The sequence below is a fragment of the Chionomys nivalis genome, chromosome 23 (genome assembly GCF_950005125.1).
Source record: "Chionomys nivalis chromosome 23, mChiNiv1.1, whole genome shotgun sequence".
Classification (NCBI taxonomy): domain Eukaryota; kingdom Metazoa; phylum Chordata; class Mammalia; order Rodentia; family Cricetidae; genus Chionomys; species Chionomys nivalis.
In genome coordinates, this window is record NC_080108.1 from 13876853 (window position 1) to 14021031 (window position 144179).

Consider the following 144179-nt stretch of genomic DNA (forward strand, 5'->3'; position numbering starts at 1 on the left):
TGGAAAGATGGGAAAGATGGAAATGGAAATACCAACTTAAATGGAAACAGGGAAGCAAGGCCACAAAGATGGTGGGTAGTTCTCTGCCTCAGTCTTCCCAGACCTCTGGTTCTGTCATATAACTAAATCAACCCTGGTGTAGCTGGGAGTCTTTATTCCTACATATGATGGAGTTCAGCAGCAGAATTTAATGACTGAGGATGTAGATGAGGAAGACTGGTTGCCTGGGTTCAAGTCCCAGGTTTGCCACTTAGTAAATGGGTGACATTAGGCAAGTTACTAAGCTCCTCTGTGCTTCAGTTTCTCTGTCTGTAGAATGGAGACAATGGAACATTGTTCATAAGGTTATTTTAGCAAATAAATGGTGTAACATTTGGGAAGTACTTACTGTTACCGCTAAACATGCAATGCTGATGATTGATTGGCTGATGGGTGGTGATGAATGTGGCCAGTACTCATACCCCTTGAGCTTGTCTGGTCATGCATAGTCCACTCTCACTGGATGCACCATTGACTTCATTTGCGAGGATTTAAGCTCTGCTCAAGCAATACTTTGGCTTATCTCGACCCCTGGCCAGGCTCTAGACTTGAGATTTGAACGGTCACCTTATCACTGGGACTCCAGGATCCTTCATGAGCCTGCCCAGGGAATAACAACACAAAGTGCCAAAGCTCCCTGTGTACCAGGCTTTCAGTCATTGCCTGTACCAATACTAGATCTCACAAAGGTACAACTCAAGTTCATTGTTGTCAGTGCTCACTCTGCATAGGTAAGCCTACTAAAGCCTGGTGGTATTCACCATTGAGTTTTAGGGATAGAATTCCAACCCAAAATTCTGAGAGATAAATGCACATTTTTTTTTCATGAAAAGGCAAGACCCTGGGAATCAACAGAGGCCCTTACTCCATGAAGCAAGTTCTAGAACAACCTAAATGACCTAGAACAGCACAGATGTTTGCAAATCTGTGCTGAAGGTTTCCACAGTAAAAACCTGTTCCTGGACCAATGGTGCTCAGTTAGGTGTGATGGTCAAGGAAATACTGGGAGGTATCTGGAGGTGTGCTAGGTCATCGCAGATGATTGGGGACTGTTACTAGCACCCAGTGCATAGACAGCAGGGATTCTGCCACATGCCCTACAAGATGGATTTTCCACAGTAAAAAATTAGCCAGCCCTGTGTGCCAATGGGGTTGAATTGAAAGATACAAGACTTCGAAGTCAAGTAGGGCTGTTTTTCTTCTTCTTATGCCTTTGATGGACAACAGAAACCAGCCACTCACAAAGCCTGAGGACCCTGTGCCTTAACACTAACTTCTGCAAGTAGGGCTTTCTCTCTGTGCCTTCCACCCTAAGTCAGTCATGACACTGTTCCGTATTCTATGGGCAACCTTAGGTCAACTCCTGAGGGCAAGAAAATTTGGATTTTGGAAATGGGGTGATGGTTCTGTCCCTTGGGAAAGCTGAGCAGAGTGAAAAACTCAGTCCCCAGAGCTGACCCAAGATTAAGCATCAGAGGCACCTGAGAAAGGCTACTCTGGGCTCCTTCCACTTAGCTGGTGTTTTGCATTTAAATGACAGGGGGGGGTTGCTGGGGAGAAGCCAGGGCTGGTCCTCAGTGAGGAGGGAAGTTGTCACCGCTCTGAAGTGGCTGCGCTAATGTCATGTCATTACATTAATATAATATATTAATATATTAATATAATTGGGTGTCTATGTGTGAGCAATGATCCGTGCCATGTTACTGCTCTGAAACAAATGACATTTTTTTTTTAATTTATTTATTATGTGTACAACATTCTGCTTCCCACACACCAGAAGAGGGCGCCAGATCTCATTACAGATGGTTGTGAGCCCATCATGTAGTTGCTGGGACTTGAACTCAGGACCTCTGGAAGAGCAGTCAGTGCTCTTAACCTCTGAGCCATCTCTCCAGCCCCCAACAAATGACATTTAACCAGCCGGCTTGTAAGGCTCCTTGTTATCTACGCGGTGAGCAATTGGAACGGAGAAGAAGTCCTCTCGGTGAGCAACTGATGAATTAGTTGTTGGGTTTCCTCAACAGCCTGGATTTATAAGAGCGCAATTCTAACAAAATTTATTAGATCTATAAACAGACAGATCCCATGTTTTCACCAAGATTACATCTTGTCACCTTCAGACATTGTGGCACTGGCAGCCCTGTTATAATTTAATTTTATTATTCTGATAACGTGTTGTTTCTGAAGGCTTGGTATTTATTTATTTATTTACTTACTTACTTACTTACTTACTATGCCCCCCCCCCCCGCAAGACATTTTCATGTTTAACCGGAAAGAAAGCAGGTACCCTCGTGCTAGCTGATGTCTGGAAGCTGCCCGATAGCTCTTCTGAGCTGTCACTGTTGACCTTATTAAGGGCAGGAGCAGAACTGGAAGAGGAATTAGTGTGTGGCTCCTGGTCTGGGTGTGTCAAGAAAGGCACTCAAGCAAGTGTGAGGAATGGGGTGGGGGCTTGTCGGGGATCTGCATAGGAAGATCAGCCAAGGACCGGTCTCCTCACCTCATGGCCTGCCTTGCAGGTTGTCTGTCCCACTTCAGACCTCTTACCATGGGAGAATTCACTCCAGGTCCACCTTTTTTATTTTCATGGGGACCTACGAGGAAGGTTTGGTTATGGCTGTGTTCTGTCTGGCAATGGCACAGAAAGGAGGACTAGAATGGGATGCCTGGAGTCAGAGTCACCCAGAGGGTCTGCATCCTTGATCTACTGCCTGTGAGTGGGCGTTTCCTACTCTCTTTGGCTCTCTTGGCGGAACACAGAGGGCTACTAGGGCTTCTAGTAGCCTGGCTAGGGAGACTCTTATGGAGTTATTCACAGCTAAACTTCCTGGTAATGAAAAAAGAAATGGGTGCACACGGACTCGCAAACTTCTCCCAAAAGGGCACACGTCCAGCTGAGTGACATGTATCAGTGAAGGGACACTGGCTAGCCCAAGAGCTACCCAACAGATGTGGTGCTGGAGTTCCATGGCCAGCTGAGAGAGCCTAAGACAGTGGGAAGCTCCCACTTACATGTTGGGACCATTTGGAGTCCTGGCCTCCAGCTGCTCTTCCCTGCTAGAGAGTTTTACTTTCCTTCTCATTTGAGTTACTAAAGGCTGTGTCAAAGTTGTTTACCAGCTCTGCTTCACGAGCACGTGTTGCCTTGCCTTGAGGATCAGAGGATAAGGTTTTCACCTGTTGGCCCACCTGACTGTTGGGTATATAAGCCTCCGTGGTGCTATTGAATAGGGGGTTTCTTACCAGTGACGAGAGGTTCGTGTCTCTCTATGTTTCAGCCTCCAGCCCCTTTACCAAAGCTCGCGAACTGTATGGTAGCGCATAGAGCGCAGACAGGCACCCACCCCCACTCCGCTCCCCACATAAAATAACATACAGAAAGATGTAAAACAAACAGATCGCAAGGGAGAATGCTAACTGGTGTGTGTGGAAACCCGACGTAGGTCAGAACGCTCCAGGTGACGAGAATGTGGCATAAGCCTGTGTAGGCACCTAGATCGGCAGGAAAGTGCACTGGAACCAGGACCGGTCGTGGTACAGCTAAAATTCATCCTTTCCTCCAAGCGTAACTCCCGTTCTTCTGGCACCCCTCCCCTCCTACGGCCACATCAGCAGAGGGCAGCCTCTCTGCATGGAGGCTCGGGCCTGTGTTAGTATTGGCTTGCACATTTTCTCCACTTTGCTTAAATGTTTATTTTGATATAATTTCAAACATACAAAAATCTTGCAATAACAGTCTAAAAGGGACAAATGACCTTTTGTGTTGGCTATGGTTTAGTTCAGGTTTAGTTTTTGAGACAAGTTCTCGTCATGAAGCCTCAGGCTCGTAATTCCTCCGCCTGAGCCTCCTGAGTGTGGTGATTTTGCTATGCTGTTCGCCCCACTTCCCTCTTCTCTCACCTCAATCCCCCTGCCTCCTTTTGTTGAATCTTGCTGGAGTTTATGAACCTTACCAATCTTTTCAAAAAGTTAAATTGTGCCGGGCGATGGTGGTGCACGCCTTTAATCCCAGCACTCGGGAGGCAGAGGCAGGCGGATCTCTGTGAGTTCGAGACCAGCCTGGTCTACAGAGCTAGTTCCAGGACAGGCTCCAAAACCACAGAGAAACCCTGTCTCGAAAAAACCAAAAAAAAAAAAAAAAAAAAAAAAGTTAAATTGTAATTTTCTTTTGTTGGTTTGCTTTTTGTTTTTGTTTTTTGGGGGACAAAGACTCTACATAGCCTTGCTTGTCCAGTAACTCACAATGTAGACCAGGAAACGCAAAGACCTGCCAGCCTCTGTCTCCCTGAGACTAAAGGTGGGTGCAAGCACACCCAACTGTTGGTTTCCCGTTTTGCTGTTTCTGTCATTTTCATTTTTTTTCCTATCTTTGGATTAAAATTAGTTTATATTTTGACAGTGTTTCTCTGTGTAACAGCTCTGGCTGTCCTGGAACTCGCTTCGTAGACCAGGCTACAGCTAGCCTCAAACTCAGAGATCTTCCTGCCTCTGTTTCCTGAGTGCTGGGACCAAAGGCGTGCACCACCACTGACTGGCTTCCTTCCTTTGTTCCTTTCTTTCTTTATCCCTTTCTTTTATGATCTAAGCCCCGAAAGCTACAAATTCTCGTCCGAAATGAGTCTCATCTACGACTCATAAATGTTGTGTGACTAGCTCTTCCCTTCCTTCTCTTCATCATTTTATTCATTACTTCTTTTTTGAGACTTGGGCTCGCTGTGTAGCCCAGGCTATCCTTGAACTCTCCTCCTCCTCCTGTACCTTAACCACTAAGGTTTTTTCCTTGATCCATAAGTAATTTTCTAGTAAGTAGTGTAACTCCCCAAATTAGGATTCATTCGATTTCTATGTTGTTATTTAAAATGTTTTCTATGATGGTCAGAGAATCTTCCTCTATGTAGTCTATATGGATGCCAGCCTTTAGGCTTTCTTGACCTATTTTGTAGCCCAGTTTGTCATGGGGCCTTGGGGACCAATGTTTGTTCTTCAGTTACTGGGCATAGAGTTTCAGAAACGTCAGGTAGTACAGCCTGGTGGATCACATGCTGTGTTCTGGATCTGTGATTGTTTATACAGATCAACGCCACGGGATCTAGAATCATCCTGGAGATTTCTAGGAATGTCTGTGAGGGTGTACCACAATCAGTTAATAGAGTTGGGAAGAAAGACCCATCCCAAAACATGTGGCTGGTGTTACTCCATATCCCGAGGCCCTGCACTGGCATCCGTCGCTCTCTGCTTCTTGGCTGCAGGGGCCATGTGACCAGCCCCCTGCCTCAAGGATCTGCGGCTGTGACTCCTCTGCCATGATGACCTGTGACCCCAAATAAACCCCCTCTTAGATTGCTTTTGTCGGCATTCTGCCCAGCCACAGGACAACCAATGACCACAAGCTCCTTGCTGGTTTTTTTTGTACTCTTAGTCCTTCGATGACTGACAGATGCTAAAATCTTCATCAAAAAACTGGTCTTGGTGGGTTATACCTATCATTCCACTGCTGGAGAGGCTGGAGCAGGAGGATTGTCCAGAGTTTGAGGCTGGCCTGAGCTATAGGGTAAGACCCTCTACTGGATGGTTTTATGTCTACTTGACACAAGCTAAAGTCAATTTAGAGGAGGGGATCTCAGTTGAGAAAATGCCTCCAAAAGACAAGAGCGCATCAATAGTTCAGTCAGTAAAGTTCTTGCTTTACAATCACCAAGACCTGTTTTTAAAAAGCCAGGCACAGTGACATGCTTGGGATCCCAGGGTTGGAGAGGCAGGCACAGGAGGCTCTCGGAAGCTTGCTGGCCAACCAATTTACTCAGAGAATTCCAGGTCGGTGAGAGCCCCCGACGTGTTAAACAAAGATGAAGGGTGTCTAAGGAACCACAGCAAGGTTGCCCTCTGGCCTCCAAGGCCATCCACATGCGAACTCAGACACACACACACACACACACACACACACACACGCGGGCTCTCTGTCTGGACTGACTGAGGGAGAACACTGTGATGACCTGTGGTAGAGAGAGATGATCTTCAGACAGAACAATTCCTGTTCTTAAACATCTAAATCCCAGGGATGAGGAGGTGGCTCAGTTGGCCAAGTGGTTGCCTAGCATGTAAGAACCCCTAGAATTGCCGGGCAGTAGTGGTACACGCCTTTAATCCCAGCAGTGGAGACAGGGGGATCAGAAGTTCAAGGTGGGGCTGGAGGGGCCACTCACCAGTTAAGAGCACTGGCTATTCTTTCAAAGGACCTGAGTTTAGGTTCACAACCAACCTTACCTCAGTCCCAGGAGATCCAGTGCCCTCTTCTGACCTCGGCAGGCACCAGGTGTTCATGTGGTACACAGATATACATGCAGGCAAAGCACCCATATGCATAAAATTTGTTTATATCATTTTTTTTTTAAAAAAAAGAAGTTTAAGGTTGTTCTCCACACAGAAAGTTTGAGGTCAGCCTAGGATACATGAAAATCAGAAACGAAGAAGAAGAAAAAACCCTCTCCTTATGTCTGTTAACAAGCTTATCTTGAAGCTGATTTTATTTGACCCTTATTGCCACGGCGGCATTCTTGTTTGTTCTTGTTCCTGTTTATATTTCTTATTATTATCTTATTATATCTACACAATATACATTTTCCCATTCTCTTATTTTTAGTTTATCTGTTCATTTGAAATAAGTCACTTAAGACCGAATACATTTGGGTCCTTCTTATCTAGTTTGATATTCTCTGCCTATTAACTCAAGTGTTTGCTCTACCTACAGTTAGTGCAGTGTTTGGCAAGATTGGGCTTAAATGTACCACCTTGCTGTTTGTTTTCTGTTGGCTCTGCTTTTTTTCCTCTCTAATGTTCCTTTCCAACTTTCAGTTAACCACACATTCCCAGACCTCTGTTCTGGTTCCTCCATTTCTTTTGATCAGCTCAACCTTGTCATAGGCTTGTCATTGTGATCAGAATATGCATCCTTTATTGGTCATGTTCTGCATAAAACTAATGCTTACCAAAGTCCCTAAAAATGTATATTCCCCAGTAATAGTCCATTTATCTCCCTATTATCCTGCCATCATTCTCGTGTATTCTACTTTCACAAGTTTTTAAGCTTCTAATAAATAGTGTCTTTTTTGTTTTGGGGGTATTTTGTTGTTGTTGCTGGTGGTTTGTTTTTGTTTTAGTTTTGGTTTTTAGTTTTTGGTTTTTTGAGACAAGGTTTCTCTGTAGCTTTGGGGCCTGTCCTGGAGCTAGCTCTTGTAGACCAGGCTGGCCTTGAACTCACAGAGATCCACCTGCCTCTGCCTCCTGAGTGCTGGAATTAAAGGTGTACGCCACCACACCCGGAGAGACTGTGTTTGTTTTTATTTTGTGTGCATAGTGTTTGCCTTAATGTATGTCTGTATACCACATATGTGCACTGTCATTGGAGTGCAAAAGAGAGCATTGGATCTCCTGGAATTAGAGTTAAAGATGGTTGTGAGTCACTGTGTGGATGCTGGGAATTGAACTGGGATCCCAGCTTTATCATTTTATATTTAGTGTGTTAGTGTATGTTTGATGTCTGTGTATATGTGTATGTTTGATGTGTGTGTATATGTGTGTGGTGGTAGTATATGTGTGTGTTGTATGTGATGCTCATGTATGTATGTGTTGTGTGTGGGTGTTGTGTGCATATGCATGATCATTTGTGTGTGTTGTATGTATTTATATTCATGTTCATGTGTGTGTTTGTGTGAGTACACGTATCGTGTGTGCACGTGTAGTGTGTGTGTGTGTGTGTGTGTGTGTGTAGTCAAGTGCCTGGAGGGGCCAGACATCAATGGCACGTGTTTTTCTCTATTACTCTCCACTTTTTTGTTTGTTTGTTTCATTTTGTTTTGTTTTAGCAACAACGTAGGTCTCCCCGGAACCTGGAGTTCATCAATTTGTCAGGCAAACTGAGCCCCGGAGATCCCTCTCAGCTCCACCTCCCAGTGCTAGGATAACACAAGCCTGTGCCTCTGTGCCTGGCCTTTCCCATGGCTACTGGCCAATCCCAACTCAGGAACTCGCCCAACAAGCACTTTGCCTACTAAGCTGTCTGTCTAGGGCAAAGTTGCTCCTGCCCATGCCCTCCCTGCAGCTCCACCAGAGCCACGAGTCCTTGTATAGCAATGGTCAACGATTATCTGGCCATAATTTCAGCCAAGCTTCTTCCAGGTGAACTTCGAAGGGTCATTTCAGAAGGTTTCTTTCTTTCTCTTTTATTCCCCTTAGGTTGAGGTCCTGAAAACAAATACTGAGACAGGGACTGTGTGCAAGAGATTTATTAAGGAAGGCTCTCAGTGAAGACAATGAAAAGAATGGGAGAGAGATGGAAAGAAGAAACAAGTGTGTGATGCTCAGCACCATGGAGTGAGCTCTACCAGGTCAGTCACACTTCAAAGCTTGCCCAACATCAGAAGGTAGCTCGGTTTTCCCACTCCTGACAGTCAGAAACCACAGCCGCAGGGAGGGAGGGAGACTCACAAACACAGCATAGCCATGTCAGTTCAGAGAGCTTAGGATCCCAAGGGTGACCAAACAGAGTCACAAGGTAAAGCCACTGAAAGCAAGGGGCTCAGCTGGATCCAACCCTCAGTGCCAAAAGGAAAAGAAAACAAAAAAAGAGAAAGCAGGGCTGTGTGTTGTAGCTCAGTGGTAGAGCACTTACTTTGCATAATCCAGGCTATAGGTTCAATCTCCAACATGGAAGGAAGGGAGGAAGGGAGGGAGGGAGGGAGGGAAGGAGAGAGGGAGGGAGGGAGAGAGAGAGGGAGGGAGGGAGGGAGGGAGGGAGGGAGGGGTGGGGGATGCCAATGAGAGGAACTCAGAGGCTGGAGGATGACAGCAGAAAGCACACGGTGATGGAAGAACACACAGATGAAACTCGGCAGTGTTTGCCATGGCAGTTCCAGAAGCCTGGACAAACCTCCCGAAATATTTTGGCTAATTTAGGAGTCAATCACTTAACACGTGATTTATTTTAAGTGTGTTCTCCTGGGAACCTAATGGGAAGTGTCTTGGGCCTGTCTATTCAAGTTTCAAGATATTAAAGTCTTGTCTTTTTGATAGGCATGCATTTCATATTGAGAATAACCCTGAATGGTATCCAGGTGGTTGCGTCATATCTTAACCAATTTAGTTGTCAAAATCCTATTCTGTCTTTTTTCTGCCTATATTGGCTGAATCTATTTTGAAAGGTTTGTCTGATTCACAGACTTTATGTCCTGTTACATTAAAAAAAAAAAAAAGAACAAGGTGCTGTGGAATAATCCTGTACATTATGAATATGTATTATTCTCATTGACTAATAAAAAACTGACAGGGCAGTAGCCAGGCAGGAAGTGTAGGTGGAACAGCCAGACACAGAGGACTCTGGGAAAAAGAAGGACAGAGTCAGAAGAGTCACCAGGAACAACAGAGGTAGCAGGACTTTGGAGGACAGGTAAAGCCACAACCCAGTGGCAGAATGTAGGTTAATAGATATGAGGTAATTTAAGTTGTAAGAGCTAGTTAGTAACAAGCCTGAGCTATCGAACTAGCATTTATAATTAATACAAGCCTCAGTGTTTTTACTTGGGAGCTGCTGGTGGGACAGAAACTCTGTCTAGAACAAGGATGCTTCACATATGAGCATGAGGAGGCCATGGAGATTGCTCAGCAGGTAAAAAAGAACTTGCCTTACAAGCTGCAACCTCAGTTCATCCCTGAAACCCACAGTAGAAGGAGAGAATGACTACTAAAAATTGACCTCCAACCTTCACACTTGCACCCTGGCATGTGTGCAGCACCCAATGATAGACACCTTATTTTTAAACTATTTGTTGTTTATTTATTACTGAGTGTGCGCAGACTCGTGGACACCGTGGCACACACATGCAGCTTGGGACAACTCACGAGAATGGGTCCTCTTCTTCACCGTGTGGGCTCAGGAGACCAAACCTTAGCTGTCAGGTTTGGCAGCCAGCGCCTTCACCCACCGAGTACTCTCCCCAGCCTCAGGGATAAATGATTTGAAAACTCTGAGTATGAAAACTCTTATCAACTTTTTGATGAGAGTTATGTGTTAATTTTGTTTTAGGGTGGTATTACTTTCCTTTTATTTTTTTTTACACTATCAGTTGAGATATTTTCTTTCTTCAAAGTATTTTTTTAGAATGTAGACGGAGACTGCTTGTTCATTTCCTGGCCACCCAGACCCAAAATAATCCCACAGAAACTGTATTAATTACAACACTGCTTAGTCAATAGCTTTCTTATTAACTAATTCTTACATCTTAAATTAACCCATTTCTATTAATCTGTGTATTGGCACCCCATTTGGAAACCCCCGACTCCTGACAATCAAAACCCTTATCTCATCATTGAAGTAGGAGGTTTTTAGTGTTTGGAGTTAGGAGTAGAGAGACTGGGTTTATCTAGAGACCTGTGACAGGAAAAGATGACCAGTGGAGATTAGTAAAACGGAAGCCAATTTCTTGGAGAGCTGACCAGAACTGTCTTTGGGTGCTTTACAAATTATTTGCTTTACAAATATTATTTATTAGATATACTTTCTTTTCTTCTTCTTCTTCTTTTTTTTTTTTTTTTAAAAAAAATAAAGGTGTCTGTGTATGACCTTGAACTTCACATCACCCTGCCTCAGCATTCTAAGTGCTGGAATTAGGGAGGATGTGCTCCGCTCCACCACACCCAGCTCCCAGCTTTGTATAAGGGTTCCTTAGACAGGACTGGACCTGAGGCCCACAGCCTGCTTTAGAGAAGGATCAGGAAGCAAAGGGAAGCAGCTTCACCAGAACTGAGTTCCCCCGCATCAGATGCCACACACAGCTAGGAGGGCTTTGCTAGGCAATAGACAGATGCTCCGTTAGTTTGGGTTTGCAGGATTACAGTTAAGTCTTTTTTTTTTTTTTTTAACGACTGAAGAGAGCAAAGTGCTTACTGTAATGGGGTAGCTACCAGGACTTGTTTAAAGAGGGGAAAAACCTTTTAGGCTTTGAGAACAAGGTAATTATTTAATGGTGTTATCTTGGGTTAGCTCTAATAGCGGTTTTGTATTTAAAGCGTATTTTAACATTTCCTGACGGCGAAGGCCAGACGTGGACAAGAAGGTATGCATTAGTGAAATGGCAGTGAGTTCAGGTCCCTGGAGAACAGCTACTGCTCCAGAACAGCGCGTGTCTGGTTTGCCGATACATCGTGTGCACCCAAAGAGCTGGGGACAAGCATAATTGTAATTTATTTTAGCAGCCTTAGTGGCCCTTAAGGACACAGAAGAAAGGAAGATTGAGAAATCTTTTTTGAGGCCCCTTAATGAGGAGGAGGCCAACAGACGGCCACTAACATATTAGATAAGAACACAGTTTCCAGGAAATGCTATCTAAATCATTTTTAAGAAGCAGGGAGTACCGGAGTCCTGGCCAATTCGCAAATTAAATACGCACATCTGAGCTCATTCCTTCCGAGCCCTGCCTTGCTATAGGTAAGCGATGTTCTAGCTGCAACAAATCTACAAGGATAAGAGGAATAGAATGGGTGATGGGAGCAACGTTGCCGAGGCTCACAAACAAAGGATAGAGGCTGTTGGCAGTCAAGACATGACAGTTCTGGGGCCATGGGTAGGGTGGGGGGAGCTAGGTCATGTGATTACCGGACTGGTAAATTCAAAATCTGTAAAGTGGCCCGGTGGTACAGCAGACACTGAGAGAATAAGTATTCTGTGTGTGTGTGTTTTTTTTTAAAGATTTATTTTTGTTTGTGTGTGTGTGCGACTGTTTATATGAGCATGCGCCATATAAGTTTATGCCACATCTGTAGGTGTCCACAGAAGCCAGAGAGGGTGTCGGATACCCTGGAGTTAGAGTTACAGTTGGCCATAAGCTGCCTGACGGTGGTGCTGGGGACCAAACTGGGGTCCTCTGGGACAGCAGCCAGCACTCAGTCTTTAAGTCTCTATAACCAGCGTTCTGATTCAAAGCCCACCGCGAGGGTGGGGATGGAACTCAGTTAGTAGACTGCTTGCCTAGGGTCCACAAGGCCCTGGGTTAAATCTCCAATGTTGCACTAACTAAGCCTGGTGGCAAAAGCCTCTTGTACCAGCAAAAGTTCAAGGTCCTCCTCATCTACAGAGTGAGTTTAAGACCAGCCTGGGATACATGACCTCTTGTCTATAAGTAAGTAAGTAAATAAATAAATGAATAAATAAGGCCGGGCAGTGGTGGCGCACGCCTTTAATCCCAGCACTTGGGAGGCAGAGGCAGGTGAATCTCTGTGAGTTCGAGACCAGCCTGGTCTACAAGAGCTAGTTCCAGAACAGGCTCCAACACCATAGAGAAACCCTGTCTCGAAAAACCAAAATAAATAAATAAATAAATGAATGAATAAATAAATGTCATCAGGAAGGAAGACCCAGCATGCCTAGTAAAATTTAAGATGGCCTGCTGTAAGCTTTCTCTTGTATGAGAGAAATGCCAATCTTTGGTTCTGTCCTGCCCGTGTTATTGGGGTGTTATGGCCGGATATTTATGTGTTGAAGCTCTCCACAAGCTCCCCACACACATACATAGCATAATGACATTTTCAGGAGGGTATGAGGGATGACTGAATCCTGAGGGAGCCTTCAGGCTGTTTATGTCATAAGACACACACATATAAAATCAGGTGTGGCAGTCTGCTCCTATAATCCCTGCACCTGAGAAGTGGACACAGGAGGAGCAAAAGAAGTTCAAGGTCACTCTCAGTTATATATAGAGAGTTTGAGACTAGCTTGGGCTACATGAGACCTTGTCTCAAAACAAACAAACAAAACCCCCAAAACAAAAAACCAAATTTCCTAAGTGTGGGGTTTCAGGCATGAGACACCATACCCAGCTCCATCACTCTCTTTCCAGGATTTCATGTAGTGCAGGATGGCCCCAAACTTACTATGTAGCCAAGGATGACTTTGATCTTCTGAATCTTCTGCCTTTACCTCTCACTTTATTGAGATTACAGACATGAGCCCCCACAACTGGTTTATGTGGTGCTGGGGATCAAGCCCAGGGTTTAGGGTGCACCAGGCAAGCACTTTACCAGCTGAGCACCATCCTTAGCCTCAACTTTCTCTTTAAAAATGTTAGGCTTGCTGGGTGGTGGTGGCACACACCTTTAATTCAATCCCAGCACTCGGGAGGCAGAGGCAGGCAGATCTCTGTGAGTTTGAAGCCAGCCTACTCTACAAGAGCTAGTTCTAGGATAGGCTCCAAAGCTACAGAGAAACCCTGTCTCGAAAACAAAAGAAGCTGGGCGATGGTGGCGCACGCCTTTAATCCCAGCACTCGGGAGGCTTGCTGGGTGGTGGTGGCACACGCCTTTAATTCAATCCCAGCACTGGCAAATGGTAAGATCTGGTTCTCTTGACAGGACTGAGTCACATTCTTTTATGTGCTAGAGTTTCTCTTTCCACTCCTGACAGCTTATTTTCATAGCTTGGCTATTGTGGATCATGAGACAATGAACAAGGAAAGCAGAGAGCTCTACGAAGGTATCATTTATGTCAGAAAAGATATTGCTGGGTGGCTTAACTTTTAGTATCTCTGAAATCCTCTGTACTGTTTTCCATATGACCAAAACAATTTGAATTTATTCCTTCTTATAAGAGAGTAAGGACAGCAGAGAGAGTGGGAAGAGAAAGGGTTAAAAAGAAGACCGCAGCCTGGTGGAACAAGGCTGTAATCCTAGTCCTTGGGAAATGGAAGTAGATGGGTCAGAAGGTCAAGGTCATCCGCCTCACAGTTTGTTGGAGGTTTGAGGTCAGCCAGGGCTTGGTAAGGTCCCATCTCAGAAACAATAAAAATTACAAAACTAGAAGATCGGGCATCACCCAGGGCCACATCATTTTATTTGTGTTTTTGCCTGTATGTATGTCTGTGTGAGGGTGTTGGATCCTGGAGTTACAGACAGTCGTGAGGTACCTTGTGGGGGCTGGGAATTCAACCCCGGTCCTGGAAGAGCAGTCAGTGCTCTTAACAGCTGAGCCATCTCTCCAGCCCCAAGGGCAACATTCTTAGTGGCAACTATCCGCTAGAACTGAAGCTTCACACTCAGGCACTGTACAACCCCCCTGAAGCTTCTGGGTTTGCGACTCCAGTTCCCCACCAGTGACAGCAGCGGAAGACCACCGAAATCTCACATGAGCAGAGTATCAGATCCAAGAACACAGACACTTCAAGTCTCGGTTGCCTCCAAACACCAGAAAATTCCTATCATGTCAGAGCCTGGGCTTCAGGAACCTTTCCCCACACTAGGAGAAAAAAAACCAAAACCAAAGCCTTACTAGCGCCGGAAGCTCGGTATGTTTGCCATGATCACCTGACCTACCAGCTGGCTTCTGATTGGAGCTTCTGGGGCGGGACCGAATCCCAGAGGCTACGGTATTGGTTAGTCCCCCAGGGCTCGTCCAATCAGAGCTCTCCTTCTTGCGGCGCGAAGTGAGCGGAGCGGGGCGCCGGAGGGCCTCGTCGGCGCGCGGAGTTTGGATAGCGATTTAGGTTGGCGCGGCGTGAGCCTGAGTGAGGTGAGTTCGGCGAACTCGGGGCTGCGGTGACTCTGCCAGGTACCCGGCTCTCCCCGGGCCGGGCCGGGCCGGGCCGGGCCGGAGTCCCAGGCCTCGGCCATTCCCCTAGTCGTCCGCCCCTATTCCTCGCTTGTGGCCAGTAGCCCTGGCGGGAGAAGAGACCCGGAGCCCCAGAAAAGGCCCAGTCGGGCGACCGATGCTTGAGTCTTGCTGTCCACACATTCCTTAAGGTCCAGGATCTTGCTTTTTGTCTGTCACACGCGAGAAATGGTCTCATCTGTTCCCCGGAGTTTAAGGCTGCAACGACCCCTTATCAACACACAAATTGCCCTGGCGAGAATCCGAAGCTCCGGCCTCGTTTGCCTAAAGGGCACGTGGGCTTGGATGCCAGAGAGAAAATCTGAATAAGACCTGCCGAACTCGGAAGCATGTCCCACTGCCAACCTATCCATAGGTCGCTTGCTGGCAGAGATGAACCCGCCTCCCACTTGACAGCTCCCGGCGCCATCAGCCACACAGCGCTCCTGTGCCTACCCCATTAAGGGGCAGGGGTAGGAAAGACTGATTGAGGGGTCCCGAGGTGAAGCAGCGGAGAGGCAGAAGCCTGGGGAGTGGAAAATCCATTGGATCTGTAGTGGAACTTGGAAGACTCTTCTTCCTCAGTCACCCAGTGCTGACTAGCTGAACGCCCCGCCCCGCTTGAATCAACAGTTAGCCTGGCTGCTATTCTGTCAGAAGGTCGCTTTAAATTTACTTGGAGGAAATGGAGTTTCTAGGTGTCAGATCACTTTTGGGGTTGGGGACGAGGTTTTGAGACAGGGTTTCTCCGTGTAGCCCTGGCTGTCCTGGAACTCACCCTGTAGACTAGGCTGGCCTCAAACTCGGAGATCTGCCTGCCTCTGCTTCCCATGTTGGGGGAGGAGGCAAAGGTGTGCGTCACCCCCACTGCCCAATCACTTTCAATGCTAGTTCCCAAGGCAGGGAGTGGCTGTCAATTTTTTTGTTGTTTTGACTTGTCGGCCAGGCTGGCCCTCAAACTTGTGCAGCTGAGGTTGACCTTAGACTCCTGATCTTACAGCCTCACCTCACAAGTGCTGGGGTTACAGGCTCATGTCACCAACCCAGATATTTTAAATTGTATGTTTTGAAATGTATATCTTTCAGAGAGCCTAGCATAGAATGTAACATCTTAAGCTTGGCTGATGGGCGTAGAGCTGTCTGTCTGTTTTCTGTACGTTTCCTTTGTCTTTTGTGGGGAGTGGGGATATGAGTGTGTCCTTGTTTATATTCATGCAGGTGTGTGTGTGTGTGTGTGTGTGTGTGTGTGTGTAAGCAGGGCAGATACATCTTCCTCGGTTGTTTTCCACCTTAGTGTTTGGGCCAGTCTCTCAGTAAACCTGGAACTTACTGATTTAACTAGCAGGCCTCCCAGAGCTGGCATTATAGGTGCATGTTACCACACCTGACTTTCTAGGTGAGTTCCAAAGGTCTGAAATTGGGTCCTCATGTTTGCAGACCTCATGTTTGCACTTAGACTAGCTGAACCATTTCACGGGTCTTTTCTGTCTCACTGGGTTCAAAGGGATTGCAAACCGATGTGTACAATTTAGTGTCTAAAAGCCTCTGAGTGTAGAGTTAAGATCAGCTTCCACAGGAGTGGTGGTTCATACCTGTATAACTCCAGCGCTTTGAGTAAGACAGGAGAATGGAGAGTGAGCAGCTGTATGGAGACTACATGTCAGAAACAAACTACTTGTGGCAGCTCAAGCCTGTGTCCACACACATGGAAGGGGAGGCAGACGGGTCAGGAGTTAATTCTTCCTCAGGTACATAGTGAATTTGAGACCAGTCTGAAATATATGATGAGACCCTGTCTCCAAAACCTAAAGCAAACCTAAAAATCAAAGCAAAATCAAAGCAAACATAAACATAAAAATGCCCACTGCTTTTTTTTTTTTTTTGGTTTTTCAAGACAGGGTTCTCTGTAGCTTTGGAGCCTGTCCTGGAACTAGCTCTTGTAAACCAGACTGGTCTCGAACTCACGGAGATCCACCTGCCTCTGCTTCCCAAGTGCTGGGATTAAAGGCGTGCGCCACCACCATCCGGCACTTTTTTTTTTTTTTTTTTTTTTTTTTTTTAAGACGAGGTTTCTGTTCTGGAACTAAATCTTGTAGACCAGGCTCAAACTCATAGAGATCCTCCTGCCTCTACTTCCCAAGTGCTGGGATTAAAGCATGCGCCACCAGTCTGGGTCCAACTTGCGGTGTGTGTCTTGGGGATTCAACTCAAGTTATCAGGCTTGACAAAAGCCCTGTTTGTTTGTTTGTTTGTTTGTTTGTTTTCCCAGACAGGGTTTCTCTGAGTAACCCGGCCGCCCTGGTGACCCTCCAGCCTCTGCCTCCCGAGTGCCGGGATCCCAGCTGTGTCCCACCACTGCTATCGCCCGCTTGGCAAACATTTTTCCTGCCTGAGCCATTTCACTGGTTCTGTTGTTTTTTTTTTAATATTTATTTATTATGTATACAATATTCTGTCTGCATATATGCCTGCAGGCTAGAAGAGGACACCAGACTTCATTACAGATGGTCGTGAGCCACATTGTGGTTGCTGGGAATCGAACTCCGGTTCTTTGGAAGAGCACGCAATGCTCTTAACCGCTGAGCCATCTCTCCAGCCCCCCTGGTTCTGTTTTTTAATTGAGTGTTATTTTATATAGCATACAAGGACTCTAACAACGAATTCTGCTACCAGCTCTTGTTTTTGTTTTTTTTTTTTAATTTATTATGTATATAGTGTTCTGGGCACCAGATCTTAATATAGATGGGTGTGTGTCACCATGTGGTTGCTGGGAATTGAACTCAGGACCTCTGGAACATCAGTCAATTCTCTTAACCTCTGAGTAATCTCTCCAGCCCCAGCTCTTGGGTTTTGAGACAAGGTCTTGTTATATAACTGGCTGGCCATGAATTGGCTATCCTTGCCTCTGCCTCCTGAGTGCTGGGATTATAGTTGTGTGTCACCATGACCAGCTCTGTGTTTTGTTAGTATTTGTTGTTAATTTCCTGTCTCTTTTCTTTTGCTCTGTGTCATGGTAGGAGTTGCGCCTAGGGCTGGTGTTCACCAGGCAGGGGTTTCTTCACCACTGAGTCACACTCTAGCAGTTGATGTTTCTAAGATGCGTCTGGTCGAGAGCAGTGGTTCTTTTGGGAAAGTGCCTACTGCACAAGCATGAAGACCTAGGTTCAGATCCCCAGAACCCACATAAAAAAGCCAGTCCAGCAGCACAAACCTGTAATCTCATCACAGAGATGAGACAGGAGCTTGTTGACCTAGTCAGACTGACAAACTCCAGGTTCAGTGGAAAGACACCTAATTGGCTCTGGCCTCCACACACGAACTCACACACAGACCCACCCTATCATGGAAATCTGATTTGCAGCAGGTTGGACAGAAGTTGTGGATAATATTTGTGGTTAGAGTTTGAAGCAGATGAAAGAAAGGCATGGGGCCAGGCATGGTGGTGCACAGCTATAACCCTAGTGCTCAAGAGCCTCCTCAGTAGGATCACTGGAGGTATAGGGCATCCTGACCTATATAGCAAGACAAGTATTTTTTGGTTATGGAAGGGGGAGAAATAAGATTCTCTTTACAATGATACATACACACAATGACTTAGCCTTTTAAAAGATGACAGTCCCACCAAGCTGTGGTGACGCACGCCTTTAATCCCAGCACTCGGGAGGCAGAGGCGGGATCACCCTGAGTTCGAGGTCAGCCTGGTCTACAAGAGCTAGTTCCAGGTAGGCTCCAAAGCTACAGAGAAACCCTGTCTTGAAAGAAAAAAACAAAAGATAACAGTCCCATAACACAGATGAACCTCGAAGACATTCTAGTAAGCAAAATTGTCAGTTACAGAGGGACAAATACTACGTAACTCCACTTACAGTAGGGTAAGGTGTCATGTGTAGGGAGATGAGCAAATACTTTTTGATTAGCTTTAGGAGTGAAAGACGAAGATGCCTGGAGAGCTGCAGGACAGCACTCTGTCTATATTATATTATTCACCTAAAGAAATTTGAACCAGCCTGGTCTACAGAGTTAGTTCCAGGACAGGCTCCAAAACCACAGAGAAACTCTGTCTCGAAAAACCAAAAAAAAAAAAAAAAAGAAATTTGAGACAGCAAGCAAGAGTTCAAAACCAGCCTGGGCCATACAGTAACACCCTGTCTCAAAACCAAAAATGAAACAAATTCATTCAGAGGGTAGATTTCAGGTGTTCTTATCACAATAAAATGAAAACAACTGGTATAATTACATAACATAACATTTCAATTTACTAACTATATATTCAAATATTTTTATTTCACAGGCATTGGTGTTTTGCCTGCATATATGTCTCTGTGAGAGTGTTGGATTCCATGGACTTGGAGTTACAGACAGTTGTGAGCTGCCATGTGGGTGCTGAAAATTGAACCTGGAAGAGCAGCAAGTGCTCTTAATCGCTGAGCCCCAATGAAATATATTTTTAAGGTATAAAAATTGGTGCTAAAAAGAACTCGGTAGTTAGAGCACTTTCTACTCTTCCGGAGTACCCAGGTTTGATTTCCAGCACCAACATTGCAGGTCACAACCATTTGTAACTCTAGTTCCAGGTGATCTAATGCCCTATTCTGTCACCCAAGGACACACAGACATGCATGCAGGCAAAAAGTCATAAACAAAGTACTTTTTTTTTTAATATAAAAAAGGGGCTGGAGAGGTGGTCCAGAGGTAACGAGAACTTGTTTCTCTTGCAGAGGATCCTTGCTTGTCATCACTCCATAAGCCTGACAACCATGAGACCGAATGCAGACCTGTGGGTGTCTGGAACCCCAGTGCAATGATGGGAGTGATGATGGAGGCAGGAGAGTCTCTAGAAGTTTGTCAGCCAGCTAGCCTGGGTTACACGGTGGTGGGGAAACCCCATCTTAAGGGCAGAAAGTCTAGGAGCCAATAACTGAAGATTGTCCTCTACATACATGCCACGTGGATGCATCCCAGTGTGCACACACTTACACAGTATCAGACTCGGCTATTAAGTTCCTGCAGAAAAACAAAAGTGAGAATTTTGATTGGAATTTTATTGTCTAGATCAGTTTGGGAAGAAGTAGCATCTTGAAAATAGTACCTTTTTGTCATGAATGTGGCTCATTCGTCCTTTAACTTTTTAAAGAACTTGGTTGTTTCTCGTGAGCGTGTGTGTGTGTATAGACATAGTTTGTTGGATATTATTGATGTCACTGTATGTAAATCATAAGTTTTCTGTTTTTTGTTTGTTTGTTTTTGTTTTTTCGAGACTGGATTTCTCTGTGTAGCCCTAGCTGTCCTGGAACTAGCTGTAATCTCGTGTTGTGGTGAGCTCTCTTAGTTGATTTTCTAATGATGAACTAGCCTTGTATTCCCGAGACAACAGAATATGGCTCTGGTTTTATATATAGCTGGGTTTTGTCTGCTGTCATTTGGAATTTGTGCACCTACATCTGTGAATAAGAATTAAAGCCTGGGGTGTTTTCACTGTTGAGCTGGCTTGCAGTGTTTGCTTTCGGATGCAGATGTACATACAGTAAGAGAAGTGAGAAGCTGGTCTGTGCTCTGGGGTTGTCTATGTGGAATTGGAGTGCTTTTTACTGTAAATGTTCAGAACACTTTATGTTTGCTACTTCCTTCCTCTCGCCCTCCCTCCCCCCCAAAAAAAAGACAGGGTCTTATGTGATAGCCCAGACTACCCAGAACTCACTGTGTGGCCAAAGCTGGCCCTAAACTCACAGCAGTGCTCCTGATTTAGCCGCTTACAGCATCAGCCATCATACTTGGCACTTACAGTTTTTCTGAGACAGGATCTCATATACCCCAGGTTGATCCTGAACTCTTTATATAGCCGAGGCTTGCCTTGAATTCCTGATCTCAGTTGCTCACCAATTCCAGGTATTCAGTATTGCTTTGGCAGCTTAAGATAATGAAATCAGGTAAGAGAAATTATTCAGAGGCACAAAGTTTGGGGGGAAAAGGTATCACTGTCCTTACCTGCAGATAATAGAAGTATCTAGAGCACAAATAATAATCAAAATAATTAAATTAAAAAATGTTTAGCCTGACCTGATGGTACATGTCTATAATCCCAGCACTCAAATTTGACTGCATTAGAATTGTATTCAAGGTTGTGCTAGCTACATGGTGAGTTTGGGGCCGATCTGGACTATGTGAGACTGTCTCCAAAACAGCACACACAGGGGAGAGTTTAGTAAGATGACAGTGTACAATTTACATGCAGAACCAATTGTTTAACAAATAACTTAGACTATATAAGGAAGGGGATAGTCTCATTATAGTAAAAACAGAAAGATTAAAATGTTTAGGAATTTTAAGACATAAATGGAGAAATCTTTAAGACTGCTAAATCTTACAAAAGTTGACTTAATCAAATGCAAAGTCTTTTCCCAGGATAGAATGACTTAACACCCTGAGAGCACTGGATCTACATAAGTTGACACAGATTTAATGTAGTATCAGTAAAGAGATCAGCAAGGTTTCTTTCTGGTGTTATACATGTTGGTTCTAAAGTTCATATAGAACAGGCAAAGTACAAGACCACGAGGCCAGGTATGGTGTCCCACACCTGTAGTTTGAGCACCTAAATCCGTAACTGGAGGAAGGAAAGAAGTAATAAAGACAGCAACAGAAACCAGTGAAATAGAGAAAGTACCCTGGATGTCGTGGTGCACGCCTTTAATCCCAGCACTCTGGAGGCAGAGGCAGGCAGATCTCTGTGAGTTTGAGGCCAGCCTGGTCTATAAAGCAAGTTCCAGGACAGCCAAAGATATACAGAGAAACCCTGCCTCACCCTCCCCCCCCCCAAAAAAAAAGACAGAAAGTAAAGCAATTAAGAAATAGACAAAATCAAGAGTTGGTTCTTTGAAAAGATGTGGAGTTCAGAGGACAGCTTGAGGAAGTTGTTCTTTGCTTCCACTGCGTGGGTTCTGAGAATCTAACTAAGGTCATTGGACTTGGTGACAAGTGCTTTTAATTACTGAGCCATCATCACAGGCCCCTGAAAAGGTATTTTTAAATTGACTGTCTTTTAACTAGATGAACAAAGAAAGTGTCTTAGTTCCTTTTCTAACATCATGCCCAAGGCAGCTTATAAAAGAAAGCATTTAGTGGGGGTTCATGGCCACAGAGGGCAGGAGAGCATGTGACTGTCATGGCAGCAGGGAGGCAGGCAGGCAGTCATGGTGTTGGAGCAGTAACTGAGAGCTTACATCTAACTTGCAAATTGGAGGCAGAGATAGAGAGGAGAGAGAGAGCACCAGCTGGAATGATAAGGGCTTTTGAAACCTCAGAGTCCCCCCAGTGACACATCTCCAACAAGGCTACGCCTCCTAATTTTTCTCAAACAGTTCCACCAACTGTGGACTAAGATTCAAATGTATGAGCCAATGTGAGGCTATTCTAATTTAAACCCCACAGAAAGAAAAGAGATTCCGATAACGAAGGAATGAAAGGACTGTTATAACTGACTGTAGAAGTGAAAGGATTTTTATCCTGTTCTGGTAAGACAGGCCTATAACTTCAACTTCTCAGGAGACTGATGCAGGAAAATTGTAGGTCAGTGCCAACCTGGGCTACAGAGTATGTTTAAGGGAAGCCTGAATGACTTAATAAGACCTGTCTCAAGATAGAAAGTGAAAAGGTGCCGGGCGTTGGTGGCGCACGCCTTTAATCCCAGCACTCGGGAGGCAGAGGCAGGCGAATCTCTGTGAGTTCAAGTCCAGCCTGGTCTACAAGAGCTAGTTCCAGGACAGGCTCCAAAACCACAGAGAAACCCTGTCTCAAAAAACCAAAAAAGAAAAAAGAAAAAGAAAGTGAAAAGGTTGGTTGTAGTTCGGTGGCAATGCCGTAGGTTCTCTTCCCAGCATAAGATGATACTCAAAGAAATAAAATGCCTTTTTATGAAAAAGCTATGAGCAGTTGTATGTTGGCAACTATGATTTGAGGACTGGAGAGTGACTCAGTGGTTAAGAGCACTGATTCCTCTCCAGGACCCAGGTTCAGTTCCCAGCACCCACACGAAGGCTCACAACAACCTGCAACTCCAGTTCCAGAGGATCTGCTGCCCTTTTCTGGCCTCTTTGGGCATCAGGCACGCACATGACAAACTACATGGAGACAAAATATTCATATGTAGAAAACCTTTTTAAAAATCTTCAAAGGGGCTCAGGTGTCGGCACTTCCATTCCTCAATATGACTGTTGAGAAGCCGGACCTACTGGGAAATACTGAATCATGGAAAGAGAGACCTCGGAGTTCATGAGTGTGTTTCTCATGGGAATGTGTCTGCCCCATCTCCTCTTTTCTACATGAGCCTCTTTCTATCTTGAAGGGCCCACCAGAAACTGACAGGCCCTGGAGCCATGCTCTTTGACTTCCTGCTTTTTGTCACTGTAAGCTAAAATCAACCTTTCCTTTCTAAGCTCCCCAGTTTCAGGTATTCTGACACAACAGAAAAGCTGTAGCACACTTGATAATGTAGAGCAAATGTACACGCTCTAGAAATGTATAAGAACTGGTTCATGAAAAAAAGAAAAGGAAAAATTGAACAGAGCTAGAATTAGTAAGTAGATTGAATTAATCAGGAATGTTCTTAGACACCAAAAAAATCCCAGGACCAGATGGCTGCTGGTGATTTATACTGTAAGTTTAAAGAATTAACCCTCGGTACTGCCAATTTAGCTGGTCATGTTCCTTTCCTCATGAGAGCCTTGTGTGCAGTGGCTCCAAGCTACTGCCCCTTCTTGGAAGTGTGTGCAGCCTGTTGCTTGAATGTGTTGCCCTCCGGGACCTTGGGGACAGTTTTCTGGTTAGTATTCATGTGTCTGATCTAATTCTGTCTCTGACCTAGGCTTCAGACATGTGTGCAGGTTGCCTTAGGGCACAGTGGCCAGGATTCACATTGGTCAGGTCTTCATGTCAATCCTCACCAAGTTTCAGAATAAGGAATATGTGATTGAGACCTTGTGTGAGCCAAGTTCAAGTTCCCTGGCCACCAGAAGATCCACATTGCAAAGAAGTGAGGCTTTACCAAGTTTAATGCAGATTAATTTGAAGACATGGTAGCTGAGAAGTTGTTTATCCTTGGTGACTTTGGGATCAGGAATGTCCCCAGCTGTGGTGCCCTGGACAAGGGATGGGCCCTGTATTCCTGAGGATCTCCTGTGCTGAGTCTGTGTATGAGTATTTTTCCTGAATGTGTGTATGTCCATGTGTATGCCTGGTGCCTAAGAGCTGGAGTTCCAGAGGGTTGCGAGCCACTGTGTGGGTCCTGGGAACCAAATTCAGGTCTGCAAGAGCAACAAGTGCTTTTACCAGGGAAGCCATCTCTCCTGCCCTGTGGCGATTGGTTTAGTTGTTATTTAGATTGGATTGGGGAAGGCCTTGGATACTGGAAAAGCACGCTCTGGGTGAGTCTGTAATGGTGTTCCCTGAGATCCTGAGGGCTCTGGCCCAGTCAGTGGGTTAGCCAGCCCTTCGATGAATTCATGAGGTGATGGCCTGTTGTGAGGTGGTATCTAGTAGAAAAGGGGCTCGGAGGTGGCTGTATCTTCCTGCAGTCCCTCATAGGCCCTTTCCTCAGCCCCCAGGCCTATTCCTTCCCCACCATGATGGACACACACTAAAAAACCATAAACCAAACTAATGACAGCTCTTAATTTTTAAGGCATTTATTCAGACACAGCAACAAGAAGGTTAGCTAATTTGTCAAGTATTTCTATTCCCATGTTCATAGCAGGGTTATAGTAACTGTGATATAATCCTTGACTGTCAACTTGACTGGAATTAAGTAAAACCCAAATGGCTGCACACACCTGTGAGGGATTTTTTTAATTAAATCACTTGAAGTGGGAAGATACACTTTAAATCTAGGGCAGCCCTTCTGCTGGAAGTCTGGAAGACTATGTAAAGGACATGGGAGAAGCAAACTTTGTTCTTTATCTGCTTGGTCTCATGGCAAGGCCATTCCTTCACTGGCATTAGAACCTGCTTTGGAATTCTGGCTTATACAGAAACCAGCTGAGACAGCCAGCCTTGTGGACTGAACAACTGCTGGATTCTTGGGCCTTCTGCTGGTATATAGCCATTGTTGGATTAGCTGGACCACAGCCTGTAAGTTATTCTAACACATCCCCTTTATATATGCATATCGATTCATTCTCTAAGTTCTGTTCCTCTAGGGAACTCTAATACAATAACCAACAAGTGGAAGCAATCCAGATTTCCATCACGAGATAAACATAAGCAAAATGTAGTATATACATATTTTAGAACATTGCCCAGCTTTAAAAATTGAAGTTCTCACTCATGCTACTTGAGTGAAGATGTTAGTTATATTCAGTGAATAAGCCAACTGCAAAGAGCAGGGTCCCTGTGATTCCACTTAACTGAAGAATAAGACACAGCAGACTCAAGTGCAGTGGGTGCTGGTGTCTAGAGGAGGGAGAAATCAGGAGATGGTGTTAGTAATGGATAAGTGCTGGTGTTATAAAAACCTGTGGAGTTTGGTACAGCAGTGCCACCCTCATGAACACTAACCATTCTAATTCACTTTCTTTGTTGTCACGATGCACATGTGAAGGTCAGAGAACCATTTTCAGAGTTGGTTTTCTCCTACCTTGGGTTCCAGGGGTTGAAATCAAGTCGTCGGGCTTGATCAGCAGGGGCTTTTACCTGTTGCCTGCCTTGACTGCCTTACAGAACACTAAATTGATGATGGTAGCGGTGGTGGCGTACGCCTTTAATCCCAGCACTCGGGAGGCAGAGGCAGGCGGATCTCTGTGAGTTCGAGACCAGCCTGATCTATAAGAGCTAGTTCCAGGACAGGCTCCAAAATCAGAGAAACCCTCTCTCGGGAAAAAAAAAAAAAAAAAAAAAAAAAAAAAAAAAAAAAAACTAAATTGATGATGGTAATCTTGTGTTATATGTAGTTTCATGCAATATACAAGTTTAAGAAGACAGCTTGAAGCAGTACTTCTCTCATTGGTCAAATGTGAAATAATTTGTGTGTCAACTTACAGTTGTCCCTCTATCTATGAGGGATTGGTTTTGAGACACTCTGGATGTAAAGACCATATGTAAAATGACCTCATTTGCTCTTGGCAGGTTACTGAATGTTTATCATTTAGAATCTCTTTATTTCTAATTACTTAAAAAGAAAAAGAAGGCCTTATTTGCTGTATAGCTCTGGCTTATCTAGATCTTTTGAGGGCCTTCTTCTGCTGCTGAGTGTTCAGATTATAGGTGTGTGCCACTGAGCCTGGCATTTCCTCCTCTTCTTTCTCCTAATCCAGGATCCTTGTGCATGTTTGATAACTCCTTGTTACAAAAAAAAAAAAAAATACATTTTAATTTATTTATTGTGTACATGTGTGGGGACTTTTTTGTTTTTGGAGATAGGGTTTTTCTGTGTAGCCCTGGCTGTCCTGAAACTCACTCCATAGGTCATATTCCTGCCTCCTGACAGGGACACCTTTGTTTTTTAAGTAACAGCTTTATTGAGATAGAGTCACATAAAATCCAGTTGTTTGATGTGAACAATTCATTGACTTTTAGTATACTCATCAAGGTGTGCGCTTATTAGCACGGTCAAGGTTAGACGGTTTTCATAAGCCCAAAGAGTAACCTAGGCCCTTGTCATTATCCCTAAGTCCTGTCATCCTCCCAACCCTAGACTGTCTGATTTGGGGCTTCCCATCAGAGACTTGCTATGTAGCTCGAGGGTGTGCTGGTACTTGTTCTGTTGGCCAGGCTGGCCTTACATTTGCAGCACTTTTCCCAAGTGCTGGGACTAGAGGCATGCACCACAGTACCTGGCTAGTATCCTTGACTTTTAGTTATTTTTGTTGTCAGAGCAGGTAGAGTTTCTTCATATTGAAGATAACTATGTTGTTGTTGTTGTTGAAATAAGGTTTTGCTTCAACCCGGGCTGGACTTGAACTCTCAACTTTCCAATCTTAGGTTTCTTCTGAATTACAGATACACAACATGCTACCCCCTCTACTGGTGCTTATTGTCCCATTTACATTTTGTGTCTTGCAGATACTGCCAAATGTGCCTTTTATTTCTCAAAATCAAATATCTTGTTGTCTGTCTCAGGTCTGATAGCGTTATCAGGGCTCGGTTCGCTAGTTATTTCCCATGCCTTGTTATGTGGCTATTGCTGTGCCTGTCCTTGTAAGTTGTTTTTGGAATTATTTAAGGTCTAGAATAAAGGCGTATTTTTCTAGACAGGGTTTTGTGCTTGCCAAGTGACTTGGTGTTAGACTTTAAATTCATACCTTCAAGTTTTTGTTTTTTTTTTTAAATTAGGTAGTGAAAGTTTCTCAGGTTTGTGGTTTCAGTGTTTTCCTTAGTTAATCCTTTAGAAACAGGTGACTTTACTTTTTCTGTAGATTCTTGGGAAGTGGAGCTTAATGTTTTGTTTTGTCTCTTCTTCCCCAAAGAACATAGTTTGTGGGAATGCTCACAACCTTCATGGGCCTTCACCTTGACTTCCTCCGAAGTGTAAATTGGTGATGCGGTTCTCAAGTTAGACAGACACCCTCTGCTCTCATCACCTTTCTGGGTGCCCAGTGCTGTTGAGATTATGACTTAAGAATTTTTAAGAGAAAATATAAAAAATTGGATAGATGTACTTCAGATTTTTTTTTTTTTTATCCAGCAATAATCTAGGGCATAAGGCGTTTCTACAAATTACCAGATAGTGAAATTTTAGGCTTTGCGTGGTTGGTGGTCTCTACAGTTCTCCTGTGCAGTGCAGAAGCAGCCATAGGTAATATGTGAGCATGTAAACCATGTTTACAAACCAGGCCTCAGCTCAGATTTGGCCTGAACCTTAGCTTCCCCGTTGTTTATCTGGAGAACAGTGCTGGTTTACTGTCCTCATAACTTTTGTTAGGTAATGACTCCTATAACATTTAACTTCATCATTATGGGAGGGTGGGATAGGACTTAAACCTAGAGCCTCTTGCCTGCCAAGCTTGTGCTCTCCTGCTGACCCATGTCTCCAGTTGCTGCTCTGGTGTTACTTAGTACCTTTATCTTATGCTTTTGTCAACTGGATTTTATTTTGGATTTGAATTTCTTTTAATATATATATATATATATATTTTTTTTTTTTTTTTGGTTTTTTTTTTTTTTTTTTTTGGTTTTTCGAGACAGGGTTTCTCTGTGGTTTTGGAGCCTGTCCTGGAACTAGCTCTTGTAGACCAGGCTGGTCTCGAACTCACAGAGATCCGCCTGCCTCTGCCTCCCGAGTGCTGGGATTAAAGGCGTGCGCCACCACCGCCCGGCTTTTTTTTTTTTTTTAACATTTTAATCTTTTTTTTTCTGATTTTCTTTTTTCTTTTTCTTTCTTTTTTTTTTTAAATTTATTTATTATCTATACAGTGTTCTGCCTGCATGTATGCATGCCTGCAGGCCAGAAGAGGGCACCAGATCTTATTACAGATGGTTGTGAGCCACCATGTGGTTGCTGGGAATTGAACTCAGGACCTTTGGAAGAACAACTAGTGCTCTTAACCGCTGAGCCATCTCTCCAGCCCTCTTTTAATATTTTAATTAGAATAGAATTACATCATTTCCTTCTGTCCCTTCCCCCCTACAGCTCCTCAAATTGATAACCTTTTTCTCTAATTATTCTTGTAGAGGACCTGAATTTGGTTCCCAGCACCTATAATGAGCTGAATGTTGAGCTGAATGTAATGGCCACTACTGTAATCCCTGAATTTAGGAGCTGGAATCAGAGCTACATAGTGAAGCCCTGTCTCAAAGAGAAAACAAAGCAATGGCCTGGAAAGATGGCTCAGTAGTTAATAAAACTAACTGCTCTTACAGAGGACTTGTTTTCAATTCTCACCCATCTGTAGCTACATTTCCAGGAGCCCCAGTACCCTCTCTGCCCTTCATGGGCACCAGGCATGCAACTGGTGCACATACATACACAGAGACAATACATTCACAACATTTTTAAAAATCTAAGAAAAAGAAACAAACCAGAAAAGAAGAGCAAAACAGATCCAACTGGGAAAGGACACAGGAACCTCCTGTGTGTTGGGAATGCTCTGTACCTTGATTTGAGTTTATTCAGTTGTGTATGTAAGTAAAACTGTTGACCCCCCCCCCACCAAAGTCACAATTTTTGCCTAGCATTGCATAAATGCTGTATCTTCATACATACAAAAATCTTATTTATCCGATCATACGTGTTTTTATTAATTGAACTGTTCGGATGGTAGATTAATAGCTTAACTTAATTTGTCCCAGATTTATGTTTCTGGGGTAAGTCATAGTTGATTACAGTTTTAATCCTCTTCAGACATCTTTTCTATATTCTTTAACACTTTTTATTCTCATCCAGTACATATTGGTTGAGCCAGGCATGGTTTACACCTGTTTAATCCCAGCTCTCTGGAGGAAGAGGTAGGTAGATCTCTGTGAGTTCAGTCCAGCTTGTACTTAATGAGTTGTCTAGCCAGGCCTACACAGTGAGACCTGTCCCTAAATACGTAAATAAATATGGTTGAGCTCTAAACACTTAGAGATGCTGTTAGAAAACTAATACTAGCTTGTATTTACAATTTAGTGAGAAAATAGCCAATCAGATAATTAATTATAAAATTAATGTTAAATTGCAGTTATAAGTACTCCAATAGGAAGTTATTTGTTCTTAGGATAGCATTATAGGATAACTTTCACTAAAGCCCACCCCAGCATGGGTGACAGCTGGAAACCTGGAGTGCATGGCACATTTCAACAGGTTCAGACGGTGTCTTTCTAGGCTGCTCAGTCGGTCTGACTGAGAGGACCGCAGCTGTATGTGCACACATGTGAGTGAGTGTGTATGCTGGCAGCAAGGGGACCTACTGACTGGTCAGTTTCAGGAACTTCCCGAAGTCGTTGAGTATTTTCTTCCTGATTCTAACAAGCTTCTCTGCAGGATAGAATGTTGTACTTTCACTTAGAGCATGATCTTGTTTGACCTCACTGTCTTAAGGACCAGGATTCCCTCTAGGAGGGAAGACTTTTGGAGGAAGTTGTTCAATAAATTGCATAACAACCGTATGAGGTGAGCAAGCTTTTGTTTTACAAAAGCAAAGGTGAGTTTTTGTTTGGTTTGGTTTTTCAAGACAGGATTTTTCTGTGTAGCTTTGGAGCCTGGTTTGGAAGTCGCTCTGTTTACCATGCTGGCCTCAAACTCATAGAGATCCACCTGCCTCTGCCTCCTGAGTGCTGGGATTAAGGGCGTGCACCACCACCACCTGGCATAAAAGTAAAGGTGGATTTTACGAAAAGTGTTTAATCCATTTTGAGAAAGGCTAGGATAGTTTTATGCACCCAAGGGTAGATGTGTGCTTCTCAGAAAATGTCACCTACCTAGGCCTTGTATTGTTTATTGCTGAGGTTGCTACAATATTCTGTCTGCGTGTATGTCTGCAGGTCAGAAGAGGGCACCAGACCTCATTACAGATGGTTGTGAGCCACCATGTGGTTGCTGGGAATTGAACTCAGGACCTTTGGAAGAGCAGACAGTGGTCTTAACCACTGTGCCATCTCTCCAGCCCCCTCTTTACGCTTTTAGATTTAGCTTTCTTTTCTTGCTATGTTCTTTGGGTCATATAGATTAGATATATTTTGGGCAGTTTTTAAACTTTTTAATTCCTGAATTCTCCTTTGAACGTGTAGATTCTTTATATATTTCTTATCAATTGTTTTGCTTAATTTTGTTAACTAGACATTATTGAAGCATAACCTATTTGTAAAAGGCTGAGAATTACTTAACTCTATTTTTACTGGTTTGTTTTTTTTTTTTTTTTTTTTTTTACTCTTCTACAGTTTTTCCTCCCTCTTCTTTGCCCAGTTGCTCCCAGATCCACCCTCCCTATTTCCCCTCCCAGAGACATCAATCAAACACAGCATCGTATACTATTATAAGACCAGGCATATACTATCACATAAAGGCTGGCTAAGGCAACCCAGTAGGCAGAAAAGGGTTCCACAAGTAGGCAAAAGAGGCAGCAACACCCCCCCCGCCCCCCAATTAGGAATAGCATAAGAACATCAAGCTACTCCTTGCAAGACTCCCTGAGCTCATCCTGTGTTTGACTGTGGGACCCTGCATCATTCGTCAGCTGCTGGATGGAATCTCTCTGGTCTCTTTGATGAGGATTGTGCTAGGCTCTGATCGAGAACACTCTGCAGGTAGGGCAAGCTGTAGGTTTTGTGGCTGTTATCCCAGTCCCTCTACTTGAGGCCTTAGTTACAGAAGATGACCAGTTCAGGTTCCATGTTCCCCATTACTAGGAGTCTTTGCTAGGGTTACTCTTGTTGATTCCATGTAGTTCCTTTGCACTAGGTTTTCACCTCACCCCAAAAATGCCCCCCAATTCCATTCATTTCTCCTAGTATTCCACATGCACACACTTGATCCCCCCCGCCTGTTCCCAATGCCATCACCCCCAGTCCACCCCCAAAATCTATTCTGTTTCCCCTTCCCAGGGAGATCCATGTGTCCCTCTTAAGCCTTCCTTTGCCTCTCTGGGTCTGTGGACCGTAGCATGATTATCTTTTACTTTACAGCTACTACCCACTTGTGAATGAGTATACACCATATTCATTTCTGGGTCTGGGTCACCTCACTCAGGAGGATTGTTTTCTAGTTCCCTCCATTTGCTTGCAAATTTCCTGATGTCATTGTTTTTAACAGCTGAGCAGTACTCCATTGTGTAAATGTACCACATTTTCTTTATCCATTCTTGGTTGAGGGACATCTAGGTTATTTCCAGGCTCTGGCTATTATAAATACAGCTGCTATGAACATAGTTGAGCAAGTATTAGGATCGGGCATCCTTTGGGTATATGTCCAGAGGTGGTATAGGTGGATCTTGAAGTAGGTCGATTCCCAATTTTCTGAGAAAGCACCATACTGATTTCCAGAGTGTCTGTACAAGTTTGCGCTCCCACCAGCAATGGAGGAGTTTTCCCCTTGTTTTCTATCTCGTCAGTATAAGTTGTCATTGGTGTTTGGGGTCTTAGCAATTCTGACAGCTGTAAGAGAGAATCCCAGAGTCATTTTGCTTTACATTTCCCTTATGGCTGAGGATGTTGAATGTTTCTTTAAGTGTTTCTTGACCATTTGAGTTTCCTCTGTTGATAATTTTCTGTTTAGATCTGTACTCCATTTTTAAAATTGGATTATTTAATTTTTTGATATCTAATTTCTTCTTTATATATTTTGGATATTAGCTCTATGTCAGATGTGGAGTTGGTGAAAATCTTTTCCCATTCTATAGGCTGCCTTTTTATCCTAATGATGATGCCCTTTGCCTTACAGAGGCTTTTCAGTTTCATGAGGTGTCATTTATTAATTGTTGATCTTAATATCTGCACTATTGGTGTTCTGTTCAAGCTGTCTCCTGTTCCCGTGAGTTCAAGACTACTCCCCACTTTGTCTTCTATCAGGTCCAGTGTGTCTGGTTTATGTTGAGGTCTTTGATCCACTTGGACTTGCATTTTGTGCATGGTGATAGATAGATATGGATCTGTTTGCATTCTTCTACATGCTGGCATCTGATTAAGCCAACACTATTTGTCGAAGATGCTTTTTTTCCCGTTGTATAATTTTGACTTTTTTGTCAAATCAGGTGCCCATAGGTATGTAGATTTGTGTCTGGGTCTTCGATTCAATTTTGTTGATTAGTGTGTCTGTTTTTATGCCAATACCATGTGGTTTCTATTACTACAGCTCTGCAGGACAGCTTGATGTCAGGGATGGTGTTTCCTCTGGAAGTTCTTTTATTGTGCATGATTATTTAGGCTATCCTGTTTTTGTTTTTTTTTTCATATGAAGTTGAGTATTATTCTTTCAAGGTCTGTAAGGAATTGTGTTAGATTTTTGATGAGAATTGTGTTGAATCTGTAGATTGCTTTTGGTAGAATGTCCATTTTTACTATGCTAGTCCTACTGATCCATGAGTATGAGAGATCTTTCCATCTTCTGATAATCTTCTTCAATTTCCTTCTTTAAAGACTTGAAGGTTTTTTTTGTTGTGTTTTTTTTTTCCATGCAGGTCTTTCACTTGCTTGGTTAGAGTAATGCCAAGATATTTTATATTACTTGTGGCTATGTGATGGGTGTTGTTTCCCTGATTGCTTTCTCAGACCATTTGTCCTTTGTATATAGGAAGGCTCCCAATTTTTTTTTTCAGTTAATCTTGTATTCAGCCACTTTGCCGAAGGTATTTATTAGCTGCAGGAGTTCTCTGATAGAATTTGGGGGTCACTTGTGTATACTATATCTTAATCTGCAAATAGCAATACCTTGACTTCTTCCTTTCCAATTTGTATCCCCTTGATCTCCTTCAGTTTTCTTATTGCTCTGGCTAAGTCTTCAAGTACTATGTTGAATAGATATTGAAAGAGTGGACAGCCTTGTCTTGTTTCTGATTTTAGCGGAATTCATTTGAGTTTCTCTCTATTTAATGTGATGTTGGCTATAGACTTGCTGTAAGTTGCCTTTATTATGTTTAGGTATGTTTCTTACTTACCCCTGATCTCTCCAGTACTTTTATCGTGAAGGATTGTTGGATTTTGTCAGAGGCTTTTTCAGCATGTGATGATATGATCATGTGGTAGGTTTAAAAAAAAAAAGATAAATCTATTTTTTTAAACAACTGTAAATGAGAAGATTCTTGGGAAAATGGGCTTTGAAGCTCTGATAACTATAATTAATTCAGGAATACATTTGGACAGCTGTTTTTCTACTTTAGGTTAGAGAGAGTGTTACATGTCTTGTCCCAGTTTCCTTGCTGTTGCTATGATAAAATACCCTGACAAAGCACCACCAGGGAGAAAGGATTTATTTTAACTTGTAGTTCAATGTACAGTCCATCATGTCAGGGAGGTCAAGGCAGCAGGAGCTTGAACTGGTCACGTGGTATCCACAGTCAGAAAGCAGAGGGATGGATGAGCGTTCATGGCTGCTCAGCTGCCCTCTCCACTCACGGCCCGACCTCCCCAGCCAGGGAAGGTCCCACACATAAGTAAGATGTCTCTTCCTGTTTCACGTGATGTAATGAGTCCATTTTCTCACAGCACACCTACAGGCTCATTTCCCAAATGATTCTAGATTCTATCAAGTTGATTATCAAAACTAGCCCTATTAAAGAGACATACAACATTAATGAGGGTCCTGTCTAAAGTTTCTGTTCAGAAATTGTTTACTTGATGTTTGGTTTGCTAGACAGCCTCTTATTTCTAGGGTCCCAGTTGAGCTTTATGAAGTTATGATTGTTCATGTGTTGAGGCTTACCACTTTTGCCCCAGGGAAGATCACCTTTGCCCACTGGCAAGTCACCTGGTAAGGCTTGCAGAGCTTGGCTGTATTTTCAGGAACGACTTCCTAAAAGCTCTGCTTTCAGCAGAGAACTATAGTAAGGAATAGTCTTTTTGGCAGTCCACCTCTTGATATTCTGAAGTAGCTCTTGTTGCAACAAAAGGAATAAAAGCAAAGTTTGACCTAGAAAAAGAAGTTGTCCTAATTTTGAGAAATCTAAAAATTGTTCATTTATTTATTTATTTGGTTTTTCGAGACTGGGTTTCTCTGTAGCTTTGGAGCTTTTCCTGGAACTCCCTTTGTAGACCAGGCTGGCCTCAAACTCACAGAGATCCCCCTGCCTCTGCCTCCCGAGTGCTGGGATTAAAGGCGTGCGCCACCACTGCCTGGCTGTTCATTTATTTGAAAGAAATGGAATCCTCCACCCAAAAAAAACTTTTCTCTGTCATGTCTCTGTGTTATTAAAGATGTTTATTTATCTATCGTTTACAACTTGATTTGATTTGATTTTATGACAGTCTGTGTAATCTGTTCTGGAACTTACTGTGTAGACTGGCCTTAAAGTCACAGAGATCCGCCTGTCTCTGCCTCTGAGTACTGTTGTGCCACCATGCTTGGCTCATTTTTTGTTCTGTTCTGTTTTTCAAGACAGGGTTTCTCTGTGTAGCCGATTGTCCTGGAACTCACTCTGTACACCATGCTGGTTTCAAACCCAGAGATCCACCTGCCTCTGCCTCCCAAGTGCTGGGATTAAAGGTGTATGCCACCTCTGACTGGCAATACTTATTAAAGGTTTTTTTAAAATATCTTTCTTTTTTATTTATTTATTTATTTATTTATTTATTTATTTATTTATTATGTATACATTGTTCTGTCTGCATGCCTGCAGGCCAGAAGAGGGCACCAGACCTCATTACAGATGGTTGTTAGCCACCATGTGGTTGCTGGGAATTGAACTCAGGACCTTTGGAAGAGCAGGCAATGCTCTTAACCCCTGAGCCATCTCTCCAGTCCCCTTTCTTTTGTTTTAATAATTATATATTTTCTAACAGTAGTCCTTTTCTTATTACTCTTCCTTTGTTATTGTTTATAATTTTGTATAAACATACATGCATGTATAGCATATGGTCTCAAGTGTACATGCATGAGCCTGTGTGTGCCCACATATATGGGAGCCAGAAGAAATTGGATGTTTTTCTTTCTTTTCTTTTCTTTTTTATTTTTTTTGGATTTTTCGAGACAGGGTTTTTCCGTAGCTTTTGGTTCCTCTCCTGGAACTAGCTCTTGTAGACCAGGCTGGCCTCGAACTCACAGAGATCCGAGTGCTGGGATTAAAGGCGTGCGCCACCACCACCCGGCTGGATGTTTTTCTGTATGTCACTCTCTGCCTTATTCCTTTGCGACAGGGTCTCTCACTGATCCTGAAGGTAGGCTGGTGGCCAGCAAGCCCTAGTGATTTTCCTGCCTCTCCCCACTCTCCAGCACTGGTTGTAGGCACGTAGCCACACCTGGCTTTTTAAATGGGTGCTGGGATCTGAACTTAGGTCCTCATGCAGACAGTGCCCTTGCCTACTGAGCCATCTTTTCCAGCTCCGTCTTAGTATTTTTAGGATATTTAATATACTTGGCTAACTTAGATAATCAGTTCCTTCTGTTTTATTGGTTGATTGATTGATTTTGGTTTTTCAAGACAGGGTTTCTCTGTAGCTTTGGAGCCTGTCCTGGAAGTAGCTCTTGTAGACCAGGCTCGTCTTGAACTCACAGAGATCTGCCTACCTCTGCCTCCTGAGTACTGGGATTAAAAGTATGCGCCACCACCACCCAGTTTAGTTTTTATTTTTTAATTTTTATTTCTATAGATGTTTTGCCATGGGTGTCGAGTTTTCTGGAACTGTAGTTATAGACATTTGTGAGCTGCCATGTCAGTACTGGGAATTGAACCCAGATCCTCTGGAAGAGCATTCAGTGCTCTTAACCATGGAACCATCTCTCCAATCCCTTTTTATTTATTTTTATGATCATTGTTGCTTAAATTATTTGGATAATTTAAAATAACTAGTTTTAAAGATAAGCCTTGAAGTGACCAATGGTTAAAGTGCTTTTCTGCTACTTTAAAACTCCATAAATAGGGCTGATGAGATGGTTTAGTGGATAAAGCCACCTGCTGCCAAAACTGATGACTTGAATTTGATTCCCAGAACTGGTGTGGTGAAAGGAGAGAACTGATGTTTTATATATATCTATATCTATATCTATATCTATCTATCTATATATATATATATATATATACACACACACACACATATATATATATTATGTGTACAATATTCTTTCTGTGTGTACATTTGCAGGCCAGAAGAGGGTACCCCATTACAGATGGTTGCGAGCCACCATGTGGTTGCTAGGACTTGAACTCAGGACCTTTGTAAGAGCAGGCAATGCTCTTAACCTCTGAGCCATCTCTCCAGCCCCAGAAGTGATGTTTTTTACAAGTTATCTTTTGAGCTCCACACACTCAATGAACAGACAAATAGTAAAAAGGCAAAGGGATTATGATGTCACAGGTCTTGAATCCCAGGAGCCTGTAAACCCAGCGCTGTGAGGCAGAGGTAGGCAGATCTCTGTGAGTTAAAGACAGCTAGGATTACATAGAAAGACCCTGCCTCAAAACAACAAAATTAGAACAAACAAAAAGTTAAAGTGTGTGTGGGGGACTCTTTAGAAGATATTTTCCTTAGAGCCCTGGCTGGTAGCAGAGGCCTGTAGTCCAACTACTGGGGAGACTTAAGGCAGGAGGATCTTGGTTTCAAGGTCAATCTGGAAAACTTAGTGTGACCCTGTCTCAAAGTCAACGTTTTTATTTTTATTTTTTTTTAATTTATTTATTTATTATGTATACAACATTCCTTCCATGTATGCTTGCATACCAGAAGATGGCACCAGATCTCATTATAGATGGTTGTGAGCCACCATGTGGTGGCTGGGAATTGCACTCAGGACTTCTGGAAGAGCAGTCAGTGCTCTTAACCTCTGAGCCATCTCTCCAGCCCCAAGTCAAAGTTTTTAAAGGGGTAAGAATGTACCTTAGTAAGAGTTCACTTGCCTAGGGTGTATGAAGCCCTAGCTAAATTTAATCCTCAGTACCACCAAAAATTTAAAAAAAAAAAAAAAAAAGACTACCTCTGAATATCATGATCTGGTTGTTAAATAATATAGGCTCCCTTGATTTCTGATCTGAAATCTTATTAATTTAAGACATAGTTCAAATTAGATTCCTTTAATCATCAATTGTGGGATAATGCTCTTGTACCCTGTAAAGATTTGTCACTTGTATTGGTTTAATAAAATGGTGGTTCATCAGTAGATAGGAAGGAAGTATAGGCAGGGCTACCAGACTTCTGAGAAGAGGAAAGAGAGGAAAGGCCGAGTCTGCAGTCACCACCCAGATGTAGAGGAAGATGAAAATGCTGCACTGAGCTGGGCAGTGGTGGCGTATGCTTTTTTTTTTTTTTTTTTTTTTTTGGATTTTTCGAGACAGGGTTTCTCCTGTCTCTTTTGGTTCCTGTCCTGGAACTAGCTCTTGTAGACCAGGCTGGCCTCGAACTCACAGAGATCCGCCTGCCTCTGCCTCCCGAGTGCTGGGATTAAAGGCGTGCGCCATCAGCCCACTGAGCTGGGCAGTGGTGGCGTATGCTTTTAATTCCAGCAATCAGGGAGGCATAGGCAGATGGATCTCTGTGAGTTCAAGGCCAGCCTGGTCTACAGAGTGAGTTCCAGGACAGCCAGAGATACACAGAGAAACCCTTTCTCGAAAAACCAAAATCAAAAATCAAAACAACAAAAAAAGAAAATGTTACAGTGGGAAAAGTTACCAAGCCACATGGCTAAACATATATAAGAATTATGGATTAATTTAAGTTGTAAGAACTAGTTAATAATGAGCTTAAGCTAATAAGCCAAACAGTTTATAGGCCTCTGTGTGTTTCTTTGGGGCCAGGCAGGACAGAAACCTCCGTCTACAATCGTGTGTTCTTTCCATCATTTGTTTTCTGGGATAGGTGTAGACCATGCTGACTTTGAGCTTACTGTGTACCTCAGGCTGGCCTCAAACTCTGATTCTCCCAAGTGTTGGAATTACAGGTATGAGCCACCATGCTTGACTTGGATATGGTTTTCCAGTTTGTTTGACCCTCTATTTTGTTTAAGAAAAAAAAATCACTCACAGGTATGCCCACCCAGATGTAGTCAAGTTGACAACCAAGAGTTGCCACCATAAGTCTACCACTTGTCAACTTAACACAATCATATCTCCTTATGTCATGCTTAATTTCCAAATAAAAACAATAATCATAATTGTCATAATTACATCTAACAACTATTCTACATAGTTACTATTCTACATACTATTCTACATAATTACATCTAATAACTATTCTACATAGAATCACAAAATGCATTATATATTTAACCAGGTTATTATTACATCTAACATGATAGAACTATCCCTCCTGAAACAGCAAACACTTCTATCTTAGTCATTGTTTGTCGCGGTCCCCCTCGGCCAGCAAGGAGGATGCACGATACACTGGAGCTCTTCTTGCTAAGCAGTTTTATTCAGGACCTTTTGACAATTGTAAAATCTCTCTCACTCTCTCCCTCTCTCCTTGGGCAAAACCTCCCAGCCCTTAAGTAGGCATGGGCAACCAACCCCGGATTGCCAGGTGGGCACTGCCCATAGGTCCACGCATATGCAAGCAGCTGACAATCATTGCGTGATAATAGCATAAGTCAGGCCTAGTTGATATTAGGAGTTGATTATCACAGAGAGCACTCGCTTTCGGGATCGCGGAGGGCAGGAGCTAGCACCATGAGGTGCAGCTCCACGCAGCTCTCTACACATAGCCATCAGGTGTGACTCCACGCGACTCTCTACAATTGTTCTCTTGCAACGAAGAGTCACCATAACCACAACTCTTATAAAAAGAAAGAATTGGGGCTTGCTTAGGTTTCAGAGGCTTAGTTCATTGTCGTCATGGTGGGGAGCATGGCAGCATGCAGAGAAACATGGTGTTGGAGAAGTAGCTGAGAGTTCTACATCTGGATCTGCAGATGGGAAGGAGGGAAGAAGGGAGGGAGGGAGGGAAGGAAGGAAGTGGGGAAGAGACACTGGGCCTGGCTGGAGCTTCTGAAACCTCAAAGCCTACCCCCAGTGATATACTTCCTTCAACAAGGCCACACATCCTAATCCTTCTAATCCTATCAAAGAGTTCCCCTACCTGGTGACTAAGCATTCAAATATATGAGTCTATGAGAGTCATTCTTAATTAAAACACCACACCTAGTATCAGGAAGAAATGGGGCCTGTAAAGTGGTTCAGTGGGTAAAGGTGCTTGCTCTGTAAACCAAGGACCAGGTTCAATCCCTGGAACCAACGTAAAGGTGGAAAGAAAGAAGCAGCTGCACAAAGTTGTCCTCTGACCTCCACAAGTGTGGCAGGTGCCCCTCCATCACGCATGCGTGCAGCTGTACATACACACTAACTGTGAATGCTGTCTAAATCCAGGTAGAGTGGGAAAGGGGGGTATAGCTTATCTGAAATAACCTCCTTTTAAACTCTTCATAGATGACCACTGTCTTCCTTTAGCTCAGTGACATCCAGGTGGTTTGAGCTGTGCTTTATCTGGGTGAACGCTAAACAGTGCAACACTTGTTACACAAGGGATATAAATGGATGTGACACACTGTTCTAGGCTGGAGCCAGCTGATTATGCAGCACGCTCTCTTGCTGGTCAACCTTTGCACTCGCTGCAGATGCTCTTCTATCTTTACCAGATTTTTACCTTTGGACAGAGAATTCACTGACTGGGTGTTCTTTCTAGTTTGCTTTGATTATTCCTCCCTCCTCCCTTGTCCTCTTCCCTTTTACCCTCCAAGCCTAGGCCAGACCCCTTTTTTCTACAGCCCCTTTCTAATCATTGCTTCTCTAACATCTATTGTGTTGATTTTAGCATCTGTTGAGGAAAGGGGGGAAACCAGGCCATTTGTTATTCAAGTAAATCTTTAGCTAGTTAAAAATAATGTTTTAAATGTCACCAGATGTAAATGATAAAGCAATCTGTTGACCAGAAAAAGAAAAAAGAAAAGTAAAAGAAGCAATAAAAGCATGTTACTCTGGGCACATTTGGAACAGTGACTGAGTCTAGTCCTTTACTGCCTCAATAAATATGTTGAATGGTACAAAGTACCTAACTCCACTAATGGTTGCCCTCTTCCTCTTTAGATCATGGCTGCTGTTCCTCTGAACAATCTACAGGAGCAACTGCAGCGCCACTCAGCCAGAAAACTTAATAATAAACTGAATCTTACAAAACCCAAATCTTCGTAAGTATATTTATTAGCATGTGGACAATAACTCGTGTCTAAAGTAGGATCCCATCTGTATCTCTCGGTGGCCTAGAACTCACTGTGGTTCAGGCTGGCTCCCTCACACCTGCAGCAGCCTGCTTTAGCCTCCTGTGTGCTAGGACTGTCACCACACCTGCTTCTTCCGGCTCAGCCATTTGACAGAGGAGGTGAGGGGCTTGTTGGTTTTCTAACTTTGCAAATTGCCAGTAGAGTGTATTCAGGCAGATCTGGGTAGTGATTGCTCTGCAGCTTTACACCGTTCCTGGCGCATACTTACTCAGCAAAGTTGGATGAACAGTAATGAATTTTCTTGAAAATATGAGCAGATATTATACTTGAATATAATCTCATATGATCTGCCAAACTTTGTAGGGAAATGACCACTCTTGTTCTGATGTCTCCTGCAAGCTATATCCCAAGTTTCTAATGGTGCCCAATAATAATTTGTATTTGTTGTGCCCCTAGGGTGCAGGCACTGCTCCAGGTGCACCATGATCTCGTGCCATTAATTTCAGCACCTAGCCAGGACTCCTTCCTCCATTATGTCCTTCAGATCTCAGCAGTTTCTTTGCTTTCTTTCTTTCTTTTTTAACTCTTTTTGTCTCTTAAAAAAAATATATTTTTTATCAGAATAACTAAAGCCAGTTAGAGTACCAACCTTTTTTTTTTTTTCACACATTCTGTCTCTTCCCTCTGAAGGTCTTATTAAGGATTGGCAGCCTGAGAAATAAAGTGTGGGCCTGGCCTAGGAACTCTGAGACTCAGTAGTTAGCCTCTGAATGGGAAGGATCAGAGAAGCCAGATGCATTTGTTACTTGGGAAAATTTCAAAGCCACAGAGGGAGATGGATTCTGTGCTTATTTGTAATAAAACTAATGTAGTTTGCATTTGAAAATCTGCTTTATAGGTGAGTGAGTTAGGTAAAATGGAAATGGATCTACCTAGGGCTGAGATTGTAGCTTATGTTAGAACACTTAGCATACATGAGGCCCTGGGTTCAGTCCCCAGCATCAGAAACAAATGAATTAACCTAATTTCAGCTTTTTCATTGTTTTTCAGAGGTTTTACTTTTAAAAAGAAATCATCAGAGGGAGATGTGTCTGTAACCAGTGTGTCAGTGGTAAAAACCCCTGCGCTAAGTGATAAAGATGTGAATGTGTCTGAGGCCTTTTCAGTCACGGAGCCTCCGCTGCACACACCAAAGCAGCAGCCTGGGACTGATGACTCCTTCAAAAACTCCCCGGGAGGACAGCAAACCAAGGGGCCCTGTCCTGAGCCTCTACTGCTGGACTTGGCGCAGACGCCTCAGGAAGTCTCAACTGTAAAAACCCCAGCTGTAAAGAAACCCCACATTGCTGTTTTCAAGAAATTAGAATTTAGTTCTTCACCAGATTCCCTCAATGACTGGGCTGATATGGATGACTTTGATATTTCAGCATCCGATGCATTTGTTTCTCGGACCAAAAATCCTGCTGTAAGAGCAAGCACCGCTCAGAAATCAAAAAAGACTAAGAGAAACTTTTTTAAACCACCACCTCATAAAGCAAGTACAGTAAAGGCTTATTTGACACCTTCTTCCCCGGAAAACCCACAAGTGGATTTAACCAAGGACCAGAAGGATGAGTCAGAATGCCTGAGCAGTGATGTGATTGTCATCGACAATGACCCTTGTTCTGAAGAGCTCGGGAAGAAAGATACTCAGGAAAGTCAGTCTTTGGAAGCTCATTTTGGAGCTGAAAAAGGTAGCCATCATCTCATCTTCATTTCAGTATGTTTACAATACTTTTTTAATTGAAAGCTAAGCATTGGGAACAGTGGAAAGCAGTTTTGTTCTTGAGGGTCTTAATATCTGCTATGTCGGGGTTAGCTCTGTGATTTTATACATGAAGAAAGTAAGGTCTGCATTGATGGTAATATTTAATCATTCTGTTTATTACAGTCACATATCACTTAGTGACAAGGATATGTTTTGTTTTGTTTTTTTTAATTTATTATGTGTACAGTGTTCTGCCTGCATGTACAGCTGCAGGCCAGAAGAAGGCACCAGATCTCATTACAGATGGTTGTGAGCCACCATGTGGTTGCTGGGAATTGAACTCAAGACCTTTGGAAGAGCAGTCAGTGATCTTAACCTCTGAGCCATCTCTCCAGCTCCAAAGATATGTTCTGAAAACACATTATTATGCCATGTCATCTTGCCAGTACCATAGTGCACTTTAACCTAGATGGCAGAGCCTACTATACACCTAGGCTATATGGTTTGCCTCTTGCTCAGAGGCTCCAAAACCATACATCTGTGAATACTGTAGGTGTTTGTGCACAATGGAATATATCTGTGTATCCAAACATTTCTAAATATGCAAAAAGTATAGTAAATATAAATATTGTACTGAATAGAGTATATACCACGAATGGAGCTGAGAACAAGAAGCTTTTCTGAGCGAGTGGAAATGAATGTGGAGGCATAGGATGTTGCTAGCCGTTTCCGTACATTGTAAACACTGCACTTAGCTTAGAGCAAATTCATTAAACATTTACACTTCCTCAATAATTACTTTTAGTTTGTTGTAATTTTTTTTTTTTTTTTTTTTTTTTTTTTTTTTTTTTTTTTGGTTTTTCGAGACAGGGTTTCTCTGTAGCTTTGGAGCCTATCCTGGAACTAGCTCCTGTAGACCAGGCTGGCCTCGAACTCACAGAGATCCGCCTGCCTCTGCCTCCCAAGTGCTGGGATTAAAGGCGTGCACCACCACCGCCTGGTTTAAAATTCTTTTAAGAGTTGGGTCTTGCTTTGTGTTCAGGCTTGTCCTGATCTCCTGGACTCAAGGCATTACCACCACCACTCTTCCCTTATATTTTAGGAATTGAATCTAGGAATGTGTGCACTAGATAAACACTATCACTGACTTATATTCTCAGCTTTTTATTTACTGTTTATTTGTGACAGGATCTCACCACATTTTCTACATACACCTTAAGCTTGCAGTCTTCCTAGCCTAGCCTTCTGGGTAGCTGGAATTATAGACCATTCTTCTACCTCAGCCTCCTTAGCAGCTCTACATGCAACATCCCGAGACTAAAATTGTAAACACCAGTTCTATTAAAATTGCTACACAATGAGAAAGGGGTGAAAAGTAATTGATTTAAAAAAAAAACAGCAAAACTCTAGTTTAATCTCTTGTGTTGCTGTTTCTCAAGGGAATGCTGGGTGGATGGTAAACGGCAAAACCAGAGAGATGCTTCTATAGCTAGGACACCTCTGTGGTGGAGAGGGTTTGTCTGTATAGCAGCAGTGTGTGTGCCAGCTCTGGGTGTATGCCATGCCTGTGATCTTGGATGAGGAGGTGAGGCTGTATAGCAAGACCCTGTCTCAAAACAAGCCCACAGTGTTTGTGCTGCTGCAAATTACTGAAGTGAAACAAGAGTTTCATAATTTAACTAGAAATAGGTCTTGAATTCCTAAGCAGATCTCTGGCTTTAGTCCAGCTTTGGACTTCTTCCAGTTGATTCCCTTATTCGTGAAGAAATTAGCCAACATTAACCTGCAGGAGACTCCCATACAAAATGTTCTGATTGTTTCTGACTTGCCCAAAAAAGCCTTCATAAGAGCTCGTGCATGTTCTGTCTCGTTAATTATTAAAATAATCTGTGTTTACCAACTGTTTTTCTTTAGCTAATAGTGAGAAGAAGAATCACGTAGACGAAGTTCATTTACAGCCAACTGAGAAACCTCTATACTTTCAACTTGATGATGATGACTATGATATAGATTTTGTTCCACCTTCTCCCGAAGAAGAAATTATTTCTACAACTTCTTCCTCTTTGAAATGTTCCAGGTGAAATAGTTAATAATAAATATTATTGTTTGTTTTTAAGATGCCTTAAGTATGTAGCTTAGGTATATAATATCATTTCTATGTAAGTATTCTTTGTGCTTCTGTGATTTATTTTGTATTCAAATGAAAGTGTCCAGAACATTGCTATTTATTATTTATTTGGTTGTTTAGAAACCATTCTTTGCAAGGCTTGGGGAGTCATGTCTTTAGTCCCAGCACTGGGGAGGCAATGCAGACAAATCTCTGTATTTGAGACTAGCCTGGTCTACATAGTGAAACTCTTCAAAGAAAAAAACAAGAACAAAACTCTTACTGTGTTACTCAGGCTGGTTTGAGTTCAGGATCCTCCTGCCTTAGTCTCCCAAGTACCAAGATTACAGGTGGGAACTATCATAATTGGAGGGAAAGGGAGGACTACTATTTTATTTTACTGGTCATATTTTAAAGACCTGCATTGGTGTTTTGCCTGCATAGATATCTGTGTAAGGATGCCAGATCTCTTGAAACTGGAGTTACAGACAATTATGAGCTGCCATGTGCGTATGGGAATTGAACTCTGGTTCACTGGAAGAGCAGCCAGTGCTCTTAACTGCTGAGCCATTTCTCCAGCCCCGTTTAAGTCACTATTTTGACAGAAACAAATCCCTGTAGTCTATCATCTTGATTAGGAAGAGAAGGAAATGTTTTATATGTAACTTCTGGTTTGTGCTTTAAAATTTTTATTATTAAACTCATTTATGATGTGTGTTTTTCCTGCATTTAAATATATGCACTACCATGTATGCTTTGTGCCCAAGGAGATCAGAATGGGGTATCAGATCTTCTGGAACTGGAGTTAAGGGTTGTTGTAAACCATCATGTGGGTGCTAGGAGCTCAACCTGGAATCTCGTCAAGAGCAACAAATGCCCTTAACCTCTGAGCCATGTCTCCAGCGCCTGGCTTGTGCTATAACAGCTGTATTGTGATGTCTGAGGAAGTGAAGGTTGAAGTATGATTACTGTTCGCTACAAAACTGAAGAGCTTTACCCGCTCACCTGTCTCCTCCTTTCCTTGCCGACAAAGAACCAGACCAGCATAGAAAGTTAACCGCTGGAGTGAAAGGTCACCTGCGCCAAGACTCTAAGTCGGTGTTCTCCTTAACAGCTGAGGCCAGGGAGGAGCAGGAACTCACCAGGGCCAAACAGTTCATAGCACGTGGGCTAAGATCCAGTGGGGCGCTCTCTCCTTACCCTTCTGTTTCCATGTTGAATGCTTAGCTTTATTCTTTATTAAATATATGTATTGCACAAATGACATTGTAGCCACCTTAACTAGAATTTTAAATAAGCGGGAAGAAATATTTTTAGTTCTAAAACCCTAGTAAACTATTTCTTGTTCTTGCTTGGTTCATGTTGTGATTGATAACAGGTATAATTTCAGACTTTGATTCTTTTCTCTTAGCATTATTCTCCATATTGCTGCTTTTAAAATGTGTCCTTTCCTAACTTACTGAGTTCTTCTGCCATGGGTACCTTTGCATAGCATGTTACTTTGCTCATGCTGTGACAGACACTATGAAGAAGGGTTTGCTTTGGCTTACAGTTTCAGAGGGTGTGGTCCAGCACAATAGGGCAGGCATGTGGAGCAGGAGCGTATGATGTTCACTCTCCCCGGGTGGTGGATCAGGATGTAAAAATAAAACTGGAAGTAAGGCTAGCCAAATTCTCAAGATCCACCTCTGGTGACCTCTATCTGCCAGCTAGGCCCTACATCCCAGTGATTTCTACAACCTCTCAAAACAGTGTTGCCAGGTGTTCAAACATGAATCTTTCATACCCAAAGCATGATATTTAGATTTTTAGCAATTGGAAATGATTATTTACAAGGTTGATTATTTTTCCATTATCGCCTAATGTGAATAACTGTACATATTGTGTCTTAATTAGGAATTTTATTGCTGTGAAGAGACACCATGACCAAGGCGATGCTTATAAAGGAAAACATTGAGTTGGGGCTGGCTTGCAGTTCACAGGTTTAGTCCATTATCATTATGGTGGGGAACGTGGCAGCATGCAGGCAGACATGGTACTGGAGAGGTAGCTGAGAGTTCTACATCTAGATCGGAAGACAGAAAGACTGGGCCTGGCTGGAGCTTCTGAAACCTCAAAGCCTACCCCTAATGATACACTTCCTCTAACAAAGCACACTTAATAGTGCCACCCCCTGATATGAGAAGTTCAGGTAAAACTGCTTGGAATCTCAGAAAACAGTGTCATTAATAACTGCTTTCCAGGGAGAGCAGTGAAGACATGCTTGAGACTCTAAGAACATGTATAGTTTGGGTACAGAGAGCTTGGGACAGCAGGTTTTCCAAATTGAGAGAACAGAATTCATGACCCTAGACAACATAGAGCTCATGAGGCATGTCAGTGCAGTTTGGTTGGAGTCTAGTGTAACTGAAAGGATATACTTGGAGACAGGAGTTGAAAGGGTCTCTTGGGACCAAAAGATAGAAGATGTGAGGCTTAGCTAAAGAGAGATACAAACGTGTTTCCCAGCTAGATATGATGCAAGACTCTAATCTCAGCACTTGGAAGCCTTGGGCGTAGAGCAAGTTCCTGGTCATCCTGTGCTTCTTGACCCTGTCTCAAAACAAACAAAAGAAAACCTTTCCTTTGTCTGTTAAATACTTATTGGAAAAGATTGGGAGACAAGGTTTGCATTCATTCTGCCTATCTGCATGATTGATTTGGCACTTTTTTTTCTTGTAGTATGCTAAAGGATTTTGATGACTCGGATAAAGAGAAAGGCATTCTTAGTACCTCAAAAGACCCTTTGTTGAAATCAGAGAAAACAAATACCCAGGAGCCTGATCCAGAAGCCAGTACAGATTGTGACGGTATAAAAACCATATGTTTCAGTTACTTCTATAAATATAATAATTATATTTGCATACTATAGCTGCATAGTATAAAACGGTATATGTACTGTATCCTTTGATCTGATACCATAAATCATCTTACTTCATTTGTTAGCTAGTGTTTTCTTGAACATCTCCTGAACTCAGCATCCTACAAGGTTCATTCTGTTTTGAAAATGCTGCTTGTTGACTCATTTCACAGGTAGAGCCAAAATTCGCCTCCCTGTAAGTTTAATCCTTGTTAGATGAATTAAAAACCCATAGAAATTTTGTGAGTTTTGTTGGTTTTGTTTGTTTTGTTTTGAGACAGGGTCTTGTTATGTAGCCCAGGCAGGCCTTGAACTCATTGCAGTCCTCCTACTTTGGCTTCTTTAGTACTGATATTACAGGAAGTTCCTATAAGTTTTAAACACAAACACACACACCCCTAAACTTGTTGAGTCTTCTTCACAGCCACATTGATTTCTGTAGATCATTCAGCTCCTCCCTTGTACATATTCTGATCTGGGTCTGGTATCGATTGTAAGTTAATTCTTTTTTTGCCTGTTAACTCATTCCTTTCTTCTCTTCCTTTATTGCTGGGGATTGGACCCAGGACCTCTGTGTTCTACCATTTGTCTGTATCTCCAGCCCTGTTTCAGTTCTTTCTGCTTCTCTTGTTTTTTCTTTCTGCAAGTGTAAATAAGCCAATAGCTCTGGAAGACTTTGAAAAAGAGCAATCCTTTGGAACACCTTTGATTTCAGCTTCTAGACACACATGCCAGAAATGTGTGTTTTCATTTGGGGAATTTATCTGGTAGTGGTTTTTTTTTTTTTTTTTTCCTTTTCTGTCTCTTACTTTATCTAGAACCTATGCTATTTGGATGTTAGACACACACCCCTCCTTAATTTTCTCATCTATTTCTTATTTTTCTATGAAATAGGAACATTTCTCAGGTTATTTTAGACTAGGTCTTACTATGTAGATGAGCCTGGCTTCACACTCAGAGCTGCCTGTCTCTGCCTTCTGAGTGCCAGGAGAAACGGCCAGCACCACCATACCTGGCCAACTCTCTCCGTTTTATCAATAACTTTCTTTAATTGATTGTTTTTTTATCTATTCAGCTCCTGGAAACCCAGGAGCTCTTTTCTACTCTCTGATCATGTCATGAGAATCTGTATGTCATGAGAATCTCCTTAGACACATCTATACTCTTCCTGTGTAGTGCATGCGCTTTCGTGTTAGATAGTCTTCTCTTGGTTTTGTTTTCTCCAAGTTTATTGTATTTCATTTCAGTCTTTGCTTTTCTTGCTGGAAATGCTCCTGAAATAACTGTTTCTCACTCTGAGTCCTACAATACAAACTGTCTCTCATTCTGAGTCCTACAATACAAACTGTTTAATCTCCATCCTACACCTTATGGTAGTTGCTGTTACCTCTTATAGGCACAAGGAAACTAACATACAGAAGAATTAATAATTAAATGGTTGCAGAATTAAGGCGGCAGCAGAGCTAGACTTTGAACCAGCAGCTGGAGGCTCTTGAATTCACCCTGACAACCATGGTGCTAGTCGGTTTCTCCATCTCTAAGTTTCCCTGTTATATAGCTGCACTTACAAGAATGTGGACAGAGTCCTTCAGTGTCTCAAGAGACTTCCCTCTTAGCTGACATCAGTTAATTTGTCACCTAATTATGAACCTTTCTTCAAGATACTTCTCTTCCTTCTCCATGGAATTACAAAAGACTAGGTTATAGGACTCCAGAAAAATCAGTCTGAAGCAGGAAGAATGAAGGGATTGAGCAAGCTGCGGACAGATCTCCTGCTCCTGACAGTGACAGCATTTCAACTAAAACCTCTTTGGACCTTACTGAGTTTTGGGTTTTGGTTGAATTAGGGTCTAATGCTATAGCCTAAGCAGCTTCTAACTCATAATCCTACTTTTGCTTCCTGAGACTTGGGGTTATAGACATGCAGCACCACCCTGCTCTCAGTCTTTCTTATAGAAAATGAAGAGAATATCCAGAATGCCTTGCTGGATAGTTATTAGATTTCAAGGTGTACTGTAGGCCATCAGGAAACGTGAGCTATTCTTATCTGCTAGTCTAGTAATCCTTCCAAAGAAGGAGTATTAAGATGGCTGTTTTGTTTTTATGAACGTTCCGTAACTCCATAATTGTTTCCTCTTGGAGAGCTACAAAGCAGTGTTTTGACAGTGTGTTCTAGAATTTTGCTTTGAGTCAACACCAAGGTCACTGTTTGTCGCTTTTGGCAGTCACTTTTTTTTTCTTTTAAATCAGAACAATGTCTTCACTTTTCTTGGAGGCCTTGGCCAGGTTTTTCCTTGGAGGCTGAGATGGGATGTAGTCTGTCTAGTAAGGTGCCACTATGTAGGTATGGTATTTCTGAGCCTGCTTTAGCCTCAATTTTTTAGACTATTGTGAAATCCCTTCTTTCCAAACTGAGACTCCTTATATAGAGAACCAAAATGGCATAAGGATTCAGCAGCTCTCCAGTCAATACCTCCCAGCCATGCCCTTTTCCCATAGTTACCAGCGGGCATCTTTCCTGAGTCTTTCTCATAAAGATGCTTGTCCCTACGCTGTTTTGTTTTGTTTGTGTTTGAGTTTTTTGTTTTGTTTTGTTTTTTTGGTTTTCAAGACCGGGTTTCTCTGTGTAACAGTCCTAGCTGTCCTGGAACTTGTTCAGTAGACCAGAGTGTCCTCTAACTCACAGAGATCTGCCTGCCTCTGCCTCCTGAGTGCTGGAAATAAAGGTGTGCGCCACCACCTCCCGGCTCCCTCACTGTTTTTGTATGGCCCTGTCTTTCCCTCTTGTCTTCTTCCTACCCCTTAAACCCATCAGCTGACTGTTTTCTTCTGATCATTTTCTCTTTTTGGTCTGTTCTGATCCCCCTGCCTCCAGAGAGTGCTGTCCCCCCAGAACCCGTGTACACTGGCATCTCCTCCTTCATACCGTGGGAGTTGAGTGGGCGTTTTCTTTGCTTAAATTGCCTCCTCAAATCATTTGCTTTCTTTCCTTCATCGGAAACATCAGCTCCTTTGAAATCCTGTCTCTTGTTGTGTGGCTTGATAAAGAAGTCGGGGTGGTTTGTGAGGCAGCACACGGGCAGAGTGCTTGCTGGGCATTTGGGGTTCTGAGTTTCACCCTCATTCTTTATTTCTAATTGCTTCCTAGACAAACAGATGAGTGTACAGGAGCGACTTATTCGTGTGATGGAGCACATCTGTAAATTAGTTGATACAGTTCCTACTGATGAACTGAAAGCTTTGAGTTGTGGGGATGAGCTGCTTCAACAACGGAACCTAAGGTATCTTGATTGTCCTCCTTGCAGGAGATACCTGATCACAGTTTCACTACTTCAAGTCAAGAAATGGCAAAATGTCCAGGCTTTCTGGCCTAGACAGAAGGATGATAGTCACATCACTAAATTTTAAATTTATTTAATTTTCAAACCATTTGTTTAATATTTGTATTCAAATTTTTTAGACTAGAAAAAATGACATTTTTTTCTATAATTTCTGTTGGGGTTAAAAATGAAAGTAAACTTTGCAGCTACTATAACAAATTAGTCACATTTAATATGTTCTCTTTCTTTAGAAGGAAGCTCTTGGCTGAAGCCGATTTTAACGGAAAGGGTGTCAGTATTCTGGGTTCACTGTGGAGATGCAGGCCTGACTCACCTGGTAACACTGTACAGGGCGATCCCTGCCCTGAGGGGCGTCCTCGTGAGGAGTGCAGTTCTCCATCCTTTCCCTCACATTCCCTTTCCACCAAGGAATGTTTACCAGCCACCACTCCAGGAAAGACAGGGTTCTCAGCCACCACGAAGGACCTCCTTGAAAGGCCGTTATTGAATTCCCATTTACAGAAGTCCTTTGTAAGTAGCAACTGGGCTGAAACACTAAGGACAGAAGAAAGAAACGAAAGCTCTTATTTCCCAGGAAATGTTCTCACAAGCACCACTGTGAAAGATCAGAACAAACACGCTGCTTCGGGAAATGGCTTAGAGAGAGACGTCCAGGCTTCCTTTGATATTGATAATTTTAACATTGATGACTTTGATGATGATGATGATGATGACTGGGAAAACATAATGCACAGTGTTTCAGCCAGCAAACCCTCCACAGCTGCCTACCCACCTATCAAGGAAGGTAGGCCAGTTAAATCTCTGTCAGAGAGGATTTCCTCAGCCAAGACACAGTCTCTTCTAGTGGCATCACCTGCTCAGAAGAGTTACACTGGTAAGTCTAGAGTAAATTGGATGCTTAAATATTATAGGACAACAAAACCATCCAAAATAAGAATTGTATGGTAACAGGCCCAGCAGCAAACCATTGCCCGAAAGCCACATTGTTTGTATGCAAATCTCTACTGATAATGTGAGTTACAAATCACAGTTTGAAAAGCAAGTTGCTCTTTTGTGTCTGTAGCAGCTGTAGGTTTATAAATATGTAATTATTACTATTGTAGTAGAGCTCTGAAGTTACCACAGCGCGCTTTGCCTTCAGACTAGCATCTTCTAGTCCCTAAAACAAGGCGCACAAGTGCCAGATTCTTAGTGATGGGGGAAGGCCAAGTAGAAAGGTGAATTTATATGCTTGAAATATGCATAGTTTTAGAATTGTGGATGATGAGAAGTAATTCATTTATAAAGTAGAAAACTGCCATGTCTTACAGCATTAAAATGTGAGGCATCATAAGGATATGAAATCTGAAATTCAGCAAATATAAATTAATCATGGTGGCTCTCACCTGTAATACCAGCACTTGGGAGGCTAAGGTAGGAGGAAGACAGTGAGTTTGAGGCTGACCTGAACTATAGAGTGAGACCTTGTTTTAGAACAGACATCTCTTAAAAGCTCAGTAAAGGCTTACAGTGTGTCATGTCCTGAGTTGGGCTCAGAGACACCATATTGGAGCTACAGTTTAATGAGGAATGAACTAAGCTACTGCAGAAGCTTGGGAAAGCCTAAATAAATGTGGAGGCTTACGTCAGCCCTGTAAAGCTATCTCAGAGTGCTTTTACTGAAACAAGAATGCGTGTGCAAAGTTTTAGGAAGTACAGCCCTCCCTATTTTTGCCATTGATGACTTAATAGCTCCAAGTTTGTTCTTACAGTGATGCTGCTGACCTTTAAAATAGCCACTAATGGATTTATTTTGGTATGCTAGAATGTGTCACACTTGATGTTTGCAATTATCTCTGAGACAGTTGAGTGTTGGAGTGAGAGGAGCTGCCAGAGCTGATGTGTGAGAACCTCTTGTTCTCTTGAATCAGAACCGCCCCGGTAAGAATGCAGCGCAGAGAGATGCGAGAGAGAGTGAAGGAAGTATCTGAGAAGTTCAGGTGACACCGAGGTCTCAAACCCAGGCGGCTGTGACACCATCCACAGAAGTAGGGAGGTCAGAAGGCAGAGTTGGATATAGAACACAGCTGAGCAGGGCTATTTCAGACTGTTGAACTTGAAACTGGAAGTCATTCCAGTAGATGTGTGTAGAGATGGACTGTCAGTTTAGAGCATTGGCTGTTCTTCTGAGAACTTGGTTCCCAGCACTCCCATGGCAGCTCACAACTGTCTGTAACTCCAGCTCTAGGGGAGCCAACACCCTCTTTTAGCCTCCTCAGGCGCCAGGCATACATGTGGTGCACAGACATACATACAGACAAAACTCTCATACCCATAGAATAAAAATCGGATAAATTTCTAAAATGTTTTAAAAAGAAAGCAGTATTGTACAGGCAGTAGGATGTGTGTAGGTTGGGAGCTTAGGAGGACATCAGGAAACAGCTAATCTTTCTCTGCACACAGATTATGTTGACTAGAAAAACTCTAAATCAGAATGTGTCAAGAGCCTAGTCCTAGGTATTTGAAAGACTCCCAAAGTTAAGGAGAAGTGGAGCCAAGGAAGGGAATTGAAAGCCAGTAGAGTGACTGGGGTGTGGTCACTGTGTCCCGATGACGGTGCAGTATAGCCTAGTGTGTGCAAATCATAGACTTGCTTGCTAGCACAGAAGAAAAAATAAAGCAAATAGAAAAGGTATGATTATCTTGAAACCAAGGGAGAAGAGGAAGGATGAAGAAATTGTGTTGATAGGAACTACAGAAGAATCAAGGAGAGACTAGATGTGGGCCCCGAGGAATGTCTGAGACTAATTGGGAAGAAAGCCATGTAAACAGTTAAAGTGTGCTGTGGGGAAGTGTGCCGTTGATCCTGCAGGGTAAAGGTGAATGTTAAACTATGTAACTATATTAATGCACTGTTTTTAAACATTGATTGTTTTGTAGATAAGATGGAACAAAATTTATCATCAAAAAATCTGAAACATGAACATTTCCAAAGTCTTAATTTTCCTCATACAAAAGAAATGATGAAGATTTTTCATAAGAAATTTGGCTTACATAATTTTAGAACTAATCAGCTAGAGGCGATCAATGCTGCACTGCTTGGTGAAGATTGTTTTATCCTAATGCCCACTGGTATGTATTTTTAGATATGAATTGGCAGGAGTCCATCGGCAGATGTTAAATGAAAACTCTTTAATGAAATAAAAAGAACACCTCCCGTTATTCTTATTGTTTAGAACCCTTTAAAACCTGCAAACCTCAGTAAAAAAGCCTGTCCCCTCAGCCTCTGTTCAGGTTGACACAAGGTTTCTACTCCTTAAGGAAGTGAACACACAGCTCATTGGGTTGGCCTGATGGAGAGCTTTTCTTTGAACAATTTTCTTTATTCTAATCTAAACAAACCTAGAAGGAAGCAGAAGATGGATGTGAGAGTGTGGCCATTTCTGGCTAGTGTTAGTGCTGCCTGTGCTTCTCATCATCCATTCTGGACTGAAGGCCCAGGCTTCCAGTGTCGCTCCACCCCCTGCCAGGGAGGAGGGGTGTACCTGTGGACAGACAAGCCACTTGACTCTTTGTGGGTATGGTCAGGACAGTATGCGGTATAGTGCCCACTTCACAGGTGAGGCTCAAATGAAAAGGATGCAGCGTGATTCTTTCTCAGCCTAAGTTTGGAAGAGACCAGGACTGTGCATTGTTGTAAACGCCTGTAAGAGCGGCTCAGTGTTTTGAAATCAAACACATAAGATGTTAGCTATGTGGTTAGGCTAGGAAGCAGGTTCGATGTCTCCATGTAGACCTCCTGTGTGTTGCTTGCCTTGTTATGGGCTCTAGCAAGTCCCAGTTGTTGCTGCTCTATCACATGCTATTGACTTGACACCTGAATTCCTTCAAACCACTTTAAATCTTTTTTCTTTAATTATCACGTAGCTGTAGATGTGATGTGGTCAGGAGAACTATGTACAAGCCAAGGCATACATGTGAAGGTCAGAGGACAACCTCGTGAAGTCTGTTTTCTGCTTCCACTTGTGTTGTCAGACTTGGACAGTGAGCTTTTATCCAGGTCCTCAAACTGATTTTAAAGATGAGACAATGTTGGCTTATCCACATTTCAGACTTTATTAACTTAGTGACATTGTGCCTCCATTTCCACCCTGGTTTGGTCCTTGGAAGCTCTGACACTGGAAAGGATGTTGGCAATCATCTAATCAGGCTCTCAGTGACTCTTCCCAGCTTCAGGAGGTATTGTCAAGTCCTTCTTACCCTGGTTCCAATCTCTGTTGACAGATACAATAAAAAGATTACAAATAAAGCTTCTTTTGGACACCCCTTTTTGATGTTGTTTTGTTCGAGACAGGGGTTATCTTTGTATCCTAGGCTGTCCTGGAACTCAGAGATCTACCTGCCTCTGCCTGCTGAGTGCCACCATCACCCAGCCTTGGACAGCTCTTTAAACCGGTATCCTCATGCATTTTACCCGTCTGAGCTCATGCTGCTGATTAAGTGGGAGAGCACGTCCCTGCCCTCAGCACCCACTCTCTCCTTGACATGTCCATGTATGTGCCACGATGAAATTTGCTCACTGTGGAAAAGAAGGAATGCAGGATATATGTTTAGAACACATTGAAGTCCTCAAAACTACCTAGTCCACCCTTTGCCATTAGTAGAGGGTGAGATTGCAAACTAACTAGAATATAATCGTGCAGTTATTTTAAAATATGTTCTTGGGGGCTGGAGGCATAAGTCCTTGTTAGAGTACTTGCCTGCCCTGTACAGAGCCCTGGGTTTGAGCTCCATTGGGGCCAGACAGAGAGAGAAATAAATATGCACTTAACATCTTGCTATTTTGTATTGGAGTAAATAGCAAAATTGTGTTAGATTTTCAAGTTCTCTTTTTTATTATCTTCTGTTAATATGCACAATGCAGTTTTGCCCTTTTATTTCAAAGGAAGATTGGGACTGTTACCTTAGAAATCAGAGTACCAGTAGTTAAAGCTGTATTAGAAGACTCTGCCTATGGTTTTTAAAATCCTGAGGTCTGTGCTGGGTATATAACTCAGTGGGAAAGCTCTTGCCCAAGTGTGTAAGACCCCCAGCAGGGGTGGGGGAAGGGAGGTACGGCTGAGGGGTGTCTTAATACTAAGCCAAAATCTTTGTTTTTACTACTGTATATTTTACTGCATTATATAAAAAGCAATTATGTTAATCCTAGACTTAAGATTTTTTAGAGATGGCTTATATTTCGAGAAGCAAAAAAAAGTTTATTCTATTTGGATTTCTCTGGTAGACTTTGTTACCAGCTCCCTTGGTTCCAGTTTCTTGCTCTGGTTCTTGCCTTTACTGTCGCATGTGCCTACACAAGGTGTCCTGAGAGACTGTTTGCTCATTGTTTGCATCCCTGAAGAATCCGTCTCGTGTGTTATAGCAGATTGCTGGCCCCATCCATGGACGATACCATTTGATTTCCTGTTAATTATTATATTTTGTCTCCTTTCGTCTTCACACTCAAGATGGAAGCTGACAATTTTTTTCATTATTTGTCTTTTAGGAGGTGGTAAGAGCTTGTGCTACCAGCTGCCTGCCTGTGTTTCTCCTGGAGTCACTATTGTCATTTCTCCCTTGAGATCACTAATAGTAGATCAAGTCCAAAAGCTGACTTCCTTTGATGTAAGTTATTACTTAAAGTTTTAATAGAAATGTGCCTCAGAAACACATTTCAGGGTGCCAGGAAATCTTACTAACTGCTATTTGAATTATAAGAATAATTCTTAAATTATTCTGGGTATATAGCTCCATGGCAGAGTGTTTGCCTAGCATATTGCAAAAAGATAAAAAATAAGATTAAATAAATAAAACATATAGTTAAATTAAGCTCTAGAGTTAAGCACATGTGTTAAATCATTTTGATTCAAATAACCATCTGTAGTTCAATCTGATTTTATTCTTCTACGAGAATGTATTTCAGTGAGAGCTCTTAACCTATATTTTGCTGATGTAATTTTTTACTAATAGAAAGGGGTTTCTTTTTTAGGCTAGTGTGAGATCATCATAGTTCTCTATCCCTGTGCACATGTGTGTGCTTGTGCACCTGTTTTTTTTCTTCATTTCTGAATTGAAAGAATTATGTCTGCATTTTGTTAACTTCTTCACATTGCAAAAGGATTGGTTACACTGTTGATGTTGGTTTGATTTTCCTTCCAGAGAATATCAGTGCAGTGATGGTAATACTGCCCAGCATCAGCACACACTGAAACTTCGGAGATGCATCAGAACCTTTAAAGTAGCCAGACTAACCACGGTGATGCACACCTTTAATCCCAGCGCTTGGGAGGCAGAGCCAGAACCCTCTGTGTCAGAAGCAAACCTGGCCTTCTAGCAAGTTTCAGGCTAGCCAGGGTTATATTGAGACCCTGTCACACAGAAACACACATACACCATCCTCATGTTTACAGATAGAAGAGATAAGGCAATATAGAAAATGAAAGGAACAGTGGGGAGGTTTTTGCAGTTTTTCTTGACATAGAAGCATTTTGCCATACCACAGGCTAGCTTCAGATTTGCTGTGGTGCGAAGGCTAGCCTTGGACTCTTTATCCTCTTTTCTCAGCCTCCCAAGTGTAGGGATCCCTCATGTGTGCCACTACACCTAGGTGGGAAGGCTATTTTGAGTTGTGTTTAATAAGAATTTTTAAAAATATGTGTACTAGCTAAATATGGCACACAACTGTAATCTGCTCTTCAGAAGCTGATGATGCAGGAGAATCACAAGTAAGATTCTGACTTACAAAAAAAAAAACCTTAAAAATTTGTGCACTGATTATTATGGTAAGCTATTTGTTTCTTTTAGCAGGTGTGATATGTGACTTATATAAAATCTAAAAACGTAATCATGTCTGAATAATATATAAATAAAATGAAATTCAAATTATTGCTTTCAACTTAGATTCCTGCTACATATCTGACAGGGGATAAGACTGACTCAGAAGCTGCAAATATTTACCTCCAGTTATCAAAAAAAGACCCAATTATCAAGCTCTTGTATGTCACACCAGAGAAGGTTTGTATCAGCCTCACTGTTTCCAGAGTAATGTTATAACACACTAAAATAGTGTTAAAGACTTGGTCATAACTTTTTATATACATTTCAAGAATTTCACCCCAGACCACAAATGGTAAAATTTTCTCCGTCTCCTTTATGATTCATCCTTTCTCCAGTTTGTTCTGAACATTTGAGAGTGAGCTCAGGCCTACGGTTTCAACCATAATGACTTGAGTGTGCGTCTCCTGACCATCTAGCTTTCCCTTAGTGATTTCCTCAGGAAATGTGCAGCGGCTCATACTGTTCCTTACCCTGTTAACCTTACGGTAAGGACCTTTCTAAAAGAAATCCCTGTTGAATTTTCTTTTCTCTAAACAGTTTCATGGGTTTGACATTTTAGAAGCCTGTGGGCCAGTTTGGAAGACTGTACCTCAACTTGAGTTTGTCTAGTTTCTTGCTGATTAGATTCATGGTCTTCAGCCACAGGGCTGTAGCAGATGTGGTGGCCTGTTCCCACAGGTGCTATCAGAAGAACCAGTGATGTTCGTTAACCAATCACTTGATTAAAATAGTACTGCGGCTGCTTCTCCTTCGTACTTTTTTGTTCCCCTTTTGTCTTGGAGTTAGTAGGAGTTTCCAGGACTGTAGAGCTGCCCCGTCAGACAGCAGAGTCCCCAACAAGTTTTAATTTCCATTAATGATTCATTCCCAGTTATCACTTTAATGAATGCCAAGTTCTGATTTTACTAATATAGCCCATCCTGGCATAATGAGAGTTAAGTGTTTATCAGTGTGAACTTGTGGATTGTTTATTTAGTGAGTTAGTCAGTTACCACTATGTATTTTGATGTTCTAATTGCCTAGATTTGACGGGTGAGGAAACGGCATCAACTGGGCTTGTGTCCTTTACATGTCCCTGTCGAGACATGTTTGGGATGTCATTGCTTACAGACAAAGCTAGAGTGCAAGCATGTAACTATCTATATGTGTAATACATAGAGTTTCCCCAAGTATCACACACATACCAAACACACATCTCAAATCCTGTTATCAGGCTGGCAGGGTGGCCCAGCGGGTAAGTGTGCTGGCTGTATAATCCAATGACTTGAGTTTGATCTTGGGGACCTACGTGATAGAACCAAACACATTAAGTCTTCTGACCTACATGTGTATACGCACGCACCCCACACATGCACACACATAAAATAAATGTAAAAAAATTAAGTTCCATTACCAAAGTAAATAAATATATGGTTACCTTCAGATACGCTGAGGCAGACAAAAGTTTGAGCCACTAACCTGTAAGTAAAACTGTTGAATGTGAGTAAGCATACTAAAATGTCTCCTTTGCTATTTACTTCTGTTCTCTTCATAGATAAGGACTAGTTTAATAGGGAGTGATTGTATGGTGGTGACAGTGTCATTCAGATGTGCGTTCAGAACTCTCCCTTGTCTCTGATCCAGGTCTGTGCAAGTAACAGGCTGATTTCCACTCTGGAGAATCTGTATGAGCGAAAGCTCTTGGCACGTTTTGTCATTGATGAAGCACATTGTGTGAGTCAGGTAAGTGTGTCTCAGAAGGTCAGGAAGTTTATACCTCCAGTAGTATTCAGAACCACAGCACTGAAGCACAGTACACTCTGCATGTGTATTCTGCTGCCTCACTGAAGAAAAAAGTGCTTCCTCTGTATTGACTACTGTTGGCTTTTGTAGAAGAGAGATACAAATAATCTAAAAGCAGTATTTTTTTCCCAATTAGTGGGGTCATGATTTTCGTCAAGATTACAAAAGGATGAATATGCTTCGCCAGAAGTTTCCTTCTGTTCCAGTGATGGCTCTCACGGCCACAGCAAACCCCAGGGTGCAGAAGGACATCCTTATGCAACTGAAGATCCTCAGACCTCAGGTGTAAGTTTTTAAAGGGAATGGCTTTTTGAGTCTCAGCTCTGTACATTGGAATCACCTATAGGGCTTTAACACTCCAAGTATCAGATTGTACCTGGGACAGCTAAACCAGAATATTTGAAGTTGAAAAGCTTTTTTTTTTTAAACTTCAAGTGATTCCAGATACAGTCAAATTTGGGAACAGAATCTGGGGTTTTTCTTTACTTAACAAAATGAAATCTCAAGAGGAGCTGAGATGGCACAGCACATAAAGGCACCTGCGGCCAGCCCTGACTGCCTGAGTTCAATGCCTGGTATCTTTGTGGTAGAATGCGAACACCTTCCTGCCTTGTTGCCTTTTGACCTCCACAAGCAAAGTGGAGGTCAAACGAGCAAGTAAATATAAGCAAAAGTAAAGTTATCCCACCATATACTTTAGAATTGGGATAAATCAAATTTAGTACTGGGCGAGCCCGGTGTAATCTCTTTTTATACATCTTATTTTGGCCTGAAGGAATAATGGTTGAACAGAATATTGAGGATTTTTATTTCTTCTTTTGCAATGATTTATTTTTGTTTTATGTGTATGAGTGTTTGTCTTCATGTATGTCTGGGCACCACACTTATGGCTGGTACCCATAGAAGCCAGAAGACATCAGATCCCCGGGACTGGAATTACAGATGGTTGTAAGTTACCATGTGGGTGCTGAGAACTGAATCTGGATCCTCTGGAAGAGAAGCAGGGTTCTTCCTTAAATGCTGAGCCATTTCTCCAGCCCAGGGTGGATTTTTTAAGCACAGCTTTTGGTCATTAGAAAATAAGAAACTGATATGGTGACTCATGCATGAGGGAATGACTTAAGCTTATGAGTTCAAGGATGGCCTAGGCACCATAGTAAGACCCAGCCTCTAAGAAGAAAAGGGAAACTGGCTGTGTGAATATTGTAAACATAGCGCGGCATAGTAGTGCCCGCCATTAATCCCATCACTTGGTAGACTGTAAGCAAAAATGTAATAAAAGGCACACACGTGCTATACATACACACATGCAGGCAAAACACTCATACACATAAAATGAATAAATCTAAATAAAAATAACAAAAGTATCTCTCAAAGAGGTGTGCCCTGAACAGAAAATTCTATATGAAGGCTTTGGGGTCATGAGCAACAGAGTTGTAAAGCCTTTGCAGATCACAGTGGCAGCTACTAAATTCTCATACCTAGAGCAAGCAGTTCATGCAGCGCTTTGGGTTTCTTCCAGCCTTTGAGTTGTTTGGTACCAGCTAGATATCTCTTATATACCACTAATGACCATTCTTGAGTGCAAGAATTTTAGATTTCTCAGAATTTTGTGTGTATAATCACAAAATGTGAACTGGAATGTTTTAATTTAATGTCATTTGCAATGAGAGATATTTAAGTAAATTTGGGATGAGAGATATATTTTGCTTACATATTAGATATGTGCTTTACCACTATATTTAAAATGTTATACTTTAGGTTTTAATAAATGCTGGATGCTAGAAATTTGTTTTTACAGATGTTGTACTTCCTATAAACTGTTTTATTCCTGCCCCCTCCCCTTGTGGTTTTTGTTGAGATATTGTACAGTGTCTTGATATTAAGCCCTAGCTGACTTGGAACTAGAATATAGACCAGGCCACCTCATCTTCCCACGTGCTGTGATTACAGGTGTGCACCACCACAGTGGGTTATGTGCATTTTCCTTGTGTGCATGTGCATGTAGGTGCTAATGTGTTTGGCCAGAGTCAACGCCTGGTGTTCCTTAGGAGACAACTGCCTTGACCTGGAGTTCACCATGTTGGCTAGGCTGACTGGAAAGATCCAGGGATCCACCTGTCTCTGCCTTCCCAATGTTGGGATTACAAGTGGTAAGCAAATGCTGTACCACTGAGCTCTCAGCCAGTTATATTAATTGGCAAAAGCCCACAGCTAGAAGAAATCATATAAATTCCCTTGCATTTGAATGACTTTCTGGAAATATAGGCTTATGTTTTATGTTTGAATGAACAGCGCACATATTTATCTAGAGGCAGGCACCTCGAATCTCTTTCCTGGAACTGTGGGAAAGTAATGTGCCTGAGAAAGCAAAATTACACATATCCGGATGCTAGCACATGGTTCCTTGTGCAAATCTGATACTCAGTAAGAATGAATAAGTGAAACATATGGAAGGGTATGGTGAATGTAGATAAAATGAAACTCTGTTGATTCCTTAATATATTTGGTATTTCTGCTTTAGAAACTTCTAATTCCCATAGAAGAAGTAGATTTTAAGAAGTGCTTTCTGATACACTGTCTCCTGATCTTCTGCCAGTGGGTCCTATTTTAATTAATTTGCCAGCTGCTGCTATGTCATGGTCTTAGTGAATTCAGGTGCTCCTAGGTTTAGAGTGGTGGTCCCAGGTGCCTCTCTTCCTATAATTCTGGGATAATATTCGTCCTCTTTAGCTTGTAAAAATAAATTTGATTTGTGAAGTACAAGAATGGCCAATTATTAAACACAAGATTTCATGCAATTCTCGTAGGACCTTAGCAGATGAACTAGGAAAGAACAGAGTCAGACATAATAAATTAACAGTGTACAGCTTCAGTAATAGCTAACACAACTTGCCCCACAGTGTGACAACTGCTGCTCCTAGCATTGTATATGACATTTTATGTATCCACCATCATAAAAGTCTTGCATGATATATAATCCTTCGTTTCCTCATTCTCTAGATAAAGAAACTGAGTCCCAGCACCCATGATAGAATACCTGAAATTCCAGGTCTTGCTTTGTGGTTTTGAGACAGAGTCTCACTATGTAACCCTGGCTAAGCTGACCAGACTGGCCTCTAACTTACAGAGACTGACCTGCTTCTGCTTCTGCTTCCTGGGTGGTGGAATAAAGGCATATACCACCACACCAACATCTCAGCACTTGGGGAGTAGACAGGATCAGAAGTTCAAAATCATCTTCAATGCATAGCAAGTTAGAGGCCAGCCTCTAGTGCATGAGGTGTTGTTGGGGAGTATGGGGGTAGAAAGATGACTCAGTAATTAGGAGCACTGGCTGCTCTTCCAGGGGACTTAGGTTTGATTCCCAGCACTCAACATGGTGGCTCACAAGGGATCTAACTCCCTCTTCTGGCCTCAGAGGACATTACCTACATGTAGTGCACAGACATACATGCAGGTAAAACATTCACACACGTAACAAATACATTGTAAAAGTTAAAATGTAAAGAACTGACAAATGGCTCAGTGGGTAAAGGCACTTGTCATCAGCCCTGACAACCTGAGTTCAGTACCCATGGTGGAGGGAACCAGCTCCTTCAAGCTGTCCTCTGACCTCTACATGCCCACCATAGCACATGCATACACATACATATGCACACATACACAATAAATAAAATAAAATGTCATTTAAATTTGTTTTTATGTAGAAGTTGGTCTGTAGTGATATTTTATGTGCATTTTAATAAATAAAGCTTGCCTGAAGATCAGATTGCAAAACTAAGCCACTAAAGGCTGGGGAGTGGTGGCACATACCTTTAATCCCAGAACTCGGGAGACAGGGGCAGATGGATCTCTGAGTTCAAGGCTACCCTGGGCTACACAAGATCGACCCAGAAACAGATCCAGGTGGTAGTGGCTCACACCTTTAATCCCACCACTAGGGAAGTGGAGACAGAAAGGATTGATTATGACTGGGCAGAGCAAAGAATATAAAGGGGAAGAGACAGGAGCTCAGTGGAGTCTAGACTCTGAGGATTCGTGGAGATAGGATCCTTTTGGTCTGAAGATTTGGTAGAGGTAAAAGGTCTCCCTAGTGACTGGCTGCTATACTTTTCTGATCTTCAGCTTGAACCCCAATATCTGTCTCTGGGGTTATTATTCATGCTACATTGGTCCTCTTCTACCATGTGGGTGGGCTCTGGGAATTGAGCTCTGTCATCAGGCTTTTCAGCAAGTGCTGAACCTACTAAACTGTCTCACCAGCCCTTTAACAGTCCAGGGCGATGGGGGGGGGCGCACCTTTGATCCCAGCATTGCGAAGCAGAGAGGCAGGCAGATCTCAGTGAGTTCAAGGCCAGCCTGGTCTACAGAGCGCGTTCCAGGACAGCCAGATTTAAAAAAAAAAAAGATAAACAGTCACTTGAAATTAAGTAACTTGCAAAGTTCATAACCCTAGCAAATATAGGAGTGAAGACTACAATCCTAGCAATCTGGCTGCAGAACCCTATAAATAGTACTCTAAAATGCAAAGAGGAAGCCATGATTAAAGACGTAATTGTAGACTAGCGTAAGCAGGAAGTCAGCATTATAACCCAGTGCAGCTGTGCTGATTTCTGCCTTTCGCACCAACATAAACTCACCTATTGAAGTCCAGGATTCGGTGCAGCATTTCCCATTTCTTGATGGAGTTACACAATCGTCACAGCTATCTACTCTTAGTACATTTTGTCTCCCTTAAGAGCTTGTTCTCGTTAACAGCTAATTTCTTTCCTCCTCTGCCCCAGGCAACCATTCATTGACTTTCCAGCTTCACAGATTTTTGCTATTCTGGACATTTCGCATACAGGTTAATTATCCTCAATGCTTGGGACCAGAAGTGTTTTAAATTTGAAGTTTTTTCTAGGTTTGGAATATTTGCATATACATAAAAAGAGATATTTTAGGGATAGACTTAAGGCCAATTAAACGTGAGATTCATTGTTTCATATTACTTTATACACAGAGTTGAAAAGTATTTTTAATTTTTTACTTCAGTCATTTAAAACATTTTTTACGTTTATTGTGTGTATGTTTGAGTATGCATGTGCTGTGTGTGGAAGTCAGAGGACAGCTTGCAGAAAGTAGGTCCCTCCCTCCATGTGGGTCCCTGGGATTGAACTCAGGTTGTCAGACTTAGTGGCAAGCCCCTTTGGCTGCAGAGGCATCTTACTAGCTTTCGCTTACTCACCTTGAAACAGTGTCTTAAAGTGTAGCCCATGTTGTAGAACTCACTAGGTCTCTTGGCCTTAACTCAGATTTCTGTCTGTTTACCTTGGCATGAGGAGTTCAGGTGTGAAGCATCTCACCTATCTCAAAAAGATTATTTTCATCTTCTTGTTTATTTCATCTTTTGAGATGGGAATCACATGCATGTCAGACTATCCTCAAACTCTACGTAACAATGATGACCGTGAACTTCTGATCCTGCATTTACCTCCCCGGTTCTGAGATGACAGGTGTGTGTCATCATATGCCGTATGTGGTTGTGGAGATCCAGACCCAGGCTTTGCGTGTCTTAGGCAAGCACTGTACCAACTGAGCTGCGTCTGCAGCCCAGGAAGGTCTTCTTAAACAGTGGTTGTAGTGTGTCTGTGTTTTCACTCCACCCTGTTTTTCAGATGAGGTCAGGTGCGGGTTTTTCCGATCATTGGTTAATATGCCTCTTTGCTTGCCCCAGGTCTGTAGATTGAAGTCCCCAGTACCCAACAACAACCAAACACATGCGAGGCGAGCGAGTGCTTTTTTGTAAAAAGCAAGAGGTGCTTTGTTTGTTTGTTTTTGTAATTTTTTAGATTAATTTAATGTACACGAGTATTTTGCCTGTGTGTATATATGTGTTCCATGTGCATGCCTGGTACCTATGGAAGTCAGAAGAGGGCATCGGATCTCTATATACTGGAGTTATAGATGGTTATGGGCCACCATGTGAGTGCTGGGAATGGAACTTGGGTCCTCTACAAGAACAAATACTTTTAACTAATGAGCCACCTCTCCAGGGCAGCCCAAACAAATACTATCACCATTTTATGTTCACCAACTGAGACTCACAAAGCCCATTGTAAAGTGTAATTTAGAGCTGGAAAGCCGGCTCAGTGATTAAAAGTGATTGCTGCTTTTCCGGAGAACCTGAGTTCAGTTCTCAGTACCTATTCATAGCTGCCTTTATCCAGCCCCAGACCTCATGCTGCCTTCTGACTTTGAAGTGCACCCCACACACAAGATACATAAATAAAAAAATTAATTTTTTTAATATTTATCACTTAGAATGTGAATATTTCAGTAGCACAGTATTAGCCTAGAATACATTTAAGCCCTGGGTAAGTCCCTAGCATTGGAAAAAAAGTGGGAGGAGGAAGAAAAGTGTTTTAGTTCTTACAGAATTTATATACAGAGAGAATATGTATTTAATTTGAGACAGGGTCTCTATGTAACCATAGTTGTCTGGATCTCACTATGTAGACAGTCTGGCTTTGAACTCTCAAAGATTCCCCTGCCTCTGTTTCCCAAATGCTGGGATTAAAGGCTTGCACCACCACCTCCTGTAGTGTGAGCTGTTTTTGCTTATTCTATCACATTTACATGCATGTAAGTTATATAAATATATAAAAAATGTTATATACATCTCCTGAACCAAAATTTTCATCCGATTTAATTCTTAAAATTACTAGTTAGGGGCTGGAAAAACTGCTCATTGGATAACAGCACTTGCTACCACGCCTACTGACCTGAATCTGTTCTCCAGAACCCACGTGTTAGAGGGAGAGAACTTACTCTCACAAGTGTGCAGGCGTGCATGTGCACAACACACACACATAAGTGAAATCGCTGCTCATCCTTACTGGAGTAGTTACATGTCTGTGTTGCTTTCTTTAAATGCATACTTCATTTAGTATGTCTAAACAGAGTCTTGCAGTGCAGCCAGGGTCAGCTTCTCAAGTGACTGAAACTTCGGGAAATATACTACCACATCTAGCTTAAATATGTTTCAAAAATAATTTTAGGCATAAGCTTTTTATTGAGATTATATCTGTTAATGAGTTAAGAATTTTCTTTTTAGTTCACATATCTACAGATGAATTGATTCAGTTCATACATTTTTACTTTTAAGGGTGTAAGCTCTGGGAAATGTTGCTGACATAAACATGTAGATGGGAATGAAAAGCATTTTATTACAACAATAACACTCAATTATTCGAATGTCTTCTGAAACATATGCCAAAATTACATCATGATCTGTCATCAAAAATTATTTTTAATGATCTGTTAACTGGCATCTCAGTTAAGTATTCTAAATTTGGGGGGATATAAAAAATTGGAAGCTATTTTACTAACAAGCAATATTACTGTTTAGTGTTTTTTCTGGACCATATTCTGTTAAAGACTTTACTAGGTTTTATCTAATGAATGTAAGGTATTCTTTTAACTTTTTCAAGAGGAGCTACCCTTTATCTGATGTATTTGAAATATCTTGACAATATTTTCTCTTCACCTTTCTTAAAAAAAAAAATATTTAGTAAGGTTCCTGCTATATAGCCCTAGCTGTCCAGAAACCCACGATAGACCCGGCTAACCTTGAACTTAGATCCACTTACCTCTTCTTCCTGAGCTCTTTGGCTCCTGAGTACACATCTGGCTTGTTTTTGTTTGGTTGAGACTTGCAGCCTATGGTAAAATTTGCTGTATAACTGAGCTAGCCTTGAACTCCTGATCCTCCTGTCTCTGCCTCCCAAGCACTTGGAGTTACAGACATGTATTTATCATTTTCAGGCAAATTTGTCATTTTAAGGTCAATGTTTTAATACAGTCTTAGTCAAGATACAGTGAAATCTAGTTTGGGGTTTTTGGGGTTTTTTGTTTTTTGATTGTTTTTGGAGGGTTTTTGTTATTATTATTGTTGTTTGTTTTTTCGAGACAGAGTTTCTCTGTGTTGCTTTTTAGAGCCTGTCCTGGAACTAACTCTTGTAGACCAGGCTGGCCTCGAACTCACAGAGATTCGCCTGCCTCTGCCTCCCAAGTGCTGGTATTAAAGGCATGCGCCACCACCACCTGACTGGGTTGTTTGTTTTTTAAGTACTTGTTGAATTAATTCATGTGCCATAAAACTCAGCTATTCATAAGGTACAGTTGTGTGTGACTTTTACATTTTCATAGAATTATGTGCCTGTCGCTACAGCTTAAGTCTATTCTAGACTTCCATTATCCTCCAAAATGGAGTTGAGTTACGCTCATTTCTTTCACTGGGCATATTTGCAAGAATCATCTAGGTGTGTGTGTGTGTGTGTGTGTGTGTGTGTGTGTGTGTGTGTGTAGATCCCATGACCTCAGTGCCAGGTGAGGACTTGACCCCTGAGCTGTACATGAAATCTTAATTTTTCATTTTTGTGGTTGAAAAATTTTCATTTGTATAGGTGTTCCAAATTGTCTTTTTTCCATTTATTTTCTGGTAGGCACTGTCTCTAGCTGGGTATCTGGTGATCTCTAACATCCTATTTTCCAACAGGCAATGCAGGATTTGTTATAAGCAATAAACTCTGAGGTTCTGTTTACTTTTCCATCGTAACAAACTCATGAATGTTGCTCTCCATTAGTGACCTGCAGACCTTTTGTGGTAGAATGATTTGTTTGTTTTGGTTTTAATTGGATTTTTGATCTCCAAGTTTATGTTTAAATCTCATTTCATTTTATTTTTTTTTTTAGTAAAGGTTTATTTGACCAAATTAAGTAGTAAATAGTTCTGTTTTTCCAATTATGTCACAAATCAAACAAGTTCGGATTACATTCCAGATGTTTTTAATAAGATACATCTACATCATCCAACTCACATTTTTAACATGTGATCCAGTGGTTTATGGTGTATCCTAATTTATACACCATCATCACAATTTGAGAACTTTTTTTTGCCACTGAAACACTTCACCTAGCCGGGTGGTGGTGGCGCACGCCTTTAATCCCAGCACTCGGGAGGCAGAGGCAGGCGGATCTCTGTGAGTTTGAGGCCAGCCTGGTCTATAAGAGCTAGTTCTAGGACAGGAACCAAAAAGCTACGTAGAAACCCTGTCTCAAAAATCATTAAAAAAAAAAAAAAACACTTCACCTATTATCCATTTCTCCTCCTTTTCTCCACTTACCACACTAGCCCTAGGCAAACACTAAGATTATGCACTTTCTGTGCATAGGTTTGCCTATCCTGGGTGTCTCAAATAAACATTCATTCTATGTGTATATGATCTTTTATGAATGACCTCTTTAACTTTGTGCGTGTGTGTCTATACCATAGCAAGCATGTGGAGGTCAGAAGACAGCTCACTGACATTGGCTTTCTTCTTCCACATGTGGGTCCTGGGGATCAAACTTGGGTCATCAGATTTGGCAACAAATGTTTTACCCAATAAGCCATCCCTATCCCCTTGGCTACTTTTTAACAGATTATTTTTAAGATTTGTTGCTGGAGGGGTGGGAGAGATGGCTCAGCTGTTAAGAATACTTGCTGGTATTTCAGAGGACCTGGGTTCAATTCCCAGCATGCACATGGTGGCTTACAACTGTCTGTAACTCCAGTGCCAGGGGATCTGACATCTTCACACCAATGCACATAGAGTGAAATAAATTATTTTTTTTTAAAAAATGATTTGTTGCTGAAAAAATTCTCCATTGTGTTTTTTTAGTACCTTCTTTAGCCACTCACCTAATACTAGGATCGTTTCCATTTTGTTGGTTGTTAGGAATAAGGCTCTTATACGAGTTTTTGTGTGGGCATGTGTTTTCATTTCTTTTGGTGTACTCCTAACAGTTAGATTATCAGGTCATATGGTAGCTCTACTTCACTTTTTTTTTTTTTTTGCCTTGAAACCCAGTTTTATTCTTTTTTTTAATTTCTTTTATTTATTTTTTTTCTTTTTCTTCCCTCCCCCTCCCCCCACTCCCCACACCCCACTCCTCTCCCCCTCCCTCTCCAGTCCAAAGAGCAGTCAGGGCTCCCTGCCCTGTGGGAAGTCCAAGGACCTCCCGCCTCCATCCAGGTCTAGGAAGGTGAACATCCAAACTGTCTAGGCTCCCACAAAGCCAGTACATGCAGTAGGATCAAAACTCAGTGCCATTGTCCTTGGCTTCTCAGCAGCCCTCATTGTCCACCATATTCAGTGAGTCCGGTTTTATCCCATGCATTTTCAGTCCCAGTCCAGCTGGCCTTGGTGATCTCCTAAAAGATCAGCCCCACCATCTCAGTGGGTGGGTGCTCCCCTTGCAGTCTTGACTTCCTTGCTCATGTTCTCCCTCCTTCTGTTCCTCATTTGGATCGTGGGAGCTCAGTCTATTACTCCAATATGTTCATAGCAGCATTATTTCTAATAGCCAGAACCTGGAAACAACCTAGATGCCCTTCCACGGAAGAATGGATGAAGAAAGTGTGGAATATATACACATTAGAGTACTACTTAGCGGTAAAAAACAATGACTTCTTGAGTTTTGCATGCAAATGGATGGAAATAGAAAACATTATCCTGAGTGAGGTAACCCAGACCCAAAAAGATGAACATGGGATGTACTCGCTCATAATTGGTTTTTAGCCATAAATATAGGACAGTGAGCCTATAATTCGCGATCCTAGAGAAGCTAAATAAGAAGGTGAACCCAAAGAAAAACATAGTTATCCCCCTGGATATTGGAAGTAGTCAAGATTGCTGGGCAAAAATTTGGGAACTGGGGGGTGGGGTGGGATGGGGGAAAGGGGAGATGGGGAGAGAAAAGTGAGAAGGGGAGGATCGGGAGAACGGGGGAATGGGATGGTTGGGATAATGGAAAGTTGGATATGGGAGCAGGGAAGTATATATCTTAATTAAGGGAGCCATTTTAGGGTTGGCAAGAGTCTTGACTCTAGAGGGGTTCCCAGGGGTTCAGAGAGATGTACCCATCTAGGTCCTTGGGCAGCTGAGGAGAGAGAGCCTGAAATGGTCCGATCCTATAGCCATTCTACTTCACCTTTTAAAGATTTATTTATGGTGTGTTTGTGCATGCCAGCCTGTATGTATGTGTAGGAAATGATTCAGGTGCTTGTGAAGTGAGAAAGGGGAGTTCGATTCCCTGGAAGTAATTACAGGCAGTTTTGAGTTTCCTGTTGTGGGTGCTGGGTACCAAAATCAGGATTTCTGCTAGACTTACATGCTCTTAACCTCTGAGCCATCTCTCTAGCCCCTGCTTCACTCTTTAAAGAACTGTCAAGCTGTCTTCCAAAGAGGCTGCAACATTTTACATTTCCAACATCCATCTGTGCAGGTTCTGACTCCTCCATGTACATCCCAATGTTTAAATGAATGAAATACTCTCCTAAACATAAAATGTAGTTTAAAATGGGGAGCAGGGGGCTGGAGAAATGGCTCAGTGGTTAAGAGCACTGACTGCTCTTCCAGAGGTCCTGAGTTCAATTCCCAGCAACCACATGGTGGCTCACAGCCATCTATAATGAGACCCAGCTCCCCCTTCTGGCATTCAGGCACACATGGAAGGAATGTTGTACACATAAAATGGGGAGCAGGGAGACATAGTCATTCCTGTACACAGTTCCCCTGGCATTCCTATCAGTAGGAAGCCCACATCAGCTCACCTAATTTGGTGAAATTTCTTCATCATTCATATTTCTAGGCAGTTTTTTGAACAGGGTCTCACTAGTTAGCTTTGTCTAGCTCTAAACTCCATATCCTCTTGCCTGGTATTGAGTGTTTTTTAATGTTTTCAAGAGACTCAAGAGTCCTGCATCCTGTGGCAGTTTCGGGGTCAGCCCTTCTGAAGTGAGAGTCATGCCCACCACATTGTTGACATTATATCTGAAATCAGAAGCCCCAGTAAGTCTAGAATTCTCTGTTCCGAGTGATACTCTTTACCCTTAACAAAAATATGTAACACAGATAAACACAGGCAGCTCTGCCAAGGGTTTCTAATGCTCTGACAGGAGAAATTTCACCTGTACCCATGCCATAATTTGTCTTGAATGGGTGGAAGGTGAGATTTCATTGTATTTATTTAGAAAATAGAAAAAGGCTTATAAAGGGGGAAATGGGAAAGAAAGGAGTAACCAGCAGGATAACTGGAGTGCAGGACCATTCCCATGTCTGTTTTAGGGAAAGTAATATTAAAGCTGAGGCTTTGGGTTCCCTTAGAGCAGTGGTTCTCAACCTTCTTATTGCTGTGAATCTTTAGTACGGTTCCTCATGTTGTGCTGACCCCAACCATAACATTATTTTTCTTTTTTTTTAATATTTATTTATTTATTATATATACAATATTCTGTCTGTGTATATGTCTGCAGGCCAAAAGTGGGCACCAGACTTCATTACAGATGGTTGTGAACCACCATGTGGTTGTCGGGAATTGAACTCAGGACCTATGGAAGAGCAGGCAATGCTCTTAACCACTGAGCCATCTCTCCAGTCCTACATTATTTTCATTGCTACTTCGTAACTATAATTTTGCTACTGTAATGAATCATAATATAAATATGTTTTTGATGGTCTTAGATAATCCCTGTGAAAGGATCATTCACTATCCAAGGGGTTGCAACCTAGAGGTTGAGAACTTGCTGACTTAGAAGCATCTCTTAGAAAGTCTTGATGGCCAGGCAGTGGTGGCACTTTAATCCTAGCACTCAGGAGGCAGAGGTAGGCGGATCTCTGAGTTCAAGGCCAGCCTGGTCTACAGAGTGATGTGGGATTCCCCTCTGTATGCTCTGAATATGTTTTATTACCATTGATTAGTAAAGAAACTGTTTTGACCTATGGCAGGGCAGAATATAGGTAGGCGGGGAAACTAAGATGATTGCAGGGAGAAAGAAAGTGGAGTCAGGGAAGGCTGTGTAGCTGCCAAAGGAGAAAGATGCAGAACCTTATCAGGTAAGCCACAGCCTCATGGCAATACACCGATTAATAGAAGTGGGTTAATTTGAGATGTAAGAGCTAGCAAGAAATACACCTGAGCCATGGGCTAAGCAGTATTGTAATTAATATAGCTTTGTGTGATTATTTGGGTCTGGGTGGCTGAGAAACGAAAGTGCAGTCTCCATTTACAACAGAGTGCGTGAGTTCCAGGACAGCTAGAGCTGTTTACACAGCGAAGCCCTGTATTGGGGTTGGGGGAGACATGCATACTCCCTTTTTAGACATGTATGCGTGTGTTCGTCTAAACACATGTTGAAATATGGTTCAGAATTCTGAAAACAACCTAAGCTGAGGGGCAATTGAGAAGAAGGAAAGAGGCATTCAGATATTTGGAGCTCGCTCTCTCTGTCTCTCTCTGTCTCTCTCTCTGTCTCTCTGTCTCTCTCTCTCTCTCAAAACAGGGTTTCTCTGTAGCTTTGGAGCCTGTCCTGGAACTCACTCTTGTAGACCATGCTGGCCTTGAACTCACAGAGATCCACCTGCCTCTGCCGCCCGTGTGCTGGGGTTAAAGGCGTGCACTACCTACCACTGCCCAGCTGGAAGAACTTCTCATTTAAGGAGTAAGCAAAGGAAGAAAAGTCAGAGGTGTATGGTTGTTGTAGGGAAAGAGGGCCCGCTTGTTTTTTCTGGCTGCCCGGCTAGCTTAGCCCTGAAATAACCACACAGAAACTTATTAATAAAACACTGCTTGGCCCATTATCTCTAGCCTCTTATTGGCTAACTCTCACATGATTTAACCCATTTCTATTAATCTGTATATTGTCATGTGGCAGTGGCTTACTGGAAAAGATTTGGCATGTCTGACCCAGGCGGCTCCATGGCTGCTCCCTGACTCTGCTTGCTCTTCTCCTCTAGCTCTGTTTGGAATTCCCACCTTGCTCTATTCTGCCCTGTCATAGGCCCAAAGCAGCTTCTTTAATAACCAGTGGTAACAAAACACATTCACAGCATACAGATAGGAATCTCATACCATATGATGTTGGTTGTTTACTCTTTTACTCGTAGCTCTTTTGGGGGTCCATTACCCAGTTCCCAAATAAACACATACAAAAGCCTTTTCTTAATTATGAATGCCCAGCCTTAGCTTGGCTTATTTCTAGCCAGCTTTCCTAACTTATCCCGACTACCTTTGCTTCTGGACCTTTCCCTTTTCTTCTGTAAGATGCCTCTAGCATCTTCCCCTCCTTCCTCCCCTGTTCCTTCCTCTCTAGATTTCTTCTACTTATCCTCTCTGCATGCCAGCCTCGCCTGTCCTTTCTCCTGCCTCACTGTTGGCCATTCAGCTCTTTATTTTAGACTATCAGGTGTTTTAGACAGGCAAAGAATCACAGCTTCACAGAATTCAACAAATACAGCATAAACAAAAGCAACACACTTTAAAATAATATTCTACAACAGGTGTAGAGGGAAGATCCATCAGTACCTAGAGTTGTGAGTGAGTAGAGCGGATGGCCTGCCCACACCGTGGAACCTCAGAAATCTGCAGGACCACCACTGCACAAGTACTCTGAATACCACTGCCTGCTGCATATACACGTGGTGGGAGGAGAGAACCTAACCCGCACCTTTGCACATATTCCATAGACACTCACCATAATTAATAAATACATAAAGTTTTGAGCAATAAGAAATAAAACATAGCAGCAAATATTTGATAGAATGATGGCAGTAGAAAGAGAGGGCTGAGTATTAAAATGGGATATGTGACAGGATGGAACCGGATCTTCTGAGAAACCTGCATGGGAGGGAAAGAGGTAAAGGGGAGAGAATATAGGTCAGGCGAAGCTGTCTTGCCCTTGGAATGTGGTCCTCAGACAGGAGAGTCTAGGAGTACAGAAGATATGCAGAGAATAAGCTAAGGAAACGTGAAGGAGCAGATGGGAGCCAAGAGCAGTCACCTGGAGGAGGAGTGTGCATGTCAGAGTCCCTGCGCTTGCAGCCCAGAACAAAAGCAGAGTGGTCCATGTTCTCTCTGTGTATTTATTTAGAGCATGTGTATGTGCACTACCCCTTTTATCTTTTTAAGTATTTAAGTTACACTTATTGTATAATTTTACTTAATCATTTAACCGTCTCTGCTGTTTTGTTTTGTTTTGTTTTTGACACCATCTATTTTGCCATTTCTACTTTTAAAAAGAAACTGTGTATGTGCTGTATGCATACGGATGCAAGTATATGTGCTAATGTGTGCATTAACCAGAGGTCAGCGTGTCGTGTCTTTCTTTCCACCATAAACAAGACAGGGTGTCTTGATGAACTTGGAATTTACCCATTAGACTAGACTAATTGCTCATTACCTGGCTAGCCAGGAGAGTCCCTGGGATCCTCCTGTCTTCACCTGCCAATGGCAAGATTGCTGGAGCATGCCGCTGTGCGGAGCTTTCTGTGTGGGTGCTAGGGATCCAGATCCAGTCCTCATGATTGCATAGCGTCTCCCTTGACCCCACTGGATTCAGTCCACATCGACTTTGAGACTGTACTCTTGGTTTGTCTTTTCTTCTTATCTGCAGTCCAGATCTCCATCATCTAATCTGTAGACGTATCTTCTTCTTTATCACCATCTTTTTAATTCATTAAGTCTTAACCTAATGTCCATTTCAGTTTTCCATTATGTCACCTGCCGGGATAATGGTCTGTATAAGACAGCTTGTTGTTTTTTTTTGTTTTGTTTTTGTTTTTTTGTTTTTTGTTTTTTTTTTTTTTGTTTTTTCGAGACAGGGTTTCTCTGGTTTTGGAGCCTGTCCTGGAACTAACTCTTATAGACCAGGCTGGTCTCGAACTCACAGAGATCCGCCTGCCTCTGCCTCCCGAGTGCTGGGATTAAAGGCGTGCGCCACCATCGCCCGGCTATAAGACAGCTTGTTACTGAGGTTTGCATGGTAGAAAAAAATCAGTATTTAATATGTGAAGATGCTTCCTTCATTTCAACTGCTGTAACAGTGTCATAGACTGTGATTCCGACAAGAGAAATTTATTTCTTGTGCTTCTGGGGTCCCTCTCCCTGCTTTGTACTTTATGGTATTTCCATTGGAGCCATAAGTACTAGGGAGGGAAGGGCCAGTGAGGTCTCTGTTTGGGTGAGTTTTTTGTTCTTTTTTTTCTTTAAGATTTATTTTACTCTGTGTATGCACACATCCTTGTGTCTGTGGAGGCCAGAAGGAAATGTTGGATCCATTGGAACTGGAGTTCAGGTGTTTCTGAGATTTCTAATGTGGGTGTTGGGATCCAAATTCCAGTTCTCTGATAGAACAGTAACTGCTCTTAACAGTTGATCTAGCTCTCCAGCCCTTCTGTTTTTATCAGGACCTAATCTCCTTGGTGACTCTACCCTCCCCACCTGATTACCTCCCTAAGACCCCACCTCCTGATGCTATGGCATTGGGGGAAGTACTTTGGGTGAGAAACATTCAGTTATGACAGTGGGTGCAGCTGTATTTTCTCATGATACTTAAGTGTTATGTTTGGGTCTTTTAGGTTCAGCATGAGCTTTAATAGACACAATCTGAAGTACTATGTGTTACCAAAGAAGCCCAAAAAGGTAGCATTTGATTGCCTAGAATGGATCAGAAAGCATCACCCATGTGAGTACAGTCAGGTAATTACTTATGTCTAAAAGTATAGATTTTAAGTCTTTTATATATATACTGAACTACAATAGAATATATAAACTTGCATATTAAACATTTCTTCTTGCATTGTGATAGCACCAACTTGCTATTTGTGGGGAATATTATAATTTTGAAATCTCATTTGGTTCCATAACAATAAACCTTAGCAAAAAATATATTAAATATGCCTCCTACACACCTACATTATAATTCTTGGTTTCAGTGTCTTTTTCTCTGGTGTCTTATCAGTGTACGAATAACATAGCCCTTTGTTTTAGTGTCTTCTCCCAAGTGTGTTTGCCTTTGAGTTATGTTAAGTAAAATGAGATTCTGATGTTCATAACCATTTTCCATGTAACACATTTTCAACATCTTGATCATTTTCCCATGACTTTGTAAACTTAGGAAGAACTTTTAATTGTTATAGTGTGTTTATTTCGTAATTCTTTATCTTAATTATCCCCATATGTTTCCTATTGAGCTTTCATTCCAAAACTTTTGGCCTAAGTCCTTGTACCATTTTATTTCCTAGGTTAGCTTCCTAGAAGGAAACTGAGTCAAAGGGTATTTATCAGGCTCTTGATAATTGTGCCATGTTTCTACAAAATTCCTATCAGAGTAGCTCCCCATAGTTGAGTTGGTGCAGGACAGCCCAGGATTAGTCCAGGTTGCCTTGCAGGAACAGGGTTACAAGCTCAGTCTTATTTCCTGTGTTTATGAATCCCTTGCTTGAGCTCTTCTGTGTGACACAGCAAAGCTCTGTGTACAGGGCCCTGTGTTTTAAGACCACGGTGTAGATGTGTTCTTAAGTGAAAAACCCTGCTCCCTCAACTCTCTCTGGCTTCTTTGGCAGATGACTCAGGGATAATTTACTGCCTCTCCAGGAGGGAGTGCGACACAATGGCGGACACCTTACAAAGAGATGGTCTGGCTGCTCTAGCTTACCATGCAGGCCTCAGTGATTCTGCCAGGGACGAGGTGCAGAGCAAGTGGATCAACCAGGATGGCTGCCAGGTGATGCTTGCAGAAGTCAGCAAACCCTCCATGGTGGATCAGTAGCTTTGTCTGTAGATAATACAGTTTCTGCTTTGTTTTTTGAAACAGGTTCTTGCTATGTCGTTGAGACCAGCCTTGAACTCAGGGCAATTCTCCTGCCTCCACCTCTTTCCTAGCTTTGTTTTCTGTTTGTTTTATAAGGGGTGTGTGGTGTGTGTGTGTGCTACATGTTGTGTGAAGGTCAGAGACAACTTTCAGGAGACTGTTCTTTCCTCCCACAGTGTGGGACCCAGGTATGGAACTTACATCTTCAGGCTTAGCGGCTCTGAGCTTGTTTTTGTCCTAAAGGAAGACTGACAGTGATTCTGTGCTGCAGTGAATAACTAGAGGATGTTATGGAGAAAGTGAGACTGACCAAAGGAAGAGGAACTTTGAGAAAGAGTTGGCATTGTTTGGCTTCTTGGTGACCTGTACCATGTGCTTCACAGCCGTGTACTCAGCTAACACTGAGAGGGGCACCTCACAGAAGCTGCAGGTCACTCTGGCGGAGCTGGGGCCAGCATCTCTCACACGCACAGCCTTTTGCCAGCTTTCCTTCATTAGAGGCCGCAGTAAACTTTCTCTTTCCGGGGACATTTTCTTTTAATCAAAGAGCCTTCAGTTTAGATGGATGAGTAACCTTGAGTACATCCCGTGCTGGTAATATCCTGATTTGCTGACCCTATGCGTGTGGTTTGTAGTTCCTCTTTCAGTCATAACGGCAAAATCGTGTCATTAGTCTTAGTATGACTGCTAGATATTTCTGTCACTTTTGAAATGACAGCTTTATTTGTATAATGTAATTTTGCCTGAAAATACAATATTTTGGCCTTGGTCAAATAACTTGCAGATTTTCAGCAAAATAGATATCTTTTAAGATTTATTTTCTGTTTTTAACTGTATATATGGGTGGGGATGGGGGACAGAATATGCACATGTGAATGCAGGTGCTTCAGTCCAGAAGAAGTGCTGGATTCCCCTGGAGCTAGAGTTACAGGGACCATAGTGCTGCTTGCAGAGCCCGGCTTATTTTGTTTTAAAACCCGTGTGCGTGAGTGCGGGTGCCCGCAAAAGCCAGAAGAGGGTGTTGGAGCTCTTGGGGTTTCTAGGCAATTGTGAGCTGCTCAGCATGGGTGCTGGAAACTGAGCTCTGGTTCTCTGCAAACGCAGGTTATACTCTTTCACAACTGAACCGTTCCTCCAGATCTTGAAATAGATACTCTTGAAAACAATTTTGTCACGTTCCTAAATATTAACTATTGCCTAGCTTCCGCTAAATAATCTGTATGGGCCAAAGAAGACAATCCCTGGCCTTTCTGTTTTGTTTTTATGGGTTTTGTTGTTTTGTTTTGTTTTGTTTTTGTATAAGCAGCTTAAGGCTTTTATCTAAGTTAAATTAGATTAAAACAGTTAAAATTTCATAAGCTTTTACTTTGAAATCCCCTGTTGAAAAGTAAGTTAGTGTATGATCACGTGGAACAATGTGGAAGGCTGGTGATAAGCACCAGAGTAGACGAGAATGTCACTGTTCCTCAGTCACGGGAGGACCACCCAGGAGCTCAGCACATTGCTTACGTACCTTAACTTGGATGTCATGGCTATGTTAGCAGCACCCACCACACAGCCCTTTCAGAAACAGGGCAAACAGTCAGCACACAAAGGGCTGATTGCAGTTTGTTCTGGGTCCTTCAGATGGTAATACCAAGTCACACAGGAAGATTCTGCTACCCTAAACATCTCTTTACCTTCTTGGATCTGAGTAGAATTGCAAGTTATCAATATGAAAATCTCACCTTGTTCATGGTAAATACCAATGAGTCTAATAGGCTTTTATTTTCATACCAGGTTATCTGTGCAACAATTGCATTTGGAATGGGAATTGACAAACCTGACGTGCGATTTGTGATCCATGCATCTCTCCCTAAATCTGTGGAGGGTTACTACCAAGAGTCCGGGCGAGCCGGAAGAGATGGGGAAATATCTCACTGCGTGCTTTTCTACACCTACCACGATGTAACCAGACTGAAGAGACTTATAATGAGTAAGCCATGCACCTCTGCCCGTGTTACAGTGTTTGGATCCTGTTTTCATTAAATAGTCAAAGAAAGATAAAGGCTTTTAATACATATTGTAACGTTTATTTTAGCTCATTATGAAGGTACTGCATACTTGTTTGGTAAAGTCAGGTGACACTGGCAAGCACAAAGCAGAGCATTTCCAGACCAGACAGGCTGAGTCTCCAGGTAGTGACCTCTTTTAAACCCTCCTAGACCCAACACCATTTCCAGAAAAAAACAAAAAATAAAAAAGAGAAAATAATGAACTCTTGTACTATGACCCAGTTTAAGGGTTAGTTGGGGGAAAGCCAAGTATAGAAGCATATGGCTGGGTCTCACTAGGGAAGCTGAGGTAGGATTGTTGTTTGACCTAGGAGTTGAATACGAGGTTGGTCTGTCTCAGAAGAAGCAAGCAGAAGGAAAGAAGGGGCAATAGAAGCAACCCCTGTGCAGCAGCCCTCTTCAGTTTGTGCCTTTTCCATTAGAGGCTGGCAGCGTCTTGTATTTGGTATTCCCCTTTCCCAGATGCATGTGTTTTCAAATATAAATGGTGGTCTGCAAGATGTCTCGATGGTTAGATGCTTGCCACCAAGCTTGGTAACCTGGGTTCAGTTCCCCAAAAAATTGTCCTCTGGCTTTCACACATTGAGCTAGCACATGTACATACATGCACATATTTGTATGCGTGTGTGCGTTTACACACATAAATTAATGTCATTTTAAAAATAAATGTAAATACAATTATAGACTCATGTAGGTATATTGTATAATTGCTCCAATTACAGTCTTGTTATTTGGGGTTTACTAAAGCAATCTCCTTAATCGATATTTAAGTTATTATTTTGTACTGTTATCACCACATAGTGCTGGACAGTCTTGTACAGAGGTCTTTCAGCATTTGTAGAATTCTGTATAGAGGATAAATTTCAACTGTCTTAGTAGGTCAAATGAACCTGTATTTTATAATTTTATCATTTGTGTACCTTTTTTTCCTGTTGAAGTACTTAACTATGTTTTGTAACCCTACTCCTTTGTTTTTGAGGCTGCTGTCATTTACTCTGGCACAGATACTGAGCATGGGAAATGGCACTGGCTACACTGGGACTCTGTCACCTTTGTTACCGTTCTTATTCATGAGAGCTGGCTTTGGACGTGCAGTTGCTCCTGTGAAAAGAAGTGAGCCACAAATAGGTTCATAGCTTCAGGGAACAGACTGGCCCTGATGCACGTCACTTCACGTATGCACTTGCCGTGTTTGTTTGTTGGGTTTTTTTCTTGATTTTTCTTTTGAGATACGGTCTCATTTTGTATCCCAGGTTGGCCTAGAATGTGTGATTCCCCTACCTCAGTCTCTTCAGTGCTGTGGTTGCAGCAGTGAGCCGCCAAGCCAGCTCTGCATGCTGTTTTCAGTGCTTTGTCGCCGCTCAGCTCATTCTGTCTTTACCACAGCGCTAGAAGAAATGAGACGTAGAGCTAGAGAGCAGTGCTGTTGACATTCGTGTTGCCGATTTGTGTTTTTAAACAAAACCTGGAGAAGCAGTCTTCCGTTCATGGTGGCTTGCCTGAGTTCAGCCTTATGATAGGTTTATGCTTTCAATTGAGCCATGCTTTGAGTTTTTAGTTTTGGAATGGGGAGGCTTGGGGGAGTTCTAATTTTATGTGTATGTGTAAATCCCTGAATGTATATGTGCACCACTTATGTGCCTGGTACCTATGAAAATCTGAAGAGGGCACCAGAATCCCTGGAACTAGAGTTATAGCCAATTATGGCCTGCCATATAGTTGCTGAGAACCAAACCCACATCCTCTGCAAGAGAGCAAGTGCTCTTAACCACTGGGCCTTCACCCGAGCCCCTAATGCTGAGGTTTTTATGAGCTAGCAAAATACAGTCTGGTCTTCTCTTGTGGGATGTTAGCAGCCTTAGCTTGACGTCCGCCTTACAACCACAAGGGTCAGTCAGCAGCAGTTTATGGTCCGCTGTGTTCAGTCGTTTAGGTGCATTAAGTACAGTGTCCCATGTAATGTATTTTCAACTTAAAATAAGTGCATCAACATACGACCTTTCAGAACTCTAAAACATTTGTATTGTTAAGCAAAAGTCATTTAATAAGTATTTAAATCCTGGTATCCTAGCAACCGTTTGAAAAAATAGTGCTCAAAACTGGAAGGAAAATAGTAATTTTATTCGTAAGTAACTATGCTTGCCTATTAATGGAAAATATACACCAGTGGGTTTTTTTTTCATTTTAATAGATTTTCTGTGTGTGTACACATGTGTGCATGCACATGCGCGTGTGCAATGGTAGAGGACAACTTACATGAGTTGGTTCTTTCTTTTCACCATGTGGATTCCAGGAATTGAGCCCAGGTCATCAGGCTTAACAACAAGCACCTTTACCCTACTCAGCCCTCTCACCAGCCCCATGTCTCGTTTTAAACCTTGGAATCAAATAAGTTACTACCACTCCTAGTTTCTGTTTTCTGTAAGCTTGTATAGGACATGCTAGGGATGAAACCCAGGACCTTGCAGGAGCTCTACCACTGAACTACATCCCCAGTCCTTGGGGCTTTTTGTTGGGTCATGGTGGCTATTGGAGACAGGGTCTCACTATGTAGCTCTGGCTGACCTAGAACTCACTATGTAGACCAGGCTGACCTTAAACTTACAGAAATCTGTCTGCCTCTCCCACCTGAGTGCTAGAATAAAAGGCCAGCCCTGTCTTGTTTGAGATAGTGTCTCGCTTTGTAACCTAGGTGTGTATCACACTCAGCCCTCCCGCCTCCCCAGCTGGGGTTACAGGTGTGTACCTTCATGTTGTCACGTTTGTCTTAGTGCGTTGCTCATTTTATCACAGCACCTTCAAAAATTCCCACTTGACAGAGCCGTGACTTCACCAGAAGTATAATATAATGCGATGTTAAATCATGACCTACCTCAGACAACTAGTTTGGGTGGTGTTCAACAGATGTAGTTATTGCTATTTCCCTTAAATTTAAATCTGAGCTCCCTAGAGTCCTCTGGATTCTTGACCACAGTTTTAGAAGCCCTAGCTTCACTAGGAGTTCAGCTATGGGGACTGCCTGCTTCTTCTAGATACGCAGCTCCGCACATATCTACGTAAAGAGAAAGTGTAAAACAAATCTCTGTCATTGGGGATGATAAAGATGTAAAGAAAATTCAGTTTTAAAAAAGGAAAATTAAACAGTATAGGATGAAATAGCTTATGCCAATAATCTCAGTATTTTGGAGGCTGAGACAGGAGAATTTCACAGTTTCAAGGCCATCTTGGGGTACAGTATGAGACTTTGCCTCAAGAAGAGGAAGAAGAAATCCAACATTCCTATAAAATTAAAACCATGAGACATGAACTTGAGCATCCAGTGACCTGAAGTGTAGAAGGATGTCGTTGACACTGTGTTCTTAATAGCAGTGAGCTGCAGTGTGGAAGGGTGTCGTTGACACTGTGTTTGTTGTTAATAGCAGTGACCTGCAGCATAGAAGGAAGTCATTGACACTGTGTTGATAATAGTCTTTTTCTTATTTAGTATTTAAATCTAGCAGAGCACAGTGGCTCATGTCTGCTGTCCTAGCACACAGAAAACCTATTTAGCAGGGTTATTTAAAGCTCATCTAGCTATAGCAAGACCTTATCTCCAAAACCAAACAAAAAGTAAGTTATATGAGTCAATAAAAAATATTATTTTTATATTCTTTGGCTTTCTACTATAAAACTTTTACATTGGGCCAGACAGTGGTGATGCACACCTTTAATTTCAACATTCAGAGGTAGAGGCAAGCAGATCTCTGAGTTTGAGGCTAGCCTGATCTACAGAATGAGTTCTGGGACAGCCTGGGCTACACAGAGAAACCCTGTCTTGAAAGAAACTGGAAAAAATTTTTTTTGTTCTGTTCTTCATCTCTTTTAGTGGAAAAAGATGGAAACTCTCATACGAAGGAGACTCACTTCAATAATTTATATAGCATGGTCCATTACTGTGAAAATATAGCAGAATGCAGAAGAATACAGCTTTTGGCTTACTTTGGTGAGAAAGGATTTAACCCTGATTTTTGTAAGAAATACCCAGATGTTTCTTGTGACAACTGCTGTAGAGCAAAGGTAAAATACGTCATTTTAAATTACTTAATACCGCCGGGCGGGGGTGTCACAGCACTTTTAATCCCACCACTCAGGACGTAGAGGCAAACAGATCTCTTAGTTCATGAATAGCCTGATCTACAGAGTGAGTTCCAAGACAGCAAGGGCTGCAACAGAGAAACAAAAAACAAAACCAAACCTTAATAATTAAGAAAATTGCTGACTTTTTTTTTTTTTAGCTTAAAAAAAAAGATCAGGTGTGGTGGTAGAACAAGGTAAGCAGATCGCTCTGAGTTTGAGCCAGCCTGGTCTACACAGTAAACTCCAGGACAATCAAGGCTACTTTGTGAAACCCAGGCTCCAAAAGATAAGTAAATAAATAGTAACGTGGGCCAGGCATAGTGGGACAAGTCCTTAGGAGGCAGCGTCAAGAATGCCAGCAATCCAAGCTGTCCTTACTACATAATCTGTCCGTGCCAGCCTGGGCTTCATAAAACTTCGTTTCAAAAAGTAACAAAAAACAAAAAAGTAAGCATCCAAAATAATCCAACATGGGCAAGCAGGGTATTTTAAATTCAACTATAACATATATTTAGAGATCTCATTCTTAAAACAGTAGTGACAATAGTATTATGTTTGAAAATTACTTGTTTGTTTAACTGTGAGGAACAGTGAAAAGGACATGATGATACAATCCCAGCAGTTTAGAAACTGAGACAGGAACAAGAGAGAGTGTAAGGCCAACCTGAGCTACATAGTAAGATCATGTCTCAAAACTCAATAAGTGCTCTACCAAAGAACTATATTCCCAAGCCTCCACCCTTTTTATTTTATACTTTAAAAGACAAGATCTTTATACTTGTCCTAGATTGCTTTAACTGTCAACTTGGCACAATCTATAGTCAGCTGTGAAGGAAGTCTCAATTGAGGGATTGATTGCTAGGATCAGATTAGCCTGTGATGCCTACTGTGGGCAGCACCATTCCCTGGGCAGATGATCCTGGTCTGTGCAGGAGAGCTAACTAAGCGTGAGCCAGCCAGCGAGCAATGTTCTTCCATGATTTCTGCTCCAAGTTCCTGCCCCAAATTCTCTCATAGGCATACCTGTAAATTGGAATAAATCTTTTTCCCGCTAAGTTAGGTTTGGTTAGAATGTTTTATCACAGCAACAGAAATCAGGCTAGACTAGTAGCCCAGGCTGACCTCAAATTTGCAGCAAGCCTTCTGCCTCAGACTCCCATGTCTTGATATAACACACACTGAGCCACCACACCTGGCTTACAGTTTCCTGTTGTAATGTTTGTGATGCCTCACTATTTCCAGGTTTTGCACACTTGCAGTGGGCTAGGAACACCCACTGAAGGGGCAGACACATGATACAGCACAGTAAGTGGTGACACAGAAATGTGCAGGGCAGACAGAATCTAGGTCCACTGCCCTTTCCACCCACCACACCCTAGAAATGCTGCTGTCACTTACCCACGCTGTACCCACCCTGTGGCAACTGTTCTAGGAACTTGGGGTGCAGGCCACTATGGAGGATTAGGGTAGAAGAAGACAGAAGGGTCCTTTACTCATGAGGATGTTAAAGGGTGGAAACCCTGAGGAAATGAGAAGAGGAAGTAAGAGGATCATCATGTTTAGTGGCCCATGTAGCTAATCCACCACTCTGGCGGTGTATCTGTTCAATGATAGCCTGGTCTACATAATTTCAGGAAAAAAATATGTCACCAAAGACTGACAAGAGATTAGAAAGATTAGAGAATTTGTGAATTGTACTTCTGGACAGTGCTTTTCATCCTAAAGTCTGTCATCTCATAAGGCACAGAGCACTGTTCCAAGAATTGTGAAGGATGAAGGACCTGTTTTTCCTACTCAAGAATGGTAGGTAGGGCCTGGAGAAAGGGCTCAGCAGTTGAGAGCACTGGCTGTTCTTCCAGAAGACCCAGGTTCAAAACCCAGCACCCACATGGCAGCTCACAACTGTCTGTAACTCCAGTTCCAGGGGATCTGATACCTTCATACCAATGCACATAAAATAAAGTTAAATAAATCTTTAAAAAAAAAAAAAAAGAATGGTAGGTAGTTGAAAGACAAGATATGTCTGAAGCAGCAATAACATGGCCACAGTAGAGGCCTAATTTTTCTAGAATTTAAAAATGAACATTTGAAACTTTTTAGGTTTTTTTAAATGATTTATTTATTTTTTATTTCATGTGCAATGGTGTTTTGCCTGCATGAATGATGTATAAGGATGTCAGATACCCTGGAGCTACAGACAGTTGTGAGCTGCCATGTGGGTGCTGGGAGCTGAATCTAGATCCTCTGGAAGAGCAGCCAGTGCTCTAAACCACTGAGCCATCTCTCCAGTCCCTAAAACGTCTTAGTTTTTAATCTTCATTTTAGTGTGAAAATAAATTGTAAGTTTTACCACAATTGATATTAAGGTCTAGTAACTGGGTCTCTTTGTCTTAATTATAGCAGAAGGTAATTTTTTATTCATAGGATTATAAAACAAAAGATGTGACTGATGATGTGAAAAATATCGTAAGATTTGTTCGAGAACACAGTTCATCACCAGGAGCTAGAACTGTAGGTCCTTCTGGAAGATTTACTCTGAACATGCTGGTTGACATTTTCTTGGGTAAGTCCTCTGCTCTATTGTTTGAATTATATCAGTTAAAATTAGAAATCTAAAGGAGTGATTACAAGTGTATTAAAAAGTCACTAAGGTGAGTTTTCAAACACAAAGACTAAGTCTGATCTCCAGAACCTACATAAAGAAATCCAGACTGGCCATGCATGGTCGTGCCCACCTTTAATCCTAGCACATAAGAGGCACGCTGTTACATAGGGAAACTGTCTCAGGAAAGGAAGGAGAAGGAAGGAGGGAGGGAGGGAGGGAGGGAGGGAGGGAGGGAGGGAGGGAGGGAGGAAGGAAGGAAGGAAGGAAGGAAGGAAGGAAGGAAGGAAGGAAGGAAGGAAGGAAGGAATCCAGACTTGGGCTGAGGAGGCAGCTCGGTGGATACAGTACTTACCGCAAGAATTATAAGGATCTGCTTCCCACCACCCATGTAAGATCTGGCCTCACAGTACTGTCTATAACCCTAGTGAGTGACAGGAAGCTCCCAGGAGCTTGCCAGCAGTCTAGTCAAGATGGAGAACTTCAGATAGAGGCTTAACTTTAACCTCTGCTGCCCATATACATACACTCATCTGTTTGCTGCCCGGAACTCGCTTCATAGACCAGGATAGCTTCGAACTCACAGAGATCTGCTTGCCTCTGCCTCTTGAGTGCTGTGATTAAAGGCGTGCGCCACCACTGCCCGGCCAGAGACAATCTTGAATGCGTTAGAAAGATAAAACAGGTGCCAAAACCAGACTGGCATTAGGTGGTTGTCAGCAACCCTGGAGACTACAGAAGTGAGTGCACACTAGTGGAGTGCACAGAGGCCCTGACCTGAGCACCCAGAAAGGACCTCCGCGTTCAGGGCCAGCCAGGGCTACGGTAAGACCCTGTCTCTGAATAATTAAGTAAACAAACAGTAAGAAATAATAAAAGAAGTAAGGCGCTGCTTCCAGTGGTCATACTACATACATACAGTAGGAAGGAAGGTGGCCAAGAATCCTGTCTGCAGGTACAAAAACAGTCAGTAAATGAGCAGGAGTATATCTTTCATAGCATGAACTGTGTTAGTCACTAGCTGTCAGGTGTTAACTCCCATGGTGGAAGGACTGCTAGGGTTTGTATTCTGTGTGCAGGTGACCACAGAAGCACCCAAACTGACAAGCCAGTGATGGCCTGACTGGAGGTGTAGTTGAGTTGTAGAGCATTTCTCTAGCATGCTCCGGGCGCTGGGCTTCACCCCACATGACATACAAATTAAAGGTGATGGAAAACAAGGTTAAGAAGGGCAAGGGTAGAGTAAGATTGTAACTTGCCTGTCCATCCTCATCCTTCTCTCTGCCCCTCCCTCCCTTCACAAGGTGTCACTTACCATATTGCCCATGTAATTTATATCATTTGTCTATGATAAGATACAGTCAGTCTCCTAATTTAAGTAGTTTCATTTCAGGACATAGTTTCTATTATAAAAATGGAATGGTAAAATAGTCTTTCAAATAAATCTTTGACCATATCTCTGTTAGACTTTTCATATAGATTTATAAAAGATCAGCAGCAGGGAGGTAGTGGCACACTCCTTTAATCCCAGCACTCAGTTACTAGACAGAGGGAAGCAAATCTCTGAGTTTGAGGCCATCCTGGTCTATATAAGAAGTTCCAGGACAGCCTGGGCTAAACAGAGAAATCATGTGATTAAAAAACCAAAAATTAAAAAGATTACTGGATTAGAGATTAAAGATTACTGGATCAAACATTTTTGTCACACATTCTTCAGCTTCCCACCAGCTCTTACATGTGCACGCGTGGTACACACCTGACATTCTGTCACTTGGGATGCAGACGCAGAAGAGTTGTCATAAATTTTGAGTCCAGCTAAGATTACATAGCAAAAACCTAAATCTGAAATAAATAAATAAAAATTTGCCTCCATCCTTGAACTTTCTTATGTTATGCTTAGCGGTGGAGTAGCTACATCTTTAAAAGCTGTTAGCAGATGCCGGGCGGTGGTGGCACATGCCTTTAATCCCAGCACTTGGGAAGCAGAGGCAGGCGGATCTCTGTGAGTTCGAGACCAGCCTGGTCTATCTACAAGAGCTAGTTCCAGGACAGGCTTCAAAAACCACAGAGAAACCCTGTCTCGGAAAAAAAAAAAAAGCTGTTAGCAGAGCAGTGGTCCTGTTCTAGAATGTTAGTGAAAACCATCTGAATTTTCAAATGATGTAATTATTTGACCCACATAAAGTTAAAGTCTTCCAAAGTAGTTGCTCATTCTGGTTATCAGTCATCCATGTTACAGGCTTTTAAAATGGAGAGTTGTGATAAAATTGTGAGTCCAGGCATAGTGAAGCATGCCTGTAATCCCAGCACTGGGAGACAGACAGAAAGATACCACAATTTCAAAGCTAATCTTGTCTATATATTGAATTTCAAGCCAACCAAGGTTGTGTAACAGACTGTCTCAAAAAGTTTTTTGAACCTGTTGGTGGTGGTGCATGCCTCCAGTCCCAACACTGGAGACACAGAAGCAAACAGGTCTCTATGAGTTTGAGGCCATCCTGTACTGTATAGAAACTTTCAGACCTGTAAGAACTCCATAATGAGATTGTGTCTTTAAAAGAAGCAATTTTGTTTTTGTTTTCTGAAACAGGGTTTCTCTGACTGTCCTGGAATTCACTTTGTAGACCAGACTGGCCTTGAACTTACAGAGATTCCTCTACCTCTGCTTCCCGAGTCCTGGGATTAAAGCCATGTGCCACCACAGCCCAGCGAGAAAAAGAGACTTTTTTTCAACATACCCTGTCTTTAAAAAAAAAAAAATTTAGTATAATTTTTAGCTTAACATTTAAAATTGTGTTAACGTGATGAGATCACTGCTGTTCTCAGGTGACCTGGGCAATGCAGGCACTTCCAGCTTCACCTCTTTTGAGATCTAGTGAAATGCTACATTTTGGTTTTAGAATTTGTGTATGCTTTATCAGAGTGTAACAAAATATGCAGATTTAAGTATCTACTTTATGATCGAATAGATGTTTAAATAAGTAGAACCAGAGATGGTATTTAGAAAAACCAATTCAAAGGCTCTCTGGTAGAGTTCAGCCCCAGCACTGGAGAGCAAAGGTCGACAGCCAGCAAGATGGCTCAGCAGTTACAGATGCCTGCTGCTCAGCATGACAGCCTGAGTTCAGCCCGGCTGAGAGAGAACCAACTCCTGCAAGGTTGTCCTCAGCTTCTGCAGCATAAGCTGTGGCACATGTGTGCACACAAAGAGTAAATACTTAAAAAATACTTGTTAAAAGATTGGTAGGCTGGGTATGAGGGCACATACCTGTAATTCTAAATGCTTGGAAGGTGCTTAGAATGGGAGGATCAGAAGCTCAGATAACTTGGAGGACAGCCTGGGCTATATAAACCCTGTCTCAAAAAACAAACCACAAAAATGTTGTGTAACTTTATCAACAATGCACAGAAATATAAAGTATAACAGAGTAGTATAAAGCTACTAGCACATACATAAATTCTTTATTCTTTGCTCTATTTTTCTAATGCAATTTTATAAACTGTGAATGCAACGTTTTGAAATAACAAGCTAAATTTTGCTATGGTTTTGTCAACATGTTTTAAAACAAGGAGAAGTAGGAGCAGCCAGGAGCTGGGGTAGAGTACAAGCTCAGTGTGCACAAGGTGCTGGCTCCTACCCTGTCACTGAGAGAAAGTACATGCAACCACAGGAACCTTGGAATTCTCCTCAGATACGCTCATAACTCAGAAATGAGGTCTGTTTGTGCTGTGGGGTTTCCTATGGAACAGATGATCCCTCCTGTTTGTCCAAAGATGTCCTTGAGTGACTTTTTAGCCTCTTCTGTATGAATAATGATACAGCTATACTTATCTAAATTTTTGAACCTTCTAGGGAGTAAGAGTGCAAAGATTCAGTCAGGAATATTTGGAAAGGGATCTTCTTATTCACGACACAATGCTGAAAGACTTTTTAAAAAGCTGATACTAGACAAAATTTTGGATGAAGACTTATATATCAATGCCAATGACCAACCAATCGCCTATGTGATGCTAGGAACTAGAGCCCAAGATGTGCTAAATGGCCACTTAAAGGTAAGGTATTTTAAATGATCATTTTGCTATCTCACAGTGAATGTGCCAGATTATATCATGACTTTAAAGTTTGATGTTCTTCCCTTAGGAGCATATTATGATCTTAATTGGAAAGAGATCTTGAAATTGAACCAATTAATATGATATTTGTCAAAATGAATTTAATAGATATTCAAGCTACTAAATCTTCCTATATTCATTAAATAAGCATTTATGGATTAGCAAGTCGGTCAAGGGACTTGCTACCTGGCTTCATGACATTAGTTAAATCTCTGGGACCAACATGAACAAAGAAGAGAGCGGATTCTTGTAAATTGTCTTTTACAAATATACCATAACGTGCATGCATATGTGAGTGCATGAGCGTACACATGCACACAATTAAATTAAAGAAAAATTAAGTACACATTTATCAAAAGGTACTCTCGTGTATGTGCCAGGCCCTGGAAATAGAAAGATGGAAAATGTACAGTCCTTGTTCCCAAGGGGTTTTATACCTTTTGGCAGAAGAAATACAAGGGTAGGCAATATGGCTCAACAAGCAAAGGTATTGCCATTCAAGCCTGGCAACCTGAATTTGATCCCCAGAACCCAGGTAGAAGGAAAGAACTGACTCCAGAATGTCCTGTGACCTCTACACGGTCACCGTGACATACATATGTGCACACTCATGCCCACACAGACAATATTAGTAAATAGAATTTTTAAATAAATTTTTAAAAAAGTCAAACACTGAAAGATGTCATTCCTTAGGAATAAGTGTGCTTCTGCCTGTTCCTCTGATTACTTTCTTTCTCACTAAGGTGGACTTCATGGAAACAGAAAATTCCAGCAGTATAAAAAAACAAAAAGCTCTAGTGGCCAAAGTATCCCAAAGAGAAGAGGTAGTTAAGAAATGTCTTGGAGAACTTACAGAGGTCTGCAAATTGCTGGGGAAAGTCTTTGGTGTTCATTACTTCAATATTTTTAATACGGCTACACTCAAGAAGCTTGCAGGTAATTACCTGTGTGCCTTGCTCTTCTGGCCCAGATCAGTGGCCAGAAGTTCTTACTAAAGGACACTGTTGTTTCTGAGACAGGGTCTTTTCATTAACTTGTTGCTGTTGAGACAGGGTTTCACCATGTCAACCTGATTGGCCTGGATCTCACTGTGTAGACAAGACTGGCCTTGAACTCATAAAGGTCTGCCTGCCTTTGCCTCTACCTCTTGTGTATGTGCTGGGATTAAAGGTATGTGCCCCACTGTGCCATGATGAGACAGGACCTTATGTGGTTCAGGGTGGCCACAAATGGCTAATGTCCTGGTGCCAGCCTTCCTGAGTGCTGGGCTTGTAAGCATGAGCTACTGCTAAGGGGCTTTGTAAAGTCTTGGTCTATTTTAATTATTTTTGGTCTAATCTCTGGGTTTTCAACCCAGAGATACCACTTAAGCTCTTTCTTTGAGTAAAAATATTTAAGATATATACAGTTCAGATATGTGCTATAATTTTAATCTTATACTTTTCTGTAGAGCTGAATGTTAGGATATGAATAATTACCATCTACAAAGCCAGATGTCAATTACTTTTTGCTTTCCTTCATGACGCTGAGCTATTTCCGTCCAAGTACTTTGCAGTGAGGATCTAAACATAAAAGAAACTGTCTTAGGCTTCTTTAAATCTGGATCTATCACACTGCTGTGTCTTTAGTTAAGAAATATTTGCTGATCTGAGTTATTTGCATGGGCTGAGTTAGCTTAACCCAGAATTTCAGTGGTAAGGTCTCTGGGGAATGAGTTGTCACTGACTGCTGTGTATCCCTTCTGTGCTCTTCCTTCAGGAAACCCCATAATCATCACTCTATCACTTTGCCATCCACCATCAAACCTTTCCCTATCCAGCTGCCCGCCTCTGACATTCCCCATCCTGGCTGTGGGATCTGGTTTTGGTTTTGGTTTACAGTGCTGTTGTGCTGGGGATTTAACCCTGAGCCCCACTGTTCCAGTACAGGTGCTTTTCTGATGATACCAGAAGATGTCAACAGAATCTCAGTGAGGTGTAACCAGAGGACAGTCTCGTGTGCTGTTCTCTTCAAGCACCATCCACCTTTATTTTTCCAACAGGGGTCTTTCACTGGGACGTGGGGCTAGACAGCTGTCTGCTGAGCCCCAGATGTCCTTGCCTCTGCCTCCCAGCACTGGAATTATGTGCCCAGCTTTTATATTGCTGCTGGCAACCAAACTTCCATCCTTGTGCCTGTGCAACAAGGACAGTACTGACATCTCCTCAGCTCTCTGACGACATTTCATGTCATTAAACTCACTCTGAGGTGCCAATAACAGGGAGCTTGTTGACCTGCCTACTGTTAATTATTAATAGCTGTACGTAAGATCTCACATGCACAAGCAGGGGTGAGCACAGAACAGCTGCAGCTTGTCCAGCAGTATTCATGAGACACTTCTTGACTTCAGAAACAGTGTGTGAGTTAGAGTCAGTGAAAAAGGATGGTTTCCTTGGCTATTAATATAGTTTCCTAACTGGTCTCTTTAGTTCCAGATGTGAACATAGTATGCTTTTATTTTTTCCAAAACCACTAAACTATAACAGCTCACTAGATACAACACAGTTCTGCCAAAGGGTCAAAGGGTCTGCTTCTGCTTGCCTCTCCCACTTCATCTCCCCCTAGCCTTCTTCATGAACCTTCTGCTCTATCCCACAGTCTGTTGCTTTTCTTCTAAACATAGGAATGAGGTGAAAATCACAGATGGGAAAGGATCTGAAATCCACCCTCTGCTCAAGTCAAAAATTTAGGGATTAGCACCCGCTCACTCTCCGAAGCCAGCACTCCTGGCCTCCAGAACAGATCCAGGCCTTCCTAGTCTCTTCTCCCACATCTGACTTGCCCCGTCCTTCTTCCTTCAGAAGCACTATACACGCCTTTCTACCCTTTCCTATATATATACAGCAGCCAGAGTGACCTTTTAACCCCAGGCTTGCCCAGCCATAAGATGTGTATGCTGTCTCTACAGAGGACTCCAGGCTCCACTTGTCTCACCCTATGTGGGACTGACAGATGAGGAACAAACTTGGGATGGGGCAGCAGCAATGCAGTGTGTCTCTTGAGGTGGAATGTGCATGTCTGCACTACAGGGAAAGAATCAGCTAGGACTAGAATGTGGGTGTTCGCAACAAATGCGGGGACAGCAGTCTTGCAGCTAGACAAGTCTTGGGGGCAGTGGGCAAGAGCCGGGTGTGCTGAAAGGCTGAGCACACAGCACAGATCCTACCCTCCTGCTTCCCCCAGACACTCGGCTGTCTCGCACTCACTACCTTGGTGTCTATGCCTTTGCTGCTGAAATTGGATGGTGGCTCCTGCCCCCCAACCTGTTTGCTACATTTCCAGTCTAACTTTGCCTTTTAGAAAACTCCCATGTATCTGGTGCTCAGCAATAGTTGGGTCTCAACAAATATGAGCCAAATGAGTGGATGCACTTGAATTTAGTGGGTTTTCTACGAGTGGTAATTTAAATTCTTAATTTTATGTCCACACACAGAATCTTTATCTTCTGATCCTGAGGTTTTGCTTCAGATTGATGGTGTTACTGAAGACAAGCTGGAAAAATATGGTGCAGAAGTGATTCCAATATTACAGAAATACTCAGAGTGGACACTGCCAGGTTCAGTATCCCGCCAACTGTGTTTTCTTTTTTTTTTGTTTTTTTGTTTTTTTTTTTTTTGTATGTGTGTGTTTTTTTTTCGAGACAGGGTTTCTCTGTGACATTGGAGCCTGTCCTGGAACTAGCTCTGTAGACCAGGCTGGTCTCGAACTCACAGAGATCCGCCTGCCTCTGCCTCCTGAGTGCTGGGATTAAAGGCGTGCACCACCATCGCCCGGCTTAACCGTGTTTTCTAAAAGCCTGTTTTAGTGTTAAGCAATGTATCTCACTGAATTTAATTATGTGATTAATGCATCCTACACCTGTTACACTGGAATCCAGGTTCTAGGAGCAGCCGCTCATGGTGTGTCAGGCACCTCCAAGAGGACACGGTGTTTAGGTCTCCAGGGAAGCCAATCATTAAACCCACTAATGGAGCCAGGCGGTAGTGGCACACGCCTTTAATTCCAGCATTTGGGAGGCAGAGGCAGGTGGATATCTGTGAGTTCAAGTCCAGCCTGGTCTACAAAATGAGTTCCAGGACAGCTAGGACTGTTATACAGAGACACCCTGTCTCAAAAAGAAAAAAAAGCCCACTAATGGAGGACAGATGGGAACCTCTGAGCCCTCAGTCCTGCACATTGTTCTGGTAAGGCAAGTGCCCAAGGAGTCACAGACTCTGGGACCCATTCCAGATCTACCATCATCTCACTGTGTGATCTTTGGCAGGATACCAGCAACCTCCATGTGCTTGTGTCCTTATCTGAGGAAGGAACATGTTATCTAACAAGCATGTCTAAGATAACATGTAAGAGTAGGGCTTAAGTGCTTTGGGAAAATGAACGTGTCACTGGAACACAAGCCTGACTCAGGACATCAAAGCGGAGCTTCCCAATGCTCAGTAGGTCTGTCCTGTGGTGCTGTGCTGCCTCTTCACAAGCCCAGCACTGGTGTAGGAGTCACTGGCTGAGGGAAACTGAGAGAAGGGGCGGCTTGTGCCGTACAGTGAGTTATCACCCTCAGTAGGGCTGCTGTCTTAGTTGGGTCTCCACTGCTGTGTAGACACCAGGACCAAAAGCAGCTTGGGAACGAAGGGTTTGTTTGGCTTATATATCCACATCATAGCCCACTAACGGAAGCCAAGGCAGGAGCTGAAACTGAGGCTATGAAAGAACACTGCTTATTGGCTTGTTCCATATTTGACTTGCTCAGCCTATCCTCCTGTACAACACCCCAGGACCACCTTCCCAAGGACAGCTTGGCCAAAGGTGGGCTGGACTCCTTCATCAGTCAAGAAAACGAGAGCTGGGCAGTGGTGGTATATGCCTTGATCCCAGCACTCAGGAGACAGAGAGAAGCAGGTGGATCTCTGAGTTCAAGGACAGCCAGGGCTACACAGAGAAACTCTGTCTTGAAAAACAAAACAAAACAAAAAGATGCAAATATCTATGAAAATTACTTTCTCCCTTGCAAATGTTTTCGTCAGGCCAGGTTCCTGCTTGTTAGCCTGATATGTGAAGTGTTCATAACAGTTATGCAAAGAAATGGCATCCATCTGCAAGGAGTAAAATACGGTACTGAATTTTCTGGTGTGTTTATTATTAGGAGACTGTTGCTTAAAGATGAGGGATTTGTTGCCTTTTTATATTGGACTTATTTTCTCAGTACGTCTAAAATGGTGAATAAAATCAGCTAATGCTTGTGGCATCCTTCACCTCAGCTTAGTTCAGTGTGAAATGGACATAGGCCTCATGCATCAGAGTGGGAACTAAACCTTACGTCTCCAGTTGAGTTAAATATTACAAAATTTTTTAGGTAATGAATTTTGTCTCTCTTTTATTAGATATAAATTGCCGTTTAATACACTTGAACTTTTAAAACTAGAAATGTTTGATTCCTGCTGAGTTGTTGAATCCATACAGCGGGGAAACACCAGGAAAGCAGCTAATATTGGGCTCCAAACCCAGGGTCACCTGTCAATGTCTGCATTTCCTATTTATAGCTGAGAACAGCTCCCCAGGCATGAGCTGCACCAGGAGGAACATGCCGGAGGAGGCTGACGACGAGAAGCCTGTATCTTCTCACTACTTTGCAAATCAAACTAGAAATGAAAGAAAGAGGAAGAAAATGCCAGCCTTCCAAAGGCCCAAGAGGAGGAGAGCTAGTAACGGTGGCTTCAAAGCAAAGGGGTATGGTCTCTGATGTCCTTTGTAGCATCAGTGAAAGGGGAAAAGAGCAGAGGTGCACATAAAGAACGTATTTAAATTAGCCATGATTAGGTAATGGGTTGATGGTTAAGACCCAAATCAAAACACAAGCATGGCTTCAGATTTTTAAAATAATCTATTTCAGAGTTTACAAAAATTTCTCAAACTTTGACCTTATCTTGGAATTTTTGTTTGTTTTGAGGTAATTGCTCTTCTTAAGGTACTTTTCCACCCAAAACACAACTCATACCCACTGAGTAAATAATAACAGGGATTTTGTGAGTTTCCAGTGTTTGCTACACTTCCTCTGTGACTGCAGGATTCTCTGGGCTCCTATATCACAGTCTGGCCTTGAACTTGGTTTATAACCGAGGATGACCCTGACTTTAAACTTCTCCTGCCTCCGCCTCCCACGTGCTGACATGGTTTATGCAGTGTTGAGATCAAGCCCATTAACTCCTGCATGCTCAACAAGCCTGCCAGCCCAGCTACATCCCAGCCTTCCCCCTGCTTTCAGTGACTTGGAGAGGTGGCTCCTACCTAGCCTTAGCAGGGTAGCTGAGAAAATACCACATGGGGAAATCCAAAAGCCAGGCAAGCCAGGTTTCTTTAGGGCTGTGTAAGTGGCTTCTGTCTTCCCCGCCCTTCCCTTTGCTCTGCATGAGCTACAACATGTCTTCACAGGAAGAAACAGGTAGAGTGGCCAGGTCTTGGCAGCAGGTTTGTTTCTTCCCATTGGACCATGTCCCCCAGCCCCTCTCCCAGCCCCTGCCAGGTGTCCTCCGCCTTCTGCCTTGCGTCTTTGCCTTTGATCCAGATATGGTGGCCCCACAGAACTGCGTACTGTAACAGACCTGCTTAGACAGGAGACAAAGCTACAGTGACTTTTGTAGTGTCCTACCTCTTCTCCTTCTGGGTGATAGAAACAAGATTAAGTGGGGGAAGAGAGAAGAAGGCAGTGTCACCAAATTGTCTTTTCTTGTTAAATCCATAAACAGACTTCTAACATTTGCTAACCCTTCTACCAGAGTGCAGAATTAATAGCCTTCATAAATGGTGGCTTGATTTTGTGGTTTTAAGTGCGCAAGTGGCCATCAGATACTCTTCAGTGGAAACGTTTTCTCATTTCCTTCATTTATTCTTCTCCCTGGAGAGACGCTTGTTTCCTTGGTTGCTCACAGAGCAGGAGACCTTAAAAAGCTTCTGGTCCAACCCCATCGGGTTGAGGGCGGGGAAACCGGCCTGGCCTGCGTGGGAAGGTGGGATTGGACACTGGCTGACACAACTGCTTGAGCGCTTTCCCTTCTGCCTGTCTGTGGACACTGAAAGCGTGGGCGATCTGTCATCTGGCTTTGCTTGTTAGAAGAAAGGAGGCCAACACGTTCACTGCTGCCGGCTCCTTTATTTCATTTTCACAGCATTTGTTTGTGAGAAAGAAGCTCTTTGCTGTGTCTCCTGGAGTCTAGTTTAAGGTCTAAAACTCATACTTAAACCAGGCATGAAGGGCTTGCCTCTAACCCTAGCACGTGGGAGGTGGGAGGCAGGAAGATCAGAGTTCAAGGAAATACCGAGTTCAAAGCCAATCTGGACTGTGTGACACCTTCTCAGAAAACAAAGCCAACATCATAGTATCCTACAGCCGGCACCAGTTTCCATGCCAGGTGTAATTAGTCTGTGCCTACCAGCTTGGTAACTAGTCACTAGCCGCAGCGTCTTTGCATCTGCTCTGATCCTCTGGGTTTCACAACCCACCCCTGAGAGGGTTTCCAGCCCCCACACTGCTCACCTGTGCAGTGGGAGACTGCTTAGGGCTCTTTGCCAAAGCCCTTCACCCCATCAGACCACTGGGGCTCACCTCTCCAGAATGACACAATGAGCCAGGTGTGTTCTAAGCGCTCTGAGTGGGAGGAAAATGGATGAGCCGTTGAAATGGAGGCTGCTGTTGGCAGATTCGTTCTGTAAATCAACATAAGCAGCAGGTTTTTGCTCCGGGCTTCATTTCTCAGCAGGAAGTCAGCATAGGGAAACTTTAGGCTGCTTCTCTGCCAGATCTGCAGTGAAATGACTTCCCTCCAGCAAGAGGTTTAAAATGTTGAAAAACTCTTTACCTAGCCCCAGCAGTGTGCCCTGGAATGCCATCGACTGCCCTGGATTCTGGAACTGATGGTGGACCTCAGTGGGTTTGCAGAGCCTCTGAAGGGGCTGCCCACTGTCTCTGTAAACCCACCGGCAGGGTTGCTATGCTCAGGTCAGCAAAGAAGTGATACACCCGACTCAGCTCAGGCTATGGCAGGGCCCTCCTCCCTGTGTGCAGGAGGCAGTGAGCAGGAAGACTTGGCAGGTCTCTGGGTGTAGCTGGGGCTGCTGCCGGCTACGTGGCCCGGACACATGCCAGACCAATGCATGAGGCAGCTTGGTCCCTCCCTATAGAGCAAGATCCATGTTGTGCCTAGGAAGTGGCCACCCAGAGGTTTTGCCCATCTCCACTACCCACAAAGCTGTCTTCCTCGAAACTGTGTCACTTCGCTAATTCTAGGGTGTCTGATGGCCAGAGATTTGGGGTCTTTTAGAGATGTCTTCACTTCCTCTTTTGTCAGAACAGATCCGGAGTGTCTGACTGTAGGTTGTAGAAGGTGTGACTGGAGAGAGGGTCCGTAGGTGGTCACAGCCCACAGAATCGAGTCACTTTAGAAAGGGAAACTCACTCTACCCTCCGGATTTCCAGGCAGAAAATGTAGACAGACACAAGACAGAGAAAATTATGCTCATTTTCCTAGCAAGTTAACAAAGACCATTAACTTGGTCTCATTTAACATTTTAATTTTCTTTTTTTTGCCACATTTTAGGGGCTTTACTACAAGCAGAAAAACGTCTTCTAAAAGTAAATTCTCTGGTGTAACTGGATCCAGCTCGGCCTCGTGTGCTTCTCAAGCAACATCAGCAGCAAGTAGATTGGGGATCATGGCTCCTCCGAAGCCTGTAAATAGAACGTTCCTGAGGCCCGCGTATGCATTCTCCTAACAGCCTGTAAATAGAACATTCCTCAGGCCTGCGTATGCTTCTCCTAACAGCCCCTCTCAGCACACAGGTCTTGTTTGTCGGCGTCTGACCATCTGTGAGCAGAAAGCTGTTAGTCTTGTTACACCATTTGAAGTTTTCACTTCTATCTATTAATATTTAAATGTATCTCGTGTGATAGTTCTTATTTTTAAATAAACATTTTCTTTGCTGCCACTGCAAGTGTGGCCATTGTTTCTCAGAGCATCTGAAGCAATGGCTGAATCATCTACCCTAGAGAAATTCTGAGTGTAACGTGACACACTGAAGCCAAAAGAAAAGGCAGCATGGGACATTGTGAAACTGTAGAATTTCTTGTGTGAAACAGCCTCAACAAAAATCAAATGACAGAGAAAATAGAAAATATATTACATAATAATTCATATAATATGCAAAGAGTATAAATCGTTAAGAGAAAGTCAGCACAGAAGACAACAGAACAAAGGCTGTGGATAGACGAGTCTCCCTCCAGAAAATTCAAATGGCCCACAAATATGTGAGAAAGATTTGCTCTCCCCAATTAAAAGTACAAATTAAAACATGAGGTGCTGTTCGTTTGTCTGTCAAATTGTCAACAATAGGGCTGGGTGTTGTGTCACACAGCCAAACGTCCCAGTGATGCCAGAGGCTGAGCTAAAGGAACACCTGAGCCCAGGAGTTCAGGAGCAGCCTGGACACAGATACATTCTCTTAGAAAGGCTAGTGCACGTGCCTTCAATTCCAGCACTCCAGGAGGCAGGGGCAGGTGGATCTCTTAGTTTGAGGCCAGCATGATCCAGGACGGCTGGTGCTACACAGAGAAACCCTGTCTCAAAAAAGAAAGCAAAACAAGCAAACCCGACAGCAACAGCAAAAATACCTACCTAGTCTGTCCTGGATGGAAATAGCCAATAGACTCTGCTTACAAAAAAAAAAATGTACTAAATATTGATGTGCTTGCTGGTTTGTCCTGTGTGTAGTGTTCAGCTCCTGGAAGGGAACTTCAAGCCTTCAGACCACTGTCCTGAGACCTCAGCACTGAGGTGGGCATATACCTATGCTGAGGGATCACCTAGTTCCTATCACCAGGAGCCTTTGGCTGTTTATTGGAGAGACTAGTCAAATGAGTTAGCTCAGAGCTATTTGCTTAAAAAGCCTTCCAGAGCTGGCAAGCCGTGACTCCAGTTGGGTCAAAAAGAGGGAACAGAGAACCAAGTAACCAGGGTCACCAGAAGAGCTCTGGTCTAGACGGACCTAGCATTCCCTGTGGCAGCACCTCTGCTCTAGGCTAGCTGGGTTAAGAGTTCAGGGTCATCCTCAGCTATGCCATGAATTTGACCACAGCCTGGGCCACATGAGACCCTATTTCCAAAATAAAAGGACAGGACAATTCCCGACCTCCTGACTGGAGCCCAGAGCCTGGGGACTTTGATTTGTCCGGAATCTAATAACCCCAAGTGACAGAAACAGACTTCACTCAGCTCTAGGGAAGCATTCTAATTTGGAATTGTTGGAACTGACATAGAAACCACAGCTGCCTCCTTCCTCCAGCTTGGGCTCCAGTCTGAGCAAATACCCCAAGGAATGCACCCGTCCGTGTGGGCAACCCCCAGAGGAGGCAAGCAAAGGCAAGTGACAGTGGAGCTCGCTAGGCTGAGCCCTGATGAGGATGCTCTGCACAGCCATTGCCTAAGGGAAGGCGAGAGACAGATCCGTCCACCAGGAATGTCTAACCTGGGGCCTTCCCCTAGGAACACTCATCAGGAGGCTCGACGCCTCAGCTCTGGCCAGCATCCGTGGAGACCCTTGGATTCCAGAGAGCTGAGGCTGACTCCCCTGATCACTTCCAGGGACAAACGACCTTCTGTGACAGAGGAAAGGTTGAGAGCCAAGTCTACGCCAGCAGCCAGCCCTGAAAAGCAGCTCATTGTGGTATCCTTTTTATGTAGGAGCAGATTTCAGAAAGGTTATATAACCTGCCTGAAGACACACAGCTAGTAGTGGTAGTAAGTTGGGTAACCGGTCTCTTGCTTGCCCCAGAGTCCCAGTTTGCATCTGTTTCCCTGGTGTAATTAACACAGCCCCCTTTCGTTCTCAGAAGTGTTCCAGTTAGGACAGTCAATTAATTATATGTGATCCAGGTCTATGTGCTCAAGAATCTCTGTTCTTTCTCTAAGCACTCCCTGCCTCCTCTTCCAGCCCCATTTTTCCAAAGCCTCAGGGGCCACCTGCCCTGACCTGTTCTACTCCCTTGCAGCAGGCTCCAGAGACAGCCAGTCTGCAGTCAGCCAGCTCAGCTCAGCTGCAGCTTCCCCGCAAGAGGAGATGAAGCCCCAGGACCCAGCTCTTCCAGAGAAACTGATACACCTCCACTTCCTACCACAGCCTGGGAGAGTCCCTCCATCCTTAGAAAACTCCAGAAGCCTGGCTGAATCTCTTCTCTCAGCTCCACAACTGTGTAGGTAGGGGACTTCTATAGGCCTGGAAGCCCGACTTCCAGTCTGCTTGAGGCATCTAGGCAGAGGGACCATGGCCTGGACAAAGTCCCCTCAGAGCTCTGACAGCCTCATAAGTCAACCCCCACAGCCTCTGTATAACCTCCCTCGTGGAGACCAAAGAGGCAAGTCAATGGGTCTCACACAGGAGGCACTTCCTGCATGACCCTGCAGGGTGCTGTGGTCCGTATGGGTAGCTCCTGGACACTCTGAGGCAAGGGCTCAGTATCTGCAGTTAAGCAGAGCAGAACAAAGCTCCAGGGAGCAGACTTTGCAGGCTTGGGCTTCCAAAGCAGTCTCCTGCTTTTTCTCCTCTACTTCATTCAGCCATGTGTTCCCTGTTGGCAGGAGAGGAGGGGGGAACAAGCTACACAGTGGTAAGGGCAGCGTTCACACCTGTGACGACTGGAATGACAGCCAAGCCTGGCATGGTAGTGCACACCTTTAACCCCAGCACTGGGGGTGGGGTGGGGAACAGAGGCCGGCAGATCTCTGAGTTCAAGGCCAGCCTGGTCTACAGAACAAGTTCCAGGACAGCCAGGGCTACACAAAGAAACCCTGTCTCAAAAATAAAAAAATAAAAACAAAAATCAAACAAAGAGGACAACCAAGAAGACAGAACTTAAGTTCCTGGGGCTAGCTAGGTCCTTATATCCAGCCAAGTGTGTACAAGTTTGGTTTGGGGACCAACAGGAGGTGCTGGAATGATTCTCTGTATGGCCTCTAGACTGAAGTCTCTTCACCCGCAAAAGACCTGTCTGCCACGTAGATACCACACAGGGACAGCTATTCTTATACAAGGACCAGCCTGGCCTGGCACTGTCTCAGACTCTGCTGGGAACTGTGTGACCCTTTGCCAAGGCAGGGCTCCACCTCCCCCAGGGAAGACTTCCTCATAGGAAGAAAAACTCCAGGCAGTGACCCTTGGAACAGGGTAAGATTAAAGTTGAGAAACTGAGGGCTTGTGATCACTAACAGCCTGACATCCTGCCTGGAAAGAAGGACTGCAGAGACACCAAGACTTATAGCCAGAGGCCAGCAGGAGCTCAGCATCCTTCCACAGGCGAGACCTTGAGCTCCCTCCCTCCGGGACTGACAGCAGCCCCATTACTGTCACAGGATTGTCAACATCTGGTGGCTGTTCTGTGTAGCTGGAGGTTAACCGTGCAGAAGCACAGGCCTACTCCAGTACCACTCAGCAGCATCACCTCACTACCGTCTGTGCCTGTTGCCAGGATGAGGACTCAAGCGTCCAGCCTAGGTGGAACCATCAGGACGCTGCCCTGACCTCAGAAGTCAAGTGACTGTAAGCCCTGTGACCTTGCCGAGCTCCTCAGGGGTTGAAATGGCCTACACACGTGTTATCCAAGCATCCCCACTTAGCCACATCCTCAGCTCTGCAGTTCTTGAGATAGAGTCTCACTAAATTGCCCAGGAAGGCTTTATATTTGTGATCCTGCCTCAACCTCCAGAGTAGCTGAGATTATAGGTCAACACCACCAGAACCGGCTCCATTTCTCATCCGCACAGTAAACAGCCTCTGTCCCTGGAGGTTGTGACTTATCCTCTCTTTAAGGAGAGGCAGGCTGTGTGGTCCTGCTCTGTGGCTCTGGCTGGCCCTGAACTCCCAAGTAGTAGATCACAGGCATACCTACACTACCATGCCCTGCTGTGGCATCCCTCTGGTCAGATTCACTACAAATATTTGGCCCCACCTCCAGCCCTAGCCCTCAGCAAGACGGCACCTCCAGAAAAAGAATGACAGCCAAAGCACTGTAGGAATAAGGGATGGGGCAGGGCCCCAGCCATGGATGACACGGAGTCTGCGCAGGAGCTGGACTGGCAGTGGTGTCTGGTCATCCTGCTGGGGCATGCTGCACCTTGTTTTCCCTTCACCTCCTAGAAAGAACAGACAGACCCCTGTCTCGCCATCTGGAGAGCTCCTTCCTAATCAGAAACCTCCACAGTTTGGTGCCCCCTTGCTTTGAGAGACAGTCACCCCTTGGCCAAGTCACCAGCCCAGGCAGAAGGTGGTGGGGACCCAGATCTCTGCAAGGACCCAATGTCCTTGGAAACTGTTGTTTGGACAGCCTTGCTTACTCCGAGCTAGCCTCTTTGCTGTGTAGCCGTGAATGACCTTCAATCTTGATTTTTCCACCTTCGCCTCCTGCGTGCTGCAATTGCAGATGTGTGCCATTTTGCCCCGTTTGTGTGCTACTGGGATTGAACCTAGAGCTTCGTGAATGTTAGACTGTCAGCTGAGCCACATATCTGACCTCTGTTGTGGAATATTACTTTAACTATGTAAAGATATATTCCATTTGTTTATGTTACAGAATATTACCTTAACTAGGAAAAGATGTGTTAATTTGTTTATGTTGCATTTGTTTAATTATGTAAATATAAGTTGAATTTGTTTTACCTTGCCTGCCTAAAGCACCTGATTGGGCTGATAAAAAGCTGAATGGTCAATAGCTAGGAGTAGAGGGATAGGTGGGACTGGAGGGCAGAGAGAATGAATAAGAGGAAGAATCTAGAATGAGAGAGAGAGAGAGAGAGAGAGAGAGAGAGAGAGAGAGAGAGAGAGAGAGACACTTGGGGCCAGCCAGGCAGACACAGTAGGACATACAGAAGAAAGAAAGGTAAAAAGCTCTGAGGCAAAACATAGATGAAGAGAAACCGATTAATGTAAGTTATAAGAGCTAGTGGGACAAACCTAAGATAAGGCTGAGCATTCATAATTGATATTGTCTCCATGTCATGGTTTGGGAGCTGGTTGGTGGCCCAAGAGAAGACTTCTTATGCTGAATTGTTTTATTATTATTTCTTTGATTTTAAAAATTATGCTTGTATTATTTTCCCTTCCTTTCCTCCCTCCAAATCCTCCCTCAAACCCCTCCTTTCTCTCTTTCAAATTCATGGCCTTTCTACTTTAATTGCTGTTCCATGCGTACATGTAAAAGAACTACAACACTTTACTAAACCAGCCCAGTCCCTAACTACAGTCTAAATACTGTCCCTATACCCACAGGGAAGTGTAGTCTTCACCCCTCTCTCTGCAGCAGATGGAGACCACTACAGAAAACCACAGCCAGTCAAAATGCAGAGGCAAGCTGGAATGCTAATGTCATCGTGGGTGGTGATGGAGAGGGCCTTTCCTGTGGGCTAATTCTCTAAGACTTTATTAGTGCCCTAGTTTGCTTTCTTCTGCTGCTATAGACGATGGCCAGAAGCAGTCTGGAGAGGAAAAGAGGAAAAGGCTTTTTGTTTGTTTGTTTGTTTGTTTGTTTGTTTTTCTAGACAGGGTTTCTCTAGCTTTGGAGCCTGCCCTGGAACTCCTTTTGTAGCCCAGGCTGGCCTCGAACTCCCAGAGATCCGCCTGCCTCTGCCTCCCGAGTGCTGGGATTAAAGGCGTGCGCCACCACCACCCGGCGGAAAAGGCTTATTACAGCTTGCAGTCCGCCTCTCCATCATTGAGGAAGGGCAGGACAGGGCAGGGCAGGGACTCGAGGCAGGAACTAAAGCAGAGGCCATGAGGAGTGCTACTTACTGGCTCTAAGCCTGTGGCTGGTTCAGCCTGCTTTCCCATTCCTGGCTACCTGTCCTGGGGTGGCTCCACCCTTGGTGGGCAGGGGCTCCCACACAGCAGCAGGGAATCAAGAAAATGTCCCACAGACTTGCCTCCAGGCAATCCCTCAATTAAAGTTCCTTCTATCCAGATGACTCTAGCTTGTGTCAAGTTGGAAAAAAAAAAAAAACACCTAATTAGTGACCTCACAAGTACGTTTAGAACATGTGTGTCCCGTCGTGGTTTCACTTTCCGCCATGAGTCAAACCACGCGAAGTCTCACCAGAAATAATCAGGTGCTGTGATCATAGATACCTTACTGCCTTTAAACTTTTGAGCTAATTGAACTTTTTCCTTTATATGTGACCCAGTTCTCAGGTATTCCCTTATAGCAACAGAAAACAGATTGAGACAGACCCCCTCCCCTAAACAGCTCCTGTGTAGCCAGCTTTCTTGGATCTCCAACCCCAAATCATGACACGGAGGCTTATTAATTATGAATGCTTGGCCTTAGCCCAGGCTTCTTTCTAGCTAGCTTTAAAAAAAAAAAAAAAAAAAAAAAAAAAAAAAACTTAAACGAACCCATTTCTATTATCTGTATGCTGCCCGAGGCTCATCTTCCTCATCTGTGTACAACTATGCTTCCTCCGTTGTTGGCGGTTACAATAAAGTAGTCCCACGCTAGCCCAGAATGGAGTATAATAAAGCATTCTTTATTTAAGGGTAGACTCACAGATCACAATCCTCTGCACAAGCAGGGACAGGAACCAAATCCAGCAGCCAAGACAGATGCGCACACTTCTACATCTGTTTATATAGTACCCAAAGCCACCAGCATCTCAAAGGCCATTGGCTTAAGGAGCTCCCTCAGCACCTCCCCCCCCCTTTTGTTTAAATAAGAGTGATCCAAACCCAATACAAAACTATATACAATAAGAACAGATATCAAGTATAAAAATTAGAATTACAACCAGCATATACAACCTTGAGACCTTGTCTGAAAACATGACAAAAATGACTTTGTACTCCGTGATAGCTGTCACCTCCATCTTCAGTGTTGAAATGGCTGCCCATGGGGACACAGAGTGTGAACACAGAAGTGGAACAGCCTTGCACAGGTGATTGCCACAAACACACTCTCGCCCATAAGAGGGACAGGGCTCTGAGCCCTTCCAGCTCTGAAGAGCAGCTGCGAAGGTGGAGAGACACTTGGGAGTTTGATCTATCTTTAAACGCCCTTGACCTTGCTGTGTAGGCAGAGTTGATGAACTTCTGCTCTCCCTGCCTCCCCAAGCAGGATCTTCGTCATGCCTTTTCCCGTGTCGTGCTGGGACTGTGGAGCCCAGGGCTTTACGCGTTGTAGACAAGCCCTCTACCAGGTGAGCTACATCCCAGCCTTGTGGGTTTTTTTGTTTGTTTGTTTGTTTATTTTGGTTTTTCGAGACAGGGTTTCTCTGTGGTTTTGGAGCCTGTCCTGGAACTAGCTCTTGTAGACCAGGCTGGTCTCGAACTCACAGAGATCCACCTGCCTCTGCCTCCCAAGTGCTGGGATTAAAGGCGTGCGCCACCACCGCCCGGCTCAGCCTTTTGTTTTTTGAGGCAGCTTCTCACTCTGCAGCCCTAGCTAGCCCTGAGCTCATCACGTAGATCAGGCTGGCTTTGAATCCGTGGACCTTCTCCTCCCTCAGCCTCCCAGGTGCCGGGGTTATAGGTATGAAACTCCATGCATCATGCCCAAAGTGCATCTTAAAGAGCTTTGACAACAAGAAACAGACCCGCCAGTCCCAGCATGCACTTTGCAGAGTGTACTGGAAGCAAAGGAAACTTCTTGAAAACTGTAGAAGGAAGTGTGCGCTGACATTTTCCAGGCCTTGCCAGCCTGTAGGGTCAAATAAGGGCACATCATCACCCAGATCCGCCCAGAGCAGAGCTGTCTCCCTGCCGGGCCAGGCAAATGCTGCTTTGTGATAAGGTCTGCAGAGGACTCTTAGATGGGGCTGAGGGCGCCGGTGCGAAACAGCAGCTTTCTACAAAACACGGGTTGTGATATTTGCTTAGCGTTCCCTGCTTAGGGCCCAACAGGATCCAACCAACCTGTCTAGGAAGAGATACTTCCTAACAGGAGATGGCCAAGTCTTTTTTTAGCAGGGGAAGATTTTCAAATGGACTCAGGTTTCTGAACGTTGAAGGTCAAGTTAACCATTCACTGCGTGAGCATGAGGACATTGCTTAACTTACCTGTGAGTGAGCTCAGCAGCATACCCTGGATAGAGATTGTTCTGAGTCCTGCCGAGGTAATGTGAGCAAACTGCCAGGGTTGGGACCACAGCTGTCAAATGTCGGGGGAGGCGCTAGTGTTGCCAACAGGTGAAGCAACCAAAGAAAGCTTGGCTAGCTCGGCCACTTCCAGGAATGCGCTGGCCCGTCTGAAGCCAGCAGGCTACTCCTTGTCCCCACAGCTAGAGACAAATATGATGCTGGGAGCACTTTAGGAGGGAAGCCCTGGGCAGTGGTGTGTTACAACATTAGTGAGGCAAGAACCGTAGGGAGAGATAAGCCCGGGAGGTGCAGAGTAAGGACCCATCTCACCAGAGACTGGCAAGGCAGTGTTCAGTGGAGTGGGGCAGCGGGCCAGGGGAGGAGGCACCACACCACACAGTCCTTGTGGCTCAGACATTCACAGCAAGGAGTGGTGGGCCAATAGAGTCAGGCGCCGGCTTATCTGCTCCCAGAGCACTCTGCCTCTCTTGCCACAGCTTCCTCTTTGGCAAACAGAATTCCAAAAGGAGTGATGGCCGCTTGGCCTGCCTCCCTCAAGGCTGCACCGAAGAGCTCAGAAGCCCAGGCCTGAGGGTTAGGGTACATTGCTCTTCCTCCCCGGGGTTCCTGGGTCCGATGGGACATCAGAACCCCAAAAGCAGAACATCCCTCTCCCCCATTCCCAGTCTGCACCATCCAGATGTGTTCCCAGTGGTTTCCTGGGGTAGGGTAGCACGGTACTAGCTGAGGCTGTGGCTGACAGACTCCATTACACTGAGGGACCCTGTCAGCACACCATCTTCACAAGAGCCGTGCAAAGAGGATTGCTGCCAAGCTGTGGTCCCCGAGACAGGGATCCTGGATGATGGAGATAGGGTACACAAAGAAAAGGGAGAACTTTGTGTAGAAGAAAAAGACCAGAAATGGCTTTGCAGCTTCATGACTGTAGGAAATAGAATCTGGAGTCAAGGGCTGTGCTGATGGCACACGCTCACCTAAAGCAAAAGTCTGCATGGCAACGCTGACTTTTTCAAAATAGTGCAGTGAGTTGTTTTATCCAGGTGGCACATGCCTTAGATTTTTGTCACAGCATAAGGACACTGTGTCTTTTCCCCCACTGGCTGGGGGTCTCTCCTCATGGTTTTTATAGTTGCCTAATTTAAAAAAGAAAGGAATGGTGGGAGGGAGGGGGGAGGAAGAGAGAGGAGAGAAAGAAAGGAGCAGGGGTTGGGTCCAGTACAAGACCTTTGCTTAAACCAGGTTTGAGGAGGTGTGAAAGTTAACAAGGTAGCGAGACAAAGGTGACAGTCCTGTGCTGTTTTTTGAGTTTTTTGGTTTTTCACTTTGTGTTTTGTTTTTTCTGAGGCAGGGTCTCACTACTTGGCTCTCCAGGAACTTACAGGGATGAAAGCTGCGTGCCGGCACACCTGGCCTCCTGTGATCCTCTCTTGTTTGCTTTTGATAGAAGAGATGGCACTTAACTTCTCTCAGGGTGAGATTTCCTTCCATTGCCTAAACTTCAGTATGATCCTTGTTACCTCATGGGGAGAATCCATTTCAAGCTCCTCCCTACCATCTGGCCTCCTCTGGCTCCCTTCTCACTCTGTCTGGCCTCGACCCCCGACAAGGTGCTGTTTGTTGCTCCTGAGCCACCAGGAGTGAGTGAGGGGTCATCAGAATGCACTGGGCTTCCTCTTGTCACCAAGCTGATGGCATCCTACCTCACCAATAGGTAGGACAGGGTGAGAGCACAGATAAGAGCTGATAACACCCAGGACACCTTGGCCCAACTGCTCTGTCCAGCTCGGCCACCCAGCCATGGCCCAGTAGCTCCTGCCCAGAGCGAATATGGGATCCTCCCAGGAAGACCAATCACTCTCCTGTACCATCCCTGACCACCTACCTCCTCTATGCTGTTTACACATCTGGACACACACACACACACACACACACCCCGGCTGCCTGGGCCAAGGTCCCCATCAAGCCCCTAGCTGGGAGCCCTGCTGGAGCTGCTATAAAGCAGGGCAGGGAGGAGGTGGCCACTCATCTCAGAGGACTAGCTTTGGCTACAGTCCTCTTAAGTTGGCCATCTTCCCTCCCTGAAGTTTATAACCAAAGTCCCCAGAAGAAGGCCACAACCATTTCCGCCCTGAGGCCCAGAAATGAGCAGAGGGCTCCTGGTGGCATAAACAAAGACCTTCTTGCCCTCAGAGACGGACCACCCAGACCCTAGGCCACAGATCTGGAGTCCACATTTCTAATTCTCAACCCTGCTTGTCAGAGACTTACAGTGTGACCTGAGACAAGTCGCTTCCCATCTCTGGGCCTCAGAGGTCTCGCCAGTTGCATGGGGACTTGATCAGAACTGCCCACCTACCTGGACATTCCAAGGCTGCCACAGGCTGGACGCTGTGAGGACTGACGTAAGCAACTGCGTGCCTTTATTGACTAGAAAGCAAATGCCCTGGGCATGAGTCAGCCGTAGGCAGCCCCAGGCCTGCACACCCACATCACCTGCACGAGGCGGCCATCCAGCCAGACCCTCGGAACACACAGTTTGAGGGGCACAAAGCCCAGGGACGTCCTTCTGAAAGACATTGCTTGGTGAGTTGAGACCGGAAAAGCAGGCTGAAGGCGATCTCTGACTCCCTCCTGCCCATACTTGACAAAATGACTGTCAGCAAGTTGCAGGAGAACGAGCCTATAAACCCAGAAGATGGACAGCCTCCTTTGAAAAGCCCCGGGGCCACAGAGCAGCATTACTTAAGAGTGGACACTGTCCGGGCTGGGCAGGGCCAGCTTGCAGCACAGGGCATTAAAAAGATAACAGGAAGGCTACCTATGGCCCCAACCAGGGATGTCTCAGCTAGGAGGTCAGGACAGTCTCACTACGCAGCTCAGTCTAGGCTTGAACTGCTGGCTGGCCCTCTACCTCAGGTCTGGGTGCTGGAATCACAGTCATGAGCTACCAGGCCTGACTGTCACAACTGTGCTGAGGGCCAGACGGGGGTTCCACCGTCAGAATCAGCAGTCTCTGCGGGGGTTGACTGACAGTAAGACAGGAACTCGCGTGAGAGCCTCACACGTGGCAGGCCCAGGGAGGAAATCATGTGAGTGGCTGGGGAAGGGACCGCAGGCCGCTTCCTGAACACTGGTCCCTCAGGCCGCAGCAAAATGACTGTGCAGGATGGCAAGAAGGAGCACCAACACAAGCAAAGAAAGTCTGCGGGGGCCTAGGAAACGCCCAGAACCCCAACAGCGCCTGTTCCCGGTCACCTGGCTGAGACTGCCCCGGGGGTACACGCGTCTAGAAGGCAAAGCAGATGGCAGGGGCAGAAGCTTGAAATTATAGCACGATAGCGACTACTATCATAGCCCACAACTAGGAAGATGGGTTCTTACAGAACCCAGACCCTCAGCACCAGGGTCACAAGACCATCAAGACTCACCAGCACTCGGTCCCCAAAGCTGGGTGGGATGTGTGCCGGGACATGCGCCAGGATTGGCTTGCCTGGTATGCACTACATAGTCCTGCCTGACTTCAAATTTGTGGTAATCCTCCTGCCTCAGCCTCCCTCCCTCACCGCGATTACAGGCACCACGGTGTTCAGACTGATGTGTGTTTGGGGAAATCCGAACCCAGTTTTCCACACTTGTGCAACAAGCACTTCACCCTCGAGGCCCAGACTTCACCTTCCAGCCCTAAACTTCACTTCCCAGTCCTAAACTTCACCTTCCAGTCCTAAACTTCACCTTCCAGTCCTAAACTTCACCTTCCAGTCCTAAACTTCACCTTCCCAGTTCTAAACTTCACCCTCCCAGTCCTAAACTTCACCCTCCCAGTCCTAAACTTCACCTTCCCAGTCCTAAACTTCACCTTCCCAGTCCTAAACTTCACCTTCCCAGTCCTAAACTTCACCTTCCCAGTCCCTAAACTTCACCTTCCCAGTCCCTAAACTTTTTAAGAATAAATAGGCTAGGCTTGGCGGTACACGCCACTATTCACATTAGTAGGGAAACGCAGAGCTAAGTGGATCTCTGAATTTGAAGCCAGCCAAATCTCAAAACATAAAAAAAAAAGGAAGAGTACACCCACAACAAATGAATAATCAATCACATTCCCCAGAAGGGGAGAGAAGCCAATATGTGAGTTCAAGGCCAGGGTTCTAATTCCACCTCGGCCAGAAGCAAGCTGGAGGAGGAAGGGTGTGTTTGAGCTCACACTCCAGGTGACAGGCCATCACAAGGGTGTGTTTCAGCTCACACTCCAGGTGACAGGCCATCACAGGGTGTGTTTCAGCTCACACTCCAGGTGACAGGCCATCACAGGGTGTGTTTCAGCTCACACTCCAGGTGACAGGCCATCACAGGGTGTGTTTCAGCTCACACTCCAGGTGACAGTCCTTCTCAAGGGAAACCAGGGCAGGCACCTGGGGCAGAAACTTAGGAGCTTACTAGCTCCTAAGGTATGTTCAGCCAGCTTGCTCACACAGTGCAGACTCACCAGCCTAGGGATGTGCCACCCACTCCTATAGCAGTGATTTTTAAAATGGCCCACTGACATGCCCACAGGACACTATCATTTAGAAAATTCCTCAAGTGAGCTTCCCTCTTCCCAGGTGACTCTAGCTTGTGTTAGCCGGCACAGCCCGCCCTGGATGACTACAACAAGCCAGCTGAAGGGAGATAGCTCAGCGGGCAGAATGCTTGCCTTGCAGTACAAAATTCTAGGTTCGGTCCCCAGCACAGCATAAAACCCAGTATGCTGGCGCACACACCTGCAGTCCCAGCCCTTGGGACATGGAGGCTAGAGGGTCCAGACCCAGGTCATCCTTGGCTCTAGTGAGTTTGCAGTGAGACTGGAGGTGAGATTCTAGGAAAGGAGAGAGGGACAGAGGGAGGGAAAGGAAGGAAGGTAGGAAACAAGGAGTAAAAGAAAGGAGACAGTCTGTGGGTAAAGTGTTTGCAGTGTGAGTCTGAGGCCTGGACTTTGCACCTCCACCAGCGAGGGAACAGCCTGCCTAGAATCCCAGTGCTTGGGAGGGGGCTCTCTGGGCCCAGCTGGCTACCCAGACTAGCAGAATAGGCAGGCTCTGGTTTCAAGTGAGGGACCCTGCCTCAGTGTATAAAGGAAGACCCCAGACGTCAGGCTCCAGCCTCCACAGGTGCACCTGCTCCTGCCATGCTCGCCCAAGTGTGACTGTGCATGCCCACGTGCGCACACGCTCACACCGCCGCACACAACAAAGCAGAAGAAATCAATGTGGCGTCAAGCTTTCTCATGGCACTCGGTGCCAGAAGGCAAGAGAGCTGAGTCTTCAGAGTTGTGTGGAAAAGAGGAAGCCAAGAATACTGCACCCAGTGAAGTTGTTCAGATTTATAGAGAACATGGAAAGGTCAGAGAGAATAGCACCCATGAGCCCTTTTCGGAAGTAAGACTAAAAGTGCCCCGCAATGAAATCTAGCCAGCCGTTTAAAAGGGTACTATTTTTTTTTTGAAGTGGTAAAATCCTGACTCTCATACAAATATAAAATGAACACATGTCAAAAACTTTACTTGTTAAGTAATTAAGGAATGAGTAATATATGACAGCTGGTTCAGGAGAAAATTGGAACACATATATGTAGGCTAAGAAAAAATGCTGAATAGATTTACATATATATGCGAGTTGACCAATACCCACAGGGCCGCGGAGGGTTGCATTCCATTGGGCACCATTCATTTGCGTTTCTGTGACAGGATCGTCTGTGTGGCTGCCAGGTTTCCACAGCCTTGGTTTGATGATGACACACGTCCCCTGGAGTATGAGGTAACTGGAGCTCAGAGTTGTAACTCACAGATGGACCACTTATCTAGCTTGTGTGTGGCTCTGGGTTCCATGCCCAGCTCAGAAGAAAAAAAAAATAGGTAATCCAGAGCCTGAGGTTGTGGCCTAGAGGCACCGTGCATATTTAGAAGCCTGAGGCCAAGCTTCCTGTTCCAGAAAAAATAAAAACTTGGGAGGCGGGGTGAAAGGGGAGGGGGGAGACGGAAGGGACCCTTTTCAGTCCAAGAAATGTTTCTGTCCTAAGTGAAGCATTGGTTCTTTTTCTCTGTGCTGTTTTTTTCGGCCAACTTGACAGAAGCCAGAGTTCTCTGGGAAGATGGAAACTTAATTGATAGAATGCTCCCATCAGATGGGCCCGGGGTCAATGCATGGGGCGTTTTCTTGATTAACGATTGACAGGGAGGGTCCAGAGCACTGTGGGCAGTGCCACCCTGGGAAGATGGTCCTAGGCTGTGTAAAGAAGTGGGCTGAGAACCATGTGGAACAGGCCAATAAACGGCCCTCCTCCATGACTCCTGCCTTAGTGCCTGCCTCCGGGTTCCAGCCTTGCTCTTCAGCCTGCATCCCTTGATGAGGGATTCGAGCCTGGAAGGGGTATTAACCTGTTCTAGTCGCCCTTGGTCAGTGGTTTATCACAGCCACAGACAGTCAACATTCTCCAAGACAAGATCTCCCTGTGCAGCTTGGGGCTGACCTTAACCTCAAAATCCTTGTGCTTCTGCCTCCTGAGAGCTGGGATTGCAGCACACAGCATCACATCTGGCTTCCAATGGCTTTTTTGTATGCATGTGTGTGCATGTATATACATGTGCATGTGTGTGTGTGCTTGTTTCAGCATGTATGCATGTGTGTGTGCATGTACACACGTGTGCGTGTGGGGGGTGTGTATCTGGGTGTGTAAGCCAGAAGTTGACATCAGGATGTCTTCCTCAGTTGCTCTCTACCTTTTTCTCTTTTTAAGTTACTTATTGTGTGTGAGCAAGTATGATGTGGGGGACACACATGGTACAGCACGGGAGTGGAGGTCAAAGGGCAATGGTGTGGAGCTAATTCTCTCCTCCCTTTTCTTGGGTTCTGGAAATGGAACTCAGGTCACCAGCTCACACAGCCTTCAAAAATTTTTTAAAGATTTATTTTTATTTCTATTCTAAGTATGTGTGTGTGACTGTGTGAATGTATGTCATATGTGTGTGTCTAAGGAGGTCAGGCCTATGGCTAGTGACCCCCTGGAACTGGAGTTCCAGGCAGTTGTGAGCCTCCCTCCCAATGTGGGTACTGAGGACTGACCTCTAGCCCTTTGCAGGAACAGGAAGTGCTCTTAACCACTGGTCCATTTCCAGCCATTTGTTTTTTATACAGGTTCTCACTATGTAGTCCTGGCTGATTTGGAACTTTCTATGTAGACCAGACTGGCCTGGAGTTCACAGAGATCCTCCTGCCTCTGTCTCCCAAGTGCTGGAATTAAAGGCGTGCGTCACCACTGCCCGGTTCTTATTTTATTTTTTTAATTATGTGTTCGAATGTGTGTGGGTTTGTGCATACAAGGGCAAGTGCTCAAGGAGATCGAAGGGGGCTTCAGATTTCCTGGAGTTGAAGTTATGGGCATTTACAAGCTGCCTGATGTCGATGCTGGGAACTGAACTCGAATCCTCTGGGAGAGCAGTGAGTGTTCTCAACCACTGAGCATCTCTCCAGCCTCATTATTTTTGAGACAGGGTCTCTGAACCTGGAGCTCTGTTTCATCCTGACTGGATAGCCAGTTAGCCTCAGCATCTACCTGCCTCCACCCCTCTCCCGTTTCTACCAGCTTGTAGGTAGATGCTGGAATCCGAACTCAGGTCTCATGTAGCAAGGCCTCACCCACCGACTGGTCTCCTTCACCTCATGTTCCCAGCTCTTAACTGGGAATCACCTTTAACCTTAGAGAAATCCTTCATGACTAGTAAATCTTACGAAAGATTGATTCAATATTCAGCAATTTGTTTCTTTTTTTTTCTGTTGAACTCCAATAAAATTCAGTCCTCAGCCCAAGTCTGTGGCATCTGTAATCTCAGCACTCAAGAGACTGAAGCAGGAGGATTGCTGCAAGTTCACAGCCAACTTGGGCTACAAAGTGAGGTCCTGACTCAAAACAACAAAATGTAGAAGGAACAGGGAGGGTCACCTGTTTTCTTCTTGGTGCTGGAGACTGAAGCCAGAGTCTCACACGTGTGTCCTGCGGCCGAGATACAGACAGCAGCCCAGTCCCATCTGGAATGATTCCAATCTACCTTCCCTTGTCCCTCCCCAGGGCCAAACTTCTCTATGTAAATACAGCATTCGCACTTCTTGTGATGGTGTACTTCTGTGACCCCAGTGCTTGGGAGGCTGAGACAGGAGGATTACCATGAATTCAGGGTCAGTCTAAACTATATTGTGAGACTTTGTCTTGAAAAAGAAAGAAGCAGGACTGGAGAGATGGCTCAGTGGTTAAGAGTATTGACTGCTCTTCCAGAGGTCCTGAGTTCAATTCCCAGCAACCACATGGTGGCTCACAACCATCTATAATGAGATCTGGTGTCAACTTCTGTCTGCAGGGACACATGCAGGCAGACCATTGTATACTAGATAGATAGATAGATAGATAGATAGATAGATAGATAGATAGATAGATAGATAGATAGATAGAAAAAAAAGAAGCCTAGCTGTGGTGGCACACTCTTTTAATCCTAGTACTTGGGAGGCCAAGGCAGGTGAATATCTGAGTTCTAGGCCAGCCTGGTCTACAGAGAGCCAGGTCTACAAGACAGCCAGGGCTGTTACACAGAGAAACCCTGTCTCCAAACAAAACAAAAAGGGTCTGGGCATGGTGGCTCATGCTTTTAATCTCAGCACTCAGGAGAGTGAATAAAACTGACCTCTTGAGTTGGAGCACATGTGGCTCTTACAGAGGACCTGGTTCATAAAGGAACTGCTTTGAGCCTATAGCAGAGCTAGGCGCGGGGTGGGGGGAACTAAACTGAATGCTGGGAGAAAGGAGGCGGAGTCAGAGAGAAGCCATGTAGCCCCACTGGAGACAGACGCCAGAACCTAGGCTATAAGTCTCATGGTAAAATATAAAATAATTGAGATGGGTTAATTCTAGATGTAAGAGCTAGCTAGCAATATACTTAAGTAATTGCCAAGTAGTGTTTTAAATAATATAGTTTCTCTGTGATTATTTCAGGGCTAAGCAGTCAGGAACCAATAAGCGGCCTCTCTCCCACCAACATACATGCAGGTAAAATACTCATACACACAATGTAAAATAAATATATCTACAAAGTACTTTTAAAGAAGTCAATTCTCTCTTGCCATGTGTGGATGCTGGGGATCTAACTCGGGTCCTCAGATTTGGTGACAAGTGCCTTTACCCACTGAGCAATCCCACCAGCCTCTATTTGTTTGTGAACAAGGTCTATAAGTCAGGCTGTTTTCTCTCTCTCTCTCTCTCTCTCTCTCTCTCTCTCTCTCTCTCTCTCTCTCTCTCTCTGTGTGTGTGTGTGTGTGTGTGTGTGTGTGTGTGTGTGTGTGGTTTTTTGAGATAGTGTTTCTCTGTAGCTTTGGAGCCTGTCCTGGAATTCGCTCTTGTAGACCAGGCTGTCCTCAAACTCACAGAGATCCACCTGCCTCTGCCTCCCGCTGGGATTACAGGTGTAGGTGCTCTCAGGCTGGTCTTAAAGTAGGTAAACAGCCAAAGATGGCCCTGAACTTCTGCTCTCCCTGCCTCATCTCCAGACTGCTAGGTTTCCAGGTGTCTATTCCTCGCCTGGTTTATGAAATGCTAGGAATTGAGTCCAAGGTTTCATCTATACCAGGCCAGCATTCTACCAACTGAGCAATGTCCCTAGCCCTAGCCCCACGCCTGGAACTCATGGCAATTCTTCTGCCTCCACCTCAAGAATGCTGCACTCACAGAAACGCACACCACTGCTTCCAACAGAAGCTGGTATTCTAAGTGGGGGGGGGGGCACCCTAGTCTTTGTTTTTTCCTGAATTGTTTGAGAATGAGCAAGTCAAACTGTAGTTATCACCTTCACACACACACACACACACACACACACTCACACACACCGGGATGATTCTTATGAATACCCAGGCCTGATTGTCACTCCATTTTAAGCTGAATGAGTCATTGACAGTTTAACGTAAATAAGTCTTTCAGGAAGACACTGTGAAAAGCTAGAGTCTCTGAAGGTCACAGCTAAAGATAAGATGTCCAGCATGAATCAGGCTGTGGGACGTGGGACAAGACGTGTGCCTGGGCTTCCAGTTTTTGGAGAAAGACGAGGCTGGGATGTAACTCTGGTGAGTGTTTAACTATCATGCTCAAAGTATTGGGTTTGGTCCCAGATCTCACACGCATGTGCACACGCCCCCCCCCACCCCTCTGGCTGGGGTGACTGTAAAATTACTGAGAAAGGCAAGGTGGTTCCCAGGCATTCAACGCCTCTTAGAAAGCGGAGCCAGTGACCTGTCTTGCCAGAAGTGTCTGCCCTAGCGTGGGTCCCTAAGTGCAGGCAGGCATCTCCTAGCTAGCCTCCAGGCAGGCTGCAGAAGGTGCAGGACACTCTGGCACCTGAGGTTCTTCCACCTCCCTCCCTCATGAGCAGAGTCCCCACGCCTTCAACTTCACTCTGTCAGCACTGAACTCTTCTCCTTGCGTTGGATGTGCTGTTTTCTTCCTAACTTCCCTCCATCCAACCCCTCCAGGAAGCATTCCCCTGCTATCTGCCACACACAGGCTGGTCACTCCTTGATGCCCACTGGACCTCCTCTCCTGAGCATTGTGGGAAGATCCAGCCCTACCTCATCCTGCTGGCTCCGGCCCCTGTGGGTCCTCATGCCCAGCATCAGGAAGACACACAGCCGCTGACTAGCTAGACAAACTCTGCCAAGTTCTCGGAGAGCTGGGGATTTCCTCGTCTGCAAAGCAGGGGCGTGGCAAGCTTCTTGCCGGGAACAGAGGAGATGATGGGCAAGCCTCGTTACTTTTAGTTTGAGGTTTGTTGGAAGAATGATGGGACCTTCTGGGTAGTGCAGGAGGCAGGGGCGTGCGGATCTCTGTGAGTTCAAGGCCAGCCTGGTCTACAGATTGAGTTCCAGGACAGCCAGGACTGTGGCACAGAGAAACCCTGCCTCAAATTCCTCCCTGCCCCCAAAAGAAAAAAAAATTAGACCTGAACTCAAAAAAGGGGGTGGGACTAAGTGATACAAAAGGCCAGGCATGGTGGCCCATGCCTGTGTTCCTAATACTGAGGAGGCTGAGGCAGGAGAATCATGAATTTGAGGCCAGCCTGGAATTCATGACATCCTGTCTCGATAAGTCAAAAAAAGCTGGACTTCGTGGTTCACAATTATAATCCTCACCCTCCTAGAAACCAAGGCAGAGGGATAGTCACAAATTGAAGACTAGCCCGGACTTCATGATATGTTCTGGGCTAGCCTGGGCTACAGAGCTAGACCATGTCACCCGTTGCCCACAAAAAGGAAGCGATAGTGAGTTTAAATGGAAATACAGTCTTTGTTATCTTTCTTGGGAAGACCGGACTTCCTAGAGAAATAGCACCAGCTACTGGGACACTAGGGGACACCATGGAAGATTCTCAACAGGACTAGGCCTAGTGGCCAGTGTCAACAGGGCTTCCTTCTTCAGTCCAGACCCCATGCCCCACTGAGAGATGTCACCCATGTAACCTCCACCATCTCCCCCAAAGCTGAACCGTGCCTGCTAAGCTCCTTCCTGAACTTCCAGATGAAGGGAGGCCAGGGCTGAGGCCAGGCCCCAGCACAAGCACCCTTCCCAAGACTGGGGTGAACTGAGGTCACCTCCACCCCTCACAGGGCAGGTGAATATCAGGATACCAGGGGAGGGCAGGGCGCTGTCACCTCCGTGTCTCTGCCTCAGGAAAGAGCGGCGTGAACTCTTCCCCTGCAGTGTACCGTCTGCCGCACTGCGAGGGCGGCTCAGCACTCCTGACAGAGCTGACAGGCGGCCCAGAGCGCTAAAGCTGTGATTCATCTCTGCAGACCCAGCAAATCACGGGTCCTCCACCCCACCTAGAAGTTCCCATCAGGCAAGTACTGTTCACCGTTTTTTGAGATGGTCTCACGTTGCCCAAGCAATCCTGGAGCTCTATATAACTGAGGGTGACCTTGAACTGCTGAGTCTACTCCCCCTGCCTTCCAAGGGCTGGGATTACAGGCTTGCACCTGGTTTTATGAGATGCTGGGATTGAACCCAGGGGTCCGGACGCGCTAGGCACTCAGCCCCCTGACCTGCGTTTCCAGCCCCATGTTTACTGCTATTGAAGGCCTCCTCGGTGCCAGATGCTTATCTCATCTGGGAGGTACAGGCCGCGCCATTTTACAGAGGAGGAAACTGAAGCAAGGTGTGGAGAATAGATGGCATAGGTGGGGACTCGTAGGTCATCCAGCTCTTAAGCCTTCCATCTTCCGCCTCTCTCCTCTGCCACAGATGTAGTGTGTCGGGGACCAGCCCCAACAAACATACCTCTCATCAGGGTAGAGGCGTGGGGATTTAGAAATATAGTCAAGAATGTGAAGAAGCAAATGAAAATAATAAAACAGAGAAACATATGAGGCGGGAGTTTCAGTGAGTACTGAAAATTCACCCGTGTTTAATTTCCAGCTTAAAATACCCCTGACCCCAAAAGGTAGGAGTAAGACAAAAACTGCATTAACATACAAGGAAAGAACCGATTGAAGGTAGTTGCTAGAACAAAACACAAGTTTCTCTCACTTTCTAGACCAAAACATTCTGTAGGCAAACCACTCCCTGGGTGTAATCCCAAGTTATCTCCTTAAGGGACTAGACTTTTGTGGGGTGGGAGGTAGGAACAGATCTGCTTCTCTCTTCCTGGAGTACAAGGTCTGGTTATCTGCCATGCCTGTTGACGATAACCTTGAGAGAGCAAAACTCTCCCGGTCCACAGCTTGGTGGGACCTTTCTTTGAGGGAGAAGCACAATAACCTTGGAGGAACTAGAGGTAGGTTAAGTTCCAACTCTGACCTTTGATGGAAATAGGCTTCTATTTTCGGGACTCCAAGGCAGGAGTCAGGTGAAGCAGGGAGGCTGAGGGAAGACTATGGAAGGTTCCCAGCTAAGACATTGCTGCAGCCCCATGGGCATGAAACAACTAAGGTAATATGTATTCATGGGGGTACAAGAGAAGCCCCCACAAGCACCTCCATGTACCCTACCCTCTTTTTGTTCTCTTGATTTGGTTTTTCTTTTTTCTTTTTTTGTTTTCTTTTGTTTTGTTTTTTCCGAGACAGGGTTTCTCTGTAGCTTTGGTGCCTGTCCCGGAACTAGTTCTTGTAGACCAGGCTGGTTGGTTTGGTTTTTCAAGACAGAGTTTCTCTGTGTATCCCTGGCTGTCCTGGAACTCACTCTGTAGACCATTCTGGCCTTGAACTCTACCTCCTGAGTGCTAGGTTTAAAGGCGTGCACCACTATTACCAGGCTCCTTGAAGTCTTTTCCTAGCAGAAGCCAAGCTGTGAAAGCTGCCCTATCCTGTGCCCTGTTGCATGCTGGAATGTGGAGAAGAATCGAAGAGGCCAGGCGCTAGCAGGCCCCTCACCCAGGGCTGACCCAGACTCACCCACAGCAGGTTCCCGGGAGCTGACTTCAGGGACCCAAGTAGACTTTCTTCTTGTAATTTCCCTTATACTCAGAGAGCGGTAGTGGGTGCCAGCCTTGAGTGCTGAGAGACACAGCCATGGAGGCCGAGGGTCATGGGGCAACTGAGTGAGTCTAGCTTAACCTTTGGGAAGAAGCCTGGCCCCAGCGCTTAAGGAGGCCCAAGGATGCCAAGGAAATGGGCCTTGACCTGACCAGCCTCCTCACCCCCTCCTACACACACCCGCCCTGCGCTCCTGGTGCCCTTATTTCTGAATCCACGCCCTGCTAGAAATCTGCGCAATGACTGTTTTGCTCCCTTCACCAGTTGGGGCCTCTAGGCTCTGCAGACATTCCTGGGGCTCCCCCTGTACCCACGTCCCTGAGTGACCCCTTCCAGCCCTGGCATCTCCGGAGCTCCTGAGAACAGTGTGTGTCACTCTTGTCCCTCCGGAGCCTGGGCTGAGCAGACAGGAGGAAGAGGACCAGGAAGCTAGCTGCAGGGTAAAAGCAGTTCCTGCAGAAGTCTGAGACTTGAGTTCAGATCCCCAGAAACCAAGTAAAGGCCAGGCACAGGAGCACAAGAGTCTACAACCCTACCTTCCCCTGAGGAAATGGGAGGCAGACACGGTAGAGGCTCCTGAAGGGCCAGGGCCAACTGGCTTGACGACAAAGCCTCAAAGGAGGTCACAGGTGAAGACTGACACCCGAAGGTTGTCATCTGACCTCCCTAGCAGCAAGACACACCTGCATCCGCACACGTAAGCATGGACACTCACACACACAGCCTAGAGGCTGAGGAGCTTTGCTGCCTGTCGCCTCTCCCACTGGGCCAAGCCAGAGAAGCCATTGCCAGTCTCTTCAAATGCTGCATCTATTAGACAGCATTCTTAGATGTGGAGCCCAGTTTCTTTTGCATTTTGCTTCAGGTTTTGGATACTACTGTCTTGCTACATTGTCTGCCATGGTCCTCAATACATAGCCCAGGTTAGCCTTGACCTCCCGCCCCAGAAAGAGTGCGGGATTACAAGGGTCTACCGCTATGCCCAGCTCTTTTGCTTCTGTGTTGATTTTCACATCAGCAATTTTCATTAATTGATGGAAGAGCGCCTGTATCCTGAGGGCTAGCAATTTATTTCATTTTATATTTTGAGACGAGGTCTCATGTAGCCCAGGCTAGCCTCAAGCTCATTCACTAAGCAGAGGATGACTTTGAACTCCTGAGCCCCTTCCCTGAGTCCCCAAGGCCTGGGGTCCGCAGGCCCCACCACAGCTGGCCGCATACTCTAGCTTTAAGGAAGAAGATGCGTCCTCTAACAGACCAGTTTTTCCTGAAAAAGATTCCATCCTCCCGAGTCAACACATTAAGAAAGCCCCTTCTGCCTTAATCCTTTGGAAAAACATCCTGAAGAGGCTGGGGCATGGCTTGGTGGGCAGAACTCTTCCCTAGCTCCTTCAGTAGGTCATGGGTTCAAAACTTGCCTAGCTCCCATGTAGTTAACCAGGCAGCTGCCCTTCTCCCTTGGCCCCACTCTTTTTCTTTTAATTGAAAATGTTTTCTTCATATTGCTCACAATTTCCCCTTCTCAAATCCTCCGAGATCCTCTCCAGCCACCCAATTCTATGCCCTTTCTTTCTCTCTTTAAAAAGCAAACAGGCAAACAAATAAAACATTAACACACACACACACAACCCTAAAAACACAAAATCAGAAATCATAATATACAAGCAAAACACCAATAAGACAAAAAAATGCCCAAACAAAGCAATATGAGACCCAAAATCTACAAAAATACCATTGAGTTTGTTTTGAGTTGACTGCTGGGAATGGGGCTAATATACTCAGTGAAACACCGTTGGGAAAAATAATTTATCCTTCATAAGAAGGTGTCGGTTACAGATAGCTTCTTGGCTAAGGGAGGGAGTCCATGTCCACTGGCCCTCTTAGTGCTGGGATCCTGCCTGACTTGAACCTGTCCAGGCCCTGTGCATGCTGCCACAGTCTCTGTGAGTTCATGTGTCTATCAGTCCTGTAGTGTCTGGAGGACACGGTTTCTGCATAGCTCCTTGAGCCCTGAAGAAAGGAGTTGGAGGAAGACATCTGTGTTCAGGACTCAGTGTTCTAAGACATCTGTGTTCAGGACTCAGTGTTCTAAAGTCTCTCATCCTCTCTGCACTGTTCAGTTGTGAGTCTCTGTAGCTCCTCACTACTGCAGCAGCTTCTCCAGTGGTGGCTGAGTGGGGCACTGATCCATGGGTACAGCAGAACGCCATTAGGAATCATTTTACGGCTATGACCCTTTAGTAGAACAATAGTATTTGGTTTTCCCCTAGGTCCATAGTTTGTCTAATCTCAGGTTCTTGGCCACCTGAGCTGTGTCAAGCATGGGTTCCGTCTCAGGCAGTGGGGCTTAAATTCAAGCAGATAGTGGTTGGTTACTCCCACACTGTGCCACTACTACACCGGTGTGGGTTTCTAGCTAGGTTGGTGGTTATTCTTTTCCTCTGTTAGCATGCAGAGCACATTCCAGTACCGTGAATGCTAATCAGTAGGGGTGAATGCTCTCATCGGCCACCATTGTCCACCGAGATAAGTACTTTTAGCAATAAGGTCTTCTTATCAATATGTGCAACCAATCACCTTAGCCTGAGATGTTTGGGGTTCCTGTGGGGCCCCTTTGACCAATGATTCAACAAGATGTAACCAATTCCCCACACAGGAGATTTCAGTTGGTAGCAAATGATGTCTAGTTGAAGCCTTTTCCCCCCTGATATTTGGTGACTCCTTTCACATATATAGATATTTTAGGAAGCTTCTACAATAGGAGGTTTCCATATGACCCTCAAATGGCCCTTAGCATTAGTTAACCCCCCCATATTCCCTCCCTTATCCCTCTCCTCCCTCCCACCCTTAGTCTTGCTTTGCAGACTTGGCTGCCCTCAAGTTCATGGTGATCCTCCTGCCTCAGCTTCCTAAGTGCTGTCTGTACCAACAGACATGCCCCTCCACCCCTGACTTAGCCATTTTTCTTCTGTTCTGTTTCTGTGTTCACATCTTCCTAATTCACTCTGCTGCTTCAGAACAGGTACCTGCCATTCTGTTCTGAATAGTGGGGGCTGTCCTCTTCAGATCCACACAAAAATTGTCTACTGATTTCAGACCCAAGGTTACAGTGTCCCCTTCCCTCCCCACGGCACCTCTCCTCTTGGTGAGTTTTGCCTGAATGGTGCACAGGCTGAAGTCACTAAACAAAACAGATCCTGGGTTGTGGGGACTCATGCCAGTAAGCCCAGCACTTGGAGAGCAGAGGCAAGTAGATCACAAGTCACATGACAACCGTAGCTACAGAGTGTTCAAGACCAGCTCAGGCTACATAAGAGGACTGAGTTCCCGAGAAGAATAGGAAGCAGTGTGTCTGATCTCAGCTCTCTCATTATTACTCATGAAACAGGAACTGTCATTTACCAAGTTCATGGCTTTGCTTGCATTGTCACCCGTGACCCTCGGCAACTGGAGGAGGTTTTGGCAGAAAAAGAGGCAGCGGAGGATGTGATTATTCAGAAGGTGAAGTCACCGACCCGGGCCACACTGCTGGCAAGGGACCCAGCATTCCTGGACCCAGTGCGAGGCCTGGAGAACCAGCAGTACCTAACATAAGCAGGAGGTACTTAAAGACTAATTGTTTGTTTGTTTGTTTGTTTTTAGTTTTTATTTTTCAAGACAGGGTGTCTCTGTGTAGCTCTGGCTGGCCTAGAACTCGCTCTGTAGACCAGGCTGGCCTCGAACTCAGAGAGATCCATCTGTCTCTGCCTCCCAAGTGCTGGGATTAAAGGCGTGCGCCATGACTGCCCGACCTGATGTTTTAGTTTTTATTTTGATGTGTACAGGTGCTTTGCATGCATATATGTGTGTGCACTACATGAATGTCTGCCCAATGAGGGAGGCATCAGATCACCTGGAACTGGAATTACAGACGCTTGTTAATGGCTGCCTGGGAGCTAAGAGTCAAGTCCCAGACCTCAGGAAGAGCAGCCAGTTCTCTTAACCACTGAGCCATCTCTCCAGTCCCTTTAGTGGACATGTTTTAAGCGATGTCCCCAAGCTCCCATCATCCCCCAGGCCTTTCCTGTCTTGGCTGATTACCCTGCCTTCCTCTCATTTAGGTCTGAACCAAAGAGTCATCTCTGGTTCTGAGTTTGGCTTCACCCCATGCTCAATGGTTCGCAGAGTCCCTGTCCATTTGTCTCCATCTCCCGACCATTGGTATTTAAGGCTGTTTACTGCTCAACTAGACACGTAGCAGTGGAAACCTGACCTTTCGGCCCTGACCTTATCTGGCCAGTCTACTGGTCACAACGCCCTTCCCACCGTTTCTTCCCTTCGCATCTTCCAGTGAAGCTGGATGTGGTAGCATGGTCTTAAAATCAAATCTGAATGTGGAGGCAGGGGCTTGAAATCCTGGCGCTCCCACTCGGGAGGGGGCTCAGCAAACAAAGGGACCTGTCACCAATAGTGACAACCTGAGTTCGACCCTTGGGACCCACAAAGGGGCAGGAGAGAGGTGATTCCTAGGAGTTGTTCTCTAGTTTCATACAAGCACCGTGGCACCTGCAGGCATGCACATACACACACACACACATTAGTTAATAACGAAAAGGAAGTCCCAACACTAGAAAGACCAAGAATCAAGTTCAAGGCTATCCTGGGCTACATGAAACCCTGTCTCAAAAAAACAACCAAATGGGATTGGAGAGATGGCTCCGTGGTTAAGGGCACTTTTGCTCTTGCACAGGGCTGGGATTCGGTTCGTTCCCAGCAGTTGATTGACACCGCTTGGCTCACGCCCTCCACAGCTCCAGTTTCAGCTGATCCAATACTCTCTCTGACCTCCAAGGGCACACACGGTGAACATACATACATGCATGCACACACACACACATGCAAAGTACATCTGATTTAAAGTTTCATTTAAAACAAGGCCAGTGAGATGTCTGAGGTGGGTGGGGGAGGGGGAGAGCAGTGAGATGTCCGAAAGTGGGGTAGTGGTGGAGGGGGCAGGGATAAAAGCAGTGTCATTCAGGCCTGACATCTCAGTTTGATCCCCAGAGTTCATGTGAAGGTAGAAAGAGAACACCAGCTCCAGAGAGATGCCCTCTGGCCTCCGCCCTCTGACCTCTGCCTTCTGACTTCAGCCCTTTGGAGCGCACATGTCCCACATCATGCGCACACACAATCATATATAAATAACAATTTTTTTGTTTTGTTTTTCAAGACAGGGTTTCTCTGTGTAGGCCTGGCAGACTGGTCTGAACTCAGAGATCTGCCGGCCTCTGCCTCCCAAGAACTAGGACTAAAGGTACTCACCATCACCCCCATCTTATAAATAACATTTAGAAATAAATAAGAACAAGGTAACAGAACAGTAATGAAGACTTTAGGAAACAATGACCAAACAGCACCAACCAGGCTTCTAGTACTGGCAGGACCCACTGGGAGACTTTTGTTTTCTTCTAAGATTCTCCCCAAAAAGTCATCCAGACCTCCCGTTAACCAGGCAGCAGACAGGCAGGTGCCACTGTGCCCCATTAGATGGTTAATCTTTTTAAAGAAAGTGAGACAGAAAGACGTTGGCATGAGGCTAAGGAAAGAAGCGATGGGGGCAGGGCAGTCACGGAACAGTGCCAGCAGGAGAGCTCACCATCTGACAGGCAACGCCAGCTACCAGGAGAAAACGGGCTCTCTTAAAACGGTGCTGGGGCAAGCGGTGGTCCATATGGAACGAGTAAAATTAGCTCCTTCCCAACTCCATGTGGGTTCGGGGCTCACATGTGAATAACAAAACTTTAACTCTGAGAAGAAGAAAATACAGGGGAATATTTGCATGATCTCCCAGTGAGAAGTAACCTTTTTAAAGTCCACTTGAAACTTACTGCACACCAAAGCAAGCACTTTCTTCCAAGCGCGTAGCTTGATAAGATTCTGTAGAGTAAATCCAGCTGCGCACTCAGCAGACCGCGTGACAGCGCCTCCCTCGCTCCCTGGGGTGGCAGAAGAAGGGCTCCAGCCTAGGGCCTAGGGTGGAGCTCAGTAGGAGGACACGTGTTTCTCATGTTCAAGGTCCTGGGTTCGATCCCAAGAGTCGCCCCTCCAAAATAAAAGAAATCACAGCACAAGGGAGGTAAGTGCAGGAGAATCAGGAGTTCAAGGTTATCCTTGGCTATGTAGGGGGTTCAAGGCCAGCCTGGAGTACACAAGTCTCTGTCCAAAAAAAAAAAAGCCAACAAAGCCAGATGTGGTATCACAGGCCTTTAAGTCAAGGGAGGCAATGACAGGCGGCCAGCCTGGTCTACAGAGTGTGTGCAGGTCAGACCTTCTGGAAATGACTTCCCTGCTTCCACTGCAGCACCATAATTAGGCCAGGTCTTCACTCTCGCTCCTTTGGAATCTTTCACAGAGCTCAGCCAGCCTTTTCTGTCTTTTTCCTTTTGAGACAAGGTCACATTAAGCTGCCTGTCCAGCCTTTAATTCACTTTGTAACTCAGGCACCTTCCTGTCTCAACCTCCCAGGGCTTGAAGGCCTGAGCCCCGCAGCTGGGGCTCTTTCCAGTGTCCTGCCTGCTCTCCCTTCTGCCCGCACTTCCCTGCCTCCCCTCACAGAGGCCTGGACTGGGCCAGGAGTCTCCTCACTGACCTCCCTACCCCTGGTTTCTCCACTCTGCACAAGGCCTCTAAGGACTTTCTTGAACAAAAGCCCAGTGGTTTCTGACCTGAAGCAGAAATTTTCCTGGCTTCCTATTCAAGGGAGTCAAGCACTGACTTCCAGGTTCTTGGGTCAGTCCTTTGAGTAGATCCCCAGGGCTCCTTCACAAACATGGCTGCCCATTAGTGCTGGGGACACCAGCAGAGAGGCTGAGCATCACTGGATGTCCCTGGATATCCCGGTGTGACCCTGCCATGTGACCTGGGCTTCCTCACCACAACAGAGAGGGTTCAGACACCGAGCATGGGGGTAGAGGAGGATACTTGACTTTGGAGGCCAACAGTATGGCTTCTGTCATGTTTCATTCAGCAGGCTTCCGCTGGGCCAGCTCCACCTCAGGAGGAGTCAGAATAGGGAACAGTGTCTAGGACAGGACACACTTCTGGGACCATTCTTAGGTAGAGGACATGGGATTATGTTAGGATTTCACCAGGAGTCTGTGGTGGCGGAATTCTAGACTGTCTGGATGTGAGTCCTGCCCCCATCCTCACCAGGACAGGGACCCTTTTGTTGTTGATTTCTGAGGAGGCTCCTGCGAGTCTCTGGCTGCAGCTTAATCCCTCTCAAGTGCTGGCATTGTAGGCATCTGCTCCCCTGCCCCACCCCACAGGAAGTCTTTTAAATTTATTAGACTGGAGGAAGGGTCTTCATCTGCTAAACAGAGGTAGGAACAGCCACACCCAAAGAACTGTCCCCGCCCAAATGTCACAAGCCTTTCCAGTCTTTGCTAGTGAAGACCGTGGTGAGGGAAGCCGCTGGTCTCCGGCCAGTCACTAGCACTCTGAATGGGCAGATCTGCCTCACTGAAGCTACTTCAGAGCAGTGTGAGGTAGCAGAGCCCCGACAGTGGTACAATGAAGGTCTGAGAGAGGGAGGGGACCCTGCATGTGGGGACATAGGGTGGGGCATGGGCTCCCAGGCCTCAGGGACTACTCAGCCACTTCCTCCTAGTCCTCCAAAGGACTGAGTCAGCAGTGCTGCAGCGAACCGACTAAAGGATGTGGGGAGAACGTCACCTTGTGGCCCAGTTCCTCGGGGAGGGGAGTCAGCCCCCATCCCACCCCCACTCCCGGGGCCTCGGCCTGAGTTTTCTCAAGGTCAGCTACCTTTGACTCAAGGTCAGAATTCTCTCAGGTGACTGCAAGAGGTGTCCAAGGACTGAGGAACAAGGAAGCTGACTAGAGACTGAGCAATGGACCCTCCCACCCCAGGTTGATGGCCGTTTAGATAGGTGTTGGACTCCAGCAGCCTGCAGTCCAACCCTGAGGCCTCCTCACTTGGTCTTCTGACAGCCATAGCAGGGCTGGGGGTGTAGAGCCCTCACCTTGTGTGTTCACGGCTCTGGGTGTGTGGAGTCAGGTAGTGTTGGTTGTGTTAATTGGATGTATGAGTGTGTGAATGTGTGTGTGTGTTTGTGTGTGTGTGTGTAAGAGAGAGAGTCAGGGTCTTCCTATGTAGTCCTGCTGGAACTTGACATTAGACCAGGCTAACCTGCTTTTTTTTTTTTTAATGTAAATCATGGTTATTAAGAAAAAGTTTGGAGCCGGGCAGTAGTGGCACACACCTTTCATCACAGCACTCGGGAGGTAGAGGCAGGTAGATTTCTGTGAGTTTGAGGCCAGCCTGTTCTACAAGAGCTAATTCCAGGACAGGCTCCAAAGCTACAGAGAAACCCTGTCTCAAAAAAAAAAAAAAAAGAAAGAAAGAAAGAAAGAAAGAAAGAAAGAAAGAAAGAAAGAAAGAAAAGGCAAAAGGTTGACAGAAGAAAATAAGACCCAACCTCAAGCCCTTCCCCAAACAACACGAAGCCCCAAGTTCCTGTTCGTTTTCCAGGGCTGGGAATAGGACCTGGCACCTCACCTGTGCTCCATAATGTAGGACAAAGAGCGGCAGGTGGTGATAAAATGCATCGCAGAAAGGAATCTCAGATCCACACACTGAGAAAAACGTGAAAGAAACAAACAGCCGATGACTGACCTTGGCTGGGCCTGGTAGGGAATACAGCCCTAAACTCAGAGGCTGGGGCAGGAGAAATAAAAGCTCATGGCCCAGCCTGGGCAACTTAGACCCTATCTCAAAATAAAAATCCGTAAATCGATAGAATGACGCTTCCTCCCACCTGGAGCCTCCCACCCCTCGCTAGTGAGATGAGTAGGGACGTGAGGTTCAGCAAACGGCCTGGGGTACACGTGGGGGCAGAATGGGCAGGTACAATTCCCTCTGTTTCCAGCTGGACACATTTTGAAGCTACCCACCCTGGTCCCAGAAGGTATTGAGGATCCTCTCTGGGAAGACAGGAAAGAGAAGGGCCTTGGTCACACACCAGGCAAGGCCACAGGGAACTTGAGGCCTCTGTGAGAGAATGCCTGAGAGCAACCCCTCTACCATTTCCCGCATGGAGAAAGATTTTCTCACCCTCCAAGTCTGGCCAGTGTATTCCGGCTCCAGTATCTCCTCAACAGGTGTAAGGTAACAGTTCCCACAGGAACGTATGGGGCACAGACTGGCTGGCTTCTTACAGCCATGCCATCTTGCCAACTGTCCTGTGTGAGCACCCGGTGTGTGCCAGGCAGCACGCCAGCATTTTATAGAAGTAGTTCACCCCATTCTTGTGATATAGTCTCAGGGGGAGGGATCATTCCCATTTAATGGATGAAAAAACTGAGGCACCACAAACTTATTTCTGAGTCAGATTCCTCAGCGATGGACCAGGAATCTGAGGTAGAGGTGACCCTGCCCAGAGCGGGGACCACCCTAAGGCAAACTTGTTCTGCTGCGCTGGCTCTGCCATCTGTGCCGGGATGGTTAGTCCGAGAGACAGGACACGTGTGTGTCACCCATGCCGTAATCCAGCAAAGGTACCATTGTCACTGTGGGACCAGCCTAGGACATAGGCACCGAGGCCAAAGGTTTAAATGAACAGGAGGAGTCAGCTGCCCATCTGGGCCATTTGCTGCTAACATCCGTCCGGTGCTGCCCAGCTGACTCATGGGACTTAGAAAGCCCACATTTTATAAGGTCACTCAAGCAGTCTCCACACTCTGCTTGTTGACATGTAGGGCTGCCATGGCATCTTCTGCCTGGCATGTCACACATGGGCACTTTTTCTTAGGTCCAGCATCCAGACACAAAACCTCAGACCTGGGCCACAGCTCCCAGCGTAAAAAACTAATAGGGTCTTGCTGTGTACCACAGGCTAGCCCAGAATGTGTCGTGTATCCCAGATTGGCCTGGAATTCCCTAAGTAACTCAGGCTGATCTTGGATTCATAACAGGCCTCTTCCCTTGGCCTCCCAAGCTCTGGGATTCTAGGCCTGCTTCACCATACCCAGGGCTCATGGGTAAATCCTGACAGAGCAGCAGTGGGTTCTGTCCCTCTTGATGGACTGACAATACTTGCCACAGGCTAAGATGAAGTGTTGACTGTGGGCTGCAAATTTGCTTAGCTAGGATGCTCACGGAGCCTGTTTCGGTGAACCCTCAAGAAGCTCCCCTAATGTCCCTCATAGGTAAGCTGTCCCAGTAACCTGTTTCTGTGAAGATGGGCCCTGAGGAAAAAGCTGCACGGAGGGGTTTTCTCATTGGCTCTGGCTTCCCATAGCCACTTCCTGCCCCAGATAAGGGCTAGGGCCCACACTGGGGTTTATCCATGAGGCCACAACCCTTGTCTGGAGGCCTCAATTCTGAGGACTCCTGTCACGGAGAACAGCACTCTGAGGTCACCTCCTTTCATAGCCTGTCCCTGCTTCCCATGACCTCAGCCTACCCCACAGCCAGGGATGACATACATGCAAATTCAGACCTGGTTTATGTGGCTGCCGTGCAGAACACATGGCTCTCCCTGGAGCATATTCTGGGTTTAGTTTTCTTGTTTGTTTGAAGGTGTTGGGGACTGGCTGGGAGGCCTTTTTTTCTGCTAGACAGGCACTGTATTCCCAGGCCACCGTCACCCCATGAGGACATTTTTAAAAACAGAAAACTGGGGCTGGAGAGATAGATGGCTCAGTCCTTAAAGTACTTGCAGGGTCTGGGCTGAAAATCCAGCCCCAGGAAATAAAGGCAGTATGACATACCTGTAATCCCAGAACGCAGGAACCAGAGGGCTGATCCAGGAACACTAAGCCCTTTCTCTTAAGCAGGACTCTTGGGTTCTAGGGCAAGATCTTGTCTTAATCACGCAAGCAGTGCTGGGCGGTGGTGGCGCACGTCTTTAATCCCAGCACTTGGGAGGCAGAGGCAGGCAAATCTCTGTGAGTTCGAGACCAGCCTGGTCTACAAGAGCTAGTTCCAGGACAGGCTCCAAAGCCACAGAGAAACCCTGTCTCGAAAAACCAAAAAAAAAAAAAAAAAATCATGCAAGCAGTGAGGCAGATCTCTGAGAGTTCGAGGCCGGCCTGGTCTACAAGAGCTAGTTCCAGCACAGGTTCCAAAGCTACAGAGAAACCCTGTCTCAAAAAAACAAAATAAATAAGCAAATAAATAAATAAAACAAACAATGATACCTCCGGTTAGCCTCTGGCCTTCACCCACCCCTGGGTGTGCATGCACACACACACACAAGCACGCACGCATGCACGTACACACACTGAAAGCAGAACACTAGCTAGGTGTAGTGGCTCACCTGTAATCTCAGCACTTGAGATGCTGTGGCAGAAAGAGCACCTTTAGTTTGAGACCAACTGCACCATGCAGCAACTTTAAAAAGTTACACAGCCAAACCCTGTCTCAAACAAAATTTCAGAAACCTAAATGTCTCTCCTGGTAAATTTTTAGGTTGTGCAGTAGGTGGAAGGGAACCCGTTTGAGGTTCCCCGTGTCCATTGGGACTGCAGTCCTTGAATAAACCCAGGCTGGTACACATGGAAGCTGGCTGCACCCCACCCGTGTCTGTTTGTGAAGCCCTGAGCAGGCCTCTACTGTTTCCTTGTGAGACCGTCTGGCTCTGATGGGCGGTTCCACTCCACCCTGTTTCCCAACCCTTCTGGGTAGAAGGACTCTCCACCCAGGGCAGAGGACCAAGGGAAAAGCCTCACGTTAGAAGAGTCGTCTGTGGTCTCAAAATTCCCACTCTGGGAAGGTGGGAGATGTTCTGCAAACTACTAGAAATTTCCTAAGCAGAGAATATATGTGGTGTTGTTTGTTTGTTTTAGAGACAAGGTTTCCCTGCATTGCCCTGGCTATCTTGGAACTCACTCTACAGACCAGGCTGGCCTCGAACTCACAGAGATCTGTCTCTGACACTGCTGATCAGGGAAAATTAATGTTCCTAATCCTATGTTCCATAATTTCTCCCCTAAAGGCTTCCACTTGACTGTCTCCAGAAACAGTGAGCTCATCTGGAAGGGTGACAGAGTCCAGGCATCTTTCAGGGTTGTTGTTTTTTTTTCTTTTTGGTTATTGTTGTTTTGTTTGTTTGTTTATGTGCATTATTGTTTTGCCTGCATGGATGCCTGTATGAGGTTGTTAGATCCCCTGGAACTGGAGCTACAGACAGTTGTGAGCAGCCATATGGGTGCTGGGAATTGAACCCAGTTCCTCTGGAAGAGCAGCCTGTGCCTCTTAAACACCAAGTCATCTTTCCAGACCCTTTGGTTTGGATTTTGTCTGTTTGAGACAGGGTTTCCCTGACTGACCTGGACCCCTGGGCCAGACTAGCTTCTAACTCAGCACTCTGAAGCCTTCTGCTTCCCAAGTGGGGGTGGAAGGTAGATGCCACCGCGGTCAGCCTTGTTTTCTAGTTGTTTTGAGAGAGTCTCAGAAGCCAACTTGACCTCACACTTGCTATGTCGCTGAGGGTGATCTTGGACTGCTGATCTTCCTGTCCCTCCCGCCTGGGTGTTGGGATTATAGGCATGGATCACCTACTAGGCATTTTCTACTTCTTTTTTGTTTGGTTGGTTTTGGTTTTTCAAGACAAGCTTTCACTATATTTGAGCCTCTCCTGGCACTAGCTCTTGTAGACCAGAGATCCGCCTGCCTCTGCCTCCCAGGTGCTGGGATTAAAGGCATGCGCCACCACCGCCCGGCTCATTTTCTGCTTCTTTTTATGTAGAAACAAGTCTTCTGCAGTGCAATTTTCCACGGTGAAACCATTCATTCAGCAAATATCGATGCATCGCCCGCTGGGTGACCGCACGTTTCTGGTCCTTAGAGATAGAGGAGTGAACAAAACGGAGAAGCCCCTACCTGCCTGGACCTGCTGTTCCAGTGGGGAAAGAAAGGCAATAAATAAACAAAGGAGACTAGAGTAGTCCACCCAGAGATGGGAAATGCCGTGGGGAAATGCGAGGCGATGAAGACGGCCCATGGGTCGTGTGTGCTTTTAACATAGTTAAATAGCTTCGTGGTGACGTGGAAGAAGCGTCCGAAAGATAGAAGGGGTGTAGGCGCCTGGGCATGAAAGAAGAGGAGACACGGGCAGAGGTTGAGCTGGGGCAAGTACACCGTGGTGGGAAGGTGGTTGGGCAGACAGGGTCACCAGTGTGGCCTGGTGCGGCATAAATAAGGTAAGGTAGGCACAGGCTGAGGACAGTGTTGTCTTTACAAATGATGCTTTTGTTGTTGTTGTTGTTTTGTAATGTAAGAAAGTAAATGTTTTCATCAGTAGGAAAAGTTTAGATTCTAGCAGAGACCAAACACAGGTAAAAGAATAGGAACCTTCCCCCATGCACACACCTGCTCACAGCAAGTCGCATGATGGCACTGGGCACTGCCGAGGGTGGGGGGACCACTGACCTGGGCTTTGCTGGTGATTGGCAAAGGAGCTTAGCGTCTACAGTCAACTGTGTTAGTCTAGGAAGAGCAAAGACAGACGGCTGTGTGGGGCCCAGGCTGGAGCAGAGGTAGGACAGGTGGCTGCATACCACAGTGGGAGTGGCTGGCATCCTCAGACCTGGCCCTGGAATGGAGAAGGTGGCCCACCCTGCTCTGATGGTTCCTTGAGCTCTGTGGTCCTTGTCTGGAGTCTCTCGCCTAGAGAGGCGAGTGCAGGGGTGGGGTGGGACTCAGCCTGATGTGTTTGGGTAACCTTCCTGGACGACTACCCACCCTGGACTGCCGCTCAGGTGGCAGCCAGCCCCTGTCATAAGCTGCCACCAGGTCATCCATCTTGGTACGGAAACCAGGGATCTGCTTGACGCCTAAGAAATCCAGTGACGCTCAGGTCGGCCTGTGACTTGGGATCTAAGTTTGGCTGGAGGCCCCGGCTCCAGGCCTGCTTGGCTACACTGTGCCTCTTCTGGAGACAGAGTTCCAGCTTCAGGTGCCAACAGGCCCAGAACAGGGAATAAGCAAAGGGCAGTAGGAATAGAGGAGGTGGGGAAAGAAGTGAGGCAGAAGGGGAAGGGGGGCTGCTGCCAGGGAACAATGACCTTAAGTGTGTTTTCTGTGTGGGTTTGTGCACGTGTGTGTGTGTGGGGGGGGTGCCAAGGGCTAGGCAAGTGTCTGCCACAAAACTCTATGCACCCAGCCCCACATACGCCCATCTTCAGCCTTGCCAGTCCCAAGCCCAGGCTGGCCTGCCAAGGACTCTGCAGGATCATACAGAACCTTTAGTCCTTCCTCTGCCAGCACCTGACACAGAGTCATTGTCACAATCATGGACACAGGCCATTATCCCTTCAATGGCATTTGTGTTGTGTGTTTGCTTGCTTGATGTGGGTGAGAGTCAGGTTCCAGCAGGGACATGACCACCTTGCTTCCCTTCCATCTTCTACTTTATGCCCCATTCATTCCAGTCCTGGCCAGGAAGCTCCCATTGCCAGGAACTGATGGCAAAGACCATAGTTGGGTCCCTGACCCTGCCACCCACCAGCCCTAGTGGTCCCCCAGAGTGAGACAAACAGCTTGAAACGGTGACAACATTTCCTAAACAGGTAGCGTTGGCAAGATATTCAGTGCCCCTGAGACTGAGCAGTGGTTTCTGTCTTCTGGTTGCTGGGAGAAAGGTGGTTTCTTTGTGGCTCTGGGGACTGACCGCAGAGCTGGGTCCAGGCTAGACAGGTTCTGCCCCTGAGCTATGTAGTGCGTCCTCAGTCCCTTTTCACTTTGAGATAAGGTCTCAGTAAGTTGCCCAACCAAGAATTTGCCAATTTCAGGTCTGTGACATCAGGTCTAGATCAAGATTGAGTTTTCCAATCTGTAAAATGGATTATTTTCTTCCACTAGCCTTTGAAGAGGAATAAAGTAAGACCCTGTGTGTGGGCTGAGGATATCGCTCAGTTGGTAGGGTGTTTGCCTCGCCTGCATGAAGACCTCGTTGATCCTCAGTAGCTCTTAAAGCAGGCAGGGTAGCGTACATTCCTAGTGCTTAGGAAGTGGAGGCAGGAGAAGCAGAAGGTCAAGGTCGTTCTCCTCTGCACAGGAAGCTCAAGGCAGGTCTAGGATATATGAGAAAAGAAAAGAAAGAAGAGACAGGCAATGGTGGCGCACACCTTTAATCCCAGCACTCGGGAAGCAGAGGCAGGCGGATCTCTGTGAGTTCGAGGCCAGTATGCAGTATGGTTTACAAGAGCTAGTTCCAGGACAGGCTCCATAGCTACTGTACTGAGAAACCCTGTCTCAGAAAACAAACAAAAAAATAATAATAAGGAAAGAAAGAGCCCTGTGTGTGTGCGGCTTGGTGCCTGGTGCCTGGATGGGTAGGCAAGCCGCTGCAATTACACTCATCATCAGTCCCGTCAGCCTGGCCACCTTACAATTTACTGTTGACATGGAATCTCACTGCCCAAGTTTGCATTTGTGTCTGCGATTGTGTTGGCGTGGATTAGTCCTTTTTAATTGCTGCTGGCGAGCGAGGAGAGAACAGAGGCGGGGCTAATGTGTAATGATGCTTGGTCCAAGGGATGTAACAGCCACTGTGCAAACAGAAGTGTGCCCGCTGTAACTCAGACAGAGAGAAGTGGGGAGAACTGAGTCACCGCCCCGGCACATGGCAGCATCCCGAGGCTTGTCTCAGACAAGATCGGCGCTAATTGGTCATCTCTCCGCTAGTAGCAATTTGGTGTCAGCCAGATAACATCATCTGGTTCCATTCAACTCATCGGTCCTCAGCATTTTGCTGGGTTTGCGATTTTCATTCATTCGTTCATTCATTCATTCGCTTTTGTGATGCTGGACCCCAAACCTAGGACCACACGCAGGATTGGCAAGGGCTTTGCCACTGAGCAGTGCCCAACTCTGTGTCTGTGTGTCTCCTGCATCTCTCTAATGTAGATATATTGCTAACTAAAGAAAAATGAAATATGAAAAGGTATAAAAATAGATGTGTGTGTGGTTTCAAAACAAAACAATTGAGATCCAAGTGTGGTGATACATGTTTATAATCCCAGCATTAGGGAAGTCGAGGCAGGAGGAGTAAGAGCTCAGCGCTAACTCTAGCTTCATAGTAGAGTGGACGACAAAGTGAAAAGCAAAAAGGAAGAGAACTTGCAAGGATAAGAAAGATGCCTGGAAACTGGTACTGCGACGTGGGAGGACTGCGCAGAGGGCAGAGGGCAACAAGGTCGCTCTGGGTCTGTTGTCCGGTGTGCTCTGACCTCTGTGCCGCTACTCACCTATTCATCACACACTGAGTCAGGTAAGAGCGAGGAGCAAGGTACACTTAGTGCCAAAAGAGCCAATGTTTAACCAGGTGGTGGTAGCACACGTCTTGAATCCCAGCACTCGGGAGACAGAGGCAGGTGAATCCCTGTGAGTTCGAGGCCAGCCTGGTCTACAGAGTGAGTTCCAGGACAACCAAGGCTACACAGAGAAGCACTGTCTCTAAAAAGCAACAACAAAAAAAGAAGAGCCAATGTTTAGCTGGTTGTGACCCGTAATCCCAGCAGTCAGGAGGAGGAGCAAGAGGATCAGGAGTTCAAGGTCCTCTGCAGTCACGTGGCAAGTTTGAGGCTAGCCTGGGCTATATAAAACCTCCTGTGTGTTGGCATCAGGGAGACTCCCTGATCTACTTCCTGTTAAGGCTGTGGCTCTAAACTTGTGGGTCATGATCCCTTTGAGGTTTGCCTAAGACCATTGGAAAACACAGATATTTTCATAATGATTCATAAGAGTAGCAAAATCACACTTATGAAGTAGCAATGAAAATAATGTTTTGGTTGGGGACACCCTGTATTAAAGGGTCACAGCATTAGGAAGGTTGAGAACCACGGCATTAAGACAATGGACAGAATTCAAGGTAGAGAAGGCCTGCACTGGCAAGAGGAAGGGAGAGCCAGATCAGGAAGTTGGGGCTGCCCCAGCCCTGTGAGGAGAGCCCTCAGTAAGCACAATGCAGGAGGCGGCAGAGCCACTGTCCTTATGAGACGTGGCCGCCAGGGACCCCTCAGAGACTCCTGTCCTGTGGTATAACTGGAATAAATTCTAGGTCCTGTCTGTTCCCCAAACATGTGGCAGCTGCTAGGAAGGCCCCACTGGTCTCAGTCAGCCCGGTCCGTGTGTCCCAGCGTGTGGAACAAGTCGAGAGATACCGCCTCAGACCATTGGAAAACACAGACAACTGATGATCTCTGACCACATAGGAAAGAAATGGACGGTGCCAAGTGGATAGATGTACCAACGGGCCACCTGGGAGCCAGGGCAACTGAAGGCCGTGCTGACCGTGGGCAGCCACGTGAGGGGACTGTGCCAGGAAGGCCTGGGTGCCAGCCAAGGTGGGCGGGTCCTCCTGAGGACACAACACAGTCACAGACACCTTGGTAGCTGCCTGGCCCTATGCTGAGCACTTAGTTAATATGATAAGCCAGTACTGTTAATACCATACCAGAAAAAAAAATGAGGAAACGGAGCCCCGGTGAGGACCGCTTAGGCACTCTATACCATCTCCTGCCAAGTGCGGGGCGAGGGGCATTAGTGAACGGGATGGAAAAATAAGCCCATATCTCCTGTGATAACACAGGTGAGCAAGACTGTGCCACCCACAGAGTCTGTCCAAGTGAACTGAGTTTGGTTCAGCCAGAGCTCCCTCACGCAGAGACAGAAGGCAGGGTGGTTTAAGTGGGTGGACCGTCCCCATTCACACTCCCCCGGCCAAATCCCGAGTCCTCTTCTCTAGACCTCAGTTTCAGAACGTATGAAATGGGGACAGTAACAGCTGTGTGTGCAGCCAGCAGCAAGGAGGCTATAGCTCTAAGGCATGAGAATGATGCCCCACAGCGAGCAAATGAAGGCGGGGAAACTCCAGCAACTCAAAGGACCTCACTGTCGCCTTCGAGAGATGCTCCCGGGGCTTGTGGTTTAAGAAGCACCTGATTCACCTACTTGACTGAGCTGTGGGATCCCAAGCTGCTTTCACCAACTTTCTTCCTACAGACCCCACTTACTAATAGGGGTGTTTAGAGCCTCTCCATCTGCCCGCCCCCTCCCCCAGGTCAGCCAGAGCCCACACACCTGCACACTGACTGGTAAGAGTCCCCATGTCATGTCCGGAGGGTCACATATGGTATCTATTATATAGAAATGTTGTGGGTCCCTATACCTGCCTTCCCACAGTAGACAGATGGACGTGTGTGTGTGTGTGGTGTGTTTGATATATAGAGTCTCTCTACATAACCATGGCTGTCCTAGAACTCACTCTGTAGAAGACTGTAAAAAATAAATAAATAATGGGACAAATTAATAAAACTCTATGCAATATCAAAATTGTCCATTACTTGAAGTGCTAAACTTGGCATCTAGGCTCTGCCTGTCATGTGCTCTGAGTTTGTCCTTGTTACTATTCTGGTTTCTTCCCACTCTACCCTCTCTCCTCCATGTGTCTATTCCCCAACCCCTGTTCTTGAGGCTCTAGAACCCCACACCTTTGCTTCCTTTTTGAGACTTGGCTGAAAGATGTTTTGTGCTCATAGCTTTCCCTGACACGGCAGGGTCAGGCTCGTCCCCAGGGAGGTCCATACTATGATGATGATGATGATAATGATGGTGACGGTGACCATGGCGACGATGATGATGGTGTCGATGATGATGCAGGAGGATCACGTTAGAAGGCTCAGGCTAACTTTGAACTTAGACTCCTCTCGCCTCAGCCTCCTGAGTGCTGGGATTGCACCATGATGCCTAGCAAGTCCCAGAGATCAAGCCGGCACATGGCAGCAAGTGCCCTTCCTTTGAGCTTCATCCTGAGCTCCTCGGTTATCTCCTAGATGGGGCATGGTGATCTGGACCTGCCTATTGTCAGTCTCCCTCACCACACCTGGAAGATGTCCACCATCTGCCGGTGTGCCACCAATGTCACAGTTAGCTTCAGCTATCAACCTGACACACCTGGGAAGAGGAACCCACGAATGAGGAGCTGCCTCCATCCGATCAGCCTGTGGACGAGTTGGTGGGTATTTTCTTAATTACTAACTGATGTAAAGGCCCCACCCACCACTGGGGCCTGGGATGCCGTCCTGGACATGTGGTCTTTGGCAAGTATAAGGAAGGTAGCTGAGGGAACCAGTAAGCAAGCAGCGCTCATCCATGATCTCTGCTTCATTTCTTGTGCCTCCAGGTCCCCGTCTGCATCTCTGCCATCCCTCAGTGATGTACTGCGATGCAGAAGAGGTAAACCATTTTCTCCCCCAAGTAGCTTTCGGTCGGGGTTTTATCACAGCCACAAGCCTAAACTAACCTGACAGATGAGTGAACCCCTTACTCTGCTCAGGGATCCTGAGGGCCTTGAGGTGTCCAGTGGTTCAAAGGAATCTGGTCCCCTGGCAGAAGTCTGCCACTCACAGGCCTCCTGGGCCTCTCAGACATGTGTGCCCAGTGCAGCCCCTCAGGTGGGCGGCATCCTGGAAAGAGCAGGCTGGCACGGAACTCCAGGTTCTGTTCTCCAGGCGTACCTGCCCCGTGGAGAAAGCTCCGCCCTTCCCCAGGTCTTAGCTGACTTTTCCCCTTGCAGTATTTGGTTTAAGGATTAAAGTTAGTGAAGGAACCTGTAATTTCCAGAATCATCTGTTTCTTTCCTGGCTGCCCACACTACATCCATTGTTTTATTTCTGAAGCCCTTGATAACACTGTTCCAGACATGCTGGTTTGATGTCGTCTGACAGACTAAGCTTTCCTGAGCCGGAGGATGGACAGCTTCTCCATGACCTCCCGCCCAGCCTTTCCTCACACTGTCCCCTCCTGTCAGTTGTGAACATCACCCCGCTTTTGGAGACAGGGTCTCATGTAGTCCAGACTGATCTCAAACTTGGTTGTAGCTGAGGCTGGCCTCTCCTCCCGATCCCCCTGCCGCCGCCTCCCAGGTGCTGAGATTACCATGAGTGAGTTTTAGTTTATTTTAGAAGGGTCTTACGATGTAGTCCGGGTTGGTCTCAAACCCAAACTGATCCTCAGCCTCTCTGAGGGCTGGGTTATGAATGTGACCATCACACCAGGCATTTATTATCTTCAGTGCTACAGGAACTCTCATTATAGCATCGCCATTGGGCACTCCCTAAGTGGATTTCCAGAGCAGTGTCTGTGAAGCACCAAAACCGTAAACAATCGGAATAAGCTTTATTGAAGTATAATTGACATACTATGAACCGCATCTATTTAAAGTACACAATTTAATATGTTTTGACACATGTGCACACCCATGACAATATCGCACAATCAAGATAAGGAACACGTCCATCATCGGGGAGACTTCCTCTCGCCCCTCCCTACCCACTTCCCATTCCTAGATCTGCTTTCTAAATACACCTAACGCTAAGATGTCTCACCCATTTCCCCACGCTAGTCAATAGAGTGTGATCCTTGAGTCACCCTGTCTTTAACATTCTGAAAGTGATGTCCCCAGAAGTCATGAAGATATGTGACATCGTTTGCTCTGCACACTAAATAACCGTTGTCAGACTTCCAGATGAGGTGGCTTGGCACCCGAGAGCCATCGGGGTATCCGGTTCCCAGCTACGACTCGCAATGCCTCCAGACTGGCATACCTGACTGTGGATCAGAGGTTTCCCTGGGGATGTGATTTTGTCACTGGAAGGGATCTGACATAGTCTAGGAACTTGGGGATGTCATTACTGTGGGGGTTGCATCTGGGGTTGGGACCAGAGAGGTGACAGATGTTGGACAGTGCCCACTCAGCGCCCACCACGGAGACAATCTGACCCTAGGAATCAATAATGTTGAAGGAGAGAAACCCTGTATGGACGGATGACCAACCAAGGCAGAAGCTCAAGTGATGGTGGTCAGCTGTTATGGTGAAGGAGGAGAAGTGGGCCAGTTGGAGCAGCAGGTCACAAAGCTAAAGTTAAGGACCCTGCGGAGTCTCAGGTCAGAGGCAGCTCTGCCTTCCCGAGGACAAGCCTTAAGGGAACCAGGGCAAGGCATGCAGCACGTATCCGGCAAATGCCTGGCAGACAGGGCTGCACCCAAAGCATTTATTAGGTGCCTAATTGTGGGTAGCACTCATTGGGCACAGAAGGGGAGGCCGAAGACTTCCAGCTGGCCAGAGGAAGCCATTAAAGCACCGAGTGACCAGGATGGAGAGAAGCCAGCGGGGAAAAGGTAAGTGCAGACCCACCCCAATAAATGAGAAAATGAGAAAGGCTGGTTATGTTGGGATCCGGTTCCAACGTGACCAGATATGTCACTGCCGCATCACTTCTAGCTTGAGGCTCCTCCCCCCACCTACAGACACCAATTGGCCTGTCATATAAAGGGTTTTTTCCCAAAGTGGTTTAGCCGGAACTGGAAAGTTACTGCCTGGCGTGACAGGAGCCTCACCGGGGCACCAGCAGCCAACAGGGAAGCCAAAGGGACCGGCAGGGATGGATCGTCGTGGGTTCTCTGGAGTTAGACGGTGAAGTATGGGCAATGCTTTACTCCGTTTTGCATGACTTGAAGCTTTTGCTATTGTATTATAGGAGCTAGGGAGATACTGCTGAAGGTTCAGGTGAGAGAAAGGACGCAAGCAGAAAGCTGCCCCATCCCTCCAGGGACAGGAAGTACCCTGTATACACACAGGCTGCGTGTATGGTGACTTAAACCAAGGGTGACTGCTACTGAAGGCTTCTGGGTGCCTCAGGGTGGGGAAGGTTTGAGAGGTGGAGGCTCCCGCAGTTCCCCAAGGGGACAAAGGGACTGGGTGGATTTTAGCGCTCTGTGGTTAATTATGGATCAGCTTTATCTAAGCATAAAGAGAGACTGGTCCTTTCCTCTTACTTCCACCCCTCCAGAGGGCCCTGCTTCTCCCATCTCTAGACTCCAGTCACTCCAGGTCCTAGGGATTCTGTAAAACAGATAAGTGTCACCGTGGGGGACTCGGCAGGAGTTGAGTGTCGGAGGCAGCTTAGGTTGCAGGTCAGTAGGTAGGAGAACAGAACTACAGACAGAAATTATTTCACCAAGGTGAGGCCTTCTGCCGCTCACTAGCCGAGAAAGACTTCCAGATCCTGGCCAGCAGAACTGTTGCAAATGCAATCTTTGTGAACTTCCAAACTGGAGAGGAACAGAGTGGAAGCGGCTGTGGGTTAAGCCGGGCAGCTGCTCAACCCGCTGGGTCCCTCCACGTATCCCTCTCCCTCAATGAGGTGCCTGTATAGATTCTGTCCAGCCAGGCAGCATCAGCGGGGAAGATCACCGAGATGCCTCTGGGCCCAACCTCCAAGGATGGGCGAAACCACAGAGGCTTTCATTCTAGGGTGACCTTTTTTTAGGTCACAGGACAATCGGGAGGGGCACTGGGGGGACTCCCCTGCTAGATAGGGCCAACCCTGTCCCTGTTTCCCCTAAATGGGTGCTGTTGCTCACAGCCTGAGGAAGAACTCTGACTCACTTCCGGCCTCAGACTCACCACAGGAGTATTGTTCTTCCCGACTGTGCATGGGGTAGGCTGGTAGGGGCTCCCCCATAATGGCCCCCACAGTTCCCGGCTCCTTCTAAGAGTCTGGGAGGAGCCAGAAGGATGGACAGGTCCTCCTGGCCTTGAGGACCCTGTGTCCATAGTGTTTTTAAGGGTGCTCAAATTATAACAGACTCCATTAACTGCATACACATTTACTGAAGGGTAAACTGAGGCTCTGGGAACTTAAGGTTGTCATAATGCAAAATAGCGCCACAGGGATTGGAACTCAACTTTGCTGGATGATTTGCCACATGAATGACTTTAGGAATACACACACACACACACACACACACATATATATATTTCGGGGGGATTTTGAGACAAAGTGTTAATATGCAGTCTTAATCCTGCCTCTGCCTCCCCAGTTCTGGGATTACCGGCAAGTGCTACCACTCCTGGCTCCTTGGCATATTTAACCTTCCTGGGTCTAAACCCCATCCTCAGAAGAACAGTCTAGGGATGCAGAAAAGATCCCTAAACAACCGCTGTGTAAACTTCATGGGGTTTGCGGTTCGGGTGAAGCCAATCCACATGGAGCCGGCTTAGGATAGTGCCTAGCCCGGAGGAGCACTCAGCGGCTTTACCCCCGTGTTAAAGACCCTCAGGAGAGGATGGGATAGCATTTTGTAGCCAGGTTATCTCACAGACAGCAAGAAGGGTTTGGGCAGAGGCTGCTGACGACCTTGGAACAACCCAGCCTGGGAAGTTCTTGGCCCCGTTTCCCCTCTTCTTTCTCAGCTCCAGCAGAATGTCGACCTCGGCCAAGTAGCACAGCCGTTTTCTAGGGCAGGGACCCAGGGAGGGAAGGGTTCTGGCTGGTATATTCTAAGTAGCTTGGCGTGAAGCGCTGCCAAATCCGAGGCCTGCTAAGTTGTGTGACTTAAGGAAAATTATTTAAACTTTGTGTGCCTCAGTTTCCTTATCTGTAAAGTGGGATTATTAAATCAGCCTGAACGGATTATGTGGATTAAAGAATGTACAGAAGGAGAAGATAATGTGAACTGATTGGCCCAGTGCCTGGCTCTCCGTTGTTGCAGGGGGCGGGGAGGAGGGGGGGAGACCAAACATAAAAGGGGGTGGGCTATTTCTGTTTATCCACCTGTCTCTACAGAAGCAAATAAAAGTCTGCCTCCTCTAGCAGGAGGCGCGAGGGCTGCCCTGCCGCCGCCGTGAGGTCCGACCAGTGAGGGAGTGGAGTTGCCCCAGGTCCGCCATCCCAGGGCGCTTCCCGGGACTGTCCCCC

General features: G+C 45.0%; 2 protein-coding genes and 1 non-coding gene across 4 annotated transcripts in view; all 3 read left to right on the forward strand.

The window, feature by feature from the left end:
* The first annotated feature begins 14518 nt into the window (after positions 1-14518).
* On the forward strand, positions 14519-99085 carry Blm (BLM RecQ like helicase). 2 transcript variants are annotated; one of them, XM_057756152.1, is made up of 22 exons: positions 14519-14591; positions 40295-40395; positions 41479-42161; positions 44090-44252; positions 47004-47131; positions 50330-50462; positions 50753-51396; positions 53442-53633; positions 56047-56165; positions 57441-57554; positions 59001-59099; positions 59296-59444; positions 75602-75708; positions 76589-76749; positions 78616-78811; positions 82756-82946; positions 85431-85569; positions 89462-89661; positions 90465-90657; positions 93194-93316; positions 95298-95484; positions 98349-99085. In XM_057756152.1, exons 2-22 carry the CDS (start codon positions 40298-40300, stop codon positions 98521-98523), a joined length of 4194 nt encoding a protein of 1397 aa, XP_057612135.1. In that variant the 5' UTR covers positions 14519-14591; positions 40295-40297; the 3' UTR covers positions 98524-99085. The 2 variants fall into 2 exon arrangements, with proteins under 2 accessions (XP_057612135.1, XP_057612136.1); XM_057756153.1 differs by lacking the exon at positions 14519-14591 and having other exon boundaries at positions 40376-40395; positions 41481-42161.
* On the forward strand, positions 23346-23482 carry LOC130865620 (small nucleolar RNA SNORA70). Its single transcript, XR_009056172.1, has one exon. It is a non-coding gene; the product is annotated as a small nucleolar RNA SNORA70 (small nucleolar RNA).
* Positions 99086-141828: 42743 nt separating the features above from the next.
* Furin (furin, paired basic amino acid cleaving enzyme) overlaps positions 141829-144179 on the forward strand; it is a 16184-nt gene continuing 13833 nt past the window's right edge. Inside the window, exon 1 of the mRNA XM_057756112.1 lies at positions 141829-141897. The gene's annotated coding sequence lies outside the window, so the exon portion shown is untranslated. The remainder of the gene's footprint in view (positions 141898-144179) is intronic.

Coding starts and splice junctions, on each gene's coding strand:
- Blm (XM_057756152.1), top strand. CDS start 40,298: ATGGCTGCTGTTCCTCTGAACAATCTACAGGAGCAACTGCAGCGCCAC. Junction 85,570..89,461: donor GCTGGTTGACATTTTCTTGG/GTAAGTCCTCTG, acceptor TGAACCTTCTAG/GGAGTAAGAGTGCAAAGATT. Junction 95,485..98,348: donor GGTGGCTTCAAAGCAAAGGG/GTATGGTCTCTG, acceptor GCCACATTTTAG/GGGCTTTACTACAAGCAGAA.